This window comes from Peromyscus eremicus, chromosome 3 (assembly GCF_949786415.1).
Source record: "Peromyscus eremicus chromosome 3, PerEre_H2_v1, whole genome shotgun sequence".
Taxonomy (NCBI): domain Eukaryota; kingdom Metazoa; phylum Chordata; class Mammalia; order Rodentia; family Cricetidae; genus Peromyscus; species Peromyscus eremicus.
In genome coordinates this window covers 118,665,563-118,809,741 of record NC_081418.1, presented here as the reverse complement: position 1 = coordinate 118,809,741, position 144,179 = coordinate 118,665,563, and the positions used below count along the sequence as shown (strand labels likewise).

Below are 144,179 nucleotides of genomic sequence, written 5' to 3'. Positions count from 1 at the left end.
TTGGGACATGGAATGTCAGCTCAGTTACCATGGCTTTATCATTAAAATCATTGTTGACCATTTCAAGTTAGTTTTGAACCAAATACATATGGTTTTTTTTTTTTTTTTTTTTGCTTCCCAGTCTATTAGGGAAAAAGAATAAGGGAGAGAGAGAGAGCTTGATGTTTGATTAGAGTCAGGAGAAAAGAAAAGTATCCTGGCAGCTTTGGTCAGTGTAGCATAATTTTCCTGTAACAAACCAGTCTCAGATTTACCTGAGTCGTTCATTAACCACCTACCTTACAAGACATTACCCCTTGATTCTTGAGAACTGGAACTAAGGATGACAAGTCTTACTGTCACTGATTTAAATGAAATGGAACAATATGTATCTGTATACCCAAGGGCTGATGTAACCAACTACCGTAAAATTAATGTCTTCAAATAAGAATGATTTTCTTACAGTTCTACAGGTCAGGGATTTGAAGTCCATGGGCAGGACCATCCTTTTTCTAAAGACTGCAGGGAAGATCTGTTCCATGCCTTTCTCTTTGCATCTGATATTACTGACTAACTCTAGATACTCTGACTTGTGGACAAATTGTCCCCATCTCTACCTATACCATTCCATTCTATTATCTCTCTGTGATCATTTGTTCTTCTTTTATAAGGATGATAGTCCTGTGTGTAAGACCTGATCTTAATGAGCTATGACCTCACCTCAACATAATTACATCTGCAAAGACCCTTTTTTCCAAAGAAGATCACAGTCACAAGTGAATAAACTGAGGGTTTTGGCGCCAGATGTGCAAACTGAGGGTTTCAGCACCAGATGTGTAAAACTGCCGACATGACTACTTGAAGGTATGGTTAAGCAGAAGTTTTTTTTTTTTTTTTTAATTGTAGATATGAGGGACAGAACAGCCAGAGACATCTAGAAAATTCCAGAACAAAGAGAGAAAGTAGTAAACTGAACATGGCCAGCAGACTGGACGTGAGGAGGCAGGGAGTGGGGAGAGAGAATGAGAAAGGGGAGGGTGGACAAAGACAGGACCAAGAACAAGGAATAAGAGGGGACCAAGAGAGTGTGTAGCTGAAATAGCAGGGTTATAGTGAAAAAGGAGAAACCTATGAGCTGGATAAGAAAAAAATGTGAGAGAAATCCATGAATTGGAGAAGTTTAGGGGAGGGGAAGTTCAGAATGCCAGCATGGGCTTTGAAATGTGTAACAAGTACTTGTGGTATTGAGGGGGCTTGGAGGCCAGCATGTGCTTTGGTATGCTAATAGGCTTCATAGACAACCATTTGTCCTTTCTGTCAGTGATAAGGAAAAATGGCTCTTTGGTAGAGGGGAGCTGGCTTCACAATTCCTAAGGCATGCTGGCTTTTGTCTAACCTCCAGAATTTGGGGGAGATGGGAGTTTCCTTTGGACCCGACAATAAGGAACTTAACCTAGACTTTTTGAAGACTCAATTTAATGCAAAGCAATATGCACATACAGTTTTTTTTTAACTGGAAATGATACATATTTTGCATCCTGATATGAAAATTTATCAGGGTTTATGAGATAGTATTTTATTTGAATTAGAGATATGGCTTTTATTTCATGACAACCATTTGAAATTTTGAAATCTTATTTAAAGTGTGCTTTTGGGATTGAAACTTCTTTCATAATAAATAGATCATAGCTGTCCTAATTTTTAAAGTAACTTTTCCACTAACTGGGAGATAGTGATGTAGTTTCCTATCCTGCAACATATCCTACAGGTACAGATGCTTTTGCCCTCAGTCTCTCCCATTTATGTATCACACCATCTCTTCTATCCCATGCACTGTTTTTGGCCCTGAAGATACACAAGTAAATGCTCCTCAAATTCTTATCTCTGACAGATTTGCATTCTAGTGGTGAATAATGCTAAGCAAGTGAGATACCGCATACAACCTGGCAAATGTTGTGATCAAAGTTAAGAAAATTATGGGAGAATTTGACAGGAGGGAGAGATAAGATGTACATAGAAGACTTCCCGAGGGGACTAACTTTGACTAGAGGTTGGAAGGAAGCATAGGGAGACCTCCGAGAGCCAATTAATATGCAGTAAGAGTCATGGCAAATCATGATGAGAGATGGGAAGTTTCCCTCGGGCCATCATTGGCTGAACTGTGTCAAGCCAATGTTCTCCTATGGTGAAGCTGTGAGTCCTATTGTGATTATCTAGAAACAAAGGCTGTGGGAGAGACACCTAGGATTAGATTAGGTGGTGAGCATGGGGCCTTCATGATGAAATTAATGCCCACTTAAAAGAACATAGATTAAAAGATATGAATTAATTTAGGTTATAAGAACTAGTTAGAAACAAGCCTAAGCTATTGGCTGAGCTTTCATAATTAATAATAAGTCTCCATGTCATTACTGGGGAGCCAATGGTCCTGATCTAAAATATTGTTGACAGTGGAATCCTTAAAAATGGGTTTAGTTCCCTAAATTCAAGAGACCCAAATGGGGAGCTGGTTAGTTCCTTTGTCTGCCTCCCTGGAAGAAATTCCTCACTGGAGCCAGGCCACGCTTGTAGCCCGATCTTGGCTTTCTGCAGTTTCAGAATGGCAAAGAATAATTTCCATTGTCTACACCATTTTGTCTTTGATATTTTTGTTTCAGTAGCTCATGCTGACTGAGACAAGAGTGGCACATTATGTATCTCTTTGTATTTGGGTGATTTGCCTGAGTTTTACCCCTGGAATGGGGTCTGATAAAGACCGAGCCTTATACAATATGGGAAATCTTTAAAGAAGGAAGGGAGCCGGGTGGTGGTGGCGGCACACGCCTTTAATCCCAGCACTCGGGAGGCAGAGCCAGGCGGATCTCTGAGTTCGAGGTCAGCCTGGGCTACCAAGTGAGTTCCAGGAAAAGGCGCAAAGCTACACAGAGAAACCCTGTCTCGAAAAACAAAAAACAAACAAACAAACAAAAAAACAAAACAAAAAAAAGAAGGAAGGGAAAGGAAAGAGAGAAAGAAAAAGAAAGAAAGAAAAAAGAAAGAACAAAAGAGTCTTCTTGGTAAAAATATTCTCTAAACACTGCAAATGAGTATACATTTCTCCTTGTAGATTCATAACCATCTCCTATTATTAAAGGCTCTAAAATATCTTGTTGAAAGGAAATCCATATTACTTTATTTTAGCATTCTCAAACCTCTTTGATAACAAAACTGCAAATTAGAACTATGAATCTCAGGGTTTCCCAGGCCTGTATCATTATAGCTAGAGGCTGGAGCTGTCCATAGGAAAGGTGTCCGAGAGCTAACCTGGGTACCACCTCCCCAAAGATGTTAGGAAGCTTCCCTCTCACAGTCCTGAATGAGAATGTTTATGAGGCTGACACACTAAGTTAAACGAGGCCAAAGAAGTAGGAATAATGACAAAAAGTTATATTGAGAGGTTTATGCGTTCCTAAGCTAGGTGGTTTTTTTTTTAATAAATAAAGTTTTAACTTTAAACAAATAATAGTAAAAGTATTGTTTTATTGTTAAAAATAAAGGAATGGGGTTGACAAGATGGCTCAGGGGAAAAAAGAACTTGCTGTGCAAGCCTGGTGACCTAAGTTCTATCCCAGCATTCTTGTAAATACAGAAAAAGAACCAAATCCACACAGTTGTTCTTTGACACCGCCACCTCCAGTGATAATAATGAATAAAAGTTTAAAAAATACATAAATAAATGTATAAAGCAAAATATGACCCATTTCATTCATGTATATTTATCTTAAAATTAGATTGTTCTATGTTTTCCTAGTTGCTTTTTTCACCTAATTATGTAGTTTAGCTATGACAGTATTAAGAACATGGTTATATTTTATTGGCATATCATAATTAATTTTTCCAAACCAATGTATTTGGTTATATTTAGTTTTTTTAAAGAGTAATGCACTAATTATTTCCCACATATGTCTTTGATACTAACACAATTTGCTTCTAGAGGTGGATGTGGAAATCCTGAGTTAGATACTGTGCAGCAATGCCCAGTAGGTCCATAATACTCATCCCTTCCTTCCTTAATGGTCTCATTTGCTTCTAGAGGCACCAAGCCTAGGTACAAGGCTAAACATTTCCCAATTTTTTTATAGGAAACTATGGCCATGTGTCTTACTTTTAGCCAATGAAATAAGAGCTTAGTTATATACATTTTCTTAAGCAGTCTCTTTTCTAATAAAAGGAAAGTCTTTCTTTATTCCCTCCTTTTTCATGCTGACTGAACTGAAATCCATCTTGGATGAAGAGTTGACATGTTAAGGGCACAAGGGAGCAGTAAGAGTGAAGGCATCTAGGCTCCAAACATCTCCAAGTGATCATACGCTTTTCCCTGGACTTGTTTTACAAAACCATAACTGAGTTTCTATTTTGTTCAAGCTACTACAGTTTTTTTCCTTTCACATGCTCTTAAATGAAATTATAGCTTGTGCAAATGGAATACATATTGAACAATTTGAAAAATTAGAGCTAAATGTCCTGAAAGGGGGCTGTACCGACAGACACGCTCATCAGCAGTGAATGAGATTGCCTGTAAGAAAATTGAACTCATTATAAATGATATGGTCTTTATCATTTTCATTCAAGAGAATTTTTAGCATTTTCAGAACCTTTACTTGACACTCCAAAATCTATAGCACTCACTAGAAAATAAGTAGAATTGTGCAAACTTCTTTGTGCATCTTGATTTGGCCACCGAATGCTTCTTTATTGTGATCCTAAACTAATATCATCATAATCTAACCTTTTAGAACCCCAGCTTCCTAATTTATATGATAAATATGTTAATCATTCTACCTATTCATGAGGAATAAACAATGCATGTGCCATATGCATCATAAAACCCAGTATAAAACATTCAACCAAATCAGCTATTTGTGTTCAATACATATATCAATTATCTGTTTTATGGGTTATTGTATGGAATACAGTAATGAACAAATAATACCTATAAGTAAATAGCTCAGTAGACACATTGGGACAAAAGACATAGTCACAAGCACTGCAATCACCACAAAGAAAAAAATCCCCCAAAGGAAAAATGTATCACAGGAGTTTAGGTCACTTCCCTTAAGGGGATAATATCAAGAAAGTCATTGTAAAGGATTTGAAGAATGGAAAACTTTCATCTGCAGAATATCACAGGATATATTAAATTGGCTACCATAACAGTGTCAAATGTTGGATTAGGAAGGTGTGGTGGCTTGAATGAGAAAGGTCCCCACAGAACACTTGGCACCAAGTTAGAGGCACATTTTTGGGAGGTTTTAGAACCTTTATGAAGCAGAGCTTGACTAGAGGAAGTATATTACTATGGCTGGGCTTTGAGAGTTTATAGCCATGCCCCACTTCAAATTTGTTCTCTCTGCCTCATGTTTGGTTTTGAAGATCTGATCTCTCAGCTTCCTGCTCTGGCTGCCTCTTGCCATGCCTCCTTCACAACTGTGAACTCTCTCTCTGGAACTGTGAAGCCCAAAGAAACTCTTCACTCCATAAGTCACTTTTGGTCATGGCATTTTATCACAACAGAAAGGTAACTAGTAAAAGAGATATGGATAAACTAGTGAGCCAATGACTAAAATACAAGGAGCATGTTGAGAGAAAATCTGTTTGGCTACAGCAGAAAGATCAGATCAGATATGAAAGAGATTACACAAAACAGTTTGCCAAGGTCGTTAATACACCTGAGAATCTTTGGAGAGCCTTGGTCTGAATATAAAGGAAAAGAGACAGTCAGGTGTTCTGTGACAGTCTAACAGTGTACAGTGTGGACTGGACTACAGTAAGACAGGATGTGGGATATAGTAAATACCACCTAGAGTTGTCTGGTCACTATAGAAATGAGAAGGAGTGTATACCCTGAATAGAATATCCATCATTCCCCCTGACCCCAACAGTTTTTTCAGTTACCATTTGGGGAACCCAAGAGCCTGATGGCTTCCAAGATTTATAGACTAGTCAGAAAATGAAACTACTATGAGTTGCCTTTAGACTTCTGCTCTTTATCCATGAGGCAAGTGTGTTTCTTAGCAACACATTTTGAACTTGGCAGCATTCACAACTCTCTGTGAATGAATAAAGCAAAATGGAGGGAAATGAGAGCATTTTGCTAATGTAAGGAAGTATGCATGTTGGGTGTGTGTTTACTGGACATGTGCCCGATGTGCAAGTCATGGTGAGCTGGTGAAATTGTGTAGCAGGAGAGTTGGTGCTGTGCTCAGAAAATAGAAAGTTCTCTCACTGCCCGGCTTTGCAGTGTTAAATAGGACATGATCTTATTTTTTATTCACTTAGTGTGTGTGAGTGTGTGTGTGTGTGTATGTGTGTGTGTGTGAACACATGTGCTCACAAATGTAGGCATATGTGGAAGACAGCGGTTGATATCACAATATTTTCTTTATTTGTTTCTCTAACTTAGTTTTTGATACATTTGATACAGTCTTTCTTTTTTTTTTTTTCCGGAGTTGAGGACCGAACCCAGGGCCTTGCACTTGCTAGGGAAGCACTCTACCACTGAGCTAAGTCCCCAACCCCAATACAGTCTCTTATTGCACTTGGGACTGCTTATTCAGTTTGGCTGGCTGATTACTGAGCCCTTGGGATAGTCTCATCTCCACCCATCAGCTCTAGGATTACAGGGAAGAATGGTTACTCCTGACTTTTTCATGGGTCCTAGATATCCAAACTTAGGTACTTATGCTTGCACAGCAAACACTTTACCCACTAAGCAATATCCCCAGGCACTGGGCATCACTCCTAAGGCTCCAGTCAAGGTGTGATCTAGATTATATTCTCTTCTTGAGTCTTGATTGCAGAAGAATAAGTCTATCTCCAAGTTTTCTTAGTTTATTGGGAGCATCTGTCCATGTGTCTATTATCTATCTGTCTAGTTATCTATCTATCTATCTATCTATCTATCTATCTATCTATCTATCTATTATCTATCTATCTATCTATCTATCTATCTATCTATCTATCTGTCTATCAGAAAACTATAATGCTATGAGCCAAGGAAGCTTTTGACCCTTGTATGAGGCTACCTTCAAGTCCCAGTGTCTGCCTCTAGTCCCCTGTTTCCTGGTTCTCTCTAGAGACAGTTATAAGGTCCCATCTCATTTCATTGGAGCCATCAATGAAAACACAGATGCCACAAGTTTTCTAGGGATCTTGTATGATATGAAGTCACCTTAGGAATGATCTATTTTTTTCCCACATTTTGTTGGCTAGAAGCAAACCACAGGTCCTCCCCATGCACATATTCAAACATTAACAGTTACAGGAAATTATTACACAAAAAGGTGAACTCTAGAGGATGACTGTATTGGATACTTTTCCTGGGGTTAGGATGCTCCACAGAATCAACTTAAAGGAGGAAGAGTTAAATTTTTGGCTTACAGTTTTAGAGAGTTCAGTCCATCATGGTAAGGAAAACATGGCATAGTTCGTGGTGATGGGTAAATGTGGCTGGGTTAGGGCGGATATCTTGATGAATCAATAAGCAGAGATCTTGGCTCAGAAGCAGAGGTATCACTTTCAAGGCCCACCCAGGACACCCCCATTTTGTAAGTTAAACCATCACTTTAGAAGTTCTACAACCTTGTGAGATAGTGTTACAAGTTAGCAATGAAGTATTCAAACAAGTGAACCCCCGAAGCTGCCTACTTACCTCAGTGGCCTCAATGTTGATTCAGTTATGAACCTAAGTAAAACTTAAATTGATCTTATAATTGCCTAAACAACACAGAACTTATGTTGTTCTAACATCAGTTGTTCTAGCAATCAGTCAGTCAACAAACTCTAAGTAGAGAGGCCCCATAGGACATAGCAAACAAAGCAACTGAGATCAATTAAACATTTCCTTTGTTTTACCCATTTTCCTCTTTAACAGCTATCCCTTTGGGCTCTCTCCTGAACCCGTTCTGGTTTGGAGCTGGGGACCTTATGTGCTATTGTTCTCTCCAATAAACTTATACAAATTTTATTGTTCTTTAGTTTACCTTTTCACAGAATTCGTCCACCAAAGGAGGCATTAAAAAATAGTTATTCACCAGGTGGTGGTGGCACAAGCCTTTAATCCCAGCACTTGGGAGGCAGAGGCAGGTGGATCTCTGTGAGTTCAAGGCCATCATGGGCTACAGAGTGGGTTCCAGGAAAGGTGTCAAAGCTACACAGAGGAACCCTGACTTGAAAAACAAAACAAACAAACAAACAAACAAAAGAGAGAGGGGGGGAGAAATAGTTATTCTAGATCAACTTGTAATATATCATACTTAACTCTCAGTCCACACTGCTTAGTACAAAGTAAATAATGAGAAGGTGAACTTTTGGCTGATTGGATGTGAAGAACACTGGTATTTGGACAGTGTGGTGGTTTGAAAGAAAATGGTCCCCAAAGGGAGTGGCACTATTATGAGGTATGTATTTGTTAGGATTGGTATGGCCTTGTTGGAGGAAGTATGTCACTGCAGAGGTGGGCTATGAGGTCTCTTATATGTTCAAGATGCCATCCAGTGTCTCAGACCACTTCCTGTTGCCTGCAAGCCAAGATACAGGACAGTTCCTTACTTCTCTTGCATGATGTCTACCTACACACTACCATGTTGCATCATGATGTTAATGGACTAAACCTCTGAAAATGTAAGCCACTCCAACTAAACAATTTTTCCTTTATAAGGGTTGCCATGGTCATGGTATCTCTTCACAGCAATAGAAACTCTAACATGGACAGGAAGCTTTAACAATGTATCCTAGGTTTCTAGCCCAGGCTAATGGAGTCTTTCTCATTAATCATGACACAAAACAAGTGGAAGAAATGTTAATATTTAAGGAGACAATGGGTTAATTCTAAAACATTATCTAGGTGAAGGAACTTTGTAACACAGTTGTCCACAACCTTTAACAGAATGAAGATGTGTTAGAACATATTAAAGTGATTCTGATTTGGTGGGTCTCAGGTTGGGAGCTGGCATCTATCTTTCTCACAAACTCCTGGCTAATGTAAATAATGTCTCAGGAACACACTAGAGTGGTAAGTTTGGGGTCAATGCACACCAGCAGTTTCATTTCTGAACCACCTAAGGAATTTTGAAAAGTCTACTTTCTTTCACAGCTAATATTTTGATCATATTTAAGCATTTGCTAAGGATAAGAGTTGCCAATGTTGTCACTATATACATTCTAAATGTGACTTCTTTCCTTTAAACATATCTACAGATGCATCATCTGTAAATGATTCTCATCATCACTAATTAGCAATATACTTGAACAATTTTTTCTAACATAGCCCCAAATGTCATCATTACTTTTCCATGTTGAACTCACATTTCCATCCTATGTTTCCAATAAAATTTTATCCTAAAGGGATAGGCATTTGTACTGAGATTTTTCATTGCTCACTTTGCTTAACTATTCCAAACACTCACCTATAACTTAACCTTTTGGAAATTTAGAATTTATCATGTTTATAATCTCTTAGTGTTAAAATTTCTTCTCAGATTATTATGAATATGAACCCTTGACAATTGGCCAAAAGAATGCATGATTCAAATATTAGAAAATACTGAATATAAGAGAATGGCATTGGAAATGTATCTTTTAGTGAGACATTTGAAACTGGCTTTCTTTTTAAATTAACCCATGCATCAAGAGGAAAATGGTCCATTGTTGGAGAAGAGAGGGGGCACCAGCAATCCTTTTTCCCCCTATTTCGAGTTTTTGAAATAGTACTGTTTCTTGATTCCATGATCCTCTCCAGATGCAGACTAAAGTTACAGAATAATCACTTATGAAATAAAATCTTTAAGATACAATAGTGGGTGTGTTCTTTAAATTCTTTTTCACAGTATTCGAAAGCAAAGGGTTGGAGACCATGGGATGATCGTGCTGTATGAAGCACCAGGAACCTGAGAGCTATGCTTTTCTTTTGTTAGAAGGGAAAAAACGGGGGCAGAGCAGGGAAAGAGAATTGACATAATTCTGACCCCAGGCATCATTTAAAGGGGATAATCATAAGGGAAAATACATATTGAAATAGACAATTTGTAAGTCTACATATGTAAGTCTGCATATGCCTACAAACTCCTTGGAACAGCTGAACATCAGAGTCCAAATATCCCATTTTGAAGACTGCCACTATGGAGAACTGAGAACATATGGTGCTCTGGGCAGAGGCCAGGTTGATAGGGAAGCAGAGGGCTACATAGACATTTGTGCTACATAGAGTCTATTAATTCAGACTTGTAGGAATAGAGCATGTATTGAAAGATTTTTTTTCTATATATGGAAAAGAGAAAAGGGACAATTGATCGAATAAGAATGTAGGGGGATGAGAAATACAAAACTGCTTCACACTTTTGAGGACACCCATGTGTACTTAAGTAACTGATGCACAGTTATAGCCCATGTTTATCTGATAGAGTTGGCTCCTGGCTCAACAGCACTTTGTCAGATCGGTTCTTATTGGTCAGTATTCAGTGTGCCTGAGCTAACGAAATTCATTACTGTAATAAAGAGAGAGAGGGAGGAAGAAATCCAATTTGGCCCTTTTACTTAGTCTGGTTGACTCCAGAAGTTTCTTTCAACACTAAGGTGTATTGATTCTATGACTCAGTCACATTTTAAAGGTATGTAAAATAAAGTGATACCACTCTGTGTCTCTGTGTTTCCGTTTCTGTCTCTGTCTCTGTCTGTCTCTCTCTCTCTCATTCTTTGTCTTGAAAAGGCCTGTTCATTACACATGGCTTGGAAAGACCTCATGTGTGCTTCATTTATTTTCACTGGGAGGTCACATGGGAGAAGACTTTTACTATTAAATTGGTTGTGAGATTCTCTTTGTAACTTTATCAAATATTCAACAAGGAAATGCCTGTAGCCCTGTGCTAGGGAATGCCTGTCTGAGCTGAACATACAGAAAGAAGGCAAGTAGAGAATTTCAGGGTCATTGTAAAGTCCTCTGTCTGACATCCCAGATCCATTACGTGTCTGCCTCTTTGATTTCTCTCCCTGTCTGGGCTGCAGGCTTCTGTGTGTTCTGTTGGTATCTGAATATGATCAAATGCCTTGTGACATTTAAACTTAAGCAGCAAGACATTCCTGAAAACAACTGTGGTTCAATATTTTCCACAGAACTAATAATAATTCTGCTGCCTTCACAACTATAAAGAGCAACGGTTGACTCATGGAGAATGTACAGGAGATTGGATTTTCTAAGAATCACAGGGCCAGAAGAGAAATCTCTTTGTTCATATGAGTCTATATGTTTGTTTTAAATTCTCTGTGTCCTAAGAGAAAACTGAGGGAAGGGTCATTTATAAAATGTTCTAGATTCTCGTTTTGACAGTTGCTACATATCCTCTTCCACCTCTGTCCTGTGTTTCTATTTCTGACCTAACCATTTTCATCTGCACCCTTACCAGTTAAATAGGTTAGAGGAGATGTGGAGGCTACAGTGCCCCAAGCCAGCAGGGAGGATAAGCATGGATGAAAACTTTGCTTTGCTGCAAACCTTCAATGCAGAAAGGCAAAGCTGTTTTTACCTAACACGTCTTTTCTTTGATTTTCATCTGCCAAAGCACACTCACTGTATAAAAGTCCTTGACGCTCAGAACTGAATGTGAATGTTTATATCTTTACCCATTTTTTGCTAAAACTTTGATCAAATTCTTGAAGAAAAAAATTCCCTCAAAGGTAAAGAACCATTAATATGATGGGCTGGTTTTGTTTTGTTTTCTTGTCACCATGGTATGAGTGACTTTCATAGTTACCCCAGCGAAGTTCAGGAGTCAGGGCACTTCCTAGCCCTGTCTTTTGATAACTGGGAAATTTAGCTAAACAAATACCAAACTATACCAAAATTCATGACTTGTGTCATGTCCTCCTTTGAAACAATGCCCCTGCCTTGCTCCAGACAATCCTAGTTGCTTCTTCTTCTTTTTGTGAACAAAACGTCTTTCAGATACTACAAGAATCCTTTCTCCTACAAGGATGACATCACTGTTCTTGTTTTGGATGTTGCCATTGTAGAGAGGGACACTATGGCACAGAAGGGAGTCACTTACTTGGAGTCACTCAGGTGATATGTAGTGTGGTGAAGCCTACATTCATATAAGACAGTCTGCTTATGGAAGCTGGGCTCTGGGTTATCAAGCAGTTCCTCCTGGTTAGATGGCATCCATGGTGGTATAGCCAAGCTACCAAATAAATGGACAAAGAAAGACAGGTCTTCAGAAGACTAGCCTCAAGAGGGGAGCAATGGGGCGAGATCCTGCAAGCTTGATTTCCCAATATCCCTTTAGCTATCACCCCCGGGGATAATATTAGGACAGCTACTTAATACGTATTCTGTAAGATAGAAAGTTATTACTTAAAATATTCACATATGTATCACTCAGGCGAAAATAATAGATACAAAGGGCTTTGGTTATGGAAATAATGATACTGTTACAATACTTGTAATTCCAATGAAAATAATGATACCATTAATATCTGAAACAAAATACTGGTAATAATTCATGAATAAATTCCAAGAAAAAACTTGAATGCAAAGTTGCCTCTAGTCTCCTTGGTGGGAAAGACCACTTCTGCTTCTGACTGCCCAGCACCGCTTTCTTCCTGCTGCAGGTTTCTCTCATCAGCCTTTCTCTGTCTTGTCTTCCCACCCTTCTCTCTCACCTCTCTCTGTGTGGCTCCTTCCTCCTTTCTCCTCTCCTCTTTCCCCTCCCCTCTCTCCCTCCTTTGAACCTCCATCACTGGATTACAAAGACAGCAGTGTGCCTGGGAGAGTGCTGGAGGACTGCAGTGGGCGATGGAAGATAAGTTTTAACAAACTGTGTCTTTTTGCAGCTGCTGTTTGGAAAGCAGGCTTCCTGCCATGCTGAGGCTGAACTGCCAAGTGCCTTATCCTGGGCTGAGCCCCAGGACCTCAGCCATAGACTGCTTTCTATGGCTTATTCCAAATGCAGTCCCTCGGCTGTGCTGCAAGCAATAAATATCTCTTTCTGTAATAGGGAACTGGGCACATGAAATCTACCCGTTCATCCTTCACAGCCTCTACCCGCAGCCTCTTTATTTTCACCCAAATTGCATTATTGGTCTCTAAGATAGGATCTTGCGGCATTTATCAAGTGTCTGTATGCCAGAGTTCTGGGTATTTGAATATTCTCAAATCCTCCAAGAGATAGATCAATTGAAAATCGTAGTTAGGGACTTATTAGCAAGATAGTAGGGAAGATATTTTTCTTCTCTAAGGACTATAGCCAGCTGAACCACATTGTTTAAACTTCTTAATTCCTTATTATTAAAGATAATAACTCAAGGTATAAGGTTAGAAAAGTTAGATTAGTTTTTTTTTTATGTGATTCTATTATCTTACATCTGTGAGTGTTTTGCCTGCATGTGTTCTGCACACCATGTGTACATGCCTGGTGCTGTAGAGCCCAGAAGACAGCACTGGATCCCCTGGAACTGGAATTACAGATGGTTGTGAACTACCATGTGGGTGCTGAAAGTTGAAACTGGGTCCTCTGAAAGAGTATCCGGTGTTTTAACCACTGAAACATCTCTCAAGCCAGAGATTTAGGGGTGTTTGTTTGTTTGGGGTTTTTAGTTTTCATTTTTCTGTTTTTTAGTTTTCATTTTTCTGTTTCTTAACATGGACGGGTAGAACAACACCCTCTATGAAGAAGGAAATCTAATATGGCAGATAGAGCAGACAATAGTGATGGGAACAACAGCATCTGTTAATATTGTTCATTCAAACTTATTTTGGGGCCAGACAAAATAAACACAATTTTTCATTGCATATCATTTCCCTTTATGTCCCCAGATAGGCCTATAAACATAAATGTTGTTCACTGACTTAAGAATTCGGAAAATAAAAGTGAGTTTGGCCTTTAGTGTTTTTAATATTCTACACCTTAATCTAACATCTAACATGCTGAAAAATAGGCATTATTATATATACTGTTGATAGAATACATTTTTGATATGAGTCGAAACAATAAAAGCAGAGTATGGGCTTTTTCAAAGCAGAAACATATCCATATTTTGCATATATATATATATATATATACACACACACACACACACACACACACACACACACAAATGTATGTATACATATAACTATGTAAGTATATTTGTATCTATTTTTTATTTAGGCAAAGTTATGGAATAATATACCTTGTGAGTAAGATACTGGAACATGAATGAATGAAGCCTTTATTAATAACTTTATGCTAATCTAAATTCTAATTTATTATTTTTTTGCCAAAACTATATATTTCCTTATGTAAAAGAACTAGTTTAAGGTGATGTGCAAATAAGCATTATCGTTACTCAGTGTATTACTTATTTTTCTTATTGCTGTAACAGAATAAGTGGGCAGAACCAACTGATGGGAAGAATGATTTATTTATTCTTGCTTATGTTTCAGAGGACACAGTACATCATGTCAGAGGAGGCATGCTGGCAGGCACTGTGGCTGTGGAAGTATAAGGATGTTCGTTCACATCTTTATGGATTAGAAAAGCATAGAAGTAGGGATAGAAACAAGGACTGAGCTATAACCCATAATGTGACCCCTATGCCTACCTACTAGGTCTCATGTCCAGAAAGTTCTACAACTTGCTGAAATACCACTACATGGGGAACAGTTGTTTAAATACATGAGCCTATGGGAGATATTTTACATTCAAACCATAATACTCAGTAATTATACTTTTAGGATTTTTTGTAGGATAATAACTAGCAAATTTTATAAGAAAATGCCTAGGAGGTTGTTTGTTGTAGTTTCTTTTATAAAAAAAATGTTTTATAGTTTTTCATATCCTAAATCAGTTTCCCCTCTGTGGACTCCTCTTAGCTGCCTCCAACTTCCCCACTCCAATGGATCCTGTCCCCTCCATTTCCTCTTCAGAGAAGAGCATGTCTCCATGAAACAATAGCCAGATAGGGCAAAACAAGATACAAAAACCCAAGGTGAAAGCACTCATATCGATGCTGGAAAAGTTAACCCAAAAGGAGGAAAAGAGTTTCAAGAGCAGGAAAAGAGTCAGATATACACCAGTGCCCATTGTACAGACTCTCACAAGAACACCAAGCTAACAGCCACAACACATACACAGAGGACCTGGTGCAGACCCATGCAGGCCCCGTGCTTGCCACTTCAGACTCTGTGAGCCATTTTTAGTTGATTTGGTGGGCCAAGATCTTCTAGAGTCCTCTATCCCCTCTGATTCCTACAGTCTTTCCTCATCCTCTTCTGTGAGGTTCCCCAGTCTCAGAGGGGAGGGGCTCTTTCTCTCTGCATAATGTCTGGCTGTGAGTCTCTGCACCTACTCCCATCTGTTGCCAGAGGAAGACACTCTGATGATGACTGAACAAGGTACCAAACTATGAGCATAGCACAATATTAGGAAGCATTTTTATTGATTTTCTGTTTGCCGGTTGTGTTTGGTCCCTAGGTGCGTGGACTGTCTATCCTCTGTTTTCTGGCCATCCAGACAGTGTAGGGCATGGGCTCCTTCTCATGGCATGGGACTCAAACTAAACATTGGTTGGCCACTGCCACATGTTCTCTGCCATTATTGCCTCAGTACATCTTGCAGGCAGGACAGACAATAGGTGGAAGGTTTTGTGGCTGGGTTGGTCTCCTCCACATTTCTCTTTCAGTAACCTTAATTTACTTAGAGCTAATATCCACTTACGAGAGAATGCATACCATATTTGTCTTTCTGGGTTTGGATTACCTCATTCAGGATCATTTCTTTTTCTAGTTGTACCCATTTGCCTGCATTTCATGTCTTTTTTTTTTTTTTTTTTTTTTTTAGCCACTGAGTAATATTCCACAGTGTAAATGTATCACAATTTCTTTGTCCATTCTTCAGTTGAGGAACATCTAGGTTGTTTCCAGGTTCTGGTGATTATGAAGAAAGCTGCAATAAACAGTTGAGCAAGGGGCCTTGTGGTGGTGTCCTTTGGGTATATACCCAAGAGTGTTATAGCTGGGTCCTGAGGTAAGTCAATTCCAAGTTTCTTGAGGAACTGCCATATTGATTTCCACAGTGGTTGTACAAATTTGCATTCCTACCAGCAATGGAGGAATGTTCTCTTTGCTTTATATCCTCTCCAACATAAGCTGTCACTTATGTTTTTTTTTTAATCTTAGTCATTCTGATGGGTGTAAGATAGAATCTCAAAGTAGTTTTGATTTGCATATCCTTCATAGCTAAGGATGTTAAACATTTAAGTGTTTCACAGCCATTTGAGATTCCTCTATTAAGAATTCTCTGCTTAGATCTGTACCCCATTTTTAAATTGGATTATTTGTTTTTTAATCTATTTTCTTGAGTTTTTTATATATATTTTGAATATTAGACCTCTATGGGATGTGAAGTTAGTAAAAGTCTTTTCCCATTCTGTAGGCTGCCTCTTTGTCCAGTTGATGCTGTCTTTTGCCTTACAGAAGCTTTTCAATTTAATGAGGTCCCATTTATTGTTGATCTTAGTGTCTGCACTATTGTAGTTCTGTTCAGAAAGTTGTCTCATGTGCCAAGCCATTGGGTTCAAGGCTGTTCCCCACTTTCTCTTCTATAAGGTGCAATGTGTCTGTTTTCTGTTGAGGTCTTTGATGCACTTGGACTTGAGTTTTGTACAGGGTTATAGATATGGATCTATTTGCATTCTTCTACATACTGCCATCCCATTTGACCAGTACTATTTTTTTAAGATAGTTTCTTTTTTCTTCTAGTATGTATTTCTGGTTTCTTTATTTAAAAAAAATCAGTTGTGCATAGGCGTGTAAACTTATGTTTGGGTCTTCAATTCTATTCTATTGATCAACATAACTTTTTACACCAATACCATGAAGTTTTTTATTACTAAAGCTCTGTAGTACAACTTGAAATCAGTGATGGTGATCCCTCTAGCAATTCTTCAGTTGTTCAGGATTGTTTTAGCTGTTCTGGGTTTTTTTTTTTTCTCCATTTTAAGTTGAGAATTGTCTTTTCAATGTCTGTAAAGAATTGTGTTGAAATTTTGATGAAGATTGTACTAAATCTGTAGTTTGCTTTTGATACGAGGGCCATTTTTACTATGTTAATCTTACAGATTACTATGTTAATCTCCAATTGGAGATCATTCCATCTTCTGACATCTTCTTCAATTTTTTCCCTTAAAGACTTGAAGTTTTTTATCATCCAAGATTTTCACTTGCGTAGTTAACATTACCCCAAGATATTTGAGGATATAGTGAAGGGTGTTTTTTCCTGATTTCTTTCTCAGTCCCTTTGTCATTTGTATATAGGAGGGCTACTACTTTTTTGAGTTAATCTTGTATCCAGCCATTTTGCTGAAAGTGTTTATCAGCTGTAGGCATTCCCCAGTAGAATTTTTAGAGTCGTTTCTGAATCATATCTTCTGCAAATAGTGATTCTTTGATGTCTTCCTTTCCAATTTGTATCTATTGATCTCCTTCAGCTGTCTTATTGCTCTATCTAGATTTTCAAGCACTATATTGAATAGATATGGAGAGAGTAGACAACCTTGTCTTGTTCCTGATATTAGTGAAATTGTTTTTTTGTTGTTGTTGTTGTTGTTGTTTTTTGGTTTTTTTTTTTTTTTTTTTTTTTTTTGGTTTTTCGAGACAGGGTTTCTCTGTGTAGCATTGCGCCTTTCCTGGGACTCACTTGGTAGCCCAGGCTGGCCTTGAACTCACAGAGATCCGCCTGCCTCTGCCTCCCGAGTGCTGGGATTAAAGGCGTGCGCCACCACCGCCCAGCTGTGAAATTGTTTTGTTTTTCTTTATTTAATTTGATGTTGGCTATAGGCTTGCTCTAAATTGCTTTTATTGTGTTTTGATATGTCCCTTGTAGTCCTAATCTCTCCAACACTTTTATCATGAAAGAATGTTAGATTTTGTCAAAGGATTTTTACATCTAATGAGATCATCATGTATTTTTTTCTTTCATTTTATTTATATGATATACTACATTGACTGATTTTTATATGATCTACCATCTCTGCATGCCCTAATCTACTCCTCTTCCATTTCTTTTTAGGAGAGGACAGGTCTTCTATGAGTATCAATAAAACATGGCATATCAAGTCGCAGTAATATTAAACACCTCCCCATGTATTAAGGCTGGACCCAGTATGAGAACTAGGGTCTCAAAAGCCAGTAAGAGAGTTGGAGACAGCCTCTCTTTCTATTGTTAGGAGTCCTACAAGAGGACCAAGCTACACAGCTGTCACATATATGCAGAGTGCCTAGGTCAGTCCCATGCAGGCTCCCTGGTTGTCAGTTCAGTCTCTATGAGCACCTATGAGCTTAGGTTAGTTGATTCTGTGAGTTTTCTTGTGGTGTCCTTGATCTTTCTTGCTCCTACAATCCTTTCTCCCCATCTTCTGCAGGATTCCCTAAATCCACCTAATGGTTGGCTGTAAGTCTGCATCTGTTTCCATCAGTTGCTGAATGTTGCCTTTCTGAGATTTGGGCTAGGTACCAATATGGTCACAGAAGATGGCCAGTTCAGGCTCTGTATCCACTATTGCTAGGAATCTTAGCTGGGATCATTCTTGTTGATTCCTGGGAGATTCCCTTGTGCCAGGTTTTTACCTGACCCCGAAAAGCACCCCACACCTTTCTAGTAGTCTCTTTCAGTACTCTCTTCCTACATCTCCTCCCCAACCTGATCACTCATATTCCCATTCCCATCTGCCGTCAGTTCACTTACAAAATCTCTTCTATTTCCCCTTCCCTGGTAGATCTGGGTGTCCCCCATGAACCCTCCTTGCTACCTATTCTCCCTGGGTCTGTGGATTGTAGCATATTTATCCTTTATTTTACAGCTAATATCCATTATGAGTACATACCATGCTTGTCTTTCTTCGTCTGGATATTTTTTTCTAGTTCCATCTATTTGCTTTCAAATTATGGATAATCTTAAAGTGTTCTTGAATTTGGTTTGCAAGTATTTTATTATTTTTGCATCTCTATTCTTAAAGGAAATTGGTCTCTAATTATCTTTCTTTGTTGAATCTTTATGTGGTTTGGATATCAGGGTGACTCTGACTCATAGTGGCAATGTTCCTTCTGTGTCTATTTTGTGGAATAATGTGAGGAGTATTGGTATTAGTTGTTCTTTGAAAGTCTTGTAGAATTCTGTGCTAAAACCATCTGGTCCTGGGCTTTTTGGTTGGTAGGCTTTTAATGACTGCTTCTATTTCCTTAGGGATTATATGTCTATTTGAATTGTATGTCTAAGCTTGATTTGTATTTATCTATCTGTCAATAGGTGTTCAGGTAAATATAATAACCTATATAATGAAATGCCATAAAAAGATCTTAAAAATAAATATAGTTATGCATATTGACATTAGACTTTATCCAGCCAAAGCTCCTCATGAATACATCTATAGGAAAGTAGATTTATGCTAAACTAAATGTTATCTTAATAAAAGAATATTAGAAAAACTTATAGGATTTGGTGTTGGTGGTTTTGGAGAAGGCATGATAATGACATGGATGCTGTCATTGGTCTTTTTCATGAACGTCTATCTTAATAAATATTATGTAGAAGATTAGACTAGAGGATAAAGATACAATTAATACAAATTATGAAAGCAGCAGTCATTTGTATTAATGAGAAAAGGATGATAGTTACTTAGAAATTTTTGTGGTATCTTGGACAATTTTCACATTTTACCTGTGTGCAGATATAATCATAGAATAATTCTAATTTTGACTTGGTCCATCATGGTTATATATTGATATTGTCTGATATTGATGTTCCGTAATGTTGTCCAACAGGAGAACACCAAAATATAGCTGATCCTGTCTACCTAGATTTCAGTTGTTAGGGTCTGCTTTTATCAGACTCAAAAGACATCAACTTCTATATCCAATTAAAAACGAACACAAGATATAGAACAGTAGTTATAGTGAAAATCTCAATTGTCAAACACAAAGCGTGCCCAGTGGAAGAGAAAAACTCAACTCAGAAGACTACTCTTATGATTATCAATAATAGCTATGTTGAAGAGAAATATCACTTACTACTTTCTGTTTCTGTTTCATTTGAATTTTTAACATCATAAGCATGTACTATGGTTGAAATCTAAAGAAGAATTACAATATTTCTTATTTGAAAATAAATACTGGAATTCTAAATATAAATTTGTTCCTATCCAGTTCTACATCCATGTAGTAAACATATTTTTTTCTTGTTTTGCTGTCTTTCTCTCATGAGAGACTTGGGAATAAAGCTATACCTTTGTTTTTAAAAACAGGCGGTGGGAATGGCTTGAGTTGTAGTTTATGATCAAGAAAGTAGAAATAGGGGAGGTGAGCTGAATTTCAATAGTCAGGATAGCCTCTAACCTCTTCGTACTTTCTCATTCCTTGAGATAAAGCTGTGTAGCTGTCCAAGTTGGTGTGAGCATACAAAATGGAAGTCCTTGTCAGTAGTCCCAAATTAATTTTAGGAAGAACTCTGGTTCTCAGAATATACAGCTTTCAGTAACTGATTATATTCTCTCTAGAAAAGGCTGCCTGAGGAAATATGTTTGGTGGAGTGAATTGATTAATGTGGAGAGGTATGATTGAGGAAGAAGAAAACACTCAGCAAACAGAGAAGTATGTGGTAAGGCCTGTGAGGGGTGGGATAGGGCATATCTGAGACACTGAAAGTCACGTGTGTCCAGAAATCAGGGAGAGGTACGGGAACATGGTACAAAAAGACAAAGTTGGAAAGAAAACAGGAGCCAAATATGCATGGCAGTAGACATTACTTGGGAGTCTGGACTTTGTCTTGAGAACAAGGGGAGTTCACTGAAATAGTTAAATGGGATGGGAACCAACTAGTTTGCATTTTGAAATGTTTTCTGGGTGCCTGGTGAGAATAGGGGTCTCCAGGCCAAGAGTTGGTTCAGAAAGCCTAGGGAAGTGATTGTTGCTGTAGGCCAGGTGCAAACAATGGTGTCTTAAATCAAAGTGGTAACAGCATGAGACTTCTGGCCTTTACAAACTTAGGCTCTTATTACTCTAAGTCCTACACAGGAAATGCATAGCCAGGAGACCTGGGGAAATAGTGAGAATGGAATATGGAAAATAATGCATTTCACTGTGATACTTTAATACATGTACATAATGTACTTAGATCATAACCATCTCCCTTTTATCTTCTATCAATTTTCTTATAATGTACTTAGATCATAACCATCTCACTTTTATCTTCTATCCATTCTCCCTCTCTCTCTCTCTCTCTCTCTCTCTCTCTCTCTCTCTCTCTCTCTCTCTCTTTACCCATCCCTTACCTTTTGCCCTTCTGCTTCTATGTCTTTCCCCTTTTATTTCACACATGAAACAAAAACATAATATACTTGTCTTCCTATATCTGGCTTATGTCGATTAACATTATCATCTCCAGTTTTACCTTTGTTCCTGTAAATGCCATGATTTTATAATTTATGGCTGAATAGTACTCCTGTGTATGTGTGTGTGTGTGTGTGTGTGTGTGTGTGTGTGTGTGTGTGTGTGGAGAGAGAGAGAGAGAGAGAGAGAGAGAGAGAGAGAGAGAGAGAGAGAGAGAGAGAGAGAGAGAATATGAAAATGCCTTCAGAGGCCAGAAGAAAGCATGGGATCCCTGGTAGTCAGAATTACAAGTTATTAGGAGCCACCTGATAGGAGTTCTGTTAAGTGTGCTCCAGTCTTCTGGAAGAACAGGGAGTGTTCTTAATCACTGAGCAATCTCTCCAGCCCTTAGATCATTTTGTTAGGAAAAATATTATCAGTGTCAGCCAGCCACAGCCATAGGGATGACCCTGAAGGGACTCAGAAGGTCATGCAAGTGTTAACACTCTCCCAAGGGAAAAACTCTCTTGGGATGTGTGCTTCTTACATAAATTGCTCTTAACAGTCCCTGCCTGTCTTCCCTGCTGGAATATGTGACTTTACCACATTTCTCTAAGAGTCATTTTTAAATCAACATTTTTCAAATCAGCATTCTAAGTAGCCTCTATTAATTGTTCAGGATTATCTTTCGTGAAAATATCTGAGCCTGGCAGTGGTGGTGCACACCTTTGATCCCAGCACTTAGGAGGCAGAAGCAGGCAGATCTCTGTGAGTTCGAGGCCAGCCTGGTCTACAGAGTGAGGCAGGCTCCAAAGCTACACAGAGAAAGCCTGTCTCAAAAAGAAAGAAAGAAAGAAAGAAAGAAAGAAAGAAAGAAAGAAAGAAAGAAAGAAAGAAAGAAAGAAAGAAAGAAAGGAAACAACTATCTGCTGTCTTGTTATTTGTGAGGGAGTTGTTTCAAGGTGCTCTCACTGACTAGGCAAGTTCCCTACATCCTTGCTTTCCTACACCAGATGATCTAAGCACTTGTATGGCAGAGCTGGGTGGGTTTAAATAAAGTTCCACGGACACTCTGAGGTGTTCTGCATCTTTTGGATCCCAAAGGGTCTAAATTGATCAAATGAAATTGTCCATGGTGGAAAGGAGTGTGCTTGCATTGGGCTGGGTAGAAGTTTGCCTTTATAATGAATACCTTTTTAGACTAAATTGTCATGCCAGGACATTTTCTGTTTTTTTTTTTTTTCCTCTTTAAAAAAAAAAAGACATATCGACTAGGAGAAGAATGGAGTAGATGAGCCCTCCTACATTATTAGTGCACATGTGAACACCTGATATGCAAAGAGCCAAAGTGAGTTGAATGGAACAGCTCTTTAATGAGATTTTTAAAAATCTTAGCATCCAATTACCTTTAAAATGGGTTTAACTTGGAGGTTTTCATTTAACACATTGTGGCAAAATCTAATTTTTGTTTTCCGAATTGTCTTTTGCTAGTACCAGGCAGAAAGGTTTTATATGCTCAAACAGACCAAAGTCTCCTTGGGGAGGGTCAGAGATCTAGGATGCTTATATTTTAGAGAAACAGATTTGATTTCCCTTGGATCATCTTTTTTAAAAATAGGGAAAATATTATCAGTGTCAGCCATCCACAGAAATAGGGATGACCTGAAGGGGCTCACAAAAATTATGCAAGCACTCAACTTTGTCCCAAGAGAAAAAGTATCCTGGGATTTTTGCCTCTTACAGAAATTGCTTAAGACAGTTTCTCCCCATGTTCCTGTTGTGCTTTCTCCTCTAGCTCTATCAAGGCAGGGCACTGTGGCAGTCAGAGTGACCAGCGAAAGTGGAGAAAATGGTAATAGTCAAGAAAGAGGGAGGCGGATGAAAGGGAGGGAGGTCAAGGCAAGAGGGAGACGAGATGGGGTACAGGCAGGAAGAACATCTCCATTCAGGGAACATCACACTTTAAATCCTTGACTACTCAATTCAGAATCACAAAAGTTTGTTGTACAATGTCAGTGTTGAACAATAATAATGTGAAATTCTCTTATAATGCCCAATCACATTTGAACATTGTGTCAAAAGAAGCTTTTGTACTTCGCATTGAGAATGCTTAAAGGGTTTAATAATAAAAGCAACCATTTTGGGCTACTTGAAAAGAAATGCTGCAAGCAGCCCATCCACTGAGAATTCATGAGTTGATTTCACTTAACCACCGGGAATGTTAACTCCCTGGCCTGCCCATACAGTGCCTGGCATACCACTTATCTCCACATGCCTGATTAGACAATTGTAGTTATTTGCTTGCTGTCAAATACATCTGGATTCATTGTAGACACCTGATTTCTGTGTCTTTGGGACTCCAAAGAGAACCAACTTAAAATCAGGATGTAGTTGTTTAGGATAATGTGTGCATATGCTGAAGAAATGGATCATTCTTTTAGATCAAGAATCATCACAAAATGACCACTTTAAGTTCCCATTTGATCAGAGTTGCATTAAGTTAAAGCATGACACCTGATGCTGGAGAAACTATAATCTTCTTGCCAGGCCAGTTAGAGGAGTTACTGGGAGCCAAACTACTCTCCTTCTGGTCTTGTCACTTGCTAGCTTGTTAGTTTGAGGAATCGTGTTGCCTCTCTGTGCCTTTTTGGCAGTGATGAGAGCATTTTCCTAAACAGGAGTATTTCAAGGCTATGTGAGTTTTATTTACCTCATAATGGTTAGTTCTACATGTAAGTATGTAGGTTTGTAGAGAGTTTAGAAAGGATAATAAAAACAGATAAAAGTCTAGGGGGTCTTCATCATTCTGCAGTGACAAATATACATAGTCGATAGTGCCCTCTTCCATACTTCTCCCCCATTGGACTATTGATTGCTTCACTGGGGATCAATACCAAGAAGAGTGCTTGGGGACCTGGGGATGTTCAGTGGTAGAATGCTTGCTTAGCATGCATAAAGCCTTGGGTCTGACTTCCTAGCACTGTCTCCCCCAGCATCCCCTCCCCCAAAGTACAGCACTGGGCACAGAGAGCTCTCAATGGACTGTTACTTGATTGCTACATTCCTTGATGATCCAGCTCTCATCCTGTGTTCCAGGTTCCTCAGTGGCTCCCTGTGTCCTACAAGGAAGATGGATTAGATTCAGACTGTCATTCAAAGCCCTTCATATATGATTCTGGTGTATGTTTTTCAGGCTGTAATCCCATGAGATCCTTTCTTTTCACTCTAAGAGAAACCAAAAAAAAAAAATTACTTTTCACTGAAAGCTGCATGAGCATATTTGTCCTCCAGTCTCTTCACAATCAAAAGACATGAGACTTAAGACATGGGACTTATTCATTTTTTTTTTTTTTTGCAAATCACTGCTTAGAACTCACCCAGCCCTCCATGTCTTCTTTGAGGGTTCTTCCTTCTTTCTTTCCAGATACAAAAATATTTTATTTCCTCCATGACATTCTAATTTCCCTTAGATACAAGCAAAATCCAATTGATCTCAGTTTTCTCAGAATGCTTCTACAGCAATTTACCCATGTGAATATTAATAAAGGCATATTGAATTTTCATATTCTAGGAAATTACTACAGAGAGAAATCTAAAGCCAGTCTTTTTAAGTGGGTGTGTATGTGTGTGTGGCGGTGGGGGGGCAGACACAGACCATAAAACTGTTACCACCATTTATCAAAAACATTCCATAAGCAGGTATATCTTTGTAGAATTTTAAAATTATCTAGAGACTGGGGATGCAATTTATTTGGTAGAGTACTTGGGCCTAGGTCGGATGGTACTCTCTTGTAATCCCAACATTCTGGAGGTAGAAGTGGGAGAATCAGAAATTCAAGGTCATTTTCAGCTACACAGTGAGCTCAAAATGAGAACTTGTCCCAAAAAACCCAAACAAGTCAAGCATGGTGGCACATACCTTAAATCTTCGCAACCAGGAAGCAGAGAAAAGAGGAGCTTGGGTTCGTTTATTTGAGGCCAGCCTAGTCTACACAGGGAGTTCCAGGCCAGCAAAGGGTATATAGTGAGACTGTATCAAAAAAAAAAAAACATCCAAAGCAACAGCAAAAACCCAAAACAGAAACACAAGATAACAACAATCATCTAAAACGATAGCAGTAACTGGTTATGTGATATGATATTGGAAAACTTGGTTAAAGACGGACATTCATGTTATGCATATTGAATGCCAGGTACGAAATAGGAATATGGTTCTAGAAATAGATTTCATCTTTACCCCCTAGGGAGCTTATGTCTGGTTTGTAAGAGAAGGATAAATATGCTTCAAAGCAGTTGACTCCTAACAGGCCTGGCAGGAATGAAGATAATTCTATATAGATTCTGGTGTCTCTCAATTTGATTATCCTGCTGTTTAAACAGTAGACTCCAAAGAACTGGAAATTTCCCTCAGAGTCTCATGCCAAGAGAAGGAAAAGGCTGGAGCCAGTTCTAAGAATTTGTCAGACCACCTTACAGGGTAGGCTACATCCGAGACAATGATGGGGTGGGTGGACCACACCTTGGCTCAGACTGCTTAGATGTGCATATCCTTGACCCTCTATTTAAACTTTAACCTCACTCTAGGACCCAAAGATGGACTTGGGTGCAGGTGGTTTGCTGACTCTTTGTCCATCTTCCCAACATGACCACACTGAATAAATCCCCCTTTACTGCTTTCCACTTTTGATTTGGCTTTTATAATTGATTTATTGAAGATGGCGACAGGTAACCCTCAAGGGTGTTAAGAACTCATACAGAACTGTGTGCAGACATCCATATATAAATATGAATGTATTTGCTTAACCAAGCCCATATTATTTATGGAGAGGAGACTCGCTGAATGGACAGAGTTATTTGGGGTGCTTATAGAAGGACCTTCTGGCAGTGCAGGGGGCTGTGTTGGATGTTCCTGTGTATGGCCCTCCACTCCAGAATGCTAAACTGGAACTTATGAACTCCTGACACATGGTTCTGTTCCCTGCTTCCTGTTGTGTTCAGCCAGTGGGGCACTGGCTACCTGGAGAAGGGAGGAAGGTGTGGCAGGCGGTGAGCTATACAGTATTTCCCTCTGCAAAACCTTGTTAGGCAGTTTGTTCACCCAATACTTGTTGATAGCTCCGATTCTTTTCACAGAGTCCCTTGTAGTGACTCTTTTCCATTACCCCTCCTAGTATACAGAGGGCAGTAGTTCTCCAGTGTTGATAGTTTTGGGGAGATGTTGAAGTACCTTAACCTGTCCACAGTCTTTGCTTTTCCTGCATGAGTAGATCTTGCTGAGACCTCAGTTTAAAACAAGGGAAAAAGTTAGTACCTGGTGTAGTTCCCCAAATACTGCATGGTTATAAGTGCTGGGGATACAACAGAGTATCTACACAGCTCTTCCCTCTACCACCAAAGACGAACACATGATTGGATGGTTTTAGGCAGAGAATGGATGTTGGATGATATATTATATATATCCAGGTAACAAGGGAGAAGAATAAAGCAAACATTGGTTGTGCTATTTTATCATCAAATATTTTTAGAACCAGAAGGAGCGATAACTGTCTAGATTTTTATTTTCCAGAGAAGAGATTTCAAAGTGTATCAAATGTAAATGCTCTTTCTCCCCTGGTCTACCATTCTTTCTTTCCTCCTTTCTCTCATCAGAGGACACTGCCATTTCTAATCTCTACCCACACCCTCCCTGTCCCTGCCTTGGCTTCTAACTCTTGAACCATTTTTTTTTTCATTTCAAAGCACTTGAGTGTTTGGAGCAAGGGTAGTGAACTTATTGATTTCAATATTCTCATTGTCACAGTCAGAGGGGAAGGTGAAGAAGGCTGAGACATATGGAGTGAAGTATGTGGCTGAGGACTTACCACCAACCCTAATCCGCCAGTCACCAGAAGCAATCTGAGAGCCTGCAGGCTTTGAAAGACTTCCAAGCTTCCCCCCTGTGCTTGTGAGCTTGCTGGATGTTGCTGCTGACTGAGATGCTCATAAACATCCCGTGGGGGGCTGATTCATCCTTCCTCCCACCAGCATCAGAAAAAGGCTGAAGTGCAGGGGGAATTTTTCCATCTGATGTCTTGGATGATAGGAAAAGAAGCTTCTCATTCAACATGACTTTGAATATTTCTGTTGCTTTGCTTGTAGGAGTCATTGTGAATGGTTCAGTGCTACCTTTAGCATTACCGTTTTAATAATCACAATAATGTTCATGTATGGAGTAATTCCTATATGCAAAGTATTATCCTGAGCACCATTTTTGGCTGAATTAATGCTATGAAGTAGATGCTGTTACAGTTGTTGATATCATTAATTGCAGATGGGGAGAAGCTTTGAGAAAGAAGGGGCTTTCTCAAGGTCTCTCAAACTGCTGGTGGCAATTAGTGATGAAATCCAGGTCCTGAGCCCTATGCCAACCTTGTGCTTACTTTACAGTGGGCATTTAGTTTCCCCAAGATTAATGCACTCTTTATTTGCTCTGTTTTTTTTTTTTTTGTTGCCTTTATCTTTGTAGAGTTCCTTCATTTTCAAGAATGAAGTTGAATGAATTGGGGGTTGACCTATAACCTGTGGAAGCAGGACCATCAATCCAGACACTGAGGAGCTTCTAAGCATAAGCATCAAATCTTCTCTCAGTAAATATCACTGCTATGCATACTTGAAGAAGTAGCATGGTATGTAGGAGGGAGGGGATTAGTGAAGACTTTAGAGAAATGCAGGGAAATGAAGTGACAATGTTGAAGCTGTCAATGAACTCCCTGTCATAAGGGAACTTCCCTATATGCAAAGAAAGACAACTGTCAGGGTCTATGTAGAACTGAGTGGTTCCTGGGATATGCCAAAACCTGGAAAGCACTGCATAAACCTGGATGGATGAGCCAGTTACCAGTTTTTTTGCGTTGTGTAGGCCAGGAGGCATTCCTTTCTCAGGTACTAGAATCAACCTTACCTAAATCCTATTTTGTTTTGTTTTTGCCCTCTCACACTCTAGTCTACTTACCCCTGAGGCACTTGGAGCCATTTTCAAGTGCCCATTACAGTGTTTTCCCTACACAACAGGACAGTTGCACATAGGAACCCACAGTGGTTGTGACAGTGTGCATAATACGTGTGCACACACGCAGATCCAGCAATGAGAGGGGAGGAAAGCCCAGGATCCTGCCTCCTAGCAGAGGAGCTATCAGCTACTGGCTGCTGCTGGGAGAGGGAGAATCAGTTTTTTTTAAAAGTCTTGCCCGCAGTATGATGACCACCCTCTAGTGGATGACTCCACAGCCAAGAGTATATGGACAGCACAAATTATACTTTACACAGGATAGGAAAAGGGAGAGGCGGCTCTGGAAGGAGTTGGGGGAGGGGCGTGAATATGACCAAAATACACCATTTGAAATTCTCAAAGAATTTTTAAAAACTAAAAAAGGAATAAAATGCTCCTTCTTAGTCTTCATTCTTCACCCATGGAAATGTGGTGTCTTGGGTAGGACTGGTGGACGGGGTGCACATAGCTATAGATGTTTGATAACAAACCTTCAGTGTGATTCACATGCTCATGAATAGTCCCCAGCCACTGACTTAGTCTAGGAGAAAATAAAGAGACTTCATCTCTCAGGGGCTCTGAATCCATCTCTTCCTTTTGTGTGTTTTTCCTGGTTTGTTTCTTAATGCTGTCAGTGGGATTTGGTTTAGTTTCTCAGACCTTATTTGGACTTTCTCCTTCCAGACCCCTTTTTAGCTTCTACTTCTCTTCTGTGCCCTATTGCATACCTGGAGTTCTGATTTCTTCTCCCCCTTTTTTGAGGTCTCACCTTACTTTCTTTGGTTCTCTCTGGAACTAAATTTGTCTCCTGATATCTCACTACCTATAAATTTCCAGCCTCTTGCTGTCTGGTATCACCTTCACATCTTCTGGTCAAAGTCAATGTGGAAATAAAGCATTTGTTTCCATAATATCTGTAAGAAATATGGTCAGTGGTTTGGAACACCTAAATTAGCTCTTTCCAAGTCAATTGATCCCACTGGAAATTGTAGCTACTTAAACCAAACACATAAGTATTTATTTAATCAGTGAACTTGATCATAGATAAAGCAATGAGGCAGGGCTCTAATTCGCTAACCTTTCTCTAATCCGGTATCTTTCTAAGTCTATTAATTAGCAACCTTCACTCACTTCCTGCATTTGTCAAGAGAACATTTACTTAGCTTAGATATCTATTATTACCTTTGAAGTCCCTCCTGACTCCCCAGACAGAACCGAGTTTTCCTTTTCTGGGTCCCCACTTTTTTTAAAAAAATTGTTTATTGATTCTTTGTGGATTTCACATTATGCATCCCAATCCCACTCATCTCCCCATCCCCTCACATCTGCCGTCTACTCATGCAACCTGTCACCCAAAACAAAACAAAATAAAAAAGACAATAAAAAAAAAACACCAAACAACCAGCCAAACAACCAACCAAACAAGCAAACAAATTCTTGGTGTGGAAGCTGCAGTGTGGCCCAGAAAGTCACATAGTGTACCCTTTAGTCTATATATCTTTACTTGTAAGTGTTCATTGCTATGAGTCATTGGTCTGATTTAAGGCCTCTGGCTTCTGCTGTACTATTGATAATGGGTCCTCCCTGGAACTACTCTTGGATATGATGTTGTCCTGTGCCATGGAGATCCTGCAACTTTGGATCTGCAGGTCCAACTCCTTCACACGTTCCAACAATTCACAGATGAAGTGGATGCTGGGGTGGGCTAACTCAGCCCTGGTTCTGGGCCTGGATAGGAGCTGGGTTGGTCACCCCATCAGCTTTCCTTCTTCACCACTACCCATTACTGCCCTGGCTAGCTCACCCAATGTAGCAGGCAGCAAGGAGTAGGGCCATTTCTCCTGGTCTCACCCCCTTGAGTCTATCTCACCTGCACTCACCCCACCAATGCCAGCTCTACGGATTTTGCCCAGGCGAGGTACAGAGCCTCATCTCCCAATTGCTTGTATATAGCATATGAAGTGTGTGTGTGTGTGTGTGTGTGTGTGTGTGTGTGTGTGTGTGTGGAGGGGGGAGTCAACTCTCCTGCTCTCACTCCCTCAGGACTGGCTCACCTGCACTCTGGCCAACAGGGTCAGCTCTCTTGTGCTGCCTGGGTGAGGAGCAGGGCCCCACTTTCCCAAATGTTGATGAGGGACAATGGCATCTCTTCCACTCTCATGACCTCAGGGCTAGCTCTCCCACCTGAGGGAGAGGGAGATCTTCTCTTCCTTGCCCACTCCACCTTATGGCAGATGAGAGGTGGGGCCAGATCTCCCAAGCACATGCAAGTTCACAGGCCAGATTCACAAACCTCCCACCCCCAACAGGGTCATCTTACTATGCTGCCTGGGCAAGGTGTAGGGCCTGCATTCCTGAGTGCTGCACTGAGCAAGGGGCAGGGTCAACTCTCCCACTCTTGTGACCCTGGGCCCAGCTTTTGCCACTTGAAGTGGGTAGCAAGGGGTGAGGGGTGAGGGTGGTAACTCTCCCTTGCCCAGGCCACCATGTGACAGACAGTGGGGCTATTTGTGTTCCAAATAAACCTCTTGCATTATGTCTTTGTAACAGGGTCTTTGGGGGAAATCCTAAACGTTTTACATGTATGCATTTATGTGCTGCTAAAATTTAAAGGCAAAGTGTCTCTCATAAGTTCATAGTTGGGGACTTGGCTGCCAGATGATGTGATTTTTGAAGTGGTTGGCTTCTGAGGGCTCTGACCTAATCAAAGGGTTAATCCTGTGATGGATTTATAAGATGATGCATGAATAGCAGGTGGTGAAAAGTAGGAGGTGAGGACCCATTTGGAGGAAGTAGGTCACTTCCAACTTGTCCTGCATTTGGGGGCTCTATCCTACCAAGTCCTCTTCTTTCATGCTTCTCTATTTACTCTTTAGTTCCTGCTCCCGTGATATTCTGTCCAAGTATATGGGCCCAAGAAACCACGGACTGAATCCTCTGAAACCATGACGTCGTTCCTTTTCCTAAGTTGTTTATGTCAGGTATTTGATTATACCAGCACATTGTGACTAGCTCAATGCATATGTATTTCTCCTCTCAGGCTGGCTAGGATTCCTTCTGTAAGGGTTGCTTTTGTACCTGACATGTAGCCTGATACTAATAGGCACATAACCAATGTTTGTAATGTTAAGAAAATCAGTGTTTCTACATGTCAATGACATATGTGTGGTGTCTCTGAGGTTTTGTAAAATTGTAAAATATATTCAAGTGCTGACATTTTAGAAGTGGGTTAATTTTAATAGAATCAAATTATTTTAAAACTAGAGATCTAATTTTATACAGGACTTAATTTTAACTTTCTTCTAGGATTAATCCAATGACTCTATTCTACTTTGTTTGTTTGTTTTAGAGACTGTCTCACTATTGCTCTGCTGGCCTGGAAATTGCTGTGTAGACCAGGCTGTCCTTGAACTCACAGAGATCCTTTTGTCTCTGCCTTTTAAGTGCTAGGATTAAAGGTATGCACCATCATGCCCAGCTTTCCATTCATTTCATTGAACCAATTTTCTAATTGTTTATTTACACTTTGCTTAAACCAGGGTATCACCGGGGTCTTTTTTTCTTAATAATGGATTGGCCTAACTTGGAAGTAAATCATGTGTAAATGATAGTGCTGATAAATTACATGGGAACACTGTTAATACATTAAGAACCTCTTTTTATTCAATTTAAATGTTTTTAAGTCTATCAGACCTGGAGACAAATTCAAAGTAATGCATCTCCTCGTTCTAAAACTTTAAATATCTTTAACTGGAAAATGAACAAATTCTGGTGATTGTGTACCATTTGTTAATATTTCCAGAAAACTGGTAGTTCTAGGCAATAACAGTAATGGATAATTTATTCCAATTTTCATTTGAAATCAACAAGCAAGACATTGGACATCAGTGAACTTTTCCTTCAACTTTTTGCCTCTTTTGAGTTGTGCACTTAGTGGCCTCAACAGGAAAACTCAAATCCTGCAGAAGTATGATGATACCACTTGGCTTCTAGCAAAAAGAGCTGAAAAGATTGAAGGGAAACAATAAAAACTAAAATTAGATGCACAGATTGACCAGTGAACAACCTCTAATGAATATTTATGGTCTAAAATGTCACACTTTCCTATTTATCATACAAGCTCCATACCAGCATAAGCAATACTGTATTCACAGGGGCAATAGAAGGGCTAAACTTACAAGAGGAGTTTTAAATAATTTATGTTGGAAACTTTGCTGTCACAGATACTGATTTTAACAAATGACCATGATGTCATTGAAGTTTTGGGCACCCCATTTTTTCTTTAGCAATGTTTCGCTGTATAGCCCTGACTGGCCTGAAACTTACTGTATAGGTAAGGCTTGCCTTAAACTCAAAGAGATCTTCCTGCCTCTGCCTCCCAGGTACTAGGATTAAAGGCCTGCATCACCACTCATGTTGGCACCATATTTTTATTAATGTGTATGATAAGCTAAACATAGAAAAGTGATAGATTTAAGTACACAAAGTAGTTTTCAAGAAGAACACAGATGTTGATGTGGAATTTTTGATGAACACTAAAAACTAAACAAACAACACATTATAAGACCTCTGAAGAAAAGATTAATATTATAACATAATCAATTAGATGAAAAACAAATTAGCTATTAAGAGACTTTTTGATATTTATTTTACCAATTTTAATTGATCTGACATTACTCCTTCCTGTAGCTTAAACTACTAAGAACAAGACCTTCACATCATCTTTGGTAAATAGACATGATAGAATTTCAGTGTTTTGAATGGACATTTTTGTGTGTATGTGTGTGTGTGTGTGTGTGTGTGTGTGTGTGTGTGTGTGTGTGCGCGCGCTCACGAACGCGTGCATGCCATGGAAATCCTTTAGAAAAGACAAACGTAGAAATAAAGGGTTGTGATTTATCCCAACTCAAAGAAACTGCCTTCAACAACAAACACGCCACTGATATTAGATTTTCCCTAGGAAAAACCAATTGCTGTATCCAAAATATGGTAAATCCTCAACAACTCAATGCAACAAATTACCCCCAAAATCAATTGATCTAAAGACAATAACATCAGTAAATATTTTGATTACTGTTTTCTTTAAAATCTTCTTTCTTAAAAAAAATTTAAGATGCACCACTAGGTTAATCTCCAATCAATGTGCAAAACAAAGCAATGTTCCTCTTGTGATTTTTGCATTACTCATCCACATAAATAGTTGAGTGGAAAGTCTTGCTATAAATTCTTTTTATGCATTAAAATTATTGTCAGGAAGAAAAGGAAACCATTTGCAAGGGAGATGTTTCTAAACCATACTGCCAGATAATATTCTAATAGTGTTTTAAGGTTTTTTTTTTTTTTTTTTTAAACTGGCATTTTCTTCGCATGACCCTTTTCATCCCCCATTCCCTTGAACAAATTGTTCTTCTTTTATTTAATCAGAAGTATTCATTGCTCCAGATAAGAGATGAATGTAGTAGAAAGACAGAGGAACTACCCACAATATGCTCAAAATAAAGCCTTTTGAGTCCTAAGAGCCTGGAATGGGTTTGAAAAATTGAAGCCCTAAAGATTTAGAATGTCTAACTTACACAATACACCATAGATAAGATGGGTTGAAATGCAAGATACACTCAGTATACTTAGCTCTCTCAGATTATTACAGTGTGATCTGGGCTCTGTAGCTTTTGAGCCAAACCTTTGACAAAGCTTGACATAATGTCCTTGAGGAAAACATCTGCATATGATGATGTCTTTGGGATATTCAAAGGTTGATTGATATATAGGTATCATCATTGAACTAGTTGCTAGTGACATTTAGTGTGATTTTATTTTGTCCAATAGTTTTGCTAAAGATTTAGGTGAGGTATACAAGAGCTTGCCATTGAACTCTGTAAGAGGGTTGAAACTGGAGGTGGGAAAAAGCATGCCAGGAAATGCTTGGCCAACTTAAATGAAACCAGTGAGGGAAGCACACTGAACCATATTAAACATGATAAAAATATATGAGGGGCTGGGGCAATGGTTCAGTTGGTGAAGTGTTTGTCTTCAGCATGAGGACCTGACTTCAATTTCCAGAACCCACATAAAGAAGGCCAGGCATATTGGCCTGCTTTATAATCCCAGTACTATGGAGGTACAGGCAAGTGGATCTCCAAGGTTCACTAACCAGAGTGTCTACCCCGACTGGCAAGCCCCAGGCCAAAAAGAGACCCTACCACAAAATAAGATAAATGACATTCCTAAGGAAAGTCACTTGAGGTTTCCTCCATATGTCCTCCATATGCGTGTGCACACAGGTCAATGCATATTGCACACATATGTCCACCCTTCATGTGAACACACACATACACACACAAATACATACAAGGACAAATATGAAAATGTATGCCAATTTAATAAGAAAATTTTAAAAATTAATTGTGCAAGGGAAAGGCTAGCTAGGTCTGTCTAAATATCTACCCCTTGAGGAATTTTGGGACCCAGAATTAACATCACATTCAAGTTAAAGGGGTTACAATTTATAAAAGATTCATAATTTTGTTGTCCAAAGTGGGTGACATCTTTTTTGCATGTGACAGGATAATATTTCCTTGAATTGTATTTAAGGGAATTGAAACTTCATATTGTGATGCTGTACCTGAAGACTGTGTTCATTCTGGTTTTTAACTTTTGTGTAGGGTTTTAATAAATTATATAACCTTGGGAGTATATGGAGCTTTTTTTTTTCATGTATGTGTGGTACTGGGGTGAGTCTGGGCATATGAAGGCCAGATGTTAACACTGGGCTTTTTTTCAATTGCTTTTCATAATTTAATATAAGTTATGGCATTATTACACTATTTATGCATTTGTGTGTGTGTGTTTGTGTGTGTGTGTGTGTGTGTGTGTTTGTGTGTGTGTGTGTGTTTGTGTGTGTTGTGGGTATATATTCCATGTGCTTGCAGTGCTCACAGTAGCCTGAAGAGGGCTTTGGATCCTCCTATATCTGGAGTTATAGGTAGTTGTGAGCCATTGGAGGTAGGTGCTGGGAACTGAACCCAGGTTCTTGATGAGAATAGTAAATGATCTTAGCGGCTAAGCCAACTCTCCGGCATCATTTTATTATTTTAATTATGTGTATACATTCATACATGAGTGAAGGTGCCCAAGGAGGTCAGAAAATAGTGTTGGGCCTTGTGGAACTACAGTTACACGTGTTTGTGAGCTTCCTGATATAGAGTCTAGAGACCAAACTCTGGTCCTCTGTAATAGTAGTATGTGTTTATAACCATGGACCCATCTCTCTAACCCCAGTATTTGGCATTAATTTACAAGCTAAAACAATACTTTCACTTGCTAGATATTGTCCTTGACACTGGAAACAGACAGAGTATTGAACAAGAGTTAAACATGGAATTTCTGGAAAGTGTGGATGATTAATGCAGAGATGATATGTGGTCTTTGCTGGTTGACATTTGAAGAGCTGACATTACAAGAAGAGTTAGCTCAGCACCCTGTGACTTCAGGGGATTAGGAAGAATGGATAGGGCTGCAGATTTTTATTTCAGCCTCTGTTCCCAAGCAAAGAGCACAGCATGGGTTAGAAATTACTTTGTCATAATGCAGCCAAGTCAGAAGTGTACACCTGTCAGGATAAATGATGTAAGGGAATACTCAGCATAGTACCCGGCATGTTACAGCCAGAACTAAGTGATTGTTTACGGGAGTCTTACATCTTTGGTGAGTAGTTGATAGATGATTCTAGAATTCTAAAGAACAAGAATTCTTAGTCATAGTTTTATTCTCTGTCTTTGAACTATAACATTTGGCTAGTAGTCATTGGATGGCTAACAAATGAGTGAGAAGTTTATGTAATATCCAAGGTTGAATGTTAATTAATGTAATGTTATACAGTTATATAGAGTTGGTGCTTTAATAGTTAAAAAAATTCTATGTTAAATAGTATTTGGAGTTCAGATGTATGTTTCTGACTTGATTTTTAGTGGTAATATGATTTGATTTTGTATCCTTTTCAGCATATTTCCTTTCACTGGTTATTAAATACCATTTCAATTATTCTTGGGACTTGCCATTTGATGGAATGTCAACATCGAGTGTCTTATGTACTTACTGAGAATCTATAGACGAATTGTGATTTTATTTTTTAGATAGATGATCCATTCTTGAAGAAAGAGATTTCAAGCCCCAGCTCAACCTGTTTTAACCTATATTATTTTGAACCACATAGTATAACTTTCTCCTCATTTATGAAGTCTTTTTACTCCCATATTACTTTCCTTCATTTATTTTCTTTGTTCTCAAAATGGATAGTATTTTTCTTGGTATCCTTTCTCCATATCTTTCTTCTGATGAAATTTATTCTGGAAATAACTGATAAATCTCACTTCTCTCACAAGCTGAGCGTGTCTTTCCTGTCTCTTAATACTCCCTGTCCAGAAGCCTACCGTATTTATTGCTCATGACAGTTCAGCATGTGTTTGCTATTTCCAATACACAGGTGAACAAATGGAGGCTCATAAAAATAAGTCATTTCTTCAGTGCTACTCAGCTTATTAGCGTAGGCACGGGACTATGTTTTTTTAAATCTCTGTGTGGATGTCTGCTTAGTATGTATGAGTGCAGGCATGACCATGCATTTGAAGCACAGTGGATATCCTCAGATGTTGGTATTCACCTTCTACTTTGAGGTAAGATACACTAGTGTAGCCTGCCCAGGAATTTCCAGGGATTCTCTTGTCCCCACTGCCCATCTTCCTGAAGGAGCCATGGGATTACGAACATTACCACTGTACCCTGTTTTATGTAGGTTCTGGGCATCTTAACTCAGATTCTACCATGCCCCCACAGAAAGTGCTTTATCCATTACCCAGCTCCCCAACTCTCACATTTTGTGGACCATATAAACCAAACATTTAAATGAAAACTATGAATATGCAAAACAAAGAAAAGTAAAATTGAGATTTGTTCTCAGTGGGGTTTATGTTTGCCAAATGAGTTACATGTCTCCTTACTAGAGTTAATCATAAACATGGAGAGATTTAAATGATTCATTGTCTGGTTATGTGATTCTACTGATCAGGCTAGGAATATTTTTCAGAGTTTTGAGGACAATCTCTTTGTTTTAAGATACATTGTCTAGACTTCTAGACTCTCAAACTATTCCTTCAGAGTTTCCAATGAAATTATGGATACCTGCCCCCAATAGATACTGTAGCTAAACATGACACAACAGTAGGGATTCATTTTGATAATTCCACAATGAAAAAAAGCTTGATTTTTGGATCAAGCAAGTGTTTGAAAAGTGTTTCTGAGCCCCTTGGAGGAAGGTACTTTCTAAATAAAAGTTTCATTTGATCTTTTAAAAATGTTTATTTTAGACATGCATCCTTTTGTAAAATATTTACACGTATCCTCACAGCAAACAGTCACATTAGTTTTGCTAAAGATATGAAATTTACTTAACCAAAATTGCTTGCTTTTCTGCGTCCAACCAGCAGGATTTCCCAAAATCCAAAAGAGATAAAGGGATTTCCCTACAAAGCCTCTTCAAGAATCAGATAGGAGTTTAGAAAGGGCAATCCTGAAATAAGACCCATTTAGATTAAGAACTTTCTTAAGATCTTGACTTGAAGAGTCTACATCAGCCCAAACACCTGCAAAATGAGCAAAAAAGCCATAATTTCCCTGAAATGCTATGCTAGAGTCTAGCTAATTCTTTTCATTGCCAGGGACTCTGTTAATGTTGGGGGTGGGACAGCAGGTTTTAGCAGATTTTCTAGGACTCCACAAGAGAGGATAGATTTAGGGATCACCTGTTTCATCCAAAGAAAACATGAAGAAAAGAAATTAGAGGTGAGTCTGAGATGTCAAAATATTTCTCCTGTTGGCAGCAAGCCCCATGATAAGGATATTTTGAGAAGCAAACAACCCTACTTGCTCCTTTGAGCATATTTTGAATATATCTACTGGGAAATCATAAGGAATAAGTTCTTTATGATAAAAGGAAGCTCACTGTGAGAAATCCCACAGTGAAACAGATGGCATCAGGGCTTGGTAGATAATCAGGAGTTCTAGCTTTGCCCATTGATGCCTGTCTGTGTAAGCAGTGTGAGATAAACCATGTGCCCAGTCTGGGCCTCAGTTTCTCCTTTTCTAATGCTTCTCTGGTATTCTATTGATCTATGTCCTCTCTTGATGTGTCCACTGGGCTCTTTCCCAGACTTCTTCCTGCACCCACCTTCCAAAGACACTGCATCTTTATGGGACATTCCTCCTTTATATCCTTGTAAATGATATTTATAAGATGTGAGGTACACATATATATCCTGCACCTTTTTAATCACTTTTCCCATGTGTCTAAAATTATATCCAATAAAACTTTCTTTATTGTGACCTTATCAAAATCTTTCTTTGCTCTCATTGAGAAAAATAAAATAAAAATGTCATTAACAGTCTTTAAGGGGGCTGAGTGCTCAGCAGTCAAGGGCACTCGCTGGTTTTCCAGAGGACCTGGGTTTAATTCCCAGCACCCACATGGCAGCCCACATCTTTCTGTAACTCCAGTTCCAGAGCTTTTAATACCCTTACACAGACATACATGCAGGCAAAACACCAATTAGCATAAAATAAAAATAAATTATATATGCTGGGTGGTGGTGGTGCATGCATTTAAAAGAGAAAAAGAAAATGTTGTGGAATATTTCTTTACACTGCGTGAGTACTAGGTCTTAGCCATATGGTTTTGCTCATGCAGACAAAAAGGATTACAGATATCCAAGCAGGTTCAGATGGAAAAAAACCTCTAAACAGGTTGTAGTATATTTAACTATGTCTGTAGGCTTTAAAAAAAAAAGAAAAAGAAAGAGTATAGACAGTCATAAAAATAAACAAACAAATGAATAAATAAATAGTTTAAAAATAATAAAGTCCTTTTTTGTTTGTTTGTTTTGTTTTGTATTTCAAGACAGGGTTTCTCTGTGTAGCTTTGCGCCTTTCCTGGAACTCACTCTGTAGCCCAGGTTGGCCTCAAACTCACAAAGATCCGCCTGCCTCTGCCTCCTGAGTGCTGGGATTAAAGGCATGAGCCACCACTGCCCAGCCTACACTAAAGTCTTTAAAGAAAGAATAAAGTAATAAAAAACTGTAGAGATGGGGGTCTGGATCCTGTATGTTATTGTGTTGTCTTTAAATGTTTTGATTGCTGATGAGCAAACAATAGCTGCTGAGAGACACTGGATTACAAAAACTACTAAATTAAACCAACCTATACATTTTAAAATGTCTTAACATCAAAATGGAAGTCAAAAAATATGTTAAATTGGGGAAGAAGTTATGTTTTTGTTTCCACAGAAAACAAAAGGCTGTGAATTAATTCAACGTTGATAGAGATCAGATTTGATCAGAGGAGAACCCATGAAAATCTTGACTCCAGACATAAAGAAATAAGCCTAAAAAAAAAAAACACTACAAGATAAGTTACATATATATTTTACCTGCTCAAACATAAAACAAAAAATCATCTTTGGCTGACTTGTATACAATGCATAGTTTATAGTTAACCCTGGCTGTCCTAGAATTCACTCTGAGGACCAGGCTGGCCTCAGACTTCAATGTAGTTTTTTAGTGTTAATGCAGATCTGTATGTTACCTTTGAAAATTTATGTGTTTTCAGAGCAAGGGGACTAGACACTAATGAAAACAGGTGACCCAGGTGATCCAACCTCTCAGAGTGCTTCTGTTGCAGTTTCCTCAGAGCTCTGTATCCAGAACAGCTTCAGGGCTGCTGGCTGAGATGGTTCAGACTCACAGACTATTCTAGCCAGGACTTGACCATTATCCTAATTTTCTCAGGGTCCCATAAAGATGCCAGCACCCCCAAACAACAGTAAGGAGTCTAGAGAACACAATGCCCACATTCCCAAGAGGGTGGGGGGTGGGGGATTTTGGTCATTTTGTGGGTTGTGGATATTTGTCATTGTTCAGTGGAATATAGGAATATGGGATAAAAAGACAAGTCATTTTTGTTATACTGAATATATGTTTCTACTCTTGTTTAAGTTATTGTGCTTATGTGGCTCATTTAAAAACATAATGTATAGTTAAGAAATGCAGGTTAGTAATTGATTATCTATAATAATCAAACTTGTAGTTATATTAGGTATGTTTCAAAGTTTAAATAGATATATTTAAATAGGTAGATGGTCTTCAAACACTTCAAAGACCTACAGAATATGGCATCTAAGATGTTTAATAGCTTAAGATTTTTTTCATGACAGCAAGACATGTCTGCTCCTGGCAGCCCCAGTTTACTTCAGAGAAGATGATGGGCACTGAAGAAACTCACATGGAGTTTGCTTTCATTATGGCAAAGTCAGCCATTTTAGCAAGGCACTGCTCTTGCCTTGATTGCTGACAGTATGCTGTAAAAACTGGACAAGCAGGACACAAGAGAAAAAGACTGTCACACTTTGCTAAAACAAGGCAGGACAGTCCTTCAAAATTCCTGCTTCATAGAAAAGTCTGACAGATATTCTAGGCCTGCAGGCCAAAGATGGATGCTCCAACATTGCAGAGAAACTTTGGGTGACTGTCTAGGCAGCAAGATGTCTGCCATTTCTATAGGTTGGGGAGTTGTGCTGTGGGATGTTCTGTATGGCAAATGTGTTGCTAATTAGTCAATAAATAAAACACTGATTGGCCATTGGCTAGGCAGGAAGTGTAGGCAGGACAAGGAGGAGAATAAAGCTGGGAAGTGGAAGGCTGAGTCAGAGAGACATTGCCAGCCACCACGAGGACAAACAGCATGTGAAGATGCCGGTAAGCCACAAGCCTTGTGGCAAGGTATAGATTAATGGAAATGGATTAATTTAAGCTGTAAGAACAGTTAACAAGAAGCCTGCCACAGCCATACAGTTTGTAACCAATATAAGTCTCTGTGTTTACTTGGTCGGGTCTGAGCTGCTGTGGGACTGGCGGGTGACAGAGATTTGTCCTGACTGTGGGCCAGGCAGGAAAACTCTAGCTACAGAGTTGTTTGCACTGTACTTTCTGTTTACTCAGGTAATATTATAACCTTCTGGGGTCTTTGATGGAGTTGAAGACTAGATAATTATAGTTACAGTTTTTCTTCATTATGATAGAAGGTAAATTAGGCACAAAACTTTGGACTCACCAAGATAGAATGAATAATGGTGTATTTTCTCTGAATTTTCCAAATACAAATGGACTGGATATTGTGAATGTAATCCTTACTTGATATTTATTTGTGTTATATATAGCTTTACTATGCTAAAGTTAAAACACTTCCTTTTCATATAGACAAAAAGGGAGAACTGTTGTAGAATATTCCTTTACACTGTGTGAAGATATGTCACTGTGATTGGTTTAATAAAAAGCTAAGTGGCCAAAAGTTAGGTAGGATTTTCAGGGCAGAGAGAATGCTGGGGAGAAGAAGGTGAAGTCGTCAGCCAGATGCAGAAGAAGCAGGACATGTAGGAGGAGAGGTAACAAGCCATGAGCCATGTGGCAGCACATAAATTAATATAAATGGGTTAATTTAAGTTATAACTGAGCTTCCATAATTAATAAAAAGTCTTCATGTGGTTATTTGGGAGTGGGTATGTAGCATGAGAGAATTCGTACCATGAATGTTGGGCGCCAGATGTAGCATGAATCTTAGGGAGTCTTATTAATAAAATCAAACCTTGGGCCAGGTATTGGGGTGAACACTGGAAGATCAGAGAAGCAGAACAAGCCACAGCCAACCTCACCTTTCCAGTTCCTCAGCTGATCCTGTTTCCTTAGACTGGAAGCCTCTGAGTCCTCATCCAGCATGAATCTCAGCTGAACTGCTGCTCAAAGCCTAAAAGCTTAACTAGGCTTTAGTTTCTGATCCTCATGCCTTAAATACCTTTCTGCTTTCTGTCATCACTTCCTGGGATTAAAGGCTTGTCACCATGCCTGGCTGTTTCCAGTGTGGCTTTGAACTCAAAGAGATCCAGAGAGATCTCTGCCTCTGGAATGCTAGGATTAAAGGTGTGTGCTACCACTGCCTAACCTTTATGTTTAATATTATGGCCGTTCTGTTCTTTGACCCCATTAGTTTATTAGGGTGCACAATATTTTGGGGAACACAATATCACCACATTGGTAGGCAGGACAGAACCTTGTGATGGCATATGAATACACAGAGCAAGAGATTAGGTAGGTTCCTATTTGACTGTGAGGTTGGGGATGGAGACAGGGTAATTGGTAAAATCTTGACACAACAAGGGGGTAGGTATAAGTATGAAACAGAAGTTTTCTTTTGAAAAGTTTTAGAATTAGGATCTTTTTATGCTTTAACTCTAAGAATTACAGTAGTGGTAGCCAGCTAATCCCTAATGATGTAATAACAACATTACTAAATGTACAGTGTGTTAGCCTCAGTTAGATGAATTCACATGATTGAAGATAATTAGGCCCCTTTCTTTAATAGTAGTCTACATTTGAATTTTTCTTCTTTTTCTTCCTCTGTGGCTATACATATAGTACTAATAAAAGTCTTTGGATCCAAATTGGCCTATAAGGTTGAGTGAGGTGTAAAAAGAAATCCAATTAGTTATATTAAAATATATATACACTGTACCAACATAGTCTGGCTGTAAGTGTAAATAAATACTTTTTAGCTTTTGGAACATGCTGTATTAACATGTGAGGTCAGCATGTTGGCTCACAACCAGCATTTTATAAAATTAAATGGACCAGAATAGGCATATTTGCTATTCCATAATAACAGTTATTATTGGCTTGTGAAGATTTGTGTGTATATATGCATTCCTTCTCATACTGCAAATTTTGTCTGTGTCTGTTGAGAAGATTCATTTTTGGAAATGGACTCTGAGGTGAAGATTTGTGTGGAATGAATTCATTAGGAAATACCGTATGTGGGTCACAGCTATGAGAAGGAGTAGGCCTGGGAAGAGGGAGCAACTGAACAGAGATGTGATCACAGCATAGGCCTCAGTTGGTCCCACATAATTATCTTATGGTCAAACAAATACGTAGAAGTGCCATGGTGCTTCTGTGATGATGTGAGGGTGGGATGCTCCCAGAGGAGGTTTGCTGACTTGAATATATGTCTCTTTTTCATAGTCTGAAGGGGCTGTGTTGTGAATTCCCAGAAGTTTGCATAGGACTAGAAATGCAAGGCCCAATTATGAATGGGATAGTCTAGAGGTTTCTGCAATATCCACATATGGTGATATTTTATTTGTGCTGAAATGTGAATTTATTTGTATGTTAATAAATAAAAGTGCCTGGGGGTCAGAGCTAATAGCAAGCCATAGCAGAAGTCTGGCAGTCGTAGCACATACCCTTAATCCTGATCACATGACAGGCAGATCTCTGTGTGTTCAAGGACACCACCAGCATGGAGGCACACGCCTTTAATCTCAATACCATAGAAGACCTGGAGGTCTGTATAGACAGGCAGTGACAAGGAGGTCATGTGGTTGGGTTTACAACCAATGAGAAGGCAGAACAGAAAGTCAATAAAAAGACAGATACACAGGAAGTAGGTCTCTTTCTCAGGGGAAAGACAGCAGCAGCAGCAAGGAATAAGAAGGTGGTTTTAGTCTCAGATCTTAGCTACTGCTCTGACCTCTTGGGCTTTTAACTCTGTATTTGGCTGTGTGTTTCTTATTTAATAAGACCATTACATCTACATCCACATAGCTATAATCTAGTACTCTTTTCCTCAGAGCAGGTTTCCTCTATAGCAAAGATTCTCAACCTAACCATCATTGAAATTAAGGACTGTCAAAAATCACTGCTATGGGGCCACCCTTTAACATGCAGGATGTAATAAAAATCTTTTTCCATTTTTAGTGGGGGATCACTGACAACTTTCAAATCCTACTCCCACCCTCATCTTCCTCTGAAAAAGCCTAGAAATCCTTGAGGGCCCTCCCTTGTACCCAGTGGAAAGTTCAAACCAGGCAAATCCCAGGACCATGGGTGGGAATCTTTTCCTCATCTGATCTTGTAACCCCAATGAAATTCTATGTCAGTTTTAGGCTGTTGTGGGTAACTTCCAGTTGTGCTGTTTTCTAGACAGGCTCACTTAGGAACTACGAGACTTCCCATAAATTCTTGAAGTGTTTGTGCGTGTGTGTGTGTGTGTGTGTGTGTGTGTGTGAGAGAGAGAGAGAGAGAGAGAGAGAGAGAGAGAGAGAGAGAGAGAGAGAGAGAGATGGGGGGGTTAGTAGTTCTTGTCTTCTCCTGACTCAACAGATTCACTAAGATTATTTTGCAAGTTCTATCTAATAAATTAGGCTGCCTGTTTTCTTATTTCTAGTGTAGTTGTGAGATGAGAGTGGGTGGTCTGAGGAGGAACCCAGCTGGAGGCTTTAAACTTGGATTGTTTTATTTATGGAGGACATCAGTTCCTTCTCTGGAAGTTGCATAAAGTCATTTAGGCCCAGCAAAATGGCATCATGGGCTGATTTGCACTTGGCTGCTATTTTTAAGTTCTGTTTTATGAAGGGGGAATAAAGGAGAATAGCATAGTTGGGTTTTAATAACTAGAGTTTCAACTGCCATGCCTGGAAACTATTATACCATTCCAAAGACTGAAAACTACACAGAGAAAAAAAACCCATAAGCTGCTGAGCTAAAGTAGTGGCTTTTCTGAGTAATTGCTCAGGACTTTTCTTCTAACAATTATAGCCAGTGGTATGCCACATTTTATCCTTATTGCCTTAATTGTTAAATGTATGTTTGCTCTAACTTACAGAGGTTAAAATGAACTGGAATTGGTCAGTATAGTAGCATCAGACCCGACCAGTAGTTACTTTCAAATATGTATTTGGGATATAAGAATGAACTTCTTTACCTTTTATTTTGGTTTAAATGTGAAGTGTCCCCAATAGACTCTGGGATTTTCTTTGCCAGCTGGTGACACTGTTTTGGAAGGCTGTGGGACCCTTTAGGAATGGAGCCTTTCTGGATGGAGCAGGTCCCTAAGAATGGACCTTGATGTTTTACAGTGCAACCCCTCTTCTTGTCCACTCTTACTTCCTAATTGTGGTCTTAAATGTTACCACATCATGTTCCTACTATGGCCTTCACCACTGTGATGAACTGTGGCCCAAACAAACCCTTGCTCCCTCAAGTTGCTTCTCTCAAGTATTTGGTCAAAGCACTGAGAAAAACAAATACCTTTTTTATAGGCATCCGTCGTTGTTCATCTGCATGATTTAAATGTTAGAAATTCTTCTGTTTCTGTGGCAACATTTAGGAAAATATTAAAACAATATGATTTTAATTAACTCATGTATCAATTACTCCTTTAAAAATTATGAGTAGCTAGAGTTTTCCTGCCTGGCCCACAGTCAGGACAAATCTCTCTCACCTGCCAGTCCCACAGCCACTCAGACCCGACCAAGTAAACACAGAGACTTATATTGGTTACAAACTGTATGGCCGTGGCAGGCTTCTTGCTAACTATTCTTATATCTTAAATTAGTCCATTTCCATTAATCTACACCTTGCCATGTAGCTCGTGGCTTACCGTCATCTTCACATGCTGTTTCTCATCGTGGCGGCTGGCATTGTCTCTCTGACTCAGTCTTCCACTTCCCAGCTTTATTCTCCTCCTTGTCCTGCCTACACTTCCTGCCTAGCCAATGGCCAATCAGTGTTTTATTTATTGACTAATCAGCAACACATTTGCCATACAGAACATCCCACAGCATATGAGTGTGTTCATGTGTTTGGAATTGCACATGTATGTGTATGTAGTCGGTGAACTATCTCAGTCATTATTACTCAGGCGCTGTTCTCTTTGTTGTAAGTCCAAGTTTCATCATTGGCCTAAAGCTCACCAATGAGCTTGGGCTGTCTAGCCAGCTAGTAGTGAACTCCAGGTGTCTGCTTGTCTGCACATACAGAGCTAGAACTATAAGCATGCATCACCATAAAGAGCTTTTAAATACGGATTTTGAAGAATGAGTTCTGGGGATTGATCTCAGTTTGCATTGTTGTTATAAACTGATAAGTTCCCCATGCATATTAGAGAAACACTTTACCAGAATGAACCATCTCCTCAACAGTGTATTTTTGATACAAACTGTTGTATTAGCTTTATGTATTTTGGGGTATTCAACTCAGGGCTGATTTAACGAATAAAAACATAGGTTTTATTAGGAAATAATTCACTTAGGAATTGTGTTTAAATATCTTGGGTATGCTGGAGGTAATTTCAAGCACACATGTTCTTCAAAGTGCAACCAGGCTTTGTCCTAATAACACATCATAAGTTGAAAATACCTCACTTGAAGATCCTTATACTATGTATAACATACTGAACACCAGAGTTTTACAGCACAGTGTACTGTAGAGGGTCCATCTCTTGTCTTCATGATGATGGGGCTGGGTAGTGACTGTAAATCATGCTGCTGTGAATAGTTGTATCCAGGTCTCTATAATGTCTTTGTCATGGGTATATACCTAAGAGTAGAATTGCTGGGTTATAGAATAATTCTGTGTTTGGTCATTTGAGGAACTGTCAAATTCTTTCCCAAAGTGAGTTCACCATTTTACATCTGTACTAGCAATGTGTTCAAGTTTAGTGTCTGTGTATTCTCATCAACACCTAGCTCTTAAGTTGTCTTCCTTATGGATATGGCATGTGGTGTTAGTATGGATTTGAATTGAGTTGCCTCAGTGACTATCAGTGCTCAGTATTTTTTCATGTGGCGTCTATCCATGAATCTTTTCTGCAGATATGTCTGTTCAAACATTTTGTTCATTATTAAATTAAACCTCTTACCCTTTTTCCTTATTGAGTAGTACATGTTTTTTTATGTGTTGTGGAAATAAATTCCTCATCAGAAATTATTTACATTAGGTGTGTTTTATTTATTTTCAGCAACTCTATAAAGAAGGTACTATACTATAATTGCTAACAAACCTTATCTCTGTCCCTGTGTATTGTAGTGAGATTGTGATTCATATTAAAATACTACATGATAAATATTATGACATATATGCGGGAACTGGAGCCAGAGAGGTAATCAATTCTTCAGAATATGGCATAACAGTAATAATTTATAATAACTATACTAACATTGGGATGGCTCTCAGTTATAAAACTTATTGAGTAAGAGACAGATATTGACTTTGTACATAAAAGTTAAATTAACTATAATACCAATTTTCTAGAAAACCTGTTCCCACATTTTCTAATTGAAGGATTATATTTAAAATTATGTATGATTTAATCTAGGTCAAGAAATATATTTTGGCTATGTGCATACAAGTCGCAATGAGTAAGAATGAAGGAAGAATTATGATGTTGGCCCTTAGTCTAGGAAAAGGATATAAAAGTCACAAAGTAGTGAGTACTATTCTACAAAGGCAGACTAGAACTATAACCCTTTAAAAATTGGTGAAGCAAAAAAAAAAAAAATAGAGAGTAACGATAGCTTTTGAAGTTAAAAAGGTTATCTACTGGAAGATAATAACTACACTTTCTCTTATACGATAGGGAATATTCTTACAGATAAAAATATACATTGGTAAGCTGATAATTTATTATTTATTATTATAATTGAATATCATATTGGCATAAGATGAGTGAACTGCTGTTATCCTGGGAAGTCTGGAAAGCAGAATCACTTTACGCATTGGGAGATTCCTTCTAGTATAACAGGTGAAGAAAACAATAGCCAAAATTCAAAAGTGGAAAATAAGTCTATTTTAAAGAGAAATAACATACACAATAACATTGCTAAGTTTATTTGGACTCTCGCTCATAGGGAACATGTCTAGTGGACTCTGTCCTTTCTCTCTGAGTGGTCCTAAGTGCAATTTCATACCAATTTCCCATGCCTCCTATTTGAAAAAGATAAAGATTTAAGGTTCCTGGGAAGTGTGAGGAGATGGGGACTTTAGATATTCCATGGTCAGAAGGTTGGATGCTGGAGGCATCACTCAATCTGTTTTTTTGTTTGTTTTGTTTTCAGTTTTTTCTCTCCAGGCATGACCTGCTTTTCCTTGATTCCTGCAGTCTGACCTATCTTTCAAATCCCTCCTCCCCTTGTGTAATCTAGTTTGTCTCTGTTTTGAGTTTTGTTTTGCCCCCTCCCACAAAAGCCAGGTCTGCACATTTCTTTCACCTCCAACTTCTATTAGCTAGTTATTAAGTTATTGTTTCCAAGTGAGTGTGAACTGAAGGATGATGGTGTGTTATAAAATGGACATGCAATTACTCTTCTGTGGTTGGTACATCACCATAACCAGATCAGTGGTGGTTGCATTGTACAACTTCATGAACAAGGGACATATTTGTTTTTAGTGAAATCCTTATGGTCCAGTTTCAAAGGGCAGAATCTCAAAGAAGCAGATAAATTAATTTTCAACAAGAAACATTTAATGTATTACATATAGCAAAAGAAGTGATTGAGAAGTAGAAATGTGAAGACAAACACCAAGATTGTGTGTACATGTGCACGTGTGTGTGTGTGTGTGTGCGCGCGCGTGTGTGTGTGTGTTCATGTTGTTGTTATCAACAATGCTGTTCATATTGTTTTTTAAACAGGGTCTCTCATTGGCCTGGAACTCACATATTGGCTGGCCAGCAAGAACCAGAAATAGAATTATGAGCATGCATCACCATTTCTACCTTGTTTACATGGTGGTAGGCATCAAAACTCAGCTCCTCATGCATGTATGACAAGTACTTTACCAACTGAATTTCTACCCAGTCCAGGGATTGTTAATAAATAAAAAAAGGGAATGAAGTCTAGAGAGATGGCTCAGCAGTTAGAAACACCAGCTGCTCTTACAGAGGTCCCGGGTTCAATTCCAAACACCCACATAGTGGTTCACAACTGTCCATGACTCCAGTTTGAGGAAACCCAACACCATCTTTGGCCCCTACAGGCACCGGGCATGCACATTGTACACAGACATACATGCAGACAAATACCCACACACATAGATTTTTTTAAAAAAAGATTTCTTTTATGTTTTGAGATGATAATACAGTTAAATTATTTTCCCCTTCCCTCTTTACCCTCTGAAACCTCCCATACACCCCTTTTTGTTTTCTTTCAAACTCATGGCCTCTTTCCTCATTATTTCTATATACATATGCACACACACACACACACACACACACACACACACACACACACATATATTCTTAAATTCATAACTGCAACCTTCTCAGTCTATATAATGTTACTTGCATGTACTGTCAGGGCTGACCATTGGGTACTGGGAAACCAGTTGGTGCTTTTAGTTGCTGTAGTAATTGTTTTGTGTAGGGTTGAGGTCTCATGGGATTTCCCCTGTCAGTTTTGGCATGTCTCTTGGTGTCATCCCTGTTCAGCTCATATTAAGGTAGTCGTGTTGGTGAGACTTTGTGAGTAAAGCTTCTGATATGCCTAAGATATACATTCTCACAGCAAACTTCCTGATCCTCTATCTCTTATAATCTTCCCACGCCCTCTGCTACAATGTTTGAGCCATAGATGCCAGAGTTGTTTTATAAATATATCCACCGGGATTAGGCTCCACAACTCTGCATTTTGATTTGTTGTGGTTTTCCGTAGTGGTCTTCCTCTGTTGCAAAGAGAAGTTTCCTTGATGATAGGTGAGAACCATATGTATCTATGAGTATAAGGACAAATATTTAGAGTGTACTTAGGGATTATGCTAAGTAAGGGCTGAGTAAAATGCTGACTGTAAGTTCTCCTTCAAGATCTGTTACTTCACTAGCACTTTGTATTTTGCTAGGTTAAGAGGATTTGGAATGACTTCTCTCTTGATGAGCCTCTATTAAGACCAAATAGAGAGCTGTGGGTTACTGTCAAAGTATGAGTACCAATACTATATTCTTAAGGTAAGTGTGCTATTTTGATTGTTATGGTTCACAGGCTTCACAAGTAACTTCAGAAACAAGGAAAATAAAAAGGGACCATTGCTTGGCTGTAGTTTGAGGGACCACTAGCAAAAGGAATAACATAGTACGGTGATCTCATCCACAAAGAAAAATATGCGGTGGGGACTTAAATTAGGGAAGGGGACTGAGATAAACATAGAGGGAGGAGAGAGTAGCATAAAATAAAATAAGTATGTCTAAAAAAGTCATAAGGAATTTACTAGCTACTTAAAATCATAATGCATATAACTCTGTGTATAGTTACAGATATATAGTTTACATGAAAATTTCCCATCTGAGCTGACAATGTTCTCTCCAAGAACCAAAAACTATCTAACAAAAACTCCAGCACCAGGCATGAGAAGCCATCTTTTGACTTATTGGTCAGGGTTGTCCAAGAGATTTCACAAACATTTGGGGCTATTGCTATTGCTCATGGTTACCTACCAGCGGTGAAGGCAAGTCCTTATTGCTGAAGACAGTATGTACTTCAGACACAGGGTCTAAAGGACCCTGAGCTGGAACTGACCTGAATGCCTCCTTCCTGAGGACTAGCTTTCATGGTACTAGAAGGCACCAGACAAGCTTCTAAAGGAAGGAAGCATCTGATAGGACTAAATATAAAGTTAAAAAGAAATGAATATGTTATAAATGGGCTGAAACATTTTAATATAGTTGTATTTAGAAGTTATGTGAAAACAAATAGCAATCAGCTTCATAGTCTTGGGTCTAAAGAGTATTTAATATAAGAGAGCTATAGTTATATCCTTTTCTGAGACTTGTAAACTTACCTAGATGTCTCCCACTTGACCATATCATGAGAGTGATCATATTAATTCCTTTGCTCTAAAGGTTACATAGACCCTTATCACGAAGGATCAAGAGCAAAAGTGCATATGAAAGACCAGAGTAGAATGTGTACACAAGGAGTTTGCTCAAAGATATTGTCTGGAAGTTATAAGCCTTCTAAAATTATGACCCTTCTAAAGATGAACCTTCAGCTAGTTGCCCATCTATTGGTGTTTCACTGTGCATAATAAAATATAATGATTCTCAAATTTCCAGAGCATATATAACTCTCTAATTTCCATATAAAATATTAAGTACCTTTAAACTATAGGAGAACCTTGGTTTCATGGGCTTCAAAAGCAAAAGCAATTTAATAAAGACTCCATTTGTAATAAATGGGCAATATTTCAAAAATACCCACTAAAATGCTCCAAAATGAAAAGTAGTTATCTTTATATACACTAAGCTGATTAACAAGAACTTGGTAATTTCAGGTTATTTTCATTAGATCATAAATCAAACTAAAATCTGGAACTTGAAAGTCAAAATATGATTTGACCTTCATATATAAGGTAGATGGTCAAACCAATGTTGGGGTGCACTTACAGAATTTTTTTCAGGGAGGAAAACAGAGTTTGATTTTTCGTCCACCTAACATTTCATCAATGAAGAAATGTGAATCACTTAAATGATTTATCTAGGATTCCATCTCAGTTGACCCAGAACTAGAAGCCATGTGACAGGTGAATAGTATGAACGCTAGCAGAGAGTAGCATTCTTAAGAGATTGCATGGTTAGTTCTGATTGCTGTGTAAAAAGCCTTACAGAAAGGTGTGTGTTTAACTAATGTTGAATGGACACATTATCTCTCTGAAACTTACCAGATATTGACAAATCACTAAATGACTGCCGCCACAATCTCTGTGTTCAGCAATTCTTCCTTTTTAAGGTTGTTGTGAAGAACAGACTCCAATTTCTTGGAACTAGGAAACAAATGCAGGGCTCTGGGTGTGTAGACAAGTGCCTTACCACCTGGCTTATACAACCTCAATACAATCCTTTATTTATTCTATATTTGATAGGGTCCTTACATGATTGTAATGTATTGAGTATGAACTTAAATGTAAATTGGTTTGGGTCTTGCCTTTAAAGCTTGGAGGAAAGTTGAGGAATTAATACTTATATTATACATCTGTCTTTCCCTTGAGAGTGAAAATGTGTCTCTTTCTGGGTTCCAGGGTCTAGAAGAATGTGTGACATATAGTCAATGTTCAGTAAATATTCCAAGAATAAATGAATAAAGTGCCAATTGGACACATGTAAATAACTAACATACATGTAGAAGTAATGATAGTTATGGGGTAGTAGTGAATTGAATGGCTGGAGTATTTTTATTCCAAAGAATCCAACAAACTGACATGAGTTTACTCAGCTGAAATACCACACGACTTGAATCTGAGTCCCAATCTTAAACTGTGCCTGTTTCTTTGAACTTGGTCAAACCACACTGGACTAGGTAGTTTCAGATTATTTTTCATTGTGTCATAAATCAAACTATAATCTGTGACTTGAAAGTCAAAGTATGGTTTGACTTTAGTCTATAAGGTAGATGGTCAAACCAATGTTGGGGTACACTTACAGAATTTTTTTTTTCAAGGAAGAGAGATGGGTTTAATTTTTGTCCTACCTAACATTTCGTCAGTGAAGAAATGTGAATCACTTAAATGATTTATCTTGGATTACATCTCAGTTGACCCAGAACTAGAAGTCATGTGACAGGTGAATGTTATGAATTGGTAGAATGTTATCATTGGTAGATGGCTTGTCTATTATACATGAGGGTTCAGTCTCCAGTACTGAAACCTGGTAGATGTCAACATTTTACTTGTCAAATGAGAGGATTAAACCCCAGAGATGACTCTGCTGACAATACAAACAAATTAAGTTGAATGAATGTAAGATAGTGCTGAGTCATAGCGACTGTTCCCATCTGGAAGGGCTCTCCTTTTTTGAGTTTAACAGATAGTTTCCACTTAGGAATAAAGATCTAGTATTCTTTGCCTTCTGCATTTTCAAGAGAATGCTAGACTTATTTTTTAACTTTTGGAATGTCCCTATTTTTTCATGTCAGCAATTATTGTAAAATTAAAACAAGCAAACAAAAATGTCACAGCCCCATGGTGGTCAGATGTTTCTATGGACCATATTTGACCCCTGTGTTAGTAATGGTTCATCTCCATATCATCAAGATTCTTCCCCAAACCCTGCACTTCCTAAACTAAGATAGCTAAAGTTAGGAAGTGATGCCATTTGTTTTTGGAGTGACCCCTGCTTTCCCACAAGATATAACTCTGTCTTTTAAAAACAAACAAACAAAAAAAAAAACTTGTGAGATATATGGCAGTTAGATTTTGATGTAGACAATATAACACTATAATATAGATGCTACTACCTGGGCTTTTTGAGAGATAATTACTATTTGAAAACCATACTGTGATCTCCGTTCCTGGTAACTACAGAGAGAAAAAAGGAGTTTTTCTTTATTTAGTTCTTATTGCAGAATTTTTATGGACCGTTTTCTCCAAGAGTATGCCCTTAATTGAATGCTGACATCTTTGAGCTGACTGGAAGAGGTTTCTTGGCTTTCCCATCATGCTTTCCTCTTCTGGTATCTGTATCTATTTTCAATGAGCTAGCTATTTTAGAACAGTAGATGCCTTTCGTTATTGCTGACACAGATCTTGGTGTTTTCTCCACATTTGCACCATGTAGATTGATTTCTTTTATGTTTATTCAGCTAAATTTTGCATGCCTGAGAGGAGCTGAAGTGATACGCCATTTACCACTTTACCTGGCCACGTCTTTAAAAGAGACCTATTTATTTCTAATTGAATTTTTAAAAATAACTCATTTATAGAATTTATCTGAAAGAATTCTAGCAGCAAACTGTAGTATTTCCTGTCTGTTGACCTGGTTCTGTTCTGTCTAGTGTGTTCTTAGGTAGAAGCGATTCATGATTCATGGCCTTTTTTGTTGTTGTTGTTGTTTGTTTGTTTGTTTTTGCTTTCTTGTATGTATCTATAGTGTTTTGAGTCTTCAATGCAGGTTTACTTGAGGGTTTTTTTTTTCTTCAAGACAGGGTTTCTCTGTGTAGCTTTGTGCCTTTCCTGGAACTCACTTTGGAGACCAGGCTGGCCTCAAACTCACAGAGATCCACCTGCCTCTGCCTCCCGAGTGCTGGGATTAAAGGCGTGCACCACCACCACCTGGCATACTTGAGGTATTTTTAAAACTAAGCCAAAACAAACCAAAACAAACTTTAGTATGGAAAAACATAGCACAGAATCTGAGGTAGATTATGCAATTTGACTGTCATCTATTTCCATTATTTATTCACTCTATGAACTTGTTCAATCTTAGTTCCCTAATCTGCAATGTAGAGAACAAAAGAGCATCTCCCAGGGCTGGGGATGTAGTTCATGACAGAGTGCTTGCCTAGTATGTGTAAGTTTCAATCCCCATCAAAAAAGTAAAAAGAAAATAAAAAGTACCACTCCCTCAAAGGAATGTTTTAAAAGTAAACTGACAGCTAATGGTTTATAATATATGATCATTACATAATAACTGCTAATTAGTTTCTTGTTATTTGAAAATTTCTTAGGAAGCATAGCATGGGGCTACAGACAACATTTTGTCTACCTGTAATATTCATTTGTAATATTTGTAATTGACTTTCCAAAACTGTACCTTTTCTATTTTCTTTCTGCCTTCTATTATCCTACTCTCTACTCTTTTTAATTTATTCATTGACTGTTTGATTATGCACTAAGAACCAGGTGTGAGGAAAGACACTGAGGAAACAGGGATGATTAAAAAAATAAGCCCCTCTTAAGTTTATAGTTGATGGACTAAGTGGGCCTACCACCCCGCTCCCAGATAAATTACATGGAGTCTTATTCTTTCTTATGAATGCCTGACCTTAGTTTGGCTTCTTTCTTGCCCACTTATCTTAAATTATCCCATCTATCTCTGGTCTTATACCTCTCTCTATACCTTTCTTTACTTTTTACTCTGTGGCTTGCTGTGTAGCTGGATGGCTGGCCTCTGGAGTCCTCTTCTCCTCCTTTTGCTCCCCAATCTCTCTTCTCAGATTTCTTCTTCTATTTATTCTCTCTGCCTGTCAGCCCTAGCTATCCTTTCTCCTGCCTAGCTATTGGCTATTCAGCTCTTTATTAGACCAATCAGGTGTTTTAGACAGGCAAAGTAACACAGCTTCACAGAGTTAAACAAATGCATTATAGAAGAATGCAATACATCTTTGCATCATTAAACAAATGTTCCACAGCATAACCAAATGTAACACATATTTAACTAATATTCCACAACAAAGAGTAGCTGGATCCTCTAAGCCAACAAGTTCATGAATGTACAACTATGAATTCACATTGAGTAATCAAAGTTAGTAAGCATTCTAATATGCTCTTACTTGAAGGACTATGGAAGACAATAACATTATGGGTATTTTTCAGGTACTTCTTGCAAAGCACTTGTACTTACTGTTATATTTGAATCCTACAATGGTTGATGACATGCAATTGTCACTAATTCCTATTACTCTGAAGAAGATAGTAATTAGTTTCTTGCCCCATTTAATGTCAAAGAGTAAAAAGACTTAAAGAAGTATCTTCTGTCGTCAAATTCAAAATCTGTACTCTTTCTAATAATTTCCTGAAATTTTAAAAACATGTATTTATTTGCTTATGGGTACTTTTTGTGTGTATGTGTTTATGTGCTGGGGGGGCAGGTAGGGAAGAGGTACCACATCATGCATGTGGAGTCAATAGAACAACTTCTTGTAATGAGGTCTTTTCTGCTACCATATGAATTCTGAGTATTGAACTAAAGTCCTGTCAGGCTTGGTGGGAAGCACTTTTATCTGCTGAGCTCTCACTAGGACCTTGTGATAACTGAGAATTTAAACCTCTATTAAACTAAGAATTAATAAAATTACCTGATTACTTGGTGGCTACAGAAAATAACTGCTTTTCAAGTAACTTGGGTTCAAGTTTTATCATTGAGGCCAAGCTCATGCTTCCTTCCTTGAAGACAACAAGGATGTCTTCTGGTGTAACTCTTAATTGTTGTTCTAAGCCTATCCAGTTCCTCCAAGATCAACCTCCAGATCCCAAGGAAGGCCAGAGTGAATATACCCTTAATTCCTCCCATCTCAGATACCAGCCTGTATGCCATGATTCCTCATGTACACATATGCACAAATCTAGTTTTCTCTCAGCTTAAAGAGACAAAAAGATAAGAGTATAAAATTTTCATTTCTTTCTAACAGAGTCAAATGTGGTGATATTGTGTCCCCCAATATATTGTGCACCCTAATAAACTTATCTGGGGTCAGAGAACAGAACAGCCACTAGACAGACATAGAGGCCAGAAAATGGTGGCACACACACCTTTAATCCTATCACTTGGGAGGCAGAGATCCAGTTGGATCTGTGTGAGTTCAAAGCCACACTGGAAACTGCCAGGCATGGTGACTCACGACTTTAATCCCAGGAAGTGATGGCAGGAAGCACAAAGGTATATAAGGCATGAGGACCAGGAACTAGACTTGTTAAGCTTTTAGGCTTTTGAGCAGCAGTTCAGCTGAGATCCATTTGGATGAGGACGCAGAGGCTTTCAATCTGAGGAAACAGGGTCAGCTGAGGAACTGGCAAGGTGAGATCTGCTGTGGTTTGTTCTGCTTCTCTGATCTTTCACCATTCACCCCAATACCTGGCCCAAGGTTTGTTTTTATTAATAAGACCTTCTGACAATTCATGATACAGTCAAACTTCTTGGAACATCTAAGAACAGAGTTGTGAACCTTCTAGCCAGGGCTCGATGAGGTAGAAACCCAGACTTGTGTGTACACAGGGCTTCCTGTGTCTGTGTCTGTGATAAACTCACATTTCAAGAGGTAAAAGTAGAACCTGGCTAGGACACCTTGTATACATGCTTTGGGAGGGCTGTTTGGAAAAGCTGTGAGTATTTCCCCCCAGAGCCAGACATTTAAACAGTATGTCATGTTGATATTCTTGCTTGAAAGTCAATGTGGCTTTAACAAAAATCTATAGGCAGAAGGCTCATCAGCAGTCACATAACAGAGAAATCCCAACAGCCAGTCTCAGAGACCAACTTGGAGTGTGTTACCAGCTCCCCGCAAGAGACTGCTTAGTGATTTCTCAGTTACAACACCACAACTTACCCTCCATCATTGGACCTAAAGGAAGTGAGCACCCTTATCACAGGGGAGGTTCTGCCCTCTCTTCTAGCAAACTTGTTCGTGAGACATTACAGAGGAAGACAAGGGGAACAAAGTGGCTCATGGCATTTTGCATTTCCAAGAGCTTTAATGCCCTCTGTGTGATGGAAGTTGGAAAATGGCAGATGGCAGAACAAGGACGTCCCAAAATGTCCAAGTCCTTATTCTTGACACACTGGCTACATTATAACTGGTGATGATGTCCTCTTACACGATGAATGGGCGTTTTTAGATAGGATGAAGACTGAGGACTTTGAAATGGAAAGAGTATCCTAAATGATCTTATTGAGCACGATGTAAGTCCATGAGTGAAAATACAAGGGAAAGACAGATGATGGAGCTGAGACTTATGGGAGAATTCCATCTGTGGCTATTGTCTTTTAAAAAGGTAAGGGTCAGGGGGAGTCACCTGAAAGCACTAGGACTAGCCCTCCTTCTATAGGTAGCAAGAGAACATGAACTGAGCCCTGACAGTGGCACAGAAGCCAATGTGGCCAACAGCCTCAATGAACAAGAAAGTGCATGCCTTGGAACAGTGTCCAGCTCTGCCGACCTATCCTGTAGCCCAAGCAGACTTCAATAGGATATTAGCATACAAAAATGTCAGAACGTATATCTCTGTTGTTACAGCAGCAGTGGGAAACTGGTACAGGCATTGAGAGGGAAAGGGATGTAGCTAATGTTACATACCCATTTGTGACACAGCTAGGAGCCATCCCAGGGTGGGGTGGGGTGACTGCCTGTTGGTTCCTGTATCTCCACCTACTGATGTAGATGTAACCAACCTTCTTATTAAATAAGAAACACAGAACCAATGCAAAGAAGAAAGCCAAGAGGTCAGAGCTAAGAGCTAAAACCTTACCCTTCCTCCTGCAGTGGTCCTACCTCTCCGAACTAGCTACCCCTGTGTTAATGTCTTTATATAGTGTTCCTGTTCTGCCTTATCATTGGTTGTAAACCCAACCACATGACCGCCTCGTCACAGCCTGTCTGTATAGGCCTCCAGGTTTTCCTTGCTTGGTATTGAGATTAAAGGCATGTGTGTTCAATAATGGCTGTATCCTTGAACACACAGAGACTTACCCAGCTCTGCCTACCAAATGCTGGGATTACAAGTGTACGCCACCACTGCCCTGCTTTCCTATGGCTTACTAATAGCTCTGACCCCCGGGCAACTTTATTTATTAACATACAAATAACATTTTAATACAAATAAAATATCACCATATACTGAAGTCCTAATTAATCTCTAGTGCCTCTGAGTTCTCCTTATTCTGGCTATCAAGACTATCAGAAGTGATCCGAACTATTCATACTTTCTGATTATGTTTCCTAGAACTTGTCTCACTGTCAAGGATAGACACTCAAAGAAGAATGGCATTTTGTTTTCCTTGGCACTATTTTTTGCTTATATGTGCTTACAGTTTCAGTCTAGGGGTTAATAGATTGCTTAAAGAACAGGGGGGGAAAGCATGAATCAATGTGCAGATGAATAAATACTTTGTCAAGACAGATGAAAATGAAGCCAAAGTGTGGTGACTCAAGCTTGTGAATTCATCTTTTGGGAGACTTAAGTAGGAGGATCCCCATGAGTTCAAGGCCAGCCTTGGCTATAAAGTGAGTACCTGGTTAGCCAGGGCTACTTAGCAAGACCCAGCCTAAACAAGCAAGAAAACAGAACTGAAGTCAAGTTTAACAGAATTTCATACATTCTTCCTCCATTTTCTCAACTTAAAATCAGAAATCCAGGGCCGGGCAGTGGTGGCGCACGCCTTTAATCCCAGCACTAGGGAGGCAGAGCCAGGCGGATCTCTGTGAGTTCAAGGCCAGCCTGGGCTACCAAGTGAGTTCCAGGAAAGGCGCAAAGCTACACAGAGAAACCCTGTCTCGAAAAACCAAAAAAAAAAAAAAAAATCAGAAATCCAGGGGCTGCTTTGGTGAAGGACTGGAGTTCAATTCCCATGATCCATAGTAGGCACTTGTAACTCTCAGTAATTCCAGCTCCAGGGGATTTGATGCACTCCTCAGGCACCTGTACACATGTACAAACACATATACATATACAGGTGACCAACACAATACAAGTAAAATATCTGAAAAGCCTTTGGGCAGGGGGAGCTGGAGAGATGGATCTGTGGTTAAGAGAGTGTTTTACTCTTGCAGAGGACCTGATCTTGATTCCTACAATCTACATGGCAAGTGACATTCTTCTATAACTGCAGTCTAAGCAGCTCCAACGCCTTCTTCTGACCTCTATGGGCATCACACACTTACATGCTGGCAGAATGCTCATACACAGAAAATAATAAAATATATAAATCTAAAACAACAACAGCAAACCATTTTATAGCAGGGCAGTGGTGGCCCATGCCTTTAATCTTAGCACTCAGGAGGGTGAGGCAGGTGGATCTCTGTGAGTTCTAGGCCAGCCTGGTCTTGCTGGACAGCCAAGACTATGCAGAGAAACCCTGTCTCAAAAAAAAAAGCAAACAAACAAATAACAAAAAAATAAAGAACAAACAAACAAACAAAAATATTTTAAAAGAAAGGAATCCTAAGATTCAGGATATTACAGGTCCCATTCTTTTTGTGTGACATAATACCTTCATTAGTGAGCCACACTTAATAATGTATACATAGTTTCAAACATCATGTTCCATATAATAAATACATACAATTTTATATTCCATTAGAGTATCTTAATTGATAAGTTTTAGACATACATATGCAAATAAAATCCCAACTCGACCTACACTCTACCATCCAATGTCTACAGCAGCTCTTCTACAGTAATCCAATGATGGTGATGCTTAAGACTGTGCCATGATTTAACATCCTTAAAGAAAATATATTAGACCTTAAAGCCTGACGCTCTCCTCCGCATAGGCAAGACAGTTCTGTAGCTTGACCTGCTTAAGGGGACCCCTGGCAGTGGGATCAGGATCTGTCCCTGGTGCAAGAGCAGGCTTTTAGGAGCCCATTACCTATGGTGGGACACCTTACAGGTCCCACTCTTAGCAAACCCAGTGTCTTCTGAACACTGGCACAGCACATTCCTAGTTTTCATTTGATGTGCACCAGAATGTCACACGTTTGATGATGTACAGAAGAAGATGGATGCTGCACGCAGAGTGTGAAAACTGCGACTGACACCACCTGTGTGTATGCATTTCTGAAAACACTCAGGGGACAACACCTGTCCCAAATTGCTGCCTTTTAATCTCTATTTCTATTGGATCAAATGGACCCCAGACAAGCGGGCACTTTCATTTTCTCTCAAACACTGCACAGATATGTGCCAGGCTGGTGGCATCTATCAGCACATGGATGCAGACTGCTGTACCCCAGCATTCTGGGGACTCCTGCTTGCTCTGTAGAAGCATCAGGAACAGCCAGGTCCCCAAGGGGGGTGAGGGCCACAAATCAAATTGTCATTTCTTTCACAGGCTTGACCCAGGCAGCCAGTCCCCAAAGACAGCCAGTTCCAAGAGAACATTTCTATTCTGGCAAAACCTACGAGGCAACTATTTTATGAATACATTGAATCTCACTTTTACATCAGAAAGAAAACTGGCAAAATTATACTCTAGGCAGTGGTGACCCAGCGTCACGCTGGGCCTGGATTTTGGTTTGGTTTCTCCCATTAATTAGGTGAACCACTTTGGGAAAATGTCTTACTCTCTCTTGGTCTGTTTTTCTTTCTGGAAATTGAGAAATGATGGAACCAAGGAGAAGGAGGTGGAGGTTTGGCATCTGCGTTTAGTTTGCACACATTTTGTATTGAACTCTGAGCTATTTTTTTTCTCCCGTTCAACAAAAGTAGGTGTTTCAGTGTCTGTCACTGGGGCAATGGCCAGCCAGGCTCTCCAGCTGTGTTTTGCCTTAAATTGAGTTTTACTCCTTTCTCTTACCTCATGGGTACCTGAAACATTTTAATTGGCAACACCTGTATGAGATGATGTTGAAGTCTATTTGTGGTTTCAGTAGTTTATAATTCCCTGATTCTAAGCCATGTGGGACTGAGAGAAATAAAGGGCTGAACTAGATATTCCAGGCATGTGTTTATATGGATGAGGTGCTCTAGGACACTCATCACTGGTCCCACTTCACATGGCCAATAGTTTCTGTATTCAGTGGGAACTCTTACCAGCATTGCTATTTTTGGTAGAAGTTTGGTAAATGATTCAATGCCACATAAAAGAGAAGACTATGGCTAGTGGTGGCCAAGGAAGTTGAATATTTTTGGCAATATTCGATCTGCAGAAAGGAGAAAGGCTGTGGTGACTGGCAAGGCACATGTATATCTCTCCCTAAAGCTTTTACCTTAATTGCTCTGGTATCAATAAAAACTCGGGAGTCAGAAATTGAGATTTAAAAAAAAAAAAAAAAAACCTGATAAATCCGAGGAACAGCAGAGGGAAGATTGGCTGACTCTACTTTCAGATGTTTTCTACATCCAAAACCCCTGCAAAATCTCCCCTAACCACTTCTCTCTTCCTGTTCCTCTCTATCTGACTTCCTCAGTCCTCCAATATCTCTATGACTAATCCTGGTCAGCCAAGCTCTGAGTCTGTTCTTACACTCAAGGTGGCTTTATTGGCACAGTGTAGTGGCAGTGTGAACAATTCTCCCACAACATCTATCCTCCCCAAATCAGTTATTATTTTTTTTGACATTACTGTAACAAAATGCTTAGCAATCACAACCTAAGAATGGAAGGGTTTCTTTTGGCTCACAGTTGGAGAGTAAAGTGTGTCATGATGGAAAATGCATGATGGTAGACACAGGAGGTAGCATCTGTAGTCAGAAAAGCAGAGAGATGAATGTTAATGCTCAGCTCACTTTCTCTTTTTTATTTAGTCTGAGACCCCCAACCCAGTAATTCTCAACTTTCCCAATATTGCAACCTTTTAATACAGCCCCTCATGTTGTTATGACCCTCAACAATGAAATTATTTTCTTGCTACTTCAGAAGTGTAAGTTTTCTACAGTTATGAATCATAATGTAAATATCTTATATGCAGGATATCTGATATGTGACACCCGCCCCTCCCCCCCAATGGGGTCATGACCCACAGGTTGAAAATGCTGTTACCTAAATTCAGGGGAAATATTTCTTCAGTTAAAGCCTTTTGAAAACATCCCAGTGGACACATCCAGAGGCATGTTTCACAGGGATTCTAAATCCAGTCAAGCTGACAGTGAACATTCAGTTCATTTCCACTTTATACGTGACCTTGATGTTCTGAGTGTGCAGAGGTTCCAAACAAGAGGGAGAGGATTTCTCCATCGTCTCTCTCTGGGCTGTCTTGTGATTTCTTTGCAATACAACATGACAGTTTCAAATTTTCAATTCTTATACTCATGTCTGTTATCCATTTTGAATAGATGTTGGTGCAGGATGAGAGGTATGGATCTAGTCTCATTCTTCTTGCACAAACTCAGTGCTCCTGGAATGATTTGTTAAAGTCTCTGTCTTTTCTCTGGTGTTTTTGACAGCTTTGTCAAAAATTAGGTAGCTATAACTGTATGGGTTTATTTCAGGGTCCTATCCCACCCTATTGATCTACAGGTTTATTTTTGTACTGGAGACCATGCTATTTTTGATACTGTGGCTCTGTAATGTGGTGGTATTGTGTTCCCCAAAATATTGCGCACCTTAATAAACTTATCTGGGGTCAGAGACAGAACAGCCACAATATTAAACATAAAGGTTAGGCAGTGGCAGCACACGCCTTTAATCCTAGCATTCCAGAGGCAGAAATCCATCTGTTCAAGGATACAGCCAAGCATGGTGACACATGCCTTTAATCCCAAGAAGTGAGCCTTTCATCCCAGGGAGTGATGGCAGATAGCAGAAAGGTATATAAGGTGTGAAGACCAGGAACTAGAAGCATTTGGCTGGTTAAGCTTTTAGATTTTGAGCAGCACAGTTCAGTTGAGAGCCATTCAGACATGAGGACACAGAGGCTTCCAGTCTGAGGAAACAAGATCAGCTGAGAAGTTGGCCAGGTGAGGTTAGCTGTGACTTGTTCTGTCTCTCTGATCTTCCAGTGTTCACCCCAATAACTGGCCTCAGGTTTGATTTTATTAATAAGACTCTTTAAGATTCCTGCTACACTGTAATATGATTTGAGATCACATATTGTGATTCATCCAATATCGCTTTTATTGATAAGGGATGCTATCAGAATTTCTATCATCAAGAAAGTAAATGACAGCAGGCGTGGTGGTGGCACATGCCTTTATTCCCAGCACACAGGAGGTTGAGGCAGGTTATCTTTATGAGTCTGAGGATAGCCTGGCCTACACAGAGAATTCTAGGCCAGCCAAGACTACATAGTGAGACACTGTCTTAAAAAATAATAATAAAATAACAATATATGGTGAAAAGATGTGGGAAGTGTAATTGCTAGTGGTAACAGAAACTTGTGTTGTCACTATGGAAATCAGTACAGAGTTCTTCAGTAAATTGGAAATAGAACTACCATGTGGCCGAGGTATTAACACTCTCAAACATATTTCTAAAGGACTCCAAGTCAACATACCATAGAGATTCTTGTATATTCACACTTCCAGCTGTGATATTCACAATAGTCAAGAAATGGGACTAGCTTAGATGTGCATCAGCAAATGAATTAGTAAGAAACTTGCAATACATATACATAATAGGATTTTATACAGCTCTAGAGAAAGCTGAAATTATGTCATGCACAGAACAATAAATGTTACTTCAATTCATTATGTTATGTAAAATTAGCCAGACTCAAAAAGATAAATATCTCATGGTGAACCCAAGTATTGTCTACCTGGCAGGAGGGCCTCAGGAGTTTGGGTGTGGGTGTATACCCTTGAAGAACCTCCCCACTAAATCCCTCCTCTTTTGCTTTCTAGCCCTGAAGTGAGTGTTTTTGTTTCATTGTATGCTTCTACCATAGTCTGTTACTTCACCATGGGCTCAGAACAACAGGACCAACTGATCATCTACTGAAAAATCTAAAAATGTGAGTCATGCTAAACCTCTTACTATTAATTTCTTCTTATATCTTTGGTCACATTAAACAGAAAAATGATGAATGCAGTCACTGAAATGCTCTCTGATAATAACCAAGAGGCTTATTGCTCAGATTTCTGTAGTAGTAGGTAGTGGTCACAGTAATTTTGGAAATGTAATGATTATTAGCATGAAATATGTCCCCAGTATGGGCCTGAACAAGAAAGATCAGGTGGTGACAAGTGAAAGGTCAGCTAGGGGACAATCTGCCTCTCAGGCTCATCTGAATATTCTTTGAAGGTAGCAGTTGAGTTAGCCTCCTGATTAAGGATGTTTTAGGGATAAAATTTTTCTTCTCTAGCCAGTGATCACATATTTGTGAATTCTAATAAGTTATATACCTCTCTTATTTTTTGCCTATCTAGGGAGAAATTGAAGAATTCATTTAAAGATTTCATGTAATAAAACACTGTGTGACATGATTTATAGTTTCGAAACAATGGTTATGATGATTAATTTTATGTCTTAACTGACTCACAGAGTGACTAGATATTTGGTTAAACAATATTTCTGGGTGTGACTATGAGGATATTTCTTGACTAAAGCCTGTCTTCTACAATATGGCAGGCTCCATCCAATTCCTTGAGAGTCTAGTAGAACAAAAGACAGAAGGGAGAATTCTCTGTCTTCCAGACTACAGACAGTTGACATTGTTCTCTTGAGCTGGGACTGACCTTAAACAATCTTACAGATGGAAGATTGTGGGAGTTTCCAGTCTCTGTGTGACCAATTTTTTAAAAATAATAAGTCTCTCTCTGTCGTTCCTCTTTTTCCCTCCCTCTCCAGCCATAGAGAGAGACATCTACACACACACACACACACACACACACACACACACACACACACACACACAAATGGGGGCTTTTATAATACCTAGGTTACTTACTCCCAGCATCTCACTCTGCTCTCCCTCAGCTTCCTGGTCCTTATGATCCCTGGTGAATGAATTCTGAAAAGAAACACACAGCGTAGCATAGGAAACTGGCACAATTTGTTGTAGAATAACAGGAGATACTCTCAATGGTGAGAGTGGGCAATAACTAAAGAGGCCATTATGGAGTGAAATGTTCTCACAGGGTGAGAGTACACAATAGCCAAAGGGTCTGCACCTACCCACATCTTTAGATAAGTTTTATGATATTCATTATAATCCCTGGAATAGAGCATTTTTCTCTTCAAGTGCTTTACAAGATAATTTGGATTAACTCCTAAAAGGAGACAGTAGACTATCTTTGATCTTTATCAGAAAGCCTCCTGCTCGGTGGTAACCTTATTGTCTCTATAGGCATTTTAGAAAGTTAAGTGTCCACCCAGAGCCAGAGATAGGATCCAAATTCTATTCTCTGGCCAGTAATCAAATTCTTGATGTTTTCCCTCCTGCTTTATAATCTGCTGATTGTGAGAGTGGAATCTCTCTTCAATGGCCTTCACACCTATCATCTGATTAACTACCTTACGTTAAGATTAAGGGTTCTCTGAAAGATCCAATCAGGGTGTTCTTTCTCCTTCTTCTTTTTGCCTTTTACAGGGAGTTCCTGTCCCCTAAGCAGTAGGAACAGTGAATAAAACAAATCTACAAGATGGAGTAAAGTTGAGCGTGCAAGCTACAATGTAAGGAAAGGTTCCTGGAGGTGGTGGGACTAGGTTGAGTGTTGAGTGAGAGATGGTTTAAATAGAGCAAATCAGGCAAAGAGCATCCTAGAGAATGGACAGAACAATTCTAGGTTTGACCCATTCTCACCATGGTTCCCTTCTTTATATATATATTTTTGGTTTTTCGAGACAGGGTTTCTCTGTGTAGCTTTGCGCCTCTCCTGGAACTCACTTGGTAGCCCAGGCTGGCCTCAAACTCACAGAGATCCGCCTGGCTCTGCCTCCCGAGTGCTAGGATTAAAGGCGTGTGCCACCACCGCCCGGCTCCCTTCTTTATATTTGACATAACAGACAAGAACAAAATATGAAAGCAAAATATCTCTACTTTATACTCCAAAATGTATTGTATTATCTTATTAAAGAAAAGTACAGGGTTGCATTAGAAATTCTGTTCTAGGAAATATTTGGACATAGAAATGTTTTAGCAGCACATTAATCCTGTGATATGCATAATATCCAGTCATGTAATATGATAAAATTCCTTACACTTTACTCTCTTATATTTCAGCATGTTTTTTGTTAATTGTTTCTGTCCCCTGGTTCTGGCTTTGCTTTCAGAGTGCATTAATTCAGTGAATGTTGAGGAAGAAGCCAGAAGCTTTTTAAGGAATTACAGGGGCAAGGTGGTAGAAGAAAAATTTGTTTCAAGGTGTTAATAACATAATGTTGTGAAGATGCCATGAAGGGGTTGTGGCATTAGAAACAGAAGAAGTGTACCATGTCAAAATAAGAACTGTAGACTGAGCCGGGCGGTGGTGGCGCACGCCTTTAATCCCAGCACTCGGGAGGCAGAGCCAGGCGGATCTCTGTGAGTTCGAGGCCAGCCTGGTCTCCAAAGCGAGTTCCAGGAAAGGCGCAAAGCTACACAGAGAAACCCTGTCTCGAAAAACCAAAAAAAAAAAAAAAAAAAAAAAAAAAAGAACTGTAGACTGATAAAGTGTCTGAATAAATGACAAGAGTTGGCTGGGCTAGATTTCCTTTATACCTGCTATTTTCTCAGTCTCTAACATGACAAATGGATCTTTGTTACAACATTATGTTTTCATATAAAACAAAGAAGCTCACATAAGGACATGAAATGAAGAAATTAAAAAATACTAATAAAATGAAGGAACATTAAAAAGCATGTTTTTATAATGAGGCTAGAGGGGTCATCTGCAAATATTTTGAATACAGTTTTCTTCCTCACTGCCCTGGTTACTTTTCTAATCCTATGAAGAGACACCTTGACCAGGGTAATTTATAAAATAAACCATTTAACTTGAGGTTTGCTTACAGTTTTGGAGAGTGAGTTCATAGTCATCATGGTGGGGATCATGGCAGTAGACAGGCAGGCATGATGCTGGAGCAGTAGCTGAGAGTGTAAATCTGATCTACAAGCCCCAGGCAGAGAGAGAGAGGGAGGGAGGGAGGGAGCCCTAACTGGGAATGGCATAGGATTTTGAAAATCCTAGTGACATATTTCCTCCAACAAGACCACACCTTTAAATCTTTCCCAAACAGGTCCAAAAACTTGAATCCAAGTATTCAAATATATGAGCCAGTGGGAGCCATTTTCTTTCAAACCACCATACTCCCTAATTTAATATTTAAAAATGTTCATAAGTTTTGCATTGAATTGATCAACTTTGGCTGACGAGATTTCTTCTCCCATTTTCTCAGAAAACAGACAATGGAAAAATTTTGAGATCCCTTTTGTCCAAATAACACCTGACTTTGTCTCTGCTTCAGGTTCATCATTGTCCTGTTATTTCTAATAAGGAAATCTTTAGGGCAAAGGTCATCTATGTTATCACTTACATTTGTCAGCTTTGATTCCAGAGGGTTTTGGCTGTTGTTGTTTTAGAGTGTCTCACTATGTAGATTTACCTGACCTCAAACTCACAGAGATCCACCCACCTCTGACTACCCAGTGCTGGGATTAGAGGCACACATCACCACACCCATTGATTACAGGTTCTTAAGTCACAAAGAGGAGGACACATTGGGTATAGTGGAAGAAATATCTTGATTGGTAGTCGGAATCTACTTTCCAAGCAACAGGTGTTCAGAAAGTTCTGTGAAATTCAGGTCCATCTTTTGAAGCCTTGGGTTCACTTCCAAAACATTTTTATCCTAAATCATATAGGTGGCATCCATTTAGACACAGCAGTTTTGTCTTTCTCCAGATTCTGTTTTTTCTCCAGGCTTTATCTTGCTGTTCCTCTCCCTGCATGGAAACTCTGTCTCTTGCTTCTGGGCAGAACAGAGCATAACTGAATTACAACCCTGTTGGTGTGTAACTCCCCTCTGCACATCTCTGGCTGACTGATTTACAGAGATGGTGTTCACTGCAGTTATCCTGGGGCCCATAAAGACTTTTAGAGGAGGGAATTATGGAGAAGGAATGGTCCAGCTATTTCTATGAGAATTTCTCTGCACTCGGGAGAGGGTCTGAGTTTCCTAGGATAGTAGGAGCAGGCAGAGGCAAATTGTGGCTTTCTAGATCATAGACTTTAAGAGTCCCCAGGTATGGCTGGGGACAGGACGGGATGGGGGCAGATTGGCAACAAGACTGTAAGCCACTGGAGGAGGCCCTCGAATGAAAACAGTGCAGTGTTTGTCCTCCAGGAAGGTAAAGTTATACAGTTAGGTTGTGAGAAAGATGGAGAGAAAGGAAAGAACCGAGTCATTCAAATTATGTTTGATAAATGAGAATCACGGACAACAATAGCAAAGAATTTAAAGAGGAAAACCTTCTCTCCAGAAGGCTTCAGAAACTAAGCTATTTCTTGAAGTTAAAGAAAATCAACATTAAATCAACTTAAAATTAAAAATTCTAACAACAGCTTCAATGTAAACATCTTTCCAGTGAAACAGAGTCATAACAATCTTCCATGGAACCAAAGAAACTATGGTTCTGTTTCCTATCACTTTTGGACTAGGTATTTCAGAGTTATAATACAATGCATAAATGATTGTATATTGTGCTTGCATTAGATTCAATTTTTAAAAAATTAGATACAGAACTTTCCCATGTATTCCAATCTGGCCTCTAACTTATGATCCCGTTATAAACATGACTGGCACAGTATGCTTTTTTTTTTTAATTCATATTATTATTTTCTTATTGAGTAATAAGACAAGGGGAAAAGCAAAAACTATTTGTCCTTTGTATATTTCAATATGTAAACAAATGCTTGCTCATACCTACAATGAAAGACCTGCTGAATCCACTGAACTGTCCCAGTGGATAACTTTAGGGGCAGAATCCTCTGAACTTCATTTTTAGACTTATTTTGGAGGTACCAAGGTTCGTTTAGGCTTCTGTTTACACAATAACAATCCTTCTGTTTACTCTGTCATTGTCACCAGCACTGTCATCTGTCCTCTCTCCCCCTTTGGATCTAACACTTAGCATCCACATTGAAATGTCTGGCCCAGAAGTATGCATCTGTAATCCCTGCAAAGGGCAGGTGGAGACAGAAGGAACCCTGAGGCTTCTTGCTGGTCAGTCGGTTGGTTTAGCCAAGCTGGTGAGCTCTAGGTTCAGTGAGAGACCCTGTCTCAAAAATAAAGTGGAGAGTGACTAAGATGCCCAACATTGACCTTTGGCTTCTTCAAGAACCCACCTCCATCATCACACACACAGACACAGAGACACACAGATACACACACACACACACACACACACACACACACACACACACACAGATTTCTCTGGAAGCACCTCCCAACCTCCCATTGGGGAAGTCTAGATACCTAGGTACTGCTGATCTTACAGTAAAAAGCTCCAGGGGGCGATTATCATATTTAGAGAATATATGATACCTATATGATACCCTGGTAGAACTGCATATTAATTTTATCTTCCATTAATGACGAAGCATGATTCTTGTTTAATTGTCCATTTTGATAACCAACATTGGAAATTTTTATTTGTTGAACTTCAAAACAGAGGTTGTCTCAATTTGCATCATGGGCTTCAAATTTTTATGAACTTTTTCTCACGTACCTGACAGCTAAGCTTGTTTTTTTGTTTTGTTTTGTTTTTAGCTCTTCTCTGTGCTTTGCTGTATTTAAGAAAAGGTGACAGTCCCAAGATGATGTTCTTGGTGCTAACATGATGTTGCAAGAGCTGAGTGGTAGAGGCCACCTTTTCTACCAAGGCCTGGAGCCATGCTGCCAATTCTTTCCTTTCTGCATTCCAAACTTTATTTTCCAAAGAGACAAATCCCCTTCAATTGTCTGGCTGTTTCTTCAGATATGCTAATTCCATTGAGGGAGCTGATTCTTTTGTAGTCACACTGATTAGACTTTTCCAGTTCTTTGTGTTTTGCCTTTGGCTTAGGAAATAGGGTTGCAGTCTAGAACAAGTATAGTCATGAGAATTTTGCTGGTGAAGTTCTTGGAGATCGTGGGGTGTTTTCACATTTTCCCATATGTTTTAGGCATATTTCTCTGTTGGTACTCTCTCCTCTACCCCCCCTTTTCTTGTCTTGCTCCAAAAGAAGAGGATTTTATGCGCTCAGTGCTTCCCCAGACTCCAAATCAAGTGCCAGCTCTGAGCAGGGACAATGTGATCATTGCCTTTAGGAGGCTTGAGGTTGAAGTCATTCCTGTCCCCAGGAAATTTGACTTTCAGGTTGTCATAATTCACTGTTCATTTCCAAATGAAGAGTAGGAAGAAACTAAAAGTGCTTAATTGGACAAAGGTTATGGCTCTGTAATAGAGCTGACAGAGTGTTTGCCCAGTGTGTGTAAGATCCTGGCACTGCAAAATTAGAAGAAAAATATCTGAGATATTAAAATTACTTAGAAAGTATTTAGTGTGTAGAGAACAGTGTGTGTGTGTGTGTGTGTGTGTGTGTGTGTGTGTGTGTGTGCAGGAAAGGAAGAATTTGATCTGGGATTTGAGAACTAGAAAGCAGAGAACTCAGAAATAGTAACTAGTCTCCTTGAAATGAGTGATAGCCATGTGTGACAGTATTTTCCTTCATAAGTGTTTGAAATATCACTTGGGGCTACACATCAAGTCCACTGACTTGTTAAAAAGGCCTTGATTGTCCTTCAAACAAGGATCCTTCTTATCTCTGGAACAGTGTAGAACCAGTAATCTGAGCTGAGTGGTTTGCTTCTGTATTTCTGGCCAGGTATTTATCCATCAACATCTTGTGAGGAGGTATATAATGTGTAATGTCCTTTCTGGATGAGCAGGGAACTTTAGTAGGGTTCCTAGGGAGCAAGGAAAAAAAGCCCTTGCACTGGAGTACACCTGCTTATCTTGTCATTCTTACACAACATTCAGTCAGGCACAAATATAGGTTTACCACTACATAAAATAGTAAATCATAAAGAATAATGTACTAATTTTCTTCCAAAATTAAGATTTCATGGATGCTGTTGCTTCTGAAGAATAAAGTACAGCCAGGACAGACATTTATTCTGTGAAATTTCAAAATAAAATTTCAACTGTACAAAACATTAAAACAAAACCAGAATAAATGCAAGGTTAATGTCTAACAAGACATACTGTATGTAATTAAACTCAACTTTATCAATTCCAGCATTCATTAATGGTTTCAAAGCCTGAGGAGCTATGAAGTTCTTTACGAGGCAATCAATAACCCATTACAATTGTGACACACACTCTGAACCTAATTACCAGCAACAGAATACTTGTGGCCCATTTAATAAAATAGAGGTATTATTAGAGGTGAGAAGGTACATGAGGGTTAATCAACACTGGCTTATATTTCACCCAAATCTACACATTAATTTTTCCTTTATACTACATCTAGGAAAATTGCTAATTAGAGCTGTTCATTACACTTTCCTCGTCTTTCTAAACTCGAACTTTCGGCTTGTCCTTTCTGAAAATTTGGTCTTTGAAGTGCTCTGGAGTGGAACCTTCAGTGCTATGCTATCTTAAAAGATTCTGATGGAAAGGTTCTCATTTTCAGCAGTCTAGTGAAGTGTGGTTAGTGTTCTTTCTTTTAAAGGTCTTTAATTTGGGGCTGATGGGAGTCCTATTCCTCCACAGGCATTTTCATCCAGATCTTGGGAATGGCATGAACACTCTGTGTCCAGTCTTCTGCTTACCTGTCTCTGGAAAAAAACAGAAAGAACCACCCTCCATCACTGGTGTCACCTGTTGTCTCTGTGGTCACCTCGTGAGACAGGATCAGACACAAGTAGCTTATCTGAGAGGTAAAAACCCAGTGAGGAATGAGGAGTGAGGAAGTAAATGATGAAAAGAAATGTGGTATGCATTTAGTTTTCATCCAGAGTCACTGGCATACTGATCTTCAAACTGTTGGAATTTCCTGAGTGTTTGAGTCCATTTGCAACTCTTTGACAGACTGGATGAATTATAAAAATTGGAAGTTGAGCTACCTCTTTATTATGGGGATCAGTCTCAGGTCCTCATCCTGAACAGCAAATGCTCTCACCTGCTGAGTTCTCTCTCCATCCTTTGTCCCCCTCCTAATACCATTACACTGGCAATTAAATTTCAACACAATTTTGAAGGGAATCAGCATTGAAGTCATATTACTTTGCACTTTTGTTATTCATACTGAACGCTTTGTGATCATACTAGAGTTTATGCTATGAAAAGGCTGTGGGTTTGGTATCTCTATATGGCTTCATGCTTGTCACCAAAAAGACAGAGTGAATACAATATTAGGGTTTTCATTACTAGCATCTGACCTCTTGAAAGGACACAAGAGGGGATAAGGGAAGAGAGCTGGAAATCAAGTTCTGTAAACCTCCAGAACAATGAGCTCTGACAAGCTTCTGAGTTAGTGGGCACCCTGAGCAGCTGGGGAGGATGTTGTGCCCAGGAAGGGCATGGAAATGGTTTCTCTTTCTTCTCTACTCTGCTGCATCTCTGTGCATCTCTGATATCTGCCAGTGGCTGTAATGTATCCTTTCTGTCATGAACATAGGTAAACCTAAGTAAATAGTTTTGTCTTGGAGATATGATATCCAGTGATCAAACAAATCCAAGGGGTGTGTGGCATACATCTGTACAGAGAGAGGGGGAGGTGAGGGAGGGGGAGAGAGAAGGAGGAAGGAAGGGAAGAAGGGAGGAAGAGAGGAGAGAGAAGGAGAGGGAGGAAAACACACAGCTTTACAACTCTCACATAGCCTAATTCTGCTGTGGGATGTTCTGTATGTTAAATGTGTTGCTCTGACTGGTTAATAAATAAAACACTGATTGGCCAGTAGCCAGGCAGGAAGTATAGGCGGGACAAGCAGAGAAGAGAATTCTGGGAATAAGAAGGCTGAGCCGCTGCCATGACAAGCAGATGTTAAGATACTGGTAAGCCACAAGTCACGTGGCAACTTATAGATTAATAGAAATGGGTTAATTTAAGATATAAGAACAGTTAGCAAGAAGCCTGCCACGGCCATACAGTTTGTAAGCAATATAAGTCTCTGTGTGTTTATTTTGTTGGGTCTGAGCAGCTGTGGGACTGGCGGGTGACAGAGATTTGTCCTGACTGTGGGCCAGGCAGGAAAACTCTAGCTACATAATTCCCTGACTTAAAGCCAGCCAGTCAGAAGCAGGGGGAACCTGAAAGTCCCCTTCTTATGATTGGGTTTCCAAAATGAAGGGGATGGGGACGGGGTGTGGGAGGTGTTAGTCTTATGGCAGTGACTTCTTAGGCTCTGAACTCTGTACCCACTACTTAGGGTAGTTAGATTGTAAGGTATCTAGTTAGTGGTCAGAGCATTAGTGATTGACCTGTCTTAGAAAACAGTCCAGAGAAAGTCAGCCAATAGGAATGTCATCACACAGCTGGATATGCCATGGGCCACTGAAACATAGGTCAGTGGGGGAAATGAGAAGCAAAGGGAGAACCCTAGAATTTTGTTACCTATGGGCTAGTCAGCTTGGTCTTTACACTCCATTTCCTTCTAGTCTTTGGTTGAAGACTCCTCCATGAATACATTAGTTCACTCATAGTTTTGGTCTGTCACTCTAATGTAATGACTGAGGGCACAAAGCTCAGAGAACGCTTTCATTACTGGCAGTTGATTGGAAGTCATGCTTGTGTGGACAGATGTAGCAAGAACCAGAGTATGAGGAGGCACCCATAGCCTGGCATTATCTAGCATTTATGGAGCTCCAGTGGTACCCGTTTTTAATACTTACAGTCTGTAGAGCTTTACTGAGAATCTTATATTCCTAGCAATGCTTCCACCAGCAGACATTTAAGATATTTACCTTGAGTATTAATAGCTGGATAAATGGGTTTGAGGAGAGCTATGAAAATACAACTGGAAAGATCCTGGCAGGAATTGTAATGAAATATGTTAATAAGAGAAAAGGTGAGGAGAAGGAGCTAACAACAGCCCCTAGAAATTTCTAGGGGTTCACCACCATGGAGAGAAAAAAAATTGCACAAACGAGTCATTTGCAAACTTCTGTTAGTACCCAAAGATCAGAATCCCATGACAACACTAGGCTGGGGCAGGGGTATACTTATGTGTGTTCATGTGTTCGAATGCATGTCTGTGGAGGGGTGCTTAATAGATGGGTAAACCCTGGGAGATAGAGGAGAGAATTAATTTTGTTTGTGTTTTGTATTGGGTTTGACACATTACTGCAACCCAGGGCCTCCTGTTTTTCTCTTATCTTAAATCACTGTTCTTTGGATTCAGTGCTAAAACCATGAATTGTCTCCAAGGACTAAAAGACTCCAGATAAAGACTATTATTTTAATGAAGAAACAGAAGGAATCCATAAAGAATTCAGCTGATTATCTTGAACATAACCCAGGAGGCTTTTCTGTGATCTTGGTTTTCTCCTTAGTAGTGTTATTTTAGGGGGAAAAATCAGCATGTGTGAGGTTAGATTTCCAGATTGAGTTAAGAGTGAGAAAATATTAGATTAAGCTCCTCAACATGAAATTTTCACTTGCTTGTCTTTGGGATTGCTAGTGTTTACGGACAATCCCTATAGTTATATGCATACCAGTGTCATATGGAATGCAGTATGGAATCCCATGGATCATTGTGGACCTGGAAGTTTCATTTGTTTTGATTCATTCCAAATATTTTTATTCACATTTTTTACTTCTCAAGAACCATCAATATATCCTGAACTTATTTTGTATGCAATTGTCCTGTAGATGCTAATTAAAAAATCATCAGCCTCTGGAGTCTTTTGAATCTCTTAGGAAATTAACATAATTGGATTTTTCTTGCATTCCAAAATTTCACACCCTTGTTGAAGGACACATTCATCTTGCATTGATCTCTCCTCAATCCCACATCCCTCTGTTCTTTGTGCCTAATATGTGTTCAATAAATTTTGCTTGAAATAAATTCATCTGAGTCTTTCAAGGTGAAAAGATTAAATCTTTCAGTCCTTTGTCTGGTTGAGGCTTTTAGAGTTTCAAGATAGTCAAGAAACATCTAGATGTTTTCATATTAGTGTTTCTAACTGCTCTGACCTATGAGTCCCAACAGACAGGTTCCCTGGTTTTTGCAAAAATTCTCACTAGGTCATGTGATATTAATCTAACAAGTACAAGAGGCTTCCAGATTAAGCATGCTGCTTTGAATTTGGAAACTTTTCACCTTAAACCTTGCCCTGGTTCTCGGACAGTGCCAGCACAGACATGACTTTGTTTCTATTTCCTTCCCTGATAAACGCTTATTTCCTCATTGGAACTGCAACCTTAACTCCACATTCCACTAGTGAGTTGGAAACTTTGGTATCTTGCTTCATCAGGCTACTCTAGGGTGGCTATTCTCTCTGAATTGAAACATTCCATCCTGGAAGAGCATGTTAAGAGTCAGGAAGCAAATGAAATTTACAAGGCTTAGGAAGTAAACAAAAATATAAATCTTGATTCACAGGTCCATTCCCAGATTGGTGAGGAAGAGAGACATTATAACTGTGTGAGCTCTTTGCCAGTCCTGTGCGGGCTCCATGGATGTCTTTGAGATTCATCACATGCTCAGAGATGGATTTTTCCACTATTCAGCTGCCTTCATCTTCAGGTGGACCATACTCTGGTAAGTAGTCCTTCACTCTTCTCTATGAGTTGCCCAGTAAACTCACTGGCCCATTAGTCCAGATATTGGTGGAATAATTTCTTTGGTCTGTTATTGGTGCACTACCTGGGGTAAATAGATGTCTGTTTATGTCACTTTAGGAAAAGTCACACAACACTTGTTCCTTCTCCTCAGAACTGAATTAGAGATGAATAACTGAAGACCACTGCCTGGGGGTGTTCTGTGAAAGTACTTATTATTCCAATTCCTCTCCCACCATACACATGACCTTGAAGAAAGTTCAGTGACATAGTCATTTATACTTACTCTATCAGGATGATTAGATGTCATCAGCTCAGTATTCTGCTTTCCTTAGCCATCTATGTATTCATTCATTTGGTTATTTATCTCTTTATTCCCTCACCCTTCTGTGGGAATTACTCTGTCCCAAGTACAATTCCGTAACAGATGATGCTTTAGAGACCTGCACTTCGGTATGTCAGCCACTACACTGGAAGTCAGTTTTATACTTGATCTCTCAGCCCTGTGTTTTCACCTAGACTCAGCTCTTCCTTTTCATCAATTCCTCCATTGTTTTGTCCACAGTTTACTAATTTGAACACATGCTCTTCTTGCTTTGGTCTTCATGTAATCCAGCTATTCTTGATGGCCACACCCTGTTGCTTCTTCATATCTTATGTAGAATTTGGGGCTAATAACTGAAATTTTTTTTCATCTTCACTGGAATCACAAAATTATATTGTTAATTTGTAGATGTAACAGTCTTATTAAATAAAAAACACAAAGCCAAATGCAGAGTTAAAAGCCCAAGAGGTCAGAGCAGTAGCTAAGAGCTGAGACTTAAAACCGCCTTCTTACCCTTCCTGCCACTGCAGTCCTTCCCCTCAGAAAGAGACCTACTTCCTGTGTGTCTGTCTTTTTATTGACTTTCTGTTCTGCCTTCTCATTGGTTGTAAACCCAACCACATGACCTCCTTGTCACTGCCTGTCTATACAGACCTCCAGGTCTTCTATGGTTGCTATTGAGATTAAAGGCGTGTGTCTCCATACTGGCTGTATCCTTGAACACACAGAGATCTGTCTCTCATGTGATCTGGATTAGAGGTGTGCGCCACCCCCCCCCCCCCCCGCTTCTGCTATGGCTTCCTATTAGCTTTGACCCCCAGGCAACTTTATTTATTAAGATACAAATAAAATCACTTTTCAGTTCAATTAAAACATCACCATATTAATTAACTAGGAAAATACTATGAGATACCTACAATGCATCAGGTATAGTGGGATACAGTGTATAAAAGAGACAAGACTACTATTTCTATGAAGCTTATAATTTAGCTAGAAAAGGGTTTTTTTAAATCAAGCTGATTCCTCCTTCTTCTTGGATTCTATATTTGAAATTCATCTACCCTCTAAAGTTTATTTGTAAACCCTAAGTCAATATTCCCAGCACTTTAATGTCTGTTTTCAGGCATGCAGACAGCAATGAAGAGTTGGAGTCACCCAAGCTGCACATCTCTTGCTGAGATGGAGCAAGACTGTACTCTGCCTTCTTTTATCAGCTCTCAGATAAAAAATAAGTACCATTTTTATAGCTTGTTTTATGCCATTTTTTGCATTTTTCTGCTTTTTTATTGGTGATTTTGCTGTTTAAAATGACCCCAAAATATACCCCCTGAACTGTTGCTTCATGTTCCTAAGTGCAAGCAGGCTATGAGGTGCCATATGGAGAAAATATATGCGCTGAGTCTGTTTCATTCAGTTATGAATTACATAGCTCCTGGCCATGAGCTCAATGCTAATGAATCAATAAGATGTATTAAAGAAGGGGTCTTTAAACATACACATAAAACAAGGTTATGAGTTGGGTGCTTGATGAAAACATTATGACCAGAGATATTTGCAACCTAACCTGGGTTTCTCCTAGGAATATATAAGAGAGTGTGTGAATGGAGAGTGAGAAAAGGTCTGTTCTGAGGATTGTGCTTTAGCGGTGGTGTGGAAGAGATGTAAGGATTAGCTGAGTTGAGAGTAGGAGGAAGGCACTGTTAAATGAAGGAAACAGGGAAAAGATGGTATCACGGCCAGGAGTACCAAGGTAAGAGTTGCTAGCAATTAAACCATTTCCGTTGCTTGAAAACTAGTGAGCCTACAAGGGAAATATGGCAAAGTAGAATTAAGATTGGCCCTTGAAGAGTTGCAGCTTTTGGTGGCCATGCTACAGTGATGTGTTCTATTCAGAGAATAAGAAGGGGTTAGCATGAGTGCATAGTACAGTGGGAACCAGAAGATTCCTTCCAGAAAGAGTTATGTGTTCAACAGTAATGTCAGAAGCTAACATGAAGTCACATAATTTCTAAAAGCAATCTTATTGATTTAGAAACATGGTACTCATTGATGACTTCCTGAACTACCTTTCCAGAGAAATTGAATTTCCTTCTAACAGTACTGAGCATAATTTTAGTTTGACTATTTTAGTTATAGCTGACATTGTGCTTAGCTTAAACATACATTATATGCTCTCTGATTTAGCCATCTTACTTTTGGTCCAACTCAATCTTAGAGGAAGTTAAATGAGTTCTCCAAAATTGTCCAAATAGTAGGTGGCTACATCACTCCCTCTTCATCCCATCTACTTTACTGCATCAAGTCTATTGAAGGAAAGAAAGCCACATTATTATTATTGTTGTTGTTTTCAGACAGTATCTTGTTATATAGCCCATTGAGGTTGTGATAGTTTTCTCATCCAACATCTTGATTTTGGGGCTAGGATTATAGGCATAATGTATGATGCCTGACATGAAACACATTATTGTTAATTTTTCAGTATGATAATGATTATTTTCATGATGCTAACATTTTTGGAGTTCATACTTTTTTTAGAGGTACAAACTGAAACATTGAAAGGAAAACTTTTTTTTGTCTCCTACATGTTTTAAAATAATCTGAATGAGAAGGCAGTATATAGGAGTGTACATGAGCCTGTGCCTGCCATGCATTGATATTTGATACTGTAATGATGGATGGAAGATTCCTTGTACTACACCACTTACTTATCTATAGATTGGAGTATTCTATAATAATAAACAAAATAAACATGTATTTTCGTAAAGTTTTGAGTTTTTACAAGTGCTCAAAGGTGCGTGAGCTTTGTATTAGCTGTTTTGGAGACTCATGTAGTTTTTCTCTCATGTTATGTTAGAGATGTGTGCTGACTACCTTTATGTCAACCTGACACAAGCTAGAATCATTTTGGAAGAGGGAACCTCAGCTGAGAAAATGCCCCTACCAGATTGTCTTGTAGGCAGCCCTGTGGTACATTTTCTTGATTTGATAATTGATGTGGGAGGGTCCAATTCAGTAGTTCCATCCCTGGGCAGTGGTCCTGGGTGCTATAAGAAAGCAGGCTGAGCAAGCCAGGAGGAGCGAGACAATAAGCAGTACTTATTGTCTGGACTATGGATTAGTTCTTTTATCCAGATTTCCTGCTCTGACTTCTCTGGATTATGGACTACAGGCTATAGGATGAAATAAACCTTTCTCTCCCCAACTTGTATTTGGTTATGAGGTTTCATTACAGTAATCAAGACCCTAAGACAATACGCTACAATAAACGGTCACTGGACATGGAAGAAATGTTGTATTAAGTTATGTTATAAAGCCTGTAAGTGAGAAATGAATTCTCCAATTTCAATTAACTGGATAATCACCCACTGACATTCATCATTGTCCTATAGGCTTAGAAATATTTGTGAGATGACAATTAATTAGCAGAATGGCTTTATAAAAATGCATGTTGCTTTTAATTGTTATGGCCCATTTTCCTTGTTTAATACAAACTTGGAAGCTCCTCATGTATCAGAAATCTTTCTGGATTTGCCCTTGCATGGTTTCACAGACATTTCCCCCTGGAGACATGGTAATTTTGCAACTTTTAAATATTCAACACAACTCTAATTATAAATAGTTCTCTTTTGAAAGTGATAGCCAGACTCTTGGCACAAACTACCATTTGTTTCATTGGTAAGGATGACAGCATAATGACAGATGATCAGTGTTAAATTCCTTCATTTCTTTTAATTAGAATTTCCTCTGCATTATCATGTTTTGTAACTATCTGGCTCATTCCTGACAATGGTTATTGTGATTAAGAATGGTTTCAACTTTGGATGTCATCTGTAGGAATAGCCCAGTCAATCTATGATAGCAGAGGAAGAACCTTGTACCCAATTCCTCCCACATTTTCTATTACACTGGGACTGGGCTGCTCAGGAGATAGATAGAAAATGGGAGCACTCATTTGTAGAAGTAGAGAAAAAGATACAAAAAGAAATAAGGTGTTGGCCTTGGCATAGGAAGGCACTGTGAAGGTTAGAGAGAGTGACCATATGGAGCCATAAATCAGTAGCTACCCAGGCAACAAAGCTCACTCTGTACATCTGGGCTATGACTCACCAGTTATTTATTGAGCACCTGCTGTGAACACAGCCAAGCCATTGCCACTGTGTGGGATTCAAAAGACTCCGGGAACTTTGTCCCTGCCTTCCATTCTAGTCAGAGGCAGACATCTATGGTTTAATGTCCTACTTGAAGACAAGGGCTCATCTCTTGGTACTAGAGTTGCTTGGCTCACAGTAGTAACCTTCATCAAGGGGTTTGTTAAAGAATGGATGAGCAGATTAGTGTAGCTTTCAGTCCTCATCAGAGAAGCTTCTTTGTGCAGTGGATGGAGGTTAGTACAGAGACTCACAACTGGTCAAAGTGCAGAAACTGAGTGTCTGAATAGTGCTCAGCCATAAATGGGATGTCTCTATCACATCTCTTTCCCCCAAGGATCAGGACTATTACAAAAGAGGGGATAGAAATATTTTAAGAATCAGAGGTAAGGAGGACTGGGGAAAACAGTGTCTTCTGTGTATGACAGGATTGTTGCATCTGCCTTCATTGCACAATATCTATAAAAATCAAGCCAATCAACATTCCAGCATGGATGGGGAAGGAGTTCCTGAGCCCCCAACCAAGGAGCTATTGACTGTTGATGGCTACTAGGATAGAGAAAAATCAGTTTTCTTTAAGGGCCTTTTAAGGTTGAACATACTTCCGTAGGAGACTCCTTAACCGTGTATATGTAGGAATTTGTGAGTTCTAAAAGGGGAGTGTGGTGATATTGTGTTCCCCAATATATTGTGCACCCTAATAAAGTTATCTGGTGTCAGAGAACAGAACAGCCACTAGACATACATAGAGACCAGAAAATGGTGGCACTCACACCTTTAATCCTAGCCTTCTGGAGGCAAAGATCCATCCGGATCTCTGTGAGTTCAAAGCCACACTGGAAATAGCCAGGCATGGTGACTCATACCTTCAATCCCAGGAAGTGATGGCATAAAGCAGAAAGGTATATAAGTCATGAGGACCAGGAACTAGGCTGGTTAAGCTTTTAGGCTTTAGAGCAGCAGTTCAGCTGAGATACATTCGGATATGAGGACACAGAAGCTTCCAGTCTGAGGAAACAGGATTAGCTGAGGAATTGGCAAGGTGAGGTGGCTATGGCTTGTTCTGCTTCTCTGATCTTCCAGCGTTCACCCTAATACCTGACTCCAGGTTTGTTTTTATTAATAAGACCTTTTAAGATTCATGCTACAGGGGAGGAGAATGAAATTTGGATGGGTCTGTAGGAGTTGGATACAGTAGAAGTTGGACTGGAAGAGTGGGGATAAATAATAGGACTAAAATACTTTTGTATGTGTACATGAAATTCTCAAAGAATAAATACAAATATTTTAAAGAACGCATAGGTGGATGAATGTAATGATGTGACTGTAGTTATGAGCCTGCTTATAAAATGCCAAAAGAAACTCACTCAATCTAAACCTAGAACAGAATGGTTTTGGAGAATGGGAAGTCCAAGAGCATCTGGTAAGAGCTTTTGTGCTTTATCATTGAAGACCACAGTCAGAAAAACAAGAGATAGCAAGGACTCAAGGGTGGGAGAGCAAGAGATGGAATTCCCAGCCTTGAGCCTTGCACAACCAGCAAAACCTTTCCACATACTCACCTCCCAAAGCTTGCACCACTTAATTTTGGAACTTTAGGGGACACATTCAAGCCAAATCTCCAAGGAAACCCAAAGCTAGCCAGTGAATAGGTACAGCTGGAAGATATAAGGACAGATTTATTCCCTAGAGTCCTCTGAGAGCAAGAGCATGGCTCTTTTGATATGTTGATTTCAAACTTCTGGCCTCAGGTACTGTGCAGTAATACGTTTCTGTAGTTTAACATGCCCAGTTTTCAGTGTTATGTTATAACAGGCCTAGAAAATGAATATAATCTTGTTCTCAGAACGGGATAAAGGGCAGTTCAGAAGGGCAGCTTCCTTAGTCACTAAGGACAGTGTATTATTTTAGGCCATCACTAGAATGATTTAGAAATTATCATACCAGTTAACTTAGGTTTTCCCATCTGGAGTGAAAGGTCCCTGTTGAAGGCTAAAGTGATTTCAGTGGAAGAAAAAGTATTATTTAAAACATCACTTGTCAATGTCCAGTTTGATGCTGTTGAGTTCATCTGGGATGTGCACAGCTTGATGTGGCTAGCAATAGGGCAGCTGCTTAACTCATTTTACAGCTCAAGAAATGAGAGTCAGGGAAATGATGAACTGCCTGACTTGCCCTTAGCCTCACAGCAAACAAATCATAGGGTTAGCATTCAAAGTGAGGTTTCCTTGAGCTGTGTTCTAAAGGATGCCAGGATTTCAGTAAACAGAGTAGGAAGCACTTCTGAGCTGTGAGAATAAACACAATTATTTCCACTAGATGCATTTCTAGGCATAGAAGAGAGAGAGAGAGAGAGAGAGAGAGAGAGAGAGAGAGAGAGAGAGAGAGAGAGAGAGAGATTCTTGAAGGTGAGATTAGGAAATGAGGAAATGAGGTGCCTGACACAATTGAATTGTTGTGGACAAGAGTTCAAGGTGGATCTTTGGTGGCCTGTAAGGTCACCTTTCCTCCATCTTGGGTTTTCCTGCTTCCAAGAATAGACTAGTTATAACAGATGCTCTCACTTGGACCGTTCAGCATGCTCTGCTCAAGACGCCACTCTGCTTTTCTTCTCTAGCCTTCTTTTATATACAACTATGGGGATTGTGGAGATTAATAACTATAGCAGTCATATTGAAAAATCTACACATCTTTTCTGAGATTTCCATTGAGAAGCTAAGCAAATAATTATTTTTCATTAAATCTATCTGAAATTACCAATAAGTAATAATAATAGAATCTACTATCTTCAAAATGACCAAGCGTTAAGCTGTCAACAAAACAAACAAAATTGTCTAGAATATTATATAACATGATAAGTAACCAGAATCAAGTGAATGCAGGAGTACTGATAACCAGCCTGCTTTTCAGGAGCTATGGCATGTGCACCAAGAAATGTAGCTTCATATCAGCAGTCTGAACCTAGTAGGATATAATATAGTGTGGCCAAACACACGTCTGAGGATTTTCTTGACAGGTGAGAGCATTTTGTCATTAATAAGGTAGACAAAGGATTTAGTGCTGTGGAAACCGGCCTTACTTATGCTAGAACAGTCTAGTTTTTGTTCTGCTCCATATACTTTTTGGGAGTCTCTTCTCCCCTGGCCCCAGTATTCTCATCTATAAAATGGGAACTTTTCGTTTTAAAAAAAAAAAAAAAATATATATATATATATATATATATATATATATATATATATATATATATATATCAGAAGGTCTGGAGAAACTACTTACTGTGGTCAGTGGTTAAGCTGTTCTTCCAGAGGGTCCAGATTTGATTCCTAGTGCTCAAATGGTGGCTCACAACTCTGTTTTGTCTGTAGCTCCAGTTCCAGGAAATCTGACACAGTCTTCTGGTCTCCACAGGTACCATGTATGCATTGACACATAGGCATACATACAAGGAAAATACCCAGACACATAAAATAACAACAACATCATCAACAATAATTATAGTAATAATAACTCATAAAAATTAGAAATTTCTCTTAAGTTCCAACCCTTGACTTATTGTATATAGACTCCAGTGTCCTCAAGTGTCTAGATGTCCTTCAAGTCAGGCTCATTAGTATTTGAACTTGGCTAAAGGAGAAGAATCTTATCCAAGCTGTACCTTGTGCATCTGAAAACTCTTAGTCCAACTAGCATTATTTATAATTAATGCCAACCAGAAGTATGTAAATTAGGAAGTCCTAAAGGTAGATGACCATGTTAGCAGGCCTGAGAATTTACACTAACATGATCTTTTTCTAATTCTTGTGCCATATCAACCATTTATTCCTTGGTGAATGTAAGCATTTTAGTTTGTGAACCTTCTTATTTATGATTTGATCAGGGTATGTGCACCAGCAGGCACCCTGCTGGTATGTCCCAAATACAAATTATATACTGAGATCATGCTTATTTCTCATAATATCTATGTGGAGTTCCTCATGTATGTTAATAAAATATAAAGCAGCTAATGTCATAGCATTAATTTAAATGGCATTCATTTCTCTTGATTTATCTTCCTGTTCACTAAAAAAAAATAAAAATAATTTATTTTTCTACTTACTTTAGTTCTGTGACAGTCTACCTGTCTGGATAGAGGGATAAACTCTGAAGCAGATTCAGATATCTTCACATAGGTTGGCCCTGAGATACAATTTTCTGAAGTAAATAAGAAGCTTTTGATAACCTCAAACCCTAACCATGTCATCTAAAATAATTTACCAGGACTCTTTGCCTTAGGGAGTCACTGTGTGTTTGCCCAGCTCCTGGTAAAGCTGATGTGTGTTAGGATTTTCACCTAGTGGTTAAGACCACAGTAATGTGAGACAGTTGGGTATTGGCCTCCTCCCTACTTTAGCCTTACTGTGTGTTAGCACTGCAGATAAGAGCTTGCAAACTCCTGACTGACTCTATCTGCCTCTTCAGACAGTCTCTCTGTGCCAGTTTTCAAGACATGTCTCTCCATGTGTATCTGTGCATACATTAAAAGTAATCCTGTTTTAGCTACCATAGCTGTTACTTTTATGTGTTATTATAAAACAGTGCTTCAGCTGTTAGCATGCTGTTCTTCTGCCATATGCTTCCCTGGCCCTTCTGACATGGCTGCCTTTCCCGGGGCCCATGAAAGACAGAGGGAGTCTCAGTTGGTAGGCAGGAGTGCCTGCAAGACAGTGCAATTCTGAAGAGCCTTGCCTATCCCCTCATGCTTTTCAGAATCGTCTCAGCTGATTAAGGAAAATACTCTCATATCAGTACTTCTTTGTACTTTGGGGCATGGAGCCTGGTTCCTAAACTCCACTGTCATGACTCCATCCTGAAACTGCAAGTTCTCCCATTTTCTTTTTTGCAGCAGAAAGGAAGATGGGCAGTGGGTTGGAATTGTCTACCTTTTAAGTGGGAAAATCATCATGTTCTTTGGACTTATAAAAATGCTGGCACTTATATAGGGCTTACATTCTATATTTGTTATATCCACTGAGCCTCAAAGCAATTGCTAGTATTTATTATCTGTTTACTAATGAGTATAGTGATTGTCAGCCATTCCACAAGGCATCATTTGAGCATTTGTGTGGTAAACACTAGGAATTTGAGGAAGGGTTTTATTCACTGGTGTTATGATTATTCTGTTTAGTTATTTATTAGTTATTTCCATTTTATATTTGAAAAATTGGAGTGAGAAAATTAAATTAATTTGCCCCAAGTCATCTAGATAGTGAACTAATGTAACAAAACTCTCAAACTTAGACTTTTTTCATTCTAACTATAGCATAGTCCTTTATTCCATTTTAATTTGTCCCTGAGTTTGGTTCTTCTAGCTTACCACTTCTCTTTTGAGAGAATTAAAAAAAAATTGCATTAGTACAAGAACTAACAGAATAAGCAATTATTTATTCACTACATGAGGGTCCTCATGTGCTAACATAATCATTAATAATCACTAATGTGAAGTTAGTATCAGAATAGAAAGGAATGTCTTGAAAAGGTGTAGCAACCACAGTGGCTAAGTTCATTAGTGTAGCAGTTCTGTCATGTCCAGATGACACGGTTTTATCCTCCCCCACCTCTTTCTCTTACACACTTCCTGCCACCTCTCCCCTGATAGTCCCTGAGCCTTGGGGAGTGGGTTTTATATGAATGTTCCATTTGTGGCTGAGCACTCCACAGTCAGTTACTTATTCTCTGAACTTTGACTGGTTTTTAAATTTCTGATGAGGTCTCAGAGCTACATGAAACTATAGTTAGAAAGATATAGTTATATATCTAACTATATAGTTAGAAAGATACAAATTTAAAGGGAAGTTTGATATTATGTTTATTTAGCAAAATAATTACTGGAAGCTTAACTCCTGGGGCTTGCAAGTTCCTCAACAACTGCTTTTTGGCCATCTATAAGTACCAGGCATGCATTTCCTCCTGTGGAATGGACCTTGAATTCTATCAGAAGGCTGTTGGTTAGCCCCATAATATTTGTGCCACTATTACATGGGCAAATCTTGTCACAACAGGCATTGCTGCAGTTTGAAGGGTTTACAGCTAGATAAGATGAATGATGGCAATTTATAGTGATGCCTACAGTGTCATTTATTCTATTCTTATTCTTTTTTAAAGCTAGTATTTGACATTTTTTAATGTTTCATGATATGACTATTTAAACTATTACATATCATATATGTATATAAATTATTATTTGATGTGGTAGTTTCCTTTATTATAACAAATACCTGAGATAATCAGCTTTTGAGCTGTACAAATGGCAAGAGTGCCTGCTGGATAACACTGCTCACCATATGGCCAGGGAACATAGGAAAGGCCCAGGGTCCCACAATACCCTGTGAAGGTGTTTACTCAACACCCACATACATCCTATTAGACTGAGGCAGGTAAGTGCTAAAGACACTTTAGAACCCTGGGACTCCCATTTGCATTTTTGGCTATGCATTCACAACTCCGCCCTCCTCTGTCACCCTATAGTAATGTACTAGATAGCACTACTCCTTCCCCTGAACATGATTGCATACACACACCCTTTCAAAAAATAGACCTAGCAATTTCAGAACCCTTGAATCCCTACCTTCTTTGATTTACATGTACTCCCACCTCCAAACAATGGTATGATTTTCCCCACCCCTAGTAACAATAACATTTAGATAGTTTCTATTTAAGTGTATTCCCATCACATCCAGGTATGAAAAAATAGAAAGGTGGATGATCTGACCTGAACTGGTTTGGGGTACATGCACAGTAAGGCAAAACTGTGTCCTCTATTAACTTTTTAGATAGAATTATCTATTTAACATCTTATGTCTATGCATAATTGGGCATATGTATAATCAAAGTCAGGTGCATTATGGAAAGGGAAAGGCACAGTAGAGACAGGGTTATATAATGTAATCTATCAATAAGACTAGAGAACCACCCATACTATAGCCTTACTAACTCTGGTGATTTGACTAAAAATGGCCACCATAGGCTCTTATGGTGGTTTCAAAAGCCCATGCTAGGTCTAGTCTCTCTCTCTCTCTCTCTCTCTCTCTCTCTCTCTCTCTCTCTCTCTCTCTCTCTCTGTGTGTGTGTGTGTGTGTGTGTATGTGTGTCTTCCTCCCCCCTCTCTTTCTATGCATCAGTATGTAGCTCTCAGCTACTGCTCCAGCATCTGACTGTATGCCACCATGCTTCCTGCATGATCATAATGGACTAAACTGCAAGCAAGACCCCAGTTAAATGCTTTCTTTTATATAAGAGTTGCCTTGGTCATAGTGTCTCTTCATAGCAATAGAATAGTGACTAAGACAGTAATCAACTCTTTCTTCTTTTGAACCCCATAAAAGGAAGCTCTGAAAATCATTGGGGCCATCATTTAGCCTCATTTATGTAACCTGATATCAATATTGAACTGTATTCTCCTTTAATATGTATTATCTCTTTGTTCCAAATAAAGTCATCTTGTTTCTTTTGTAAATCTGTCTAAGCCTTTGTTTTCAACTCTTTAGATAAGAGGTTAAGAACCTTGGAGCACTCAGGTCAGACTCTGTCAGTAAAAGATACTCATATTGTAGAGTTTTTTACATCTCAATAGCACCAAGCTGAGGCCCCAGCATCTACTACATACTCTTTGGAGAATACTTATCTAAACACTTAGTAACTAGTACTAGATTTTCAAATAGTAACTAATAGAGAAAAGTTTAACCTAAAATAATATATGTCATGGCTTCAATGTGTCTCTCAAAAGTTCATATGTTAGAAACATTTTTCTTTAAACTGTATGTTGATCATATTTAAGAACAGACTTCCCTCTGAGATGTAATTAGGGTTGGATGAGGTCATGAGTGTAGGATTCCCATGGTGAACCTAGCTTCTCAAGAAGAGGACAAAATACTAGAATTCACACAATCCTCTACCCATCATGTGATGCCTTTTGCTATCACGGCAGAACAAGAAGGCCCCTGTCATGTGGTGACATCTTGACATTGGACCTCCTAGCCTTTAGCACTGTCAGAAATACATTTGCATTATACCAGAGTTGCAGATATTCTGTTATACCAACAAAAAATTCACAAAGATCATCCACAGCCATAAATATGAATAAATTACTAGATTAAAAACACACCATTATTAGTGGCATGTGTGGAGGATAGAATTTAAGGTCACTTCAGTATTACTTATCATATATATATATATACATAGTTTCAAAGTTTTCCACAAAATCTGTGTGTTAGTTATATTTTTTTAAAAAAATGAGATTTGTCTTTTAATTAAAGGTATTATTTTATGCATCTATCAAAAATGGTTAATTAACAAAACAGAAAATCATTAAGATTTCTTTTCTCTGAGGGCTTTATTTGGCTAATGTTATACGATTTACAAAATTTCTCCTGTGAACTTGCCATTTGATACTTGCAGTTTTACATTCTAACTGACATTTCTGTGATATTAATAATAGTTAAATATTATTGTGTGCATTTCTGGAACATTATTATTTCTACTAAATCTCTGATGTGATCTTATTGTATGAAATTTTATTACATCCTTCTTTTTCACTGTCATTGTACCTTATCATATATTAATTATATAATGGATAATCTTATGAAATTTTACTACCTGGTAGGGTGGGTTGTTGCACATTATTTCCTTTTCATCTGCAGATCTGTCTTGCTTTTATTTCTACAATATTCTCAGTTGTTTATTTCTTTTAGGGTTTTTTTGGCACAGAAAACTCATTTTCTGAAATAGACTACGGCATTTAAGATTTTGTTGTTACTATGTCTTTAAATATATACATACATATGTTGTTGCTAATCTCTCTCTCTCTCTCTTTCACACACACACACACACACACACATACACACACACACACATACACACAATGAACTGCTTATGCAAGTCCCACTGCTAAATAATTTCAGTCAAGAATTCAGAGCATCTTATGTTACTGATGTGACATAATTATGAACCTAATGAGTAATATAGATTCTAGAATTGTAGGAACCCAAGGAGTGATAACATCCAAAAGACTCTGAGGCTGCTGGGCTTACAGTGGTTAGGTCACACAAAAATCATCTCTCCAGTTAGTGGTTTTTAGAGAAGAATGAATAAAATACCACATCTAGGCTGAAATGTACATATAATGATGGGCTTTGTCTGTGAGAACACCTGTTAATTACATTTGCTTCCTAAAGATTTGCACAGATAGTTTTCTGTGGATCTAGTATAGTCTCATGAATTTTAAGTGAACTATACTAGATCCACAGAAAATGACATGTGCAAGTCATTATCATCATCATCATCATCATTATTATTATTTGGTAGGGTACTATTTGCTTCCATTTGGCAGAGGCCTAGAACTCTTCTAACTAGCATGTAAGATTCAGGACAGCTCTAGTAACAAATTATTTGGGCCAAAATCTCAATTGTGCTGAGGTTGAAAGTCCCTGACCTAAAATGACAAATAACTGCTTTTTTTTTTTTTAAAGTCATTTATAGGAGAACAATAGCTCTGTTTGGGAGACATTACTCATCTGTCATTGTGGCCATGAGCCTACAACTGAAATGGCCATTAAAGAGGAGAGAGAGACAGAGAGAGACAGAGACAGAGACAGAGACAGAGAGAGATGGGAGGGAGGCACTAATTTTCAGAGGAGTGCCTGTGCTTCTTAAGCTATCAGAGTCTATAGGATCCCAGAGATTCTGTCCCCACCCTGCTTCTACCTGGCCATGTGCTATGAAGCCAGTAACTCATTGTTCTGGTGATCTTCGTGGCTTAAGTTATAGCAAGGAAGTAATGAAAACTACAACATCTGTTTTATTGACTTTAAGGTGCATGTAGACATCTGGCCATCTTTTGAAAATGCGGACTCCAATTCAGCATGCCTGCCTCACTGGCTGAGTAATCAGCAGGGTAGAGATCATCTGGGTCTTATATCCCCTCCACCTCTAATGCCTATTTTTTAAATTAAGTTCAAGGTTTTATTTTACATCCCAATGGCAGTTTACCCTTCCTCTTCTCCTCCCATCCCCTCCCCCCACTCCCACCCCCAAACCACCTCTCTTCCATTTCTGTTCAGAAAAGGGCAGACCTCCCATGGGTATCACCAAAGCCTGGCATATCAAGTTTCAGTAAGACTAAGCACCTCCCCTCCTGTAAAGCCTGGGCAAGGCAACCCCCTATGAGGAGTAGGTTTCCAAAAGCCAGCAAAAGCCTTAGGGACAATCCCTGCTCCCATTGATAGGAGTCACACAAGAAGACCAAGCTATACAACTGTCACATATATGTATAGGACCTAGGTCAGTCCCGTGCAGGCTCCCTAGTTGTCGGGTCAGACTCTGTGATCTCCTATGAGACAAGATTAGTTGTTTCTGTGGGTTCACTTGTGATGATCTTGATCCCCTAGGCTTGTACAATCCTTCCTCCCTCTCTTCACTAGGATTCCCAGAGTTAGGCCTAATGTTTGGCTGTGGGTCTCTGCATCTGTTTATAACAGTTACTGGATAAAGTTTCTCTGATGACAATTGGGATAGGCACCAATCTATGAGTATAGCAGAATATCGTTAGACATCATTACATTGGCTTTTTCCCCCCTCCAGTTGTGTTTGGTTCTATCTTAGGTCTCTGGGCCAACCAGCCTCTGGGTCCTGGCTCTCCGGGTGGTGTCAGAGGTGAGCTCACTCTTGTGGCATGGGTCTCATGCTGGACCAGTCATTGGTTGGCCACTTCTACAATTTCTGTGACCTTATCTCTATATTTCACATCCTGTTTATTTTAAAGTTTATCAGGAATATGACCTTGTCACATCTGCAGGCAAGTTTGGCTGCTAATAATAATTTTCTATTCTAAACTTCAGATTAGGTTGCAGGTAGCTAGTCTATCAGACTCTGGCAGGGCAGGGGTCCAACATCTGTAAATGGACCTTAGCTGGCTCAAAGCACTTTTGGAAATGGACTTTTTTTTTTTTTTTTTTTTTGCCTCTTACACAGCAACTTCTTGTTTTATCTGAGTCCTCATTTTTTCCATTGTTTTAATGGAGTTCTAGTCTTTGTCCTACATGCCTGGGATAAAGCCGGAAAATGATCATTAGTGTTAAAGAGATTAAAATTACAAATTACTATTTACACGGAAATGGCCCATGAACAGAGGTTGGTTATACATTCAGTACAACTGGCCGGTGGATCACCTTTGGATTGATTGATTGATTGATTGATTGATTAACATTTTTATGCCAGAACTGTACTTCATCATTCTTTAGTTTCTGATCACAAGTACACCTATAGAAAGAGAAGTAGCCTTTCCACTTATCTTCCCCTTTCTTAGATCAAATAAAAGAGAAAAATGGACTAAATAAAACTAGCTTAAAAAATATACTAAGGCTGTGGATGGACTTCAGTGGTAGAGCACCTCCCTGGGGTATCCAAAGCTCTGGGTTCAATCCCCAGTGCTACCACCAACTCACTAAATTTGAGAGAAATACTCCCATTCAGAGATTCAGAATCACTTCTCCTTTCTATGAGGTGGTGGGACCTGTTACCCTAGAGATGAACAGATGGATACTGGAGAGAGTTGTGGGCTAGTTTGTGATTTGTGTCCTCTCTCCCCTAACCCCATATACTTCTAGGTTGAGTTTCTAACCTCCCTTTGGTGCTGTGGAATATGACAGTATTTGGAGAAAGAATCTTTCCAGAAGTAACGAAGTTAATGTCAAGTTATTAGGTTATTTCCTGTGGTGATATTTTGTTTGTACTTTATCAAATAAAGCTTGCCTGAAGATCAGAGGGCAGAACCAACTACTAACCATAAAGGCCAGGCAGTGGTGGCATGCCCCTTTAATCCCAGCACTTGGGAGGAGGAAACAGGAAGATCAGGAGTTCAAGGCCATCCTAGGCTACACGAGATTGATCCAATTTAGAAGAGAAACAGAGCCAGGCGGTAGAGGCTCATGTCTTTAATCCCAGCATTTAGAATCTCATGCCTTTGATCCTAGTACTTGGGAGGCACACAAACCTTTAATCCCAGCACTAGCGAGGTAGAGACGGGAAGTGGTATAGCTGAGCAGGGAGAGGAATATAACATGGGAGGAGACAGAAGCTGGGTCTCTTTTGGCTCAGGAGCTGGTGAGGTGAGACTTGGCTATGGCTTGTACCTTTGTCTCTCTGATCTTCCAGCATTTACCTTGATATCTGGCTCTTGGTTTTTGTTAATACTAATTAGAATTCATGCTACAATTTCCTAATCAAAGAAGACTGGTATCTTTATGAGAAGGGGACATCAGGACCCAAGCTATAAGAAAATACAGCAAGATATGTCATCTGCAAGGCAAGTGGGAAAACCCTTAGGACAAAAACCCCATTGATTCCTTGGTCTCAAATTTCCAGCTTCCACAATTGTTAGAGAATCAATCTGAGCTGGTTAAGCCACCCAGTCTGTGGTATTTTGTTCTGGCAGACCTAGGGATCTGATACAGATGGGCCATTTTAAATGTTTCTCTACGGAAAGCCACAGAACATAAAATACACATCTGGTCTTCTGACTTCAAGATCCTGCGGGTAATTTCAGCAAATAAAACTTGGCTCTAGAAAAGCCTCTGTGTTTTCATTACCTGCTCTACTAAGGCTTTCTGTGGAGAGTAAGAAAGACAGCCAAACTCATAAAAACCTAGAGAGAATAGTTTGAGGGAGCTGTAATAAATGTGCGGTGCTCAGGTTCTAGAGGAATTCTCATTCTTCCTGCAGTCTCAGAGAACAATGGCATTAGCCTTCTGTGGACAGCATCTGTCACTTCTGTGTGTGTTCAGCCTTGAGGCACCATGCCCTGGTTGCTTGGAAAGGTCTAGCTAAAACCAAATGTGTGGTGTATTGCTGATGGTGCTACAAAACGGAGACTGTAGGTCACAAATGTTTTGTTTGTCTTGCCCAAGTTGAACAGATGAGACTTAGCAGCATTTTGTTGTTCTCCCAGGATAATGGTTCTTTGGACTCTGGGGCATCTTCAGAGTACAGTGCATCATGCTTGGCATCTGCTCTTCCTTCCAGGGTAGTCCTGGAAGGTGCTCAGACACGCTTCACCACTGTGTGCTGTGTGTACGTGTGTAAGACTGTGAGTCCAAGACAGGGCTCTTGATGACGCATACCATGGGTGCACGTGCTGACTCCACTATCCCCTGGTGGTGTAACACTGGAAAAGTTACTTTTTCATCTTCCTATGCTTTAACATCCTTACCTTTGAAAAAAGATAACCCTAGTATTCTCACCAGTAGCCATGCTGAAGACTGAAAGAATTAATACATGTCAAGCTAATATAGTAGTACTTGGTAGAGTAGGAGGCATCCAGTGAATGTTACCAATGTGGATGCTATAGACAAGCTGTGCATATGAGTTCATTTTTCCCCTCAAATACAGGAATGAAAATTAACTCAGAAGATTTTTTTGTCATGTAAATATTGTAGTGTATTTGATACCATGGACATAATGAAAACTTTATTTAATTGAGTCTTTCTATGTGGCACACGTGGTGCTAAGCAAATCTTGTACTTAAGCCTCATAACAATGCTATGAGATCAGCATTGTAGACAAATCAAGGCAAGAGAATTTTCAGTTTATCATCAAAACCCATCAAGCTCTCAGTGGTTCATGTACCTCTGGAAGGATGGACTCCCCCAAAGGATGCATAAACAAGATGTGAAGCTGCAGAGGTATTAGGTACTGACCAGGATAAGGCAGGTTGCACTTTATTAGCAGAAGCACCAAAGACATATAATGAGATGTCAAGCAATGATAAGTGTAGAGCTCAAAATGGCAAGGCATGCCAGCAATGCTGGAAGCTAGGAGAAGATGAGCATGGTTACCTCTAGTTATGAGTGGTGGGTAGCACTATCCTGTGGCCCATTGTCTGAGATTGAATCAAGAGGAGAAAGCGTGCAGAACATCAGCATTCTTCTCTCTCTGCTTCCTCACTAGGGATGTGATGTGATCAACTGTGTCACATTCCTGCTGCCATGTATCTCCATCAGGTGAGACCAATTCAAATGTCTTCTGTAGGCCAGAGTGGCCAGGACTTCAGACTTGGAAGCCTTTTTCTGGGAGATCATGATCTTGGAAAAAATAACAATGAAGTTAAGGCTGATCCTGGGGTTTTTGATAGATGGAGGATGTTTGATTATTGCTGTCTCTATTATTTGGGAGCAAACTTTCCAATAAAAAAGCAAACACAATGATTTATATATAGCAACAAAATTTATGTATTATATAGTGCTATCATAAAATGACTTGGTATTACTTTGTTGTTGTTGTTGTTTGTTGATTGAGACAGAGTTTCACTATGTAGTTTTGGCTGGGTGGGAAATTGCTCTGTAGACCAGGCTCACCTCCAACTTACAGAGTTCTGCCTGCCGCTGCATTCCTAGAGTTAGGATTAAAGGTGTGCACCAACACCCTGCCTTGATATAGCTTACAGAAGAAAAGGGGGAAAATATTAGATGACACACCCCTCTCCCCAGAATAATTTTTAATCACTTTTTAAAGGGGGACAATATGACAAATGTTTTGCCTAGCTATGTGACTAGTTATACATAATTATTGCACTAATTGTCAGTGGAATTACATAGAAAGTTCAACTTTCATAATTACTGTGTCAGAAGAATAACCCATGTTAGATACTTTTTGGAATAGATACAAACGGTTCTTCTACTTCAACACGCAGGAAGTTGCATTTACAAATCCACTAAGGTGTCAGTAAACTATGTTGAGGTTGAAATTAGAAATTTTGCCTTTATACCATATTTCATGGTTCATACGATTTTTTTTTTTACTTATACTCTGTCCTTCATCATCACCTTCTCTTAGTCTAATTTCTAGATGACTATCTCCATCTCTCTGTCCCTTTGGTTTCCTTTCACCCAATATTTCTAGTCCAATATCTTCTCTGAATTAGCAGCCTACTTTTCTCAGCCCTCAACCACAGTAATCACTTTCAGATATTCATAGATGCCCTTTGTTTTCTATGTCTGTGTCTGCTCATTCTGGAATGATTCTGACTCTCTCTCTCTCTCTCTCTCTCTCTCTCTCTCTCTCTCTCTCTCTCTCTCTCTGTGTGTGTGTGTGTGTGTGTGTGTATGTGTGTGTGTGTGTGTCTGTCTGTCTGTCTGTCTGTCTCCTTTTTAATATATCCATTTTCTTTCATTCTTTCCAGATCTTACAATTTTAGGATTGTTTTGCTGAACCTATATCTGTTTCTAGTCTGTAAACTTTAATCCTTGCAACACCATTCTAACAATGTTGCTACTACACACACAACACCACTTCATATAGTGTCCAATCAAAATCCTGTGGCACTTGTATCTATTCCAGTGCCTGGTACAGGTAATCAATCAATCCATGTTTGGAGATGTTGGACAGATCAAAATATAAATGATGAGACAGAAGGGAGCAATGCAATTTCAAGAAAGGAAAACTTGATTGCTGTAGAGCTCAAATGAAATGAAGTAGTCATTATCCTATTCTACTGGGCTTCAGCAGATAAAGTCAGTGTCCTGTGAAAACCAGCTTTAACAGATCATTTCCTCAGACTTGAGAACACACAAGGGAATGCAACAAAGACAAACAGAAAAGAGACAACAGGAGCAATGGACTCTCAGAAGGATACGGAGTGAACAAAATGACTCTAATTTGCAGAGTGAAATGTGCTATATATCTTTTTGTTGGTATTAAAGCTCATCATCTTTAAGCTCTTAGTTTAGGGGCTCAAAGGCTACACATGCAATGTTCAAAGCTTTAGGTGTCTACCGACCATCTTAGTAGCCTTGACCCCTTTGACCTTTATCTTGAATAGCTCTAGTTGTTCTTTTAAGAATTATCCTTTCCCATTGGGATTCCATTCTTGGGAGACTAATTTGAGGATCTGCTCTTCCCCAAAAATAGTGAATAGTGTTATGGAAGGCATGGGGCTCAAGTCAAATCAGGACTCATCAGTTTTGGGAAAATGAAGCTTGTATTTGCCTAGTTGTTATGAGACTGGGGCTGATGGATCTCATAGAGAAGACCATAAAGGAAGAGCCTGGGATGATGCCAGTGTAAAGAAGATTAGCAATAACAGTTGGAAATAGTGTCTTCAAGGACATCATTAGAGCTCTAGGATTTAGAATTCTCAGACTTGGCATAAACATAAGTTTTAAAATTATGAGGGAATAGCCCTATCTATTTTGCTTATGCTAGTGTTTTAAAATTTTCACTGTCTTGGATTATACAGAAAAATACTAATTGTATAGATTTCATCTGATATGATACATGTGTACACTATGAAATAATCATGAAACTCAAACTTCTTCATAAGTAGCATTCTTTTTGATATGGTAAGGGTTCCTGAGAACTCTTTGCACACTTCAAGCAGACAATACAGCATGTAGTCGCCATGGTAGTCATGGTGTAGTCGCACAAAAACTATTCATCCTGTAAAATTTTGGACCCCTGACCAACATGTCTCATTTTCTGTAGTCTACTTCTGCTTCTATGAGTTCACCTATTTTAGATGCTACAGGAAATAAGATCAAAGAGTACTTGTATTTTTCATTTATTCTACTTAATATAATGCCAACCAGGTTCACCTTCATTGTCACAATAAAAGTACTTCCTTCTTTCATTGCCTGAATAATACACCCCCACTGCTTGTGAATATATGTATATAAGTTTGTATGTATGCATGTATGTATTAGGATTGTATATATATATATATATATGTATATATGTATATATATGTATGTATATGCATATAAATTTACTTTACCCATTCATCTGTGGATATTTACTTCCTTTGGGTATGTACTCAGAAGTAGGATTGCTACACCATAGGGACACTTTCAAGTTTTTGAGGAATCTCTGTGTTGATATCTATAATGGCTGTATCTATTTACCTTCCCACTGTTGATGCATAACAGACTTCTTTCCTCCCACATCTTTGTCAACATTTATCTCTCGAATTTTTGATAATACTTATCCTAACAGGTGTGAGGTGATAGCTCACTGACCTTTTGATTGGTGCCATCCTGGTAAGTAGAAGGTGCTGACCCAGAAACCAGTTGCCCATATATGTGCCATCTTTTGACAAATGTCTACATAAGTCTTTAGTCATTTATTGATTTAACCATGCACCAGATATATAGCTGGATTCAGCTTGTTTCTATTACATGTAGTGACAGGACTCTTCCTCTCTATTTTCTCTAACAAGAATGACAGAGAAAGACTAGGGACTAACAAGTTCTCCTTCTGCTGTCTGTGTATGCTAGACAAAACTAACAAATGAAAAACTTCCTTATTTTTTATCATCCGAAAAGTGAATTTTTTTCCTGAAAACAATAAAACATGTTTGAGAGCTGCATTCCAACCTCCAGCAACTTACTACAGTCCAGCTGGGGAAAGAGGCTCAACATATATAAAAACAGAGCTTAGCTCTTATTATCTAGAGCAGAATTTCTTACCTCAGAGGACATTGCTTTTCACCTTTTGATAAGAAAGGCAGTTGATCCAAAATGTTTGTGTTTCTACGATGTGGTTGGCAGGCATTTCCATCTGGGGTGATGAGTGGTGATTCCCTTACCCTGGTAATTAGATTTTCCCAGCCTGAGGCATAATAGAAATTAACAAAATGGTGAATTACAGTGCCTTGCCTGGCCTTGTCCACAGAAACATATTTCCTTGAGGATAGATTGCTTACAACTTTGGCTTTGGGCGACTGGAATGAATCATTCATTGCTAACATCATTTAAGAAACACGTAATAAAAACTTGAGAGGCATAAGGGATGGCTTAGTTTGGGGAAGGTAATACAATACAGTTGAGGGCTTTAGATTTAGTCCCACAGATAAAATAGCTACCATTTATTTATTTATTTTTTTGTGACAATATGCCATGCATTATACAAAGTTCTTTACACGGATCATCCTATTTAATTCTCATAACAACTAATAAGTAGATTCTCCTAAGTGAATTCAAAATGCAAATCTACTTGCCTAAAGTGATAGAGCTAACAAATGTAGGAGAGTTATTTGGCAGTCAGTCGTAGAACCCAAGAGCCTCTACTAAATATACTGTCTGCCCAGCAAGGGAAAGGACCCAGTAACTGAAGGAATAGGTAAGAAGCATTGCTGTGCAGAGATCTGTGCACTGTCCAGACATGCACATACTCTCAGGACAGCTTGATATGTGCTTCAGTTAACCTAGAACAGAGCACAGAAGCCCTGGACTGCCGTGATGGCCAGTGGAAAGGAGAAGATAATGACATGGAGACATTTTTGCAAAAGTGCACTGCAGTACTTACATGCTGAGTGAAAAAAAAATGTAAAGAGAAGAGTTAAAACACGTGAGAGTCCATTTGCAGCCCAACTATAGAATGCCAGTATCTGAATTAGTACCTCTCGGGTGATAACTTTCAGTCTATGAGCGTGTATTCCCAGAATGCATTGAGTTTTCATAGCAGAACGCTTTGTCAAGGAAAGAACTGTTCACATGCACATTTTTAGGAGCCCCATTTATCTGTTTAATGTATTTTTAAATTTTTAAAGACTTCACTACAATTATGTCTGGGCATATATACAAAAAGGAGAAAAATCAATGTTAAATTTACAAATAGATGCCTGTCTCTGCCTTTACTTTATAATTTCCATAAGACAAATAGCAAAAAAAAAAAAAAAAAAAGAAAAGAAAAGAAAGGAAGGAAGGAAGAGGAGAAGAGCTGCAAAGTGGAGTTATTCAGAAGGCTTGGAGAAAGTTTCTTAGATGCTATTCCACTTTTTTTTCTCTTCAAGATACAAGTTCCTTAAGCTAGCTCTTCTTCAGTTGCATTTTTACATTGACCCACATTGTGCTTATTATTTTTGGAGACTGGTGGGGCAATACATGAATAGGAAGGAGAAAAGATTGATTTCCATAAGCCTGCAGGCTGGGATAAGGATATTGCACAAAATGTCCATTCAATATCAGGGGAGAAATAGTAATCAGAGCTTACCTGACACAGAATACCAGCTATAAGGTTCATCAAACTGACCAGCCCAATTCTCAGCACTTTACACATTGTCCTTAAAATACTGATGCATGTAACACAAAAAGAAAAATGTCTGGCCCTCCCTTACATTCACTTCTTAGGCCAATACAGATAGTATGTAGCACTTTTCTCCAAAATTAATACCTTCTGTTTTGGAGGGAAGCTCTTTAAGACACAGAATTTAACAGGAGGTAGAACAACAGGATATTTTAAGACAGGATGCTAAGAAGGAGGTGAAAACCAGTATATTCGAAGGTTGTGGTTCTCAGCCTGTGGGTTGTGACCCCTTTGGGATAACATATCAGATATCCTGCCTATCAAATATTTACATTATGACTCATAACAGTAGCAAAATTACATTTAGGAAGTAGGAATGAAATAATTTTATAGTTGAGGATCTCCACAACATGAGGAACTGTATTAAATGGTCACAACATTAGGAAGGTTGTGAACCACTGCTCTAAGGTAAAGTGAAACATTCTATCCTGCAGAGAAGCTATTAAGCTCAGGAAACAAACATCTTAATAGCTTCAGGAAGTTCCTGAAACTGATCAGATTCACTACCCACTCCCAAGCATATACAAGTAGTAAGGAGTGTTAAAAGACATTCTCAGACAACCTGAGCTGCCTAGAAGAGCCAAGCAACCTAGAAGAAGCAGAGACCACCCAAGTTGCCTGCGAGAGACTTAGGCCAACTGACCTACCAGGAAAGGACACTCTCTAACATGTTGAGCTACCTGCAGACTATACAGTGTGTTCCGTATTTCCAGCTTTTGTCAGCTGTCACCCATGCTTTGGGGAACTTTGGTAATGTCGATGTCTTTGAGTCATTTTTTTTTTTTTTTTTTGGTTTTTCCGAGACAGGATTTCTCTGTGTAGCTTTGCGCCCTTCCTGGAACTCACTCTGTAGCCCAGGCTGGCCTCAAAACTCACAGAGATCCGCCTGGCTCTGCCTCCCGAGTTCTGGAATTAAAGGTGTGTCCCACCACCACCCGGCCTGTCTTTGAGTCATTTCTGATCCTGTAAATAACCCTGATAAAACTCATTGCTGCATCAAGTTGAACTTCATTAGTGTCCTCACTTTGATCTGTGGTTGGTTCCATATCTGGGATAAGTGGATATATGTTCATTTCTCCTCAGGAATAGTGTCACATAACAATTGATGACATAACTTTTGGGAGTGAAGGAAGGACCCATGATATGAAGGTCAAAGACTAGGATGGAGTCCTAAGTGGTATCTTTTTATGATGAAACTGTGGTCCCAAATAAGTCATCTATCTATGTATATGGGATTAGACCTAGGCCACCCCCTTACTGAGATATGCATATGCTCATCCCTTATACATAATAAAATACTAGTTAGTTGGTCAGAAGTACAAAAGGCCAGACCTATGGAATTTGTGTTTGGTGTATGGCTGACAGTGAGTTATGGAGGATTATGACCTTAACCTTTGAGATTTGATTGTCTCTAAACAGCAGGTAGAAGTATGGCTTTGTAAAAGGCAACGTTAAATGAATAGTGTTATAATGCATAATAATGAAATGGTATAAGGCACACCGCAAAATGATTTTGGCAAGTCTTTTCCTTATGCTAGAATTACTGTCTCTTCAATTGAAATAACAAGATAGAACAGTATGATTCTGATAAATTTTTAAGTATATACATTCTGCTTCTATTCACATTCAATGGTGATCCTGTAAATAACCCTGATAAAACTCATTGGTTCACCAAGTTGGATGTCAATAGTGGCCACAGAAAGGGAAGTGATTTGCTGGGGAAAATGGTATAACAAACTTGATGTAAAAATATGTCAGTGGTGATGGTAGATGATGTTGGATGATATGAAGATAACACTTAAAATTTTTAGTCACTCTTCTCTTTTATGGTGTTTTAGACAAGCTATGACTCCCACTGATAGGATGTGATTACATTATATCGTTTCTTACAATGACAGCAAATTTATTTAAAATGAAAAGGAAACTGAAATCATACACTGAAGAATTATGTTTTGTTCTGAGAATGTCTTGTTGTGTTTTCTCATCTGGGTTGTAGCTCACTATGGTGACTCAGGCTGACCTTGAAGTTTTTATCCTACTGCTTCAAGCTCTTAAGTCTTGGGATCATAGCCCTTCTTTCTGGTCACTGAAAGGTGACTTCTTACTCCTTGGAATTGTCAAGAGATAATAAATTTCCTTTTATTCATTGTGGCTCTCTCAGGGCTTATGCCAAGAAAAGGTGACTCATAGTGACCTCTTAGTAATTTTAAGATGAGGCCCAACCACTCTGGGAAGATTCTCCAAATAATTTGAGAGTTATGATTTTGGGTCACATGATTTCCACCTACTTCTCAAGAGGTTGAAGACTGGGTGTAATCCCATGATCAGTGGTTCAGTCAACCATAACTACATAGTGAAACACAGCAAACAGTCTGGATATTTAGCTCACAGGAGCTTTCTGCTAATGATACACATTCTCTTGCAGGAAGGAGGTGCATCCCAAGGGCATGGAAATTTAGTGTTTGCAGGTCGTACTAGATCTCACCCTATGTGATTTTATTATTTGGCTGTGACTAATGCATATCCTTTTATGATGAAATTGTGGTCCCAAATATGGTCCTTTTTCTATTGACATGTGATTAGATCTAGGCAACCTATCTTACTGAAATATAAACATGTTTTCCCTTATACATAATACAATATTAGTTAGGTGGTCAGAAGTACAAGAGGCCAGAGAGCTATGGAGTTTGTGTGTGGTGTCTGGCTGAGAGGGAAGCTTGTGGAGGATTGTGACCTTAACCTTTGAGATTTGACTCTCTTACAAGCAAGTGCGAGAATGGCATTGTAAAAGGCAATGTTAAGTGGTATAATATGCAAATAGTGATAAAATATATAAGAATAAAATGGTATAAAGTGCATTGCCCAAATCTGGCACTTGATTTTAAAGTGTTCAGAGTTTGGGAAACTGTTTTCTGTGATAGTGATTATTCTAAGCAACTGAGATATAAAGAGGTTAAATAGCTTACCCAGTGTCTCATCACTACTAAGTGGCAGGACTGGGGTACCAAACCCAAGCAGTCTGATTCTAGAATTCTTTATTCATTTAAACCACCTTTTTTTGCATAAGGTTTCATATGTCCCAGTGACTTTGATATTTTTATGTTGATGTGGCTGACATTGGATTCTAAGTCTTCATGTGTCCACTTTCTGTGGATTCCTATGATTACAGACACAAGCCAATACTTCTGCTAGAATGCTTATTCATTCTATGTTCATCATTGTACTAATAAAGTATGTGCCTGTCAATTACTGTGAAGATGAACTGAAGTATTACAAATAAAACTTAATCCAAGACTTCTAGCATACAGTAAAGCAGTAAATTTATTAAATATAAGTTTCTCTATCAGGTAAATATAAATTCTTATATTAGCAGTTAATTTTATGCCCTATAACACAGTATAGAATCTAGTGTGTGTATATATATGTACACACACACTTCCTATGTATATGGCAAAAGTTATTTATTTATTTAGAAACCCAGGGATTCTATCACAGACCTTTTTAGTATGAAACAATTCATTTTCCAGTCAAGGAATATCATTAAGTCTGAAAGTAAAGGCATTGTGATAAAGAACCTGGCTCTTCCAACCTTTTCTTGGAATTACACAATTCTAGGTCACATTGTTGGAGACAATGAGAGGAGAAATTTTAGCTAACAAAGCAAAATGTGGGCTTTGGGCTTCACTGGAGTGACTACAGTGGCTTAGTTAGTTGGAATGCTCTAGACTGGTAATTTATCTTTATTTGTCAGCTCTCAAGGGTGAGTTCTTATGAAGGGCAAAAAGTGACTAGGAAGCAAAAGCAATTGCCTGCTTTTGAGGGGTGAGTATCCTCAGATTTGAGGGTGAATTCTAAAATTCTTTAATTGAGCAAAAGCCAAAACACACCCCTAGAATCTAACATTCCTAAGTCAGGGAACTGAGAGACATTTGAGTACTTTACATATGTATATGAAGATATTATATAATATATGAAGATATCAACAGTACTAGCTGTGACTATATCTAGATATGTTAATTTGCAGAAAACCACCATTTATTAGAACAAAAGAGCTTCTGATATTGTATAAGATAACTTTTTGAAGTGAGTACCTTTCCTGGGTTTGGCATTCAAGGAAATAGTACAGTCAAAGGCCCAATGGGAAGCCAGTTCCTACAGAAGGACAAAGCTTCATTGTCACCTTGAAGTAATAGCAAAGGCAGAGACAGTCCATTTTCTTTGCAAACTCATTAATTCAGTGGATGGAGGGAACAGGGAAGGAAACTGTGACAAGATAGTGAGGGGAATAAACAGACCCAGCTCCATAAGCAACAGGAAAGGGAAAATGGATTTTAACTTGCCGGCTCCTTCCTTGATGGCGTAATGGACACCAGTTATGTGTATTTCTCTTCCTTCCCACAAGGCCAGGTATGTGAAGTGTTTAAATGCTTCCACCATGAAAGCTATAATGCTGGTATCCTAGAAATTCTGTTTCATGGCACACTGGGAAATGGGCTGTTTTAGTTTGCCTGATTACATATTCTGACAAGCAGAGACTACAAATGTGCTATGGCAGATGGTGGCTAGACTACTCATTCATTCATTCATTCATTCACTTGGCAAATATTTGTTGACTTTCTGTATACTAGTCACCCTTTTAGACATGGTGGGTATATGATGCTTGTAAATATCATGGACAAAAATCTCTTTTAGAGTTTTGTTATAGAAGAAAATTCAACTCACAAATGAATGCAATGAATTCAGAGAACAGTGTTTGAAAACAGTAAAGAAGATGCTGAGGCCAGTACAAGAAAATCCTTAGAGAAGATCTTCTACATAGAGGGAATGTTAAGTGAAAGGCTCTAAGATGGGAAGCATGTAAATGGCTTATCAGAGCATACGAAAATATTCTAGCGTGGGATGAAGTGTTAACAGAAAGTAATACTGAGAGACCAAAGGGGTACACAAAAGTCAAGTAACATAGAGCTTTGAAGGTTTAAGTTTGGGAAGCCTGGGGCTTTGTTTTGTATGTGATGGGAAGCAATTAGAGGATAGAAACAGAGAGACATGATGTGATACATATTTATAAAGCATTCATCTGGCACCTGTGTATTCAACAGATTATATGGCATGGATGTGAGCTGGGGAAGGATGAAGAAGTTGGCCAGTATGGCTTCCAAAAACCCAGAGATAGGAGAAAACATGTCATTATCTATTAAATGGAACAAATAGAGCCCAGGGTTGGACCCAACTGTGTCATTTCTTTCCAAGTGCTCTTTCCTGCACACTAACACATGGCTCAGTGGTGTAAGTGTCTTCAAAGGCATCAAAATATCTAAGCTTGAAAACAGCAAACTATAGCCCAAATCAAATATATAGAAAGACAACATGGTAAAAGTACACCCCTGTGTGGCAGGTAGTTCACATGTCTGTTAGGCCTTTCTTGGCTTGAGTTCATCTCATGCTAGCCTGCCTTTGTTTGTAGCTCCTTATCTGCCTTCATTTGTGTGATAGTCAGGGCTCAGCGTTTCCCAACTGCATCCTGTCTGAGTAGTTGGGGTTCTGTGACAACACAGAGTATGCCTGACTTCTGTTCACTTCTGATTTCATTAAAATCTACCCCAGCATGATGAATCTAGGTGTCAGCATTAACAATTGAAAGGAGGAAAAATGAGGAGACATGAACAAGCGGTACCTGGCTCCTTTGCAGTTTGGGATTGCTGGAAATCCAGAGAGAACTGAGAGATCTAAAATTCCTGCCTAACCTCATGGCTTCATCCTGTAGACATTCATCACAGCCTCACTTAAAAGCGAGGTGGTGCCTTAAGAACCACGATGTCATCGACTTATTCCCTCTAGCCTGACCCCCTGTAGAAAGTAATTTCTGCTCCTACACACTGATGCTGTCATGGTTTAATTTCTTTGAAACACTCCATCAAGACTAATTATTTAAGCGATTGACTTTGAGATGCTTGCATTGTCATCAAATTAAATTTCAGCATGGAATCATTTGGAATAAGCTTGATTTTCAAAAAATAGAAAGAATGTTGGGCTGGGGAGATGGCTCAGCTGATAAAGTACCCATTGTGCAAACACGAGGACCTAATTTCAGATCCCTGGCACCAAATGTAAAGAGCTGAATATGGTACCTGATGTCTGTAACCCCAGCACTGGGGAGGTAGATTTTGGAGCTCACTGACCAGCCAGCCTGGATGAACTAGTAAGCTTCAGGTTTAGAGAGAGGTCAAGTTTCAAAAAATAAGTTGGGGAGCAATTGAGGAAGATACCTCATATCAACTTCTAGCCTCCACACGAATGCACACACATGTATAATTATCTGCCTCCCCCATGCACAAGCCCACTTGAACCTGTACATACACCATATAGATACTCACACAACATTAGGCATATACTTAAAATTTAAAAAACAGTAAGATATTTTAAGATGCACTACGTATACTATTTAGCAAGCAAATATTATTGAAACATTACTTGAAAGCACTTGACTTTTTTTCAAAACTAGACATGTAGGTGTGTTTCCCTTTGATTGGCATTTTAGGATTTATTACTATTGCTATGTAACAAGTCATCACAAAATTAGGAGCTTGAAATATTGCACATTTATTTTCATGAAGAGACTTAGGCAGCAAGTCTGGGTGGGCTCATCTGGATTCAAGTTGTTGGCTTGGTTAAGGTTATATTTGGAGGCTCTGGAGGAAAATAATTTCCAAATTCATTCATGTTGTAAGAATTTAGTTTCTCATGGTTGTTTGTCTGTGGTCCATATTTTCTCATAGGCTGTCAGCTATGAGTTCCTAGAGGCAGCCACATTTTTTATAACATTGCCACATCCATCTTCAAGGCAGCAAGGCTACACTCATGTTGAGTTGTTCCTGCTTCTTTTTAGGCAAATAGGTGAGAATAAATGTCTCAGAGAGGCTCAGGTACTAGGATCAGGGATTCCTAGATAATCTCTTTATATTAAGGTCCACTATGCCATAAGTAGAACCTACTCACGGATACAGTATGCATCAGATTCACCTCTGTGGACATCATGTAGGACAGGCAAACTTGGCACAGAAAATCTTAAGTCCCAGCTATGATTTGGTCTTCTGGACTTGCTTACTGAATGAATATTTAGTTAGTATTCTCTTTTCAAAAATCATGTTGCCTCAAATTTGGGTACAAATAGATGACTTGAGAAGTTGTCTCAATGAACACAATGAATAACTGGGGGAGTAAGACAAGGAAAAGAAGGAAGTTGATAAAACCTGAGTCAAGGACCAATTCCTACTGCAAGCAATTAGAACCCAGTTATGTGTACTCTCTAAGAGAATATAGCCTATCTGTCAGAACCCTTTACTCCTGCTTGTTTTCCACCCTGCAAACACACTTGCTACCAGGGGTGCCAGTGTTCAATCATCTGTGTTTTTTGTTATCAGAAATCACTTCTGCCCTGCAATTTAAATCAGAAGATAATGTCCTTGCTATTTGGCACATTATGAAACCAAGACTTAGGAGCTGGATGGACTTTTTATGATTATTCTGATGGGTAGTAAACTATACAAAACCTGTATTATTCAGCTCATCCATGGCAATTGAAGACAGTTACAAGTCACTCCCTGCCTCCTGGTATGGTTCTCCATATCTTTTCAGTAATTTTTTAAACAGCCTAGCATTAAGGACCAGGGTGATCTGGCATATAGATGATCAGAATGACAATAATTCACAGAGAAGGTACTTTCTCATAATTAAGGGGAAAATGTCTATTGCCTCATGTTGGTGTAAATTGCACAGTGATGCTAAAAGTCTCATGGCTACTCATAAAGCCCCATGCATTTGATGTACTTTGATTTTTTTCAGCGTGTTTTCTAATTTGGGATGCTTTTTCCTAGTTATTACTGTTGCCATTATGAGCTCAGGTTTTAGACTGAGACCTTCCTGCATTTAAAGCCAGACTCTGCCATTTTTGTGTGTAATCTTAGATAAATTACCAGGCTCGGTGTCTAACTTCAAAGAACACAGGTGAGGTCCAGGTCAGATGGCATGTTCAGAGTGTTTAGAATTATTGAATACTCAGTGTGTTAGCAATTGCTGTCATTACAAATTGAGGAACCCTTATTTGAAAAGCTTGGATCGAAAGTGTTTTAGATATCAAACTTTTACAGGCTTTGAAGTATTCGTGTGTACATAATGATATGTCTTATGGATGGGACCAAGACTACACACAGAATTCATTTACATTTCGTATCCACCTCATATGCATAGTCTGAAGGTAAATTTATATGGTATATTTAGGGTGCCTGTATCTTGATTGTAACCCATGACAGGAAGTCAGGTGTGAAATCTTCTACTAGTAATGCCATGTCAGTGTATTTACGACTTAGTATTTATGACTCCTATTTTCTCATTGATAGACAAAAAGCTCATGTTTAGAGAGAAAGGGTTTGCACAAGTTCCTTTGCTAGATGGTGGTGGAATTAGGGTTAAAACATAGTTTCCAGAGTTCAAACTAAGATCTACACTCCCTTTCGCAGAAGCCAAGACCTTTCTTTTGTCATCTTCCAAAAATGCAGGGTTACATCTAGATGGATCAGCTGATCTCTTTCAAAAACCATTTGGTCTCCAAAGACCAATCCCTTCTCAACTCCAGCTATTGACTTGTGATGAGATAGCAAGAAGGGATGAAACAGCATCTCTCTTGGGAAGTTCCTTAGTTCCTCTGGCACATGACTCTAAGTGTATAGTTTCAAGACTTAACTAGACATAAATACTGTGTTCTTAATGGGCAGTAGTGTTGGGGTGGATCTGATCATTTCCAAGATGGAAGTGAAAATATTTTAAAGCACTTTGTTGGCACTATGTGAGTCTTGGGAATCAATTTGTACATGAAAATGTACTTCTGAGAAATTCCATGAATGTTTTTCCTTGTCTATCAGTAATAGGCAAATTCAAATCTTGTAGATTTATCTACAGCCATCTTTCACTCCATTGTGCCTCCATTGTTCTTTCATGTAATCAATATTTATGAATGACCCCATGATGGTTAGTAACCAATATTTATGAATGACCCCATGATGGTTAATCTTCCTTGTCAACTGGAAACTAAAATAACCATAGAAACACACCTCTTGGGTGGGTCACAGTTCTTCAAAGTATGTAACAGAAGGAATTTTGGACTACTAATGCTTGTATGTAACAAATAGTGAATTCAAGTAGGAAAATGTCTGTGGAGAACATTTTTAAGCACTAAATGCTAGAAGAAAATTCCTAGGAATGCTTTCTGATACTCCATGGAAGAACCAAATAAACTTGTGTTTATTCTGATCTTTTTGAGTTCTAGTTTTCCTGCTTTTCCCCCCCACATATTTGATGTTTGGGATTAGAATCATCCCACAGGGAGAAAATTTTAGAAAGGACATAGAATATATTGGTGACATTTTCATCTTCAAGTCATTGCTTCTATCACTTGTTGATGCTTGTTATTCAGACAGATAGCAATCTGAGAAGACTGTGGATTAATATCCTAAAAAAATAGTTTCCCATCCCATCTATAACCAGCATATCATATAGGGGAAAGGAGGGGGTAGGGTAGGGGAAGTCAATCATCCTGAAGTCTAGTCTTTATCCACTCCACCAGCCATTTGGTTAGCAAGCGTTTTTAGGCTTGTGTTTTCTGTTTCCCCCATTATTCCCCCTTAAACTCTTCCCTCATTTTTAGGTGTTTGGCGGTCAGGTGCTTCTTGAGATGCTGGGTCCAGTTAATTTCTGCTGGTGTCATCCTTATACTGCTTCATGGTTGGGAGGGAATTACCTCAGAACAAAACAAAAATGAAAAACAAAGCAAAATATTTACAAATGTCTATTTGCTAAATTAGTCATGACATGCATGTGTTGATTCCTCTTTACAGCATGGACTGCAAATGTTCCTGCATGTGTTCCTGCACAGGATACAAAAGTGCCCCTTTATTTCCAGTATCAATCACTTACTTTGGATGAGGATAGCCAACAATAGAATCAATATTTATGATTTTTGCCCCATCTGAACAGGGTATTCCTGTCAGAAAGTTCCCATGGCCTGTAGAGTAAGTTTGCCAATGAGATCTAGCCTCTCTGCTGCTAAAATGAGATGGCATAAAGATCCAGCTACATAAGCCATTTGTTTAAATCTCCTCAATGGTTCTTCTGCTGTGCCCCATTACAAGAAGTAAACACATCATTAAAACAGCTGTTTGATTCTTTCTTCTTTTTCATTTTTCTTTCTGTTTGGTGAAAACAATCATATTTCATATATCCTTAGGATTTGTCCCTTGTAGAGAGCCGTGCATGGCCGCGCCTCAAAGATGGTGCCGGCGTCCAGCTTCCACCTTCCGATGGCAGGTGTTCTCTGGGATAAACAACTCCTTATTTGGCTTGGGCGTGGAATCTGGCTTGCTTGCATATGTCTGACCCTATCAGCATTGTCCACATGGCACTATGGGGTTGGTTGCCCAGTGGCTATAAAGGGCGTGGGCTGGCTTTCCCCGGGGTCAGAAGATTGTTCAAGGTTCCTGAATAAACGGCAGAAAGAAGAGCTCGGTGTTGTGTCTTCCTTGCTGGTCGAGGTGGTCGCACCAAGTGGTGGCCCATACGGGGAACCTCAGGCTCTTCGTGGAGCTCAGAACTTTTTGCTGTCAGGGTGGTATACCAGTAAGTCCTCAGGTAATTTGGGGAACCACGATAAAAGCAGATTTTGCTCTCATCTATAGATAAAGAAAGAGCCGCGACAAAAGCGGACGAGAAAATTAAAGAAAGTGAGAGCAAGTGAAGGCAAAAGTGCTGCTAGTATCATGGGCGCAACTTCTTCACACCCAATTTTTCTGGTTCTTAATGAGCTGCTCCTTTCAAAGAAATTAAAGATTAAGAAGAGTACTTTAGAAAGATTTCTATAGGAATGTGATGTTGTGGCACCCTGGTTCACAGTTTCCGGAAGCCTCACAGTAGCTTCCTGGGAAAAGTGGGGCTGTGATCTAGACTTCGCTGCAAAACAAGGGACGCTTAAACATGGGGTTAGACCAGTTTGGAAATTAGTGAGAGGGTGTCTCGAAGGGCATTGCTGCAGCAATGCAGTAGAGAATGGGCAGGCAGCCTTAGAAATGTTGCAGGAGGAAAGATCAGAAAAGGCCATGTCTGCTAAAGCAGCGTCTACCTTTCGGACCTAGAGCGTTCCGAGTCCCCTATCTCTTCCCCTGATTCTGATGATGTTGAGTCATTATGTGAAACCTTGCAGCTGATCCTGATAGCCCTGATTCTGACAAGCGTGCCAGCGGGAGCAGCTGAGGACCCATAACATCACATTCTAGTGTATTGCTTTCAGATCCTGCTCAATGAGATCATTGTGGTCAACTCCACCCATGTGCACCTGGCCTTCGCTGTGGAAATGATGTCTTGGCTGGGAAATTCTATCACCTTTTTAAAGGAGTGGGCGGGATTAGGTGCCCTGGCAGGCCTACTGGTACTTGTCTCCTTGATGTGCCTGTGGTGCATTGTTCGTTTAAGGGTTTCTCAGCAGCACAGTGCAGCCATGATTATCCAAGCCTTTACAGCCATAGAGGCTGGACAGTCTCCCCAGGCCTGGCTGGCCGCATTAAAAGCTTGATCGCACAGGATGCGAGGCTAGTGCACTGCACTTGGGTCTAGCTGTATTGCAAAACCCAAGAAGAGCACGTCTAATTGCATGTGGGTTGATACCCTAATTCCCACCTCTGCAAAAAAGGGTATCGGATGGGTCAAGTGTTCTCTGGGTGGATGACACCTGGACTAACACCAGTACAATGTCCAAGTTGTATTTTGGCAGAGATTAGACCTCTGCTCTTGCCTGCTGCTTAAAACAAAAAAGGGGGAACTGTAGAGAGCCGTGCACGGCCTCGCCTCAAAGATGGCACCGGAGTCCAGCTTCCACCTTCCCGATGGCAGGTGTTCTCTGGGATAAACAACTCCTTATTTGGCTTGGGCATGGAATCTGGCTTGCTTGCGTATGTCTGACCCTATCAGCATTGTCCACATGGCACTACGGGGTTGGTTGCCCAGTGGCTATAAAGGGCGTGGGCTGGCTTTCCCCGGGGTCAGAAGATTGTTCAAGGTTCCTGAATAAACGGCAGAAAGAAGAGCTCGGTGTTGTGTCTTCCTTGCTGGTCGAGGTGGTCGCAACAGTCCCTTCCATACATTCTCTCTAAAATGGAGGCCATCAGAGAAGTTGGAAGCCTCTTTTTGGGTAACAGAGGGATAGCAGTTTATTGTGATGACCAATATGAGGATCTTAAATATGTATATCTGAAAGGAAAATGCTAAGATGGTGCTGTAACTGTCATAAATCATATCAGAATATTCTACAGGGCTTTTCAAAACAGATGTATCTATCCACAAACTCCAGGGATTCTGAATCATTAAGTCTAGATGGAGCCTGAGAAGTCATATTTCTCATGAGTTCCCAGATGGAGATGATGACAATCAGGGGATCCTAAAATGAGAAGGCTGTATACTAGGATGATGTTCTGCAGTCATTCATCAGGTTCTAGATTTTATTGTGACTGGCTGGTATTGGTCCTCATCTGAGGGAGCCTAAATAATGGCTTTCAGACATTGTTATGTGGAGACATCTTTAGTACATTGAGAATCAGGATTGATCTGACTACAGTTACAAATGCAAAGCTTAAGCACTAGTAGACCCTGTTACAGTGGTTCCCTATTGCTTTGGGTCTGTAAAAACTAATCTTCTCCAATTCATTTGGTTTATAGTTTTGCTTTGAATATCTTTGGAGACACTTATGTTTCACTCATAAAATACCCCTTGGCCAGTTGAAAGAAATAAGATGGTTAATCTTGAGCCTCACTAAAAAAAAAAAAAAAAAAGGTTAAGAGGTATCTTTAAAAAAAATAAATCTACCACTAGTAAATAAATCCACTGTTAGGCTTCTCTGCAAGACTGTGAGGATGTTTCCAAGTAATGATTAGGTTGTAAGAGTTCTGGCTTAAATCAATGATTTAAATCTATTGATAGATTAAAAAAATCAAATAATCTATTAGAAGGTGATGGAACTATAGAAGGTGAGACCTTGCTGGAAAAGTAGGTCACTAGGAACATGCATTTGAAGCGTGTATCTTGGCCCTGGTCCCTTCCCATTGTCCCTTTCTGCTTCTTAGCTGTCATGAGGTGCGCAGCCTCCTTAGCCATACTCCAAACCCATGGCATTCTACCTGGTTTTGAACCTAAAGCAATGAGTATAATTGACCTTGATTCAAACCCTTTGTAACTGTGAATCAAACCATACCTCTCCTGTTAAGAGTGGCTCAGATCAGGTGTTTTGTGATAGTGCTGAAAAACTTAGTCCCCCAGCCTGCCACCTTCCTCTCTGTCTCAAAAGAGTCTTAACTCAGGCCTAAGCCAAACCCTATTTTGTGGAAACTTCCATAAAGCAATTTCTTCTTTTTCTGATACCCAGTTATTTTGGGTTCAGTAACCTAGTTTTATCTTAATTGGCTAGACGAACCTTGAGAATGTAGCTAATTTTTCTGTGCAGGAAAATTTTTTTTTTCCTGTTTGCCTTCCTAAGCTAGAATGTAAGGTCCTTGTGTACAGAAACTGAAACATGATTTAGTTGGTGCTTCATATGTATTTATTTCAATTGGATCAAAGGCATGAATACTATCAAACTAAATTTGAACTTCCTCAAATATAAGAAAAATAAAATTGTATATTGAGCATTTACTATAGATCAGTATTCTGAATCATCTCACTGATTCACTATAATTGTGACACTGATCCCATGATCATCATCCTTTTAACTCCAAGAAGGAAACGAAGTCTTAAAGGGCAAAGTGACTCACTAAGGTCACAAGCAAATAGGGTACAGCTGGGCTCCTACGTCAGGCAGACCCAGAGCCTATACCTTATCCTACACAGTGGTACTGGGCCACGAACTGCCTCCAGCTGTGAGCTGTTTTCCACATTCTCAGTTCTGTGGAGCGCGCTGTATAAAGCCACCTCTTCTCTCTGCCACTCAGCACACTCGGAACCACAGAAGCCACAAGAAAAATGGGGTCTGACCACCTGCAATCTATGGACCCAAGATTTCTTCCATAATGACTCACCATTAAAAGCTATGGAAGCCACGATAGCAGTAAAGGATTTTTGTATTGATCAGCTTTGAAATTATAGAGGAAAACAAATTACTCCCAGCTTTTTTATTGGCATTAAGTGCTGGGTTCAAACAGATTCTAGAAAAAAATAGCTTCTTAAGGTTTAATTCTAAAGTCCCTTTAAAACTATGAGTGTGAGGAAATGAATCATTGCATATGAAGAAACAACAAACTAATGATGATAAACACATTTTTAAAAGATTTGGATTCCAACATAATCCCTTCCCTGATAGTTCATCAGAGCTGGTAAGTGGATTTTAAAAAAGATAAAAAACAAAACAGAAACAAAAACTACTATTTTTGTCAAATAGCAGTAATTCCTAGTTTCTGTTTGGTGCAAAGAATTGGCCTGGTAATGTTTAAATAAAGTTCATTGATTGAATAATATCCATTCTATGTAATTATTATGTATATGTTGATAACACGATGCTGAATAAGGATTTCAGTTGGTTTTAGTATGTTAGGAATAAAAAGTCCAGTTTCATCTTAAAGATCTAAATGATGCATGTTTGTGTCCCAAAATTGAAAATAAAGTTCCTTTTATTTTATTTTTTTAAATTTCCTTTCTTTGCTTGTGTCAGCTCCCCTGTGTCTCTAGATGTAGCCATCATTAGTAAAAGACTGAATTCTCGGCACTGGAGAGATGCTTCATCAGTTAAGAACAACCAGTACTCTTGCTGAAGAATTCAAATTTCATTCCTAGCACCCTGGACAGCTCATGGCCACCTGTGACTCCAGTTTCAGGGGATCCAATGCCCTCTTCTGGCTCCATTGACACCTACACAAATGGTGTGCATATACTCTCAGAGACACACATAGACATAAAAAGAAATATATTACTTTTCCTGTACTCATACATATACATAAATAAATGTAAATAAAACACTTCTTCACATGTTATCATGCTATGAAACATTGTTTTGTACCCTTTTCCCACATAACATGTAGTTACTAAGATGTGAAAAAGAGTTCCTATCTAAGTCAGCATTACTTGGGGTTAAGCTGAAAAATGTCTTGCTTTCTGCTATTCAAACTCTATGGTATGCTTATTGGTATCTCTCATTCCCAGCTCATAGATAAACAAATAAAGCCTTGAAAAAAGTAATTTGGGGACTGGGTAGATGGCACAGTCTGGAATATACTTGCAGTATAAGCATGAATACCCGAGTTAGAAATCTTGGTACCTGGGTAAAAAGCTGGGAGCAGTGGGCACATGTCTGCAATCCTGATGCTAAGAAAGAAGAGACAGGAACAGTCAGCCAGTCCTGAGTCACTGAGGTCTGGGTTCATTCAGAAATCTTATCTAAAAACAATTAAATAGAGGGTGATTGAAGAAGATACCAGACCAAACCTCTGGTCTGGGTCTCTCTTTGTGTGTGTGTCTGTCTCTCTCTGTCTGTCTCTCATGCACACATTCATGTACACTCATACATATATAAATATTCACATAGATACATGCAGATACACACAAAATCACTTGCCAAGCTTCCTCAGTTGCTAAGACAAAAGTCAGCTCTGGTTTTAAACTTAACCCATTTGCCCTTAAGGATCTCACTGGGCATTTTTGGCCTTAACTTGTTTGACATCTCTCCCATTTCTCTCAAATATAGGAACTCATTGACACCCATCAATCGGTTTATATATTAACCTTATCCTTGCTGTTTGCCTCTGGGCTTCTAAACATTTAGATCAGAGGTCCTTATTGAATTTCACAGTGTACTACCCAAATCTGGGTTCACAGTGAACTCCCATCTCTTCCTGGGATCTTGTGGCAGCTGGGATTCCCTTCGAGGATTCTGACTGAGTTTTCATCCCCATGCAGATACTTGCTTATTGTATGACTACTTGATTCATTATTTTCTTTACGATTTGAATATTTTGCATTATCTAGCAGGCTAGGTTTTCTTTCAGCATCTAAAGTGTCCTCTGGTGCCTTTTGAGTTCCTGGCCCAGTTCCGTGCAAACCAGGATGAGCCCACTTATGTCTCAAGTTATGATTATCTAAATGCCTGTTGACCTTGAGGTCAAATTAGAGCCCCTTCCTCCCAAGTCTTTCCTTTTATATTTTTAATTTTTAAAAAATTATTTAATTTTGTTTCTTTTCCTTCCTTCCTTCCCCCCTCCCTCCCTTCCTTCTTTCCTTCTTTCCTCCCTTCCTTTCTTCCTTTTTTCCTTCCTTCCTTCCTTCCTTCCTTCCTTCCTTTTGTTGTTGTTGTTGTTGTTTTGTTTTCTGACAGAAGGCTCCTTCTGTGTTGCCTAGGCTAGCTCAAATTCCTTGTATTAAAGATCCCTTTGCTTAACTCCTGACTGTATGGGTCTGGCTCTCCATGACTGTATGGGTCTGGGTCTCCATGACTGTATGAGTCTGGGTCTCCATGACTGTATGGGTCTGGCTTCTGCTTTTAGTACATCACCTGCTTGTATCCTATTGTATTAGGCATTTTTCTTTTCTTTTCTATGCTCTTTGGAAAAGTACAGTGATAATCTAATTGTGGCTGCCATTTATTGATGTAATCAGTAGCCAAGAAACTTTACCATTAATATTTTATTTTATATCACAAACTTTGACTTACCTCATTGAATAAGGTAGAAAATTCCCAACATCAACCTTGGGTCTCCACAGGTACACAAACGTATGAGTGCCCCCACACAACATTGTTCCCACACATGTACAAACATACACACCACACCACACAGGCACACACTGATACCACACACAGACATATGAAAAGGAAAACAATACCATGAACAAACAAACAAGCATACATGAGAACTAAGCAGCAACAGCCTCCTTTTGGAAACCTAGTGTCTGATGCTTTCTGGAGTGTGAGGCTTTGCAGAATGCTCAGGCCATGTCTGGACTTGCTGGTGAATCTTTGAACATGGTCTTGTGAGAACGGTACTGGAACCAGGAATTTGCCTCCATGGAAACTGCAACATTGCACCTCCAACATCTGGAAACAATGATTCTTCCATTCATCTACTTGAAACCCCTTAGAAGATTCTAGGAGGCATCATAGTCACCAACTAACATGATCTTCCTCTTCACTGACCTCTTCCATGCCTCTGAGAAGACAGAAAACACATGGTTTAGGTAGTTTGCTGGGCTGTATGCTGCCAAATGGGGACATACTTGCTCAAAGACACCAAGGTTTGCCATCCTTACATCCTGGATGCCTAATCTACTTTCCAGTTTTCTTTGCCCTTTATCCTTGTCAGTACAATCTAAGAAAAAACCACCTTAGAGGATTCCCCTCCCTATAGCCAACGCTGGTACATGGAAGCTGAAGCCCATTTTGTAGCCCAAAGGACATTGACTTCCTCTTTTTAGGCTTTCCAGTGTTCCCTCTTTCCACAGAGTTGACCTTTGGCCTAGCTTTTATATGTGGTTAGTTTGGGAGCCTGCTTTCCATCTTGATGCAGGCTCTGTGTCACAGGGGGTGCTCTGCCTATCCTGTAAGCTTGCATCACATGGGAAGACCATGGTGTAGCAGGGCACAGAGGTTCTGTTACACTTTAACAAGCTCAAGTGCCCCACAGTCCCTTCCATGGAGACTCAGTGCAACATTTGCCTAGCAAGCAAGCCAAACCAAAAAACCATAAAGCCCTAATGTTCTTCCCATCTATATTTGTGCCTTGAAAAATATTTACTCATTCTTTATTTATGTGTGTGTGTACTTGTACTTGTGTGAACGTATGTACACCATATGTGTATTGCTTTTGAAGAGATTGTTTCTTTCTGTGTCAGCCCCTTCCTCTGGGTATTGTATCTGTGAATTTGTATTTCAGACTAATGCTCCATTCATGATATGAAAATCATAAGTTAGCACATCAGGACAGCAGGTCTATACTGAGTTTCCCATTTTGCCCTTATCTAAAACTCACTGCCCCATTGCTGCCACCTATAGTTGTCTATGCATTCCTTAGGCTGAGTTCTGGGTCCTCTGAGCAGGTGAAATCACCACCTTGTATGTTGGTGGCAGTAGTTGCAGCAGAAGCAACAACAGCAGCAGCAGCAACAGTAACAGCAGCAGCAGCAGCAGTAACAACAGCAGCAGCAGCAGTAACAACAGCAGCAGCAGCAGTAACAGCAGCAGCAGCAACAGTAACAGCAGCAGCAGCAGTAACAACAGCAGCAGCAGTAACAACAGCAGCAGTAACAGCAGCAGCAGTAACAACAGCAGCAGCAGCAGCAGCAGCAGCAGCAGTAACAGCAGCAGCAGCAGCATCAACAGCAGCAGCAGCAGCAGAGCATGTCTAGGATGAGGGAGAAGTCTTTTATTTCCAGAGCTAAGGTCACAAACACCTTAACACTCTTTGTCTTCAGGCTCTTTGCAAAGGCTCTTCTCTGTGTTGAGCTTTTAGAGGGCTCCTTGGCTTTTCTCTTTTTTGTCTCATTTATTCTGTTTTGTTAGAGTTTGTTCTGCAAGGTTCCTTGTACATCTGTGAATTGTGGGAGTATTCTCTGCTGTGTTTTTTCTAAGTCCGTCTTGATGTTCTCTGAAGGATCTATTCTGCAGCATCTCTTAAGCAATTTTCTCTCCTTTCTTGCCCTCTGCTTCCTTGACAATTTAGAAACTGTCCCCTCTGACCACTGTTCCCTGGTCAGGGCAGTGGGGTGTCTTGAAGACAGCCTGCAATGGAGAGTGCTTCTGTTCCTCTGCATCCTGATTGGCAGGTGATTTTCTTTCTCTTGTGTGTTTCCTCACTGTAAACTGAAAGGATTGCACTAGATCTACTTTCCTCTTCTAGGCTACCACACTGAGTTTCTCTGATTCATAAGCAACAATATCTGAAAGTTCCTGAGTCCCTAATGAATGCCAGACACTGAGCTCAATCCCTTTCTTATATGCAAAAGAGATATAAAAATTACACAGATTTTTAGCCAGGTGGTGGTGGCACACGCCTTTAATCCCAGCACTCAGGAGGCAAAGCCAGGTGGATCTCTGTGAGTTCAAGGCCAGCCTGGTCGACAGAGTGAGTTCCAGGACAGGCACCAAAACTACACAGAGAAACTCTGTCTCTAAAAAAAAAAATTACACAGTTTTATTAACCTGTTGATAGTAATAGAGGCAATAATCATAGATATTTATTAGGCAATTCCTGTGTGTCAGGCACTGTGATGAGCTCTTTATGTATGTTATCTCACTGGCTATAACAATTCTTTTCCGGGAGGATTATTATCAGATTTATCTCATAGATAAAGATATCAGAACTCAGAGAGGTTTAAATAGTTCATGTATCCTGGTGAGAGGTCTGGCCACCAATTCTGACAACCTGAATTCAATCCCTGGAACTCGCACGGTAGAAGGAGAGCTCTGAATCCCACAAATGTCCTCTGACTTCCACACGAGCACAGTGATTTGCACGTGCATGCACACACACACACACACACACACACACACACACACACACACAAAGAAAAAAAACAAAAAACTAAATAATAAAACTTTAATAACGATTATCCAAAGCTATGCTACCAGGAAGTGAGGCTATGAGGAATGGAATTCCAGGTAAGTTCATTCCAGAAGCTAAGGGCAAAAATCTTTTTGAGTCACATGGTTCTAGTTGTTTCTGTAATGAATAGCCACTGATTATTAGCATGACTAAATGTTTCTCAGGAATATGCAGCAGAATTATCTTCAAATGTCTATTTGACAAGGTGAGAACAAGATGTAGAGGGATGAGACAGTTGGGAAGAGGCAGCAGGGAAGGAAAGCCAGTTCTCAGCAGAAAATGAGCAAGCCTAGGAGGAGGCCTCTGAGAGACTTATGGAGATGAGGAAGCAGTAATTGAAATTAAGAAGATTATAGACCCTGTGGATACCAGTGACCCTGAGCCATTTCAGCAGGGAAGCGCAAGTGCTGACATTTCCATGGTCCATGAAATCAGAAGACACTTAATGAATTTAGCCAATCCGGTGGCTTGGGAGGAAGAAATGCTGTTCATAGTTAGTTCATCTGGAGATGCGATGTAATTAGAAAACTTCAGAATTGGAAATTTTTTTTCTTGAAAAAAATCTCAGAGTAAAATAATTGACTCTGGTGTGGATGTGAGAGAGGCAACTGCTTTTCAGTAAGCCACTGAACTTCTTGACCACCTCCCATTTTCAAGTTGTGTAGAAGTCTGTGCAGGCTGAAGAATTTGGATTGAACCCTGTCAATGGCTGTGTTGCATCTGTTCCCTTGACTCTTCCAGCTCAAGAGCTACCCAGTAGAGTGGAATCACTGTTGGATTTCTGCAATGGGGTGTTAAGAAGAAGCAGACTACATTGTTTTTAATTACAATTGATGAAAACCATATAAACCAATAGATGAAAAGGGCAACGTAATGCTATTGATGGAGGAAACTGTCACAGGTGCCTCTCCAGCTGTAGGCAGGCAATCTACCCAAGACAGCAGCATCCTCTGTCCTCCATGCAAAGCAACATTCCTTTATGAAGACAATATCTTAGCAGCTCAGAACTTGTTTTCAGCCATCCTAACAGAAGTGTCTGAGCTGACCACATTCCCAGGTAGATCCTCCAGTCCCTTTACTTGCTTGTTTAATGCTTTTACACTGAAAATGGGTATTGGGAAGGGAGAAAAGAAAGGTACTTGTAAATCTACGTGTTGTTGATTCCTTCTTCATCCCTGTTTATTTTACTGTGTCTGCTAGATATTGGTGACCAATCCTTTGCTGATACTAAACTCCAAAGTATCCTGAATTTCTCCATTTTTCTCACATATTACATCCAATCAACAGTTGAAGAGCACCCCACTGTCCTTAGCACCATTATCAGTGCCATGTCTCCTGGCCAGCTATGATTGCTTTGTTATTTTCTGATTTCATTTATTCCTCCTTCTTGTCTTCTTCAAGTGACAGCTAGATAAACTGTAATAATGCAGATGAGAAAATGAACCCTCCTGCATTAAATCCTCCTGTGATTTCTTTTTTCTTGCTCTGGAATCCCAGCTTTTCTCCTCGGCAAGTGTGTCCTCTCCCCTCATCACACCTACTCCTGCACCCCTATCACCCACCCCACCTTCTGGCTCCTTTCTCTGTCACTGCACTTTAGTCACTGGGGCTCTTTAGACGTCAACAGACAAATTTGATTCCTGCCTGACAGTGATTTTCCTTAACGTTCCTTTTTCCTTAGATGCTGTTCACCTGAGATGCCTCTGAATTTTTAAAATATGAGTTTTTGCTCCACATGTCTTTTTCAACTTTGCTGTTTGAAGTTCAACTCATCATTCAGGTCTCTGCTCCAATTTCACCTCTTCAGTGATGAGCTTCTGACTACTCTCTCTCGCAAAGGGCCTCTGCTCCTCTCTCTGTGTCATTGTGTTTTACTTCCTTCATAACTGTCTGGAGTTCTTTCTTCCTTGTTTGGCCACTTAACGTATTTCTCTATCCAACCTCTCTGGATCGCCACCAGTTCTCAGAGACCATCCCACAACCCACCTTACAACCACTTTCCTGATGGCACAGAGTCTGGAATCAGGGTAATCCATGAACCAACAGAGGCAATGCCATCACAAGTCAGGTATCTTCTGTGTTAAGTATTAGGGATACCAAGTGGCTTTTTTTATAACACAGTGTTTTATTTTATTGGTGTAGTTATGCGAATGTATAGAGTATCACACAATAATGTGATATTCAGTGTGTAATGATCAAACAAAAATATTTTGGGGATTAACTTATAACCATCGTACATATTAGTAGGCTGAAGTATGTATAAGTTCTTGTATATGGTCTGTGATAATTCAGTTGCTGCTATTCATGTTTCCATTCTCACCGTTCCTTTATGTTTAGAGACTTGGAACTTCTGTCTTTAAGTTATTCAAAAAGCATTGCATAGGCTACTGTGTATTATGGTCCTGTCTATATTCTGAGGAGCACTAACATTTATTTCATCTTCTCTCCTCTCTTTCTGATGCATGTCTGTGCATGCATGATGTGGGCACATGTGAACACTTGCTGTAGTGCTTGTGAAGAGATCAGAGGATAACTTTGTGGAGTCAGTTCTCTACTTCTATCTCTATGTGAGTTCCAGAGATCAAACTTAGGTATCCAGTTTTGCACAGCAGGCACCCATACCCACTGAACCACCTCCCTGGCTCCTAGAATTTATCACTTTTATTTAGAAATGTTTGGATATCTGTTAAGGGATGATGTCAGAAAAATGCTCTTAATATATGCGGACTAATGGTCTACCTAAGCAGTATTACACACCCTGACAAGATATTCTGGGTTGATACCTATCATTGTTTAAGTGTCCATGATATTACACAGATTTCTTTCAGCCATCATCTGCTGAGACTTACTATTTGTTAAGCCTTCTGTTTGATGTTATCATGCAATGATGAAAAAAATGACCATTTTTGCCTTTGGTATGATACAAGATACAATTCTTTGGCACCATTCATTTAATACTTTCAATATTAAACAGCAGAGACTAAACTATGTGCTGGGTTGTAGCTTGAGAAAGACTTGTTTCGGGGCATTTTGTAGAGGCAAGGAGACTACTTGAGTGACAGTGCAATAACACATATAAGACATAGTAGACTTGGTGAGAGTAGCTGAGTGAGAAAAGATAGGAAATGAAGGAAACAAAAATAGCAAAGGATTATGACTAATGAGCCAATTAGATGTGGAGATGAAGGAGAGTCTAGGATAAATTAACTCAGGGAATTCTCCATGGAAAAGAAGGGTGGAAATTATTCCAAGAGAAGAGTATTGGGGTTGGGGGTTGGCATTAGTCTCTCATGTTCAGATGTTGTGAGTTTGTGTGGAACTGGAACAGAGGGTTCATTTGGAAATGAGTAAGAGATAAGACTAGAGGAGGTATGGTAGACCATGTATAGCCACAGGTGAGGGCCAGACTTTGAGTGTGTAAATACCAGCCTTTCCTCTATCTTAAGATCTGGAGCAAATCAGAATCCTCTAAGCTTTAATGTCTTCTTTAATATGATAGAAATAATGCCTGTCTCATAGTCTGGACTTTTGGACTTCAGTACAGAGTCATGAGCATCATCTGTTCTCATTAATACCCAGTACTAAAGATCTCAGACACCAGGCTATAAACAGGAGGCTGATAAATGACCTCTGGAAGAGCCTGATTCTGGTAGAAAAGGCAGAGAGATGCTAATTGACTGAAGACCAGGTCTGTGGATGGATACACTAAGGCAGTGATGAGAGACAACCTTTTGTGCTAGGGAGACCCTGGATATGGGAAGCGAGGTTAACAACACTTCTGAAGTTTGAGCTGGCAGCGCTAGTTAATGCTGGCTATATAGAAGACTGAACCTGAGTGAGCCATCTCTTTGGAGATGAATAGAACATAGAAACCTAGCTAAGCCAGGGGAATAGAAAGCCAGCACTTAGAAGATGTTTTGGGAGTTGAATCCAAGTGATGAGGTCACTGCATTTCTGTTTATTTTACTTTGAGGTGCCTGTACTGTTTTTCTTTTTATTTTATTATTGAAAATATATATAATCTAAATTAACCATTTTACATATCTTACAGTACATGATTGAGTGGAGTGAGATCTAGAGCATTCACAAGGCTGTGTGGTCATGGTCATTCCTGTTATCTAGTTGGTGAAGGTTTTCAACTCCCTCATATAAACATATATGTGAGGCACTCTTTTCCCACTCCTCCTTCTCACATCCCCTGACAACCATCAATTTGCTTTCTGTTTCCATGGATTTATCTATTCTGGATATTTAATGCACTTGGAATTACATAGCATTTAACCTATTGTGGCTGGCTTCTTTTAATTAACTGTGGTTTCAAGGCTCATCTATATTGCAGTAATTATCTTGACTCCATTACTTTTTATGAGCAAACAATGTTACAATGTATAGATATACCATATTTTGTTTATCCATTTAGCTGCTAGACTTTTGGGCTTGTCCTACCTGTTGCTTATTGTGAACAGTACTGCAAGAAACATTTGAGTGTAAGTAGTTGTCTGATAACGGTTTCCAACTCTTGATATCTATATAATGGGCTATCTATATAATTAGCAAGTCATATGATAATTCTTTGTTTAGATTATTGAGCATGTATCAAATTATTTCTTATAGCATCTTGACCATTTTCCATTCTTGACACCTTTCTTTTCCTTCAATTAAGTATACACATCTATCAATGTAGTTTGAATAAACCATATTTACTGGGGTGGTAGTTTGTGTCAACTTTTGTACAACTTCCTGCCAGAGAAGCCTTAAATGATATTGAAGTTCATAAACTGGGCCAGTAAAATGTTGAGATTTGACTTAACTGATCTGAGAATAAGCTGGCCTAACATTGGAAAGTAATGGATCTTTAATGAAAAATTTTATTTGTTTGTTCCTTTATTTATTGAGACAGAGTCTCACTATGTAGCCCTGGCTGACCTCTAACTCCCTATGTAGACCAGGCTGGCCTTGAACTCAAAGAGATCCACTTACCTCTACACCCTTAGTTTGAGATTAAAGGCATGCACCACAACACCAGGCTTATTTTTTTTTTAAATTTCAAAACAAAGAAGACCATTGGGTTTGAAATTATTTGATAAGTTTCTGAATTAACAGTACTAAACAAATGAAGACTTTGTAGATTCATTTATCATCTTGAGTGAAAGTGTTGCTAAAATAATGGTCATATTTACTGTCTTCTTGTCACTAAGACAAAACACAAAACGAACCAGAAAACCCAACCAAACAAAGAAACCACAAGGAAAAAATCCACAAAAATCTCAGAAGCCATGAAAACTCAGAGTAATTCCACTTATGAACATAAATGTTGAGTGTTTCTGTTAAAGAAAACACAAGAACAAAAATAGTGAATTATAACCAACTTTTAATTTGCTGTGCTCCTTAAGACAAACTCTTGCATACAATCAAATGCAGCAAATATATTTTTTTTAGGTTAAAATAGAAGAAAACAAAAAAGTCTCAGACACCAGTAATACCTTTTAAGGTCCTGAGTGGAAAAAAACTAAAATCCAAGTATAGAAATAAATACAAACAAACAAAAAAACAAGTACAATCAAATTGAGGCATTTATATTGAAAAAAACCCACCAACAACAGAAAACAAAACAAAACTAGCAAACAAACAAACAAACAAACAAACAAAGGAGAGACTATTAGAAACCATCAATATTAGACTCTGTTCTTTGGTAATGGCATTATGGCTGATTTTTTGGTCTGTGGTGGTTTGGATGAGAATGGCCTCCATATCTTATCTATTTGCATGCTTAGTTCCCTGTTGGTGAACTATTTGGGAAGGATTAGGTGGTGACCTTGTTAGAGTAGGTGTGGCTTGTTGGAGGAGGTTTGTCACTGAGGAAGGACTTTGAGGTTTCACAACCCCAGGCCAAGCTCAGTCTATCTCTCTCTGCTGCAGCCTTAGGATGGGGATATAACTCTCAGCTACTGCTCCAGGGCCACACTTGTCTGATTCCCTCCTTGATTATGGAATAACTCTGTGAAACTGTGAGCAAAAAGCCCCAATTACATGACTTCTATTATGAGATTTGCTTGGTCATGATGTCTCTTTACAGCTGTAGAACAGTAACTAAGATAACTCTGTCTTCTTCTTCTCTAATTTAAAAGATACACAAATATGGATTTTTATAATCAAACTCCCATAAATGTTATGAATGCTATAGAAAACAATGTCATGATTCTGTTTTTGTTTTAGTCCCTCTCATTTCTTGGTGGTATTGGAGGTTAAACCAGTCTCACACATGGCAGTTAAATTCTTTCCCATTGAGCTACACCCTCAGTCCCAATTTTTTGTTTCTAGTAGTTGTTGGTGGTTTTTTGTTTTTTGGGTTTTTTTTTTCTTAAAGCTGACAGTCCTTTAAAAAATTTTTATTCTTTGGAATTTCATACATGAATACAATGTACTTAGGTCATATCCATCACCTCCACCATGGCTATCCTTCCAGCACCCCTCAGTCTTCCTTCATCTGCCTCCCAACTTCAGTGCTTAAATATATTACACTTAGTTTGCCATGTTTTATAAGAGTGGTGTGTCCATGGGAAGTTAGTAATCACTGATTCAGGTTCAGCCTGGGAATGCGCAGCTCAGTACGAACTCTGTCTTATAGTGACACTTGGGGAAAGTGTTACCCGTGGTTGGTTTTATCCCTCTGGAAATAAGACCCCTTCAAACAGAACAACGATTTCTGAGCACTCATAATGGAAAGAAGACAAGAACCCAGTAGCAATGCAACCAGAAACCTAGGCTTGGCCTGGTTATCTCTACTTTCCTAGTTATTCATTTACTATACTACATAATTCTCCAAACCTATGTAGTCTATCTTTGGACCTCAGTTTCCTGATGTTGTTCAAGTTGTGTGATGTTTTTTTTTTCTTTGTGGTGTTGCACTAACTACGATGAATTCTAGTCAACAAATGCACATTTAAAAAGTCTGATTTTCAGAGATGTAGTGGTTGACTCCATCACACGTGATATTCCTGATAGTTAACAAGAGGTTAGGCCTGGATCCTAACCCATCACAGAATGGATGATAGCACTGGCCTAAGGGCTCTATTAGAAATTACTTCTATTGGCTGCTAAGTCACAGAAGATTCCAGGGGAAGGTTGGGCAGAAACAAAACAAAACAAAACTCAGTATTGTGTCATTCAGTGTGGCCCTCTCAGGCAACATTTCTGGATAATTTGCAGCAATAGGAACTCTGTTGAGGCATCTTGCTCTCTTCCTGTTGATGCTGCCCTCCTTTACCTCGTGTCTCTTTCCAGAACACTGCTGAAGCCAACACAAACTCTATACTCATCTTTGTTCTCTGCTTTCCACCCACGTGGGCTTCGAACCCACCTAAACCTTTCACTTTCCCTCTGTCTCCTTGATATCAGGACCTTGTGTCCCTGTCCATATCAAGTGACTTATTTAGGTCTTAACCTTAAGGCACCTGTCTATACTCTAGGTTTTGCTTTCATGATTTGGTATGGTGTGTGACTGAAAGACTAGTATTTGTGTCACTCAACACTATGTCCCCCAGCACCTGCACAGAGGTACCTCCCAATGCTAGGAAATAGAAGAAAAATGAGTGGATCTGAATGAAAACATGAGCAGGGGATTTCTTAGGCAGGGACCTGTAAGATGAATTGCTAAATGGTCTTATTAATAAAAACCCAGAGCCAGATATTGGGGTGAAAGCTGAGAGATCAAGGAATAGGACAAGCAACAGCCAACCTCACCTCACCAACTCCTGAGCTTCCAAAAAGAGCTACTTTCTGTATACCCACACACCTCTATGCCTTTCTGTCCTGCCTTCTCACTTCCTCTCTCCACCCAGCCACATCACTTCCTGTCTGTCTCTGTACAGACCTCCAGACCTTCGTGGTTAGTGCTGGGATTAAAGGCATGTGTCACCATGCCTGGCTCTGTTCCCAGTGTGGCCTTGAACTCACAGAGATCTGGATGGATCTCTCCCTTCCGAATGCTAGGATTAAAGATGTGTGTTACCACTGCCTGACTTCTATGTTTACTATAGTGTCTGGCTTTTCCCTCTGATCCTCAGACGTATTTATTGGAGTACACAGATAAAATGTCACCACAGGGACCTTTGTGCAGTATCCTTATCCTTCTGAGCCTAAATTTTCCAAGACAGTGAATCTGACCTTAGCTGTTCCTATAACCAAATTAAAATTGATGTTTATAGTTGGAGATACCTTTGCAAACACAGAAAGGGACTGCTGGTAACCAAAAACTTGTGCTCCAAAGAATGTAAAAAACAGATGAAGCAACAAGATTGGGCAGGGTAGGGAGGGAGTGAAGGTCGTTGTCAATTTGGCTCAGGAAGTGCAGTTTGTTACTGATGACTAACATGCTGGTCTTCTATATCAAAGGGTTAATGATTTAGTTTCATATTTGAATTTGGGGACACATACACTCAAGCAGAGGTTTGTATTTTTAAGTTTCAAATTGAGCAAGGATATACTATACCATGGGAATGTATTTGTGGTTATTTCTTTCTCAGCCTTATAGCCCAGGATATTAATGTTGCTGTGGGGATTGTTACCATGGTTGTTTTTTGAGCCTTTGCAAACATGTCAGATATTCTTCCCCAATATTTCTTTCGTCTCTAAGATTAGCATCAGCACAGACAGTTGGAACAGTCAACATTACCCATTTGAATGGAACACTTGGGAATGATGTGTGAAAAATCTGTGGAGATTTTTCTTTTAATATATGAAAGTTTTGGTCTTAGAGGAAATGTTAAAAAGTCACAGAGTATATGGAATGATGCCCAAAGTGAACAAGACCATGTGTGAGTCTTCTTGCCGGAGAGATGACTCAATTCTTAGTGATCCAGAGAACCTACACAAAATACCAGGTGCAGCAGTATGCTCTTGGAACCCCATTTCTGGGGTTGAGGTAGAGATATATAGATCCCTGGAGACTGTTAGTCTACCTGCAACAGTGAGCTCTAAGTTCAGTGAGAGATCCTGTCTCAAAAAATATGGTGGAGAGCAATTGTAGAAGACACCAGTGTTGACTTCTGCTTTCCATTCACAGATGTTCACATTCATGCACACTCAGACATAAATACATAAATGAAATACACTTTATTAATTGATTAATTAATTAAAATAGAATGTTTAAAGGCTGCTCTAGATATAAGCTTTTAGGTGACTTTCATTTTAAGAACTTTGGCAAGACTATGCAAATCCATGCCTGGAACTCTCTTCATTGGAGCTTGCAAGCAATTGTTTAAGAATGCTATGTTATCCCTCATGCTTCAGTTAGTTCTCAGGGGAAAAAATTAAGAATGAAAATATTCATAATGAATAGATTAAGAGCTAAGCAGTGGGGTTACATTGCTTCCCTAATGCAGTGAGGCCCAACTCATCTTCTAGGAGACACATTTCTTAAACACAGTATTAGACCAACTGGAAAATTAACTAGGGTATTGACAGGAGGGAGCTCATTTCCATGCAAAACTCACCAAGTAGAAATGAAAGAGATATCCAACAAGTCATTTCTCTAAATATGTTGGCTATTTCTGGGCCTTTAAGGTTTAGTTTCTCTTCCAGGGAAAGAAAAATAATTGAAAGTCTTCCTTAATCATTAACAGGAAGAGAAAAAAACACTACAAGATAGTTTTTAGTGAAAATGATAGCTACCCAAATTCTGTCTGGAAGAATTTTTCAATATTTGCTTTCCTTAAAAAATAGATTTTTTTTTTTTGTTATCCAACCTAATTGTAACTGACTTAAGAAGGAAGAAAAGAGAAATATTGGCATGTATCCCTGAAACATCTCAAGAGTAATGTTTTAGGCACAAGTGAAACCAGGAGGATGAAAGGATACCAGCTATGTATTACTCTGTTTCCCATGCTCTGCCTTTCACCATTTCCCTATTACTTGATACTGTTCTCAAGGCTTCTTCTCTTGTAGGAAGAGCTCCTCAAATGTCTAAGCTTATGATCTAGCCTAATGGCAAACATACTTTCATTAGAGACTACTTTCCTGGCAACTTCAACAAAATCCCCCCCCCCATTTAATCATCTTGGCTGTTATGGGTTATGTGTCTACCTCTGAACCAGTGGCCATGGCCAAAGTGGTTGGAATGATGGTAAACATATAAGGCAGCATACACCTACGAGCCAGAAATTAGAGTCAACCATAACCAAAAGTCAGGTAAGAGGAGTTCCCTATAGAAAACTAAGCTGTTCTGATATATAGAAATAAAGGGATCTTTGCTGTGTTTTATAGTATTACTGATCTCTTCTTCATCCATCAGCTTTGCCAAGGGACTTTGCAATTTGTCCATTCAGAAAGCAGAAGATATTCCCCAGATCTTTAAATCTGAACTTGATTATATGATTTGCCTTGGCCAATGCACTGTAGCCTAGAGGATATGAGTGGAGACTTAGGAAAGTGCTTACATGAATAAGATGAGATCCCCTCATGCTTAGCCTATTCCATTGGTCCCAAAGGAGGAGGAGACACATACAGATCAAAGCTGTTCAGCCAAGGTGCCTCCAGCCAGGTCAACTTAAAGCAGAGGTTCCAGATGGATCCGAAATAAGTTGATGCATTTATCATCTATGAGGCTTAATAATCAAAAGCCATTAATTAAAACCAGTGTTATAGGGACTGGAAAGATGGTTTAGCAGTTAAGAACCCTTGCTATCCTTGCAGAGGACCAGGGCTTGGCTCCCAATTCCCCCATGGTGGTTCAGAAGCATCAAAAACTCTAGTTCCAGGGAATCTGATATCCTCTTTTGACCTCTATGGTCACATTGTACATGAACATACATTCATGTAAAACACTCATACACATAAATAAATTTAAAAAACGTTAAAACCAGTGTTGTAGAGTGATTTATTAAGCAGATATACTAGCTACCTGATACTTCTTGTCCTGGTTTATGTCACATAATAGGCCTGATGTTCAGCTGATGAATATTAATTCTGGTGCACTGTGACTATGATATCCAATCAATCAGTTAGCAGTGTCTTCCAAAAACCTCCAAAATGTTCCCTAGCCTTACATCCTTTCCCAGTTTCCTGGGATCTCCCTACATTTCAGTAGGTAAAGAATTCATGCTTGAAATGACATGAATCCTTAAATGCTCTGCTTCAGCTATCTAGAGAATTCTACTGATTGGTCACAGCCCATGTCCTATATTTGTTAAATATTCAGCTGATCATTTAGAGTCTGTTATGGACCTGACTCATCTCCAGATCAGGCTGGTAGCTTCCCAAAGGTAGTCTCTACATTTGACTCATCTCCCATACTTCCTCTGGGATTCATTCCATAAATTTCAAGTAGAACTACTTACTACAGATGCATTTATGGTCCAGAATAGGCACCAGGAAGTTTGAGGTTATTGGCTCCGGACTTTAGGTGCCATATGAACTGACTCACCTCAGCTCATGGAGTATGAGAGGAGACAGGGTCCCTTCAGGGCATTGTATCTCTTCTCTTTTTCAATAAAGGTATGGTTCTTTTCAACTGTGTGTGTGTGTGTGTGTGTGTGTGTGTGTGTGTATGTGTGTGTGTGTACACACCTACATGTGGAGGCCAGAAGACCACTTCAGCTCTTGGTCCTCAGAAATCATCCTCTGTTTTTCAACACAGTGTATCTCACTGGAATTCACTGATTGGGGTAGACTGGTTGGCTAGAGGGCCCCAAGGATACTCTTGGCTCTACTTCCTAGCACTAGAATTACAAGTACATGCCACCACACCCAGATTTGTTCTCATGGTATTTCAGGACTAAACACAGATCTTCAAATGAGCTGCCTCTCCAGTCCGTGACTTCATTTCTCACTACATGCAAATTCAGAATCACGATCTTTTCTCTCATCCTCATTCTCTGTCAAATTAACTGCTATTATAACTTTTCTATGTAATCAAGTACCCCTTGCTCATTCATGCTCCCAAGTTAGAAATAAAGCATGCACAATGCTGGGCACCATGGTAGAGCAGGGAACAAAACAAACAGGCTCCCCTCTCCTTGAGTTTGAGACACAGAAAAGGCTATGTAAAGACCACTTTGATTTCTATTTCTTTCCTGCTTTGGTGTATAATCTTCTGTTAGGTAGCAGCCCCTGCTACTCTTTCCTCCACCCAGTCATATTTACTTTATCCCCTCAATGCCTCCATCTTACTTAGAAGGGCCCTGTTGTGGTCTACATTGCTGCAAATTGGCCTTGTGAACTGTGGCAAGACTAGCTTCCTTTTCAGACTTCAGCTTTCAGATTTCTATGCTAGAAGGTGGGAGAGACGGATCCTGCAAGTAGAAGTTCCCAAATGGAAGGGCTGGGCTTATTGTTCCACTTCTATCCAGGTAGGAAGGTCTGCCTAGTAGTCCGGCCGGCTCCATGACTGGCTCCAACTTGGCAGAATATTGAGATTTCTCTAATCTGCCATCACATCTTCAGTGCCCTCCTCACATTTATCCTTCACCATTAGGTGATAACAGGCCTCTCTTCATGTGCCCATAAGAACGTCGTTTTATGGAAAGATCCATAGAAGCCTGGAGTAGTTAGCATTTATCCAGACAATTTGGCTAGTGTGAGACTTGATTTACTTGTAAAATGGGGTGTCATAGTGAAGATAAAAAGAAGTAATTTATGCAACATATTGGCATGTTGTTGGTCATGTACCAGTTTCTCTATTAAACTTCTGTTATTTCCTTCTTCCTGCTGTGTCCATATGTTATTAATTCAGTTTTGGCTAGGAAACATTTGTCAGTTTGCCGTTATTCTCACTGACTGTGAACTCAAAAATCCCATTATTCACAATAACATCTCTAGATCTGTGTTCAAATATGCAAAGAGAACTTGACATGTGATCTCCTTGAGTTGTGGGAATACTAACTAGGGACAGAATACACCTTCACCAATGCCCGAATCATGTTGCAGTCACTTTTACCTGCTTGTCCATGCTCCAGCCCTACCCAGCACTCAGCTCTGGGATCGAGAAGGTTTTTCCTGGATAAATGGACAGCAGCAGCATCACAGAATTGCAAGAACCCTGGACGATCACTGAGATTTGAGGCTGTCACCGCAGTGGATAGTTGAGTCCATTTTACATCTCCCAGGACAAAGTGTTATCCCAGTCTATTGAACCAAACTGTCCATCTCCTGTTGGCTCTTCCAACAACCGTGAAGACTATTGAGCCGAGTTCTATTTAATCTCACTCGGACATTGTTTTTCCTTCTGTCAGATTTTATTCAATATAGATTGCAGAACTGGTTGAGAACAGCTTTTCAACCGCAGTACAGTCTTTCTCTTAAAATCTTAGATCTGAGATCAAACATACAGGAAATGAATTTTAGACTTAATACTATTAGTTATTTGAACACAAACAGTGCATTAGTCATTGGAAAATGATCAAATGGGATTATAACTAAGTGAAAGAAAAAGTCTCTAAATAGCTAACCACACTGAAATTCGTGAGTTTTAGGATGGACATTGAGCTCAAGTGGTCCTGAATAGGAATGGTTTCTGCCTCTTTGATTTTCAGAAGGTTGTTCTTTGTATAGCAGCATGACACAGCAATCCTGGGAACCTGGTGAATGGCCTTAGTGTGGATGTGTTTGTCCTTGGCCCTAGGCTTCAAAAAAGTGTAAGTGGTGAAGTTGTTCTGAAAAACTCAGAACTACCGTCAATGGGAATTTGTGGAGAGGTTGCTTGGATCAGAGAGAGTTAAAACTGAAGCAAGGAGCCCTTTCGATCGCTCCCTTGGAACTCTGCTGATCTCAGTGGGGCCGGAGGGTCTCCAGCCACTTCACAGCTCACCTCTAACACTGCAAAGGGCTGGCGTCTTGTACCCCAAAGCCTCCTGTCTGAAACTCTTGGTTAACATGTGATCATCATTACTCATCTTTCCCAATTCTTGCTAGGTCCATCTGGGCCTTTTGACAACGCACAGTTTGCAGCATAGAAGATGGATGGAGCTTGGGTCTAGGGGAACTCAGGTCTTTCTGTCTGAAGTGTTTTTGTTTGCCTGCTTTCTTTGGGGATGTATTGCTTTTGCTTATTTTTTTTTTTCCTACCATGTCAGTCTCAAGCCAAATTGGAAAGTTGGGTATTGCTGATACTTTGCTTACATCATTATACCTTATAGATTCTAAAGTGTCTCCACATTTTCTACATGAGGAAGCTAGGCTACTTGCTACCTCTCTGCAGTTTGTAGAAGAGCTGGTAAAGCCCAGACCCAAATGTGGTGGCAGACACCTGCAGTCTCAGCACTTGATAGTGGAGGGAATGAGATTAAAAGTTCAAAGTTATCCTCTGCTGTATATCAAGTTCAAGAGCAGTGTGAACTACGTGACACAAAAAAATGTGTGTGTGGGGAGAGGGAGGGGCATGAACAAATGTTTCTAGAAATAGACTTCCAAGGATAAAGAAGTATTAGAGGCTACCAAAGAAGTCTTTTTGGACTAGGCAGGAAGTCTCAATGAGTGTAAAAGTCTTGGGTCAGCACAAGGGAGTTGTAAGAACTGAGACAAAACAGGCTCTGTACCTGCTCTACCCCATGGCTCTTCTTGGCTCTAACTGTTTTGGGGGAAATTCAGGCCTGGGTCTGTCCTGTCTTTCCATAAATTTCATTCTCTGCACAAGACAGATTTGCCTAGACTTTGGTGTTTGATTGGCTGAACAAACACACCTGTGCATGAAAATTTGTGGGTAGTTGCCTGGGTTGTGTTTTCTGCTGGGGAAGACATAAGAGGAATTCTGGTTGAACAGTCCCTCCACAAGACTGTAGTAGAATAGTAAGTAGTTGGTGTGGGCAACATAGTTTTGGAGGAATATTGGCCAAGTGGATTGTATTTGTGAGGAGACTCAGACATGACAGAGGGCAGTGGAGGGCATTTCAGATGTGTTCTCTGGAGACATAGTATTGTCAGGCTTTCCTAAGGAAGATGGCAGAAAGTCATTCTGCACAGCCTTCAATTTTTGGTTTCTTTAGACCCCACTCTTTAGAAAACAAGTTTCTCCTTGCTATCTTCGTGTCTGTCTTTCCTCTCCCTGTTTTTTTTTTTTTTCTTCATCATAGTTCATATACACAGAATGGATGGATTTAATTTTTAAAATGTTAATGTCCTGGGGCAGAGTTAGGTAAATGTTATTTACAAAACACCAGGTAGCAAAGGTTTCATTGCTTTGAGCTACATTGGTCTGTGTTGCATAATTTTTTTTTACATCTTTTGTTTTCACAACAATTTATTAATGGAAAAAAGGGGCTTTATTGGCTACTGGAGCTTGGGCAACCAGGTCCCAGGTCAGCCTTTAAAGTTTATTGACCTTGTATCTTTTGAAGTCTTGTTAGACAGCAATTTCTAAGTTGTTGCAGTGTGCCTGCAAAGAAGGTTGGGCTTGCCTAAGCTCGGAACACACTGGGTTAAAACAATTTAAAGAGATGGATTTGTTTTTTGTTTTTTTCCTTAGAAAACCTTTAATATGTTAATTCGAGTTAGAAAGACCTCCTATAGATTGTTTCCAACCTTGGAAGCTTTCTCCTGAGGAATTTATCAACAACTCTCAGGGCGTTTGTGGGGGAAATGGTGCCCAAGGTGAAATTGTTCTTGAAAAGCAAACCAACGTAAAAGGACAGCAAAGCTTTTGGGTTCCCAGTTCACCTTCCTTCAAGCCACTCTACCCCGTGCGGAAGAAATGTTTACTTAGACCCTTTTACATTCCCAAAGCCCGGAGAGAGGTGCAATTAATATTCCACAGAAGAAAAGAGAAACTAGTTGAGTGGGAAAGAAGAGGGGGGACGTGATTATTTCCCACCTAAGGCATTCTCTGTGAATTCCTAAATACTTTAAATTGCTTTGTTACTAACCATTAGCCTACACAGTAACCTGTAGTCAATTACTTGACCATTTTGATGAAAAACAATCACCTAAAACTCTGTTTGCTGCTAAGTGGTAATTTCCCCAAAGAAAAACATTACCTTAAAATGGCCGGGTTTTGAGCTTTGCAAGGCGAAAGAAGAAAACATCTCACCTTATTGTGAAGAACAAGAGGGTGGGGAGCTGGGCTTTCCATATGAGGCACAAATGAGACTGGGACGTGGCTCCTGCTCTCAAGTCATTGGCTGTTAATGAACACTTCTACAGAACAGGGCCAACTGTGAGTTGGCTGCATTCATGTTTGAATCTGTCCACCACTGCTTCTGCTAAGGCAATTAATACAAACTTCTTTGATTCCCCTTTCACTCACTTCTAGAGTAAAGAGTAAATTTTTTTTTTTTTGCAAATCCTTTTCTGGTATCTAGAATATGCATTCACAAAATATTTTGTCCAAAGTAGGCACTGCACTACCACAGTCCAAGCACCCCTACCCCAAAAATTTGAAATTCAACTAACCTGGCCTCATAGGAGCTCACAGAGTCTATACTGACAGCCAAGGAGCCTGCATGGGACTGAACTAGTCTCTCTCTATATATACATATGTGAAAGTTGTATAGCTTGGTCTGCTTGTGGGATTCCTAACAGTAGGAGTAGGGGCTGTCCCTAAGGCTTTGGCTGACTTTTGAAAACCTATTCCTCATACTAGGTTGCTTTGCCCAGCCTAAATACTAGGGAGGAGCTTAGTCCTATAGCAACTTGATCATGCTTTGTTGATACCCATGGGAGGCCTGCCCCTTTCTGAACAGAAACAGAGGAGGAGTGGATTGAGGGGAGGGCAGAAAGAAGGTGGGGGGAGGGAATGAGAGGAGAAGAGGGAGGGGAACCTGTGGTTAGGATGTAAAATAAATAAGTAAATTTAATTAATAAAAAAAAGCTGGGCATTGATGGTGCACACCTTTAATCCCAGCACTCGGGAGGCAGAGGCAGGAGGATCTCTGTGAGTTCAATGCCAGCCTGGTCTAGAGAGTGAGATCCAGGACAGGCACCAAAGCTACACAGAGAAACCCTGTCTTGAAAAACCATTCAATCAATCAATCAATAAATAAATAAATACATTTAAAAAATGAAATTCAGTATACTCCAAAGTAAGAAACTTTTTGAGAGATGATGCCACAGTGGAAAAGACTACCGTTTGACCTCTCCTGATGGTCACAGTCAAATGTAGGCACACTAAAATATATACTTATTTTCAGCCTATGTATATAAATACACATGAGGCAGAAACAAATGTCAGGACTAGACTTTGGTGTCATCCCCTAGGTTTCACTATGTATATACAAATTTTCTAAAATACAAGAAAAAAACCATGAACCCCTAAACAAAGACTTTTGTCTCCAAGCATTTTGCATGAGGGATGTTCAACTGGAAATATAAATTATAAATGTAACAAGGAGACACAGCAAGTCTATTGGTGGGCACTCCAGCCTTGCTCTAGTTGCTAGGGCGGCTTCTGACTTTCCGCTTCATCACCCTTTATATCCATCCAGCTTTCTGCCCTGTAAGAAAAGTATTCCCACTTTGACATGGTGACTCTGTTCCAAGCAGGACAAGAGAGAATGGTCACAGTACAGATAATTTTCTTCAGCTAAGTTTGTCTACTCTTTATCCAGAAATTAATAACTTTCTCTAAAGCCTTACTCAGTTCATTCTGCGTCTATCTCCTTAGCTACAATTGAATCACAAGGTAGGGCCTAGCTGCAGGGGAGTCTGAAGAGGTGTGTTTAAAAGGCACATTGCCACTGCAACACAACTAGGGGTAAGGAAATCAAACAGTGGGAGTAAGCCAAAGGAGAGACTAGACTAGACAACCAAGGAAAGAATATTATCTACCTTATGGCTCTTGCCCATTACTAGTAGTACCCATTACATTTTGGCTATTTTCCACAAATTCATACTTGAAGGTAAGAAAAACTGAACTGGTTCTCCAACCTTTGCCCCTTCATAATCTAAGAACTTAAACTGATAGCTCTCAACTGCTAAGCATTTTATTCTGTACCAGATCCTTATTGAAGTACTTTATATTCATTACCTCATATAGTCCCAAAAACAGCCCTGTGGCTAGGTAAAGAATCCTTACCCTCCTTTTGTGCATGAAGGACATGGTACAGTGAGGATCTGTAGTTAACTCTAGTTACTAAAGGTTGTGTCCAAAGCTGTTCAGATTCACAGCTCAAGCACTTTAACACCATTCTATATTTCTTCATAAAAACAACTCATTTTATACTAATAGTCCATTAATTTTCAGTAATATCTAGCTTTTGCCTTATGACCATAGATAGGAAAGTTGCTTCTCATTGCCAACTGTTAAAGAAATTTTAACTTAGAAAAAAGGTTTTTTTTACATGCAAAGAGATTAATTTAGATACTTAATATAGTAAGTATAAATCAAGTCAAATATCCATGAGTTTACATGTAATAATTAAAATTCAGTCTTTCATAAGAAAATGTTTATGAATTTGGATTAGACAAAAACATACTTGAATATGACATAAAAACACAATGAATAAAGTAAATTGATAAACAAAATGAAAGGCACAAAGAGAAAACAGTTATGCTACACTCTATAAGCAAGTATTTACAAAACAATAACTGATGGACTCTTTTTTTCCAGTCTGTGTAATGGTCTCTTCTGCTTCAATTAGATAAAGGATTTCCCTACTCCAGTGCTGTGCAATCAGGGCAGGCAGTAGAGAGTTGATTGGTTTTTGTACTTTTCCGCATCCCATTGTGTCTAAAGCAACAGCTGTTAGGATGGTTATTTGTTCATTATGGAACTCCTTGGTGTGAATTCCAAGGATATAGCATATCTTTTGCTAGCGTTTGGAATTAAAACACAATATGCTTTTACAAGAAATTTATTCTTTCACATGTTTTCTTTAGAACCCTAATTTGTCCAAAGAGAGATATACTGCCTGTGCAATTCCCACAATCTTCTTGGATGCTACCAAAGAAAATATTATTTAAAAGAAAATATTTTGAGATAGTGTCTTGCTATGTAGCCTTGGCTGTCTGTCTTTATATGTTGGTAGGTAGCTTAGGGTGACCTAATTCATAGCAATCCTTCTTCTTCAAAACCTGAGGGCTGGGATTACAGGCTTGCGTAATCATAACTGGCTGACTTTTAGTTGCAGAGTCCTTAGCCACACTGCTTGGAGACTTTACAGGATGTCATGGCACTAGGAAGTTTGCCCTCTGTTCTAACTGTCACTTAGAGATAAACTTAGGCACATTAAAATTTTAAGGAGCTTGTTTTAGCAGACAGCAATTCATGCATCAGGAATCTCCAGGCTGCAAACTGTTCCAAGCTGTGCTAGAGACACCAAGGAGAGAAGTCTTTTATAGCGTGAACATAAAAGCAAGAAAAACAAAATGTCTGGTTAGCCCAAGTAGAACAGTATTCGTTATTTGGATTATTCCTACTTAGAGATTAGTTTATACTTTCTAATTCATTAAGTTTCATTTAGTTGTGCCCAAACACTGTGTTGAGTTGTAGACTTTCATGGAGGAACTCAAAGTTACTTTATTGTGATGCCAATTATTTCAACACCATGCTGGGACATCATATAGTGTTAGAGCTGGAAAGGACTACAGAAGATACACAGCTGAACCCTCTCGCTTTGCATAGTAGAGGAACTAATGCCTATGAAGGTTTGGTAGCTTACATCATCTAAACCCACAGAGCCAGATGGTGTGTTCAAGACTAACGTTTGTTCAGCCATGCTATGGTCTAAGAATCAAGGGACTTTGGAGCCAAAAGAGACCTTTTAGACAATGTTACCCAAACTCTCAACCAAGGATACCCTTGTGAAATGGCTTCTTTAAGGAGACTTCCTAGCTCATGTTTCCTTTGATAGCATAATGGCAGTTAATGGTAAGACATTATTGAGGAACAAGTGGATAGTATTTTTATTATAAATGTAATTTATAAATAAATTCACTTTAACCCATCTTTGAGTCTCATTTCATAACATCTTTTTTGTTTGTTTATAGAATGCTCTGTGTTTATGATTACTTCATCTGGTTGCCCTAAATAGCATCATGATGTCAGTGTTATAATTGTAGTGTCGCACATAAAGGTGGGAGTGTTAGGGAGTGGCTGGCTCACCCCATTAGTAAGACAAACAGAGGAGGCATTGAAATCTTGTTCTTTTCATCCCAGGCTTGCTTGCTCTTCCCCATCTGTTTCACTCCCTTTAGAATTTCACAAAGTCGTTATCCTACGGTTTTCCATTTCCAGTGAGAACGAAGTTCATCACACTCTGTGTCTATTGCTATGCAGAGTAGTTTGTGAAGAGTTCAAGCCCAGGAGCTCCTGTTGTGACTATCTTGTTAAAATTTTCCCACTCTTGTTTTGTTGTTAAATGGGTTGAAGTTTGAATCATTTTTCCTCCTCTCAGAAGGCAAGGCATTCACTAAGTCGGAATGGCAGAACAAACAAACGAATTAAGAGCGATGAATCTTTTTCATAGGCATACACTTTACAAAGGATTTACCAGAAGAATCCTATAAATAATGCACAAATGTTCCTTATGCATTTCAAATGTAATACAGTTGACCAAAGTATTAGTCACAATGCAACAAACTTTCCCAACAAATTTATCTCTTGTCAGCTAAGTTTTCTGGCCCCTTGGACAGTTCCTATTTGTCACCTTTGAAAGGTAAGATTGACCTGTTTTCAAAATTAGTGGTGAGGAATGTTTTCCACAGTTGGATCAGGGAAATGCTTAGTATTTATTGAACTTGAATGTACAGGCAGTAACTGGGACTAACTTGGAGCTCCTTGATGATGGACTACCACTCACACTGCTATTACAAAGTTTCATATGTTCCCACACTTGTACCCCAAGAGGTGAATTCTTAGGGAGTTTGAATTAGGCGAAGTCTAAATTGTTTCTTGCCCAAAGGGTGGATGCATGGTGCAGAATCTCACCACTATTTGCAAAAAGTGTTCTTTGATTCATTTGTTTATTATCGTAGTTCTGACCGTGAAAGCATTGCTACTAAAAGTACATTCCTTTCTTTCCCAAGATGAAATAGTTCTGACTTTGGAAAGCTTCACATGCAGACCTTTCCCTTTTTTACAGGGTGTGGTAGGCGTGGGGCTTGGGCCTGGGTAGTTGTGAGTTGTGACAAGAAAGGGGGTTAGTGGAGAACAGATGGCTTCCTGCAGTCATGCATATTCATGACTACATTTATTTCATTGTGTTGTCCCCCGGGAAATCCTATGCTTCAGCTTTGATAAGTTTCCATGGCCGTCAAAGCGAGCAGTCAGAAGGCCCTCTGTCAAAATCCATGTTGCTGTAAAATTTGAAGAAAAGTATATGAAAGCTCTTGCTTCACACTTTTGTGTCCAGTGTTCATGGCTGAGACACCTGTTATTTTGAGATCCAAGACAATGCCATTGAGCATAATAAATGTTAAGTGTTGGTAGCTGAGCTGACAGGTTCCATTAGTCAGATGGTGGCATGGTATGTTTGGAGTATCACTGAGCAACACTGTTTGCTAATTTCATAGGGAATACGAGACTAAAACATGTCAGCAAATCTCTGACGGCATCTTTAAAGTCATCCAAGGCTCTCTCTGTTAGTAGAAATAGACTGGGTCATTTGATAGTTTGGAAAATGTTCCTTATTTTATCTCCTCTTTGATAATTTAGCTGGAAAGACTATCTTATGTGCTTCACCAAATCTTTCTCCCTCCCCAGAGACTTAAAAAGGGACCAAAAACATGTCCTTCCTCCCCCCAACTCTCCACTGCCCTGCTGATTTAGCTACTACTTTCTTTGCCAAAGTATATGAAAATGTTTGATTCAAATGTTGTTGTTATTGTCTCCATTGAAATCCACACTCCTTCACCTCAAACTGCATCTGAATGAGACTGGTTTTATCTTTTCTCATTGTTTCCTGGCCTTGAGGAAGTATTCACATACCAGATTTTTTTTCCCAATAGATCTGTTAAGACCATCAATTAATTGTGCCAGGCATGAAGGATGGCACATTCCTATAATCCCAGAACTTAGGAGACAGAGGAAGGAACACCGCAAGTTCAAGGATAGCTTATACTAATAGAGAGACCCTGTCTCAAACAAGCCATCAGTCATGGCATTCCTACCAATCAGAAAATTGAGTGTGTTTACTTCATGGAAATTGAGGCATGTGTGAAACCTGCCCACTTTAGCTAACCAGGTCACTCGTTTTCACTAAGTCCTTAAGGTAACAATTATAGTGGGGTTAGTGACATGAACAGCAATAATATAACCTAACATTTGTTAATCACACACAGCACATTTATATAATAGACAGGGAGCTAAATGTTTTAGAGAGATTTTATTACTTTGGCACCATTAGTATCTATATTTTGCAATCCTGACTATATTGAGTGTCTATTACACTGTGTTAGGGAATGTCAAACTCTTTTTAGACAATGTGTTATTTCATTTAGTTTTTCTGGTCTCTATAGGACATTAAGAATTGTGAGAGACTGAAAGGCTCTGTGGAGTATGGAACCAAGTAGCCTTGGGAGGGAAAGTCATGTTCAGACAGGGGGTATTCAGCTTCAAAACTAGGAGAAGAAAGAATCAACTGCTTCTCAGAGAGGAGACTAAAGTGGAAGATAGAGTGGCAAGCTAGAGAGGAGAGGCAGGAGTAAGCAGAAAGCAGTTGAGCAGTCTTTGATAGTTCTAGGCTCTTGCTAGCATTTCCCTGGGGCTCTGACAGCAGTGGATGCCCAGGTATTTTATCTATTCTGATATGACCTTCGTTAGGCTCCAGGCAGCTTCAGTGGGCCTCTGTTATTTGCAGTTTAAGCTAAGATTCAATCCCTTGTCTTCAGAGCCGCAACCAAAGCCTAAGTTTGCTCCACGTCATCTTGAGTCTGTAGCCCATCCACATTAGAAGACAAAGAGCTCATGGAGCAAGGCCACTGAGCAGGCAAGACATTTTAAGTCCATAAAGTTAAAGATACAGAAAAACAAATTAATAAAGGAAATGGCTGTATATGAAATAAATTCCGATAGCATGGCAATAAATCTAGATAATGAGGTCATGCTAGCCCAAGATGACCTTCATTTAAACACATCTTTAAAGAAGTTAGGAAAATGGAAGTGCTGTTAAACGTTCTCATGGCAATAAACACTCATGGTGGGAATTTGTGAAGTAAAACTGAAGCCATTCCCTCCTTTCTTGTTCTTCCAGACCCCAGTCCTCAGGAATACCCAGGACGCACATTCTGGTGTATGTCTTTCTAGGAATTTTCTATGGGTGAACTGGATATGTGTACATAATGGGACTGTATTACAAATTTCCATTTCACTGGCACTTGCCCCTTTGTGACGGACTATCACACCTCAGACACTCTGCCAGGTGAATACACACAGATCCCTTCATGTCTAGCAAAGGCTATATTGCTTAATCTAAGGAGGGGTTACCCATTCTCTGTTGATGAACATTTGATCGTCTACAAATTTCTGCTATTATACATCAGATGTAAAAGGGGAGAAAGAATTCCCTTTAGAAGTGCTTTATTTGCTTATTGTAGGACAAATTTAGGAAGCATTACTAGAATGTTGAAGGATGTGTTCTCCACCTCAATCTTTAAGGCCCATAAGTATGACAAGTATTCAAAGTTTAAGTATCACCGTGAAGTTGGTTATGGTGATATTTGTTAAGATCCCACAGTGTTAAGCTATTAGAATTCTTGTAAGTTTTGGTGCAGTTTGTAATGGAGAGGCTAGCTGCTGTCATTGCTTTTATATAAAACAGATATAAAAAACATAAAAATAATCTGGGTGTCATGGGGGATTTGAGTTTGCTTGCTGAATAATTCATTCTTGGACTGCTTTGAAAACCAACTATAAACAAGTATTTATTGCTTAGTATCAATGTCCAGCACAGAATCAGGAAATGATCTAGGATATTGTGGTTATACCTTAAGGCTTACCCCACGCTCTGTGATCCTGAAGAGCAGGCAGACATGCATGTACGTGAATCAGGTATTTTGGAAGATGGGATTTTGTATGTATAGTTTAAAAATTAGATAGAGGTATACAGAATACATAGAGAGCAAAATAATTCTCTAGGGGCACTATTTAGAAAACTCTGATAGTGTTATAAAATACAGAAATTTTCTTCTTGAGGCTGCCAAATGTATTTATTTAAAAGCTTCATGTTTTGTGGACATTTTTTTCCTTCCAAGGCCATGGTAAATAAAGAAATATTGAAAAATTTAGAAGTAATATGACAGCCATCTCAAAGCTTCTACATCAAAAGCCAGTTAGGTAAAACTCCTCATTGTCAATACTTTAGCTGATGTCAAGCCTAATAAAACACACTCACCATCCTAAAGGAATTGGATGCTATAGAAGAAACAACTATAAGACACAATATTTTTAGTTTTGAAAAGTAAAAACAAAACAAAACAAAACAAAAAAAACCCAGCTGTACCTGGTGTTCCAGGCCAGCTATTTGGAGGCTGAGGCAGGAGGATCATGATTTAAAGGCCTGCCTGGACTTGCATTCAATACCAGCCTAGGTAATTTGGTAAGTCTCTGCAAAATAAAAATGTAGCTCAGCGATAGAGTGCTTGCTCAGCATGAACAAGCTTAGATTCCCCCCAATATTGAAAAAAGAAGTACAATAAAGTGTCACTAAAATAATTTCATAACTATATTTTTAGCAATTCCCTCTAAAAGTTCAATATTTGAAACAGGTGTATATTTCTAAGAAAGCTCTTCTGTACCCCTGAATATCCAACATAAAGTTTGTTGTTGTTTCCAGATGGAGTCATAAGATCAGATATTTTTAGTCTGTGTGTGTGTGTGTGTGTGTGTGTGTGTGTGTGTGTGCACGCAAATGCCTATGTGACATGGCCCATGTATGTATGTGAGAAGATAACTCAATAAAGTTAGTTCCACCTCTCTGAGGGA

General features: G+C 39.3%; 1 long non-coding RNA gene across 6 annotated transcripts; it reads left to right on the top strand.

Annotated features, from left to right (window-relative positions):
- Positions 1-27,863: 27,863 nt before the first annotated feature.
- Positions 27,864-109,924, top strand: LOC131906033 (uncharacterized). Of its 6 annotated transcripts, none has more exons than XR_009378106.1 (7): positions 27,864-28,017; positions 33,069-33,106; positions 48,946-49,044; positions 50,148-50,253; positions 64,292-64,401; positions 65,980-66,062; positions 109,609-109,924. It is a non-coding gene; the product is annotated as an uncharacterized LOC131906033 (long non-coding RNA). The 6 variants fall into 6 exon arrangements; XR_009378105.1 differs by lacking the exon at positions 109,609-109,924 and adding an exon at positions 66,663-66,793; XR_009378103.1 differs by lacking the exon at positions 65,980-66,062.
- Positions 109,925-144,179: the final 34,255 nt, after the last annotated feature.